The 144179-nt window shown below is 40.2% G+C and overlaps 3 protein-coding genes, 2 long non-coding RNA genes and 1 pseudogene across 6 annotated transcripts in view; 4 read left to right on the plus strand and 2 right to left on the minus strand.

Moving 5' to 3' along the window:
- Window positions 1-28918: 28918 nt before the first annotated feature.
- LOC147004295 (uncharacterized) lies at window positions 28919-91312 on the minus strand. Of its 2 annotated transcripts, XR_015047367.1 has the most exons (6): window positions 91168-91312; window positions 90819-90962; window positions 89390-89674; window positions 89118-89247; window positions 74638-74785; window positions 28919-29257 (listed from the first exon to the last, which is right to left on the minus strand). It is a non-coding gene; the product is annotated as an uncharacterized LOC147004295 (long non-coding RNA). The 2 variants fall into 2 exon arrangements; XR_015047368.1 differs by lacking the exons at window positions 74638-74785; window positions 89118-89247; window positions 89390-89674; window positions 90819-90962; window positions 91168-91312 and adding exons at window positions 33648-33777; window positions 35718-35881.
- LOC110292319 (major urinary protein 3) lies at window positions 37151-41150 on the plus strand. Its single transcript, XM_021159593.3, has 7 exons — window positions 37151-37380; window positions 37706-37836; window positions 38643-38716; window positions 39313-39423; window positions 39763-39864; window positions 40030-40075; window positions 40893-41150. Exons 1-6 carry the CDS (start codon window positions 37282-37284, stop codon window positions 40053-40055), a joined length of 543 nt encoding a protein of 180 aa, XP_021015252.2. The 5' UTR covers window positions 37151-37281; the 3' UTR covers window positions 40056-40075; window positions 40893-41150.
- LOC147004296 (major urinary protein 20-like) lies at window positions 77589-81428 on the plus strand (annotated as a pseudogene).
- A 1300-nt stretch (window positions 91313-92612) lies between the features above and the next one.
- LOC147004297 (major urinary protein 3-like) lies at window positions 92613-96567 on the plus strand. The gene is made up of 7 exons (XM_085839253.1): window positions 92613-92832; window positions 93145-93278; window positions 94047-94120; window positions 94729-94839; window positions 95179-95280; window positions 95446-95491; window positions 96310-96567. The coding sequence occupies exons 1-6, from the start codon at window positions 92734-92736 to the stop codon at window positions 95469-95471; spliced, it is 546 nt and encodes a 181-aa protein (XP_085695379.1). The 5' UTR covers window positions 92613-92733; the 3' UTR covers window positions 95472-95491; window positions 96310-96567.
- Window positions 96568-133450: 36883 nt separating this feature from the next.
- LOC147004298 (uncharacterized) lies at window positions 133451-139207 on the minus strand. The gene is made up of 2 exons (XR_015047242.1): window positions 138799-139207; window positions 133451-134707 (listed from the first exon to the last, which is right to left on the minus strand). It is a non-coding gene; the product is annotated as an uncharacterized LOC147004298 (long non-coding RNA).
- Window positions 139208-141727: 2520 nt separating this feature from the next.
- LOC110292504 (major urinary protein 20) overlaps window positions 141728-144179 on the plus strand; it is a 3870-nt gene continuing 1418 nt past the window's right edge. Inside the window, 4 exon segments of the mRNA XM_085839534.1 lie at window positions 141728-141883; window positions 142212-142345; window positions 143108-143181; window positions 143809-143919. Of these exon segments, the coding sequence (XP_085695660.1) occupies window positions 141779-141883; window positions 142212-142345; window positions 143108-143181; window positions 143809-143919 (424 nt within the window). The 5' untranslated portion in view covers window positions 141728-141778.

The raw sequence follows: 144179 nt of genomic DNA on the forward strand, positions 1-144179 counted from the left end.
TGGTGGACACAGACTTTAAAGGCCCACTGCCAGCTGATTTGGTGGGACTGATTTTGGGAAGGAGCTCTGTTAGCATGCAAGGATTAATAGTTAATCCAGGAGTAATTGATTCAGATTTTACTGGAAAGGTTAAGATTATGGTATCTTCCCCTAGAGACATCGTTGCCATTTCTTCTGGTGATAGAATAGCTCAATTGCTCCTTTTGCCCAGCTGTCACTCTCAATTTCCAGCCAAAGATTCAGAACGGGGAGACAAGGGATTTGGCTCTACTGGGACCTCCAATATATTTTGCTCTCTAAATATTGATACCCGACCCCTATTGAAGCTCAGGATTGAAGGAAAAGCTATATTTGGTCTCCTAGATACTGGTGCTGATCGTAGTATCATCAGTACCAGAGATTGGCCCTCTGGTTGGTCTAAGCAACAGTCAGAACAAACTCTGAGAGGACTCGGGTACACTCAGATGCCTGAAATGGGTTCCTGCTTCCTACATTGGAAGGACATTCTGGACAGTTTCAGCCATATGTTTTGGCTGTTCTGGTCTCTCTGTGGGGCCGTGATATGATGACTCAGATGGGCTTTGTTCTGACTAATGGAGGAGGTCATGGCAGCAAGGCTGGTGACATGGTGCTGGACATGGGATATATTCCTGGAAAAGGGTTAGGGCAATTTTGCAAGGTAGAACCTCTACAGTGCCGGTTCGTAAAAAGAATGATTGGGCCGTACTGGGTTTTTCCTAGGGAACACTGAGGGAGCATTACAAGGAAGACTGAGGATCCAGTATGGGTTCCTCAGTGGCCACTCCCCTCAGAAAAATTAGAAGCTGTGAAAGAGCTGGTACAAGAACAATTGGAGTTGGGACATATTCGGCCTTCTACATCTCCCTGGAATACTCCAATATTTGTTATAAAGAAAAAAATCAGGAAAATGGAGACTTTTCCATGATTTGAGAGAAATAAATAAGCAAATGATCTTGATGGGGCCTGTACAGAGGGGACGGCCATTGCCTTCGGCCTTGCCCCGGAATTGGCCCATTATAGTTTTAGATATTAAAGATTGTTTTTTCTCTATTCCATTGCATCCTTTACTGTCCCCTCCGAAAATCATGCTGAATCTGATAAAAGGTTTGAGTGGACAGTTCTGCCACAAGGGATAGTGAACAGTCCCACTATGTGTCAACTCTATGTTGATGCAGTTTTGAAAGGAGTTCGAGAGTGATTTCCAAACATGAAGTGTTATCACTATATGGATGATATACTTCTTGCCGCTCCCAGGGATGCCTTGCTTGATGAAGCTTATAGCTTTGTGGTAACACAGTTGAAGGAACAGAATTTAGTAGTGGCCCCAGAAAAGATGCAAAAGGATGTTGTAGTGAATTATTTAGGAACAAAAATTACGGCAAATATGTGTCCCCTCAAAAGATTCAGTTTTGCACAGATGGATTACATACCCTGAATGATTTTCAAAAGTTATTAGAAGATATTCAATGGGTCCTACCCTATCTCTCTTTGACCAATAAACAATTACAGCCATTATATGATATCTTACCAGGCAATACAGATTTAAATTCTCCCAGATATCTTACTGATGTTGCCAAGAAGGCTTTGTTGTTAGTAGAACAGCGTATTCAGAGTGTTGCCTTGAAACACCGAGATGAGTCCAAACAGTTTATCTTGTGCGTACTGCAAACAGAGTCACAACCCACTGGGGTTTTATGGCAGGGAACTCTCCTGTTATGGATACATCCAAAAATCTCCCCAGCCAAGACACTTGTTTATTATCCTGCCTCAGTAGCTCAGTTGGCTCTGATTGGTATACAGAAAAGCATGCAGTTTTTTGGAGTTGCACCTGAAAGTCTAATAGTAGCATATAATGCTAAGCAAATTGAAGTGTTAACAGCCACGGAGGATAATTGGGCTATTTTGAGGTGTAGTTTTCAAGGCCTTATAGATAATCATTACCCCAAGGATCAAATATTACAGTTGGTTAAAGTACATCCAGTAATCTTTCCTCGTATTACTGCTAGAGATCCATTGCCAGATGCTCCTCTTGTTTTTAGAGTTGGTTCTAAAACAGGACAAGGAGCCTATTTAATAAGAGGATAATCCCCAGTTACCATTCAGTTTCCCCCTGCATCTCCACAAGTCATTGAATTGCAAATTGTGACTAAAGTATTTGAATTAATTCCAGGTCCCTTTAATTTGATTTCTGACAGCCAGTATGTTGTAAATATGCTGCAGTGTTTGGAGATAATAGGCATAATAAATTTGAGATCTACCATTGGAGAATTAGTTATTAAGTTGCAAAGAATTATTTTGAATTGGCATTCACCCTTTTTTATTCAACATATTCATGCTCATACTGGATTGCCAGGACCCCTTGCAGAAGGGAATGATATAGTTGATAAAGCTTCCAGAAAATGATTTTCATGCACAATTTCATGTTAAATCAAAGACTTTGTCATCACGATTTAAAATTTCTCGAGCAGAGGCGAGAGAGATCATGAAGGTGTGCAAAACCTGTGTCCCTTTATTGCCTCAAGTCAGTGTGGGGGTTAACCCCCGGGGATTGTGCCCCCTACATTTGTGGCAAATGGATGTTACCCATTTTCTTGAGTTTGGAAAGTTAAAATATATTCATGTTTTCATAAATACAGCCTCTGGCATTATTTTTGCCTCCTTAGAGATAGGCGAGAAGGCACACCAGGTCATTGTACATTGTTTTGAGGCTTGGGGTGCCTGGGGACAGCCTAAAGAACTAAAGACTGATAATGGACCAGCCTATACTTCAGCCTCTTTTGCTTCCTTTTGCAAGATGATGGATGTCTGTCTGGTGCATGGGTTGCCATACAACCCTCAGGGCCAAGGCATTATTGAACGAGCCCATCGTACTTTAAAAGAACGTTTAATTAAACAAAAGGGTGGGTCCACACCAAGAGAGAGATTAGCCATTGACTTATTTACTTTGAATTTTTTGAATGAAGATAAACAAGGGCGTGTTGCAGCTGAGCGACACGTTAATCCTGATATTTCTTCAAAAGGCATGGCCATGTGGAAGGACGTCTTAATTGGTTGTTGGAAGGGCCCTGATCCAGTGTTGGTTTGAATGAGAGGGTCTGTTTGTGTATTTCCCCAGGATCAGCGACAACCTCTGTGGGTCTCAGAACTGCTGACCAGAGCAATTCAAAACAAGCAGAACGATGAGGACATGGATATTCCTGTGGCTGGGAATGCTCCCGCTTGTGAGAACTAAAGAACTACATTGGGGAATTATGTCTGTGTTCCTGAAACCCATGCCATTGACGCATTCGGCGCAAGTGTTTCCTCGATTCTTTACATTTATTGCTTTGCTACAATTGCCTTTTTTACCATGGAATGGAGAGATGGCTCCAGTGCATGAATCTATGCAGCTTCAGCTGAAGTGATTATTGTGTTTTCAGATGATTCAAAATATTTCACAGATGAGTGATTGTAATCAGATGTATAATCAGACTACAGCATGGTTTGATATGCCAGTTAAGAGTTCTACTAAAGCTAATGCTACCTGGATTCGAGGGGTGTAACCTGCCAGTATATCCAAGGGCAATGGCACTATACCCTCCCAACCTAGATGGGCCCCCTTTTGTAGGGGTGTTCGTGATTCCCTTCCACCTTGGACCAGCTGTCAATCTAGAAAAGTAGCTTGGGCAGTGAAGGATTATTTTTCCTTTTCCCCTTATATAGGTACAGTCCATAATAATTCCTTTTCAGGGTATAATTGGAGATATCAAAGTCCAGCTCAAGAAGGAGCTATCAATCCTTTTAATGTATGGTTATTATGTGGTGTGAATGGTAGTTTGCACTGATCTTTCCCCCTTAAGCATGGTGGCAGGAGGGGCCTGGGGCAATGCAAGTTTTTATTGGAATGGTTCTAGTGTGTTTGAGTCTTCTGTATTTCAATTTGCTGGAGAGAGGAATGCTTCTTTTCAGGCTATGCCTGTTTGTTTGTGGCCTCCTTTTGTGTTTATTGTTTATAGTGGTAGTTATAAGGATAGTATAATTAATTGTAGTAGCAATAATTGCTTTTATAGTATGTGCTGGAATGCATCTTTGCATCATTTAGCTGTTGTTACTAGGATGCCTCGTTTTGTACCCTGGCCTGTTCAGGCTCCTTCTGCTATGACTTTGTTCAGACCAAAAAGGGATTTTGGCATTACTGTGGCCATTGTCACTTCTCTGCCACAGCAGCCATGGCTGCAGCCATATCCCTTACTGAGACACCCATTGTCCATATTAATTCCACTCGTGTTGACGTGTCCATGGCTGAAGGATTGGCCAGCTGGATCGCCACAGGAGTCTCCCAACTGAAACAGTGGCCTGGCATTGGTGGACTTGCCATGTGCCCAATTCTCATCAGTGTCCTGGCCTTTTGGTGCATCTGCCACATGCAGAGTCATCAGCGCAGAGCCCAAGCCTTGATGATACAGGCTTTTGTGGCAGTGGAAACAGGATAATCTCAAGTGTGGCTTGGCATGCTAGAGAAGTAGTCAATGACAGGTAAGACTCCCTGGGCGTGTCACCAATCTAAGTCAGGGATCAAACCAACATTTTTTGTCTCCCGATGACAGGTAAGGCGCATTGCCACAGGGGGCAACCTAAGACAGGCATTCTCTCTGCCAATAAGTAAAGAAGGAGGAGATGTGAGGAGCGGGTGTGGCAGCAGTTCCAAGATGGCACCTGGGACTGCAGCCAAGTCTTATGACTTGCACATGACTTGCTCATACACCTGAAAATAAGCCACGTCCACTGGGTGAATTGCGCAAGTGCACCATGATGCAAGATCGAACCATATGACAAGTGATGGACAATGGACTGCTGTTACATGGACTGGGCTGATGGGGAGTGGTAGAGGGGTTATATAAGGGATTGCGATTGGGGACTAGGGGAGATTCCTGCTTAGAGAGAGATTTTTCCTGCATGCATGTTGAAAGGTTCCTGAATAAACTGCTTTGAGAAGAACACTGTGTTGTCGCTCTTTTCTGCTGGTCAGAATTGGAGGTGACAAGTGATAAACACAGACACTACCTAAGAGTAAAAGGTTGGAAAAGAATTCTCCAAGCAAATTCCCCCCCCACCCAAAAAAAAAAAAAAAACAAAAAAAAACCAAGCTGGAGTAGCCATTCTAATTTCAAAGAAAATTGACTTTCATCCTGAAGTTATCAAAAAAAGATAAGGGGGGACACTTCATATTCATCAAAGGAAAAATCTACTAAGAAAAGTCTCAATTCTGAACATCTATGCTCCTAAAGCAAGGCAACCCACATTCATAAAAGAAACTTTACTAAACCTCAAAGCACACATTGCAACTCACACAATAACAGTGGTTGACTTTAACACCCCACTCTCACCAATGGACAGGTCCTGGAAACAGAAACTATCAGAGACACAGTGAAACTAACAGAAGTTATAAAAAAATTGATTTAACACATATGTGTTAAACATTTTATCCTAAAGCAAAAGAATATACCTTCTCTGGTCACCTCACAGTACCTTCTCCAAAATTGACCATGTAATTCATCAGGTAACAGGTTTCAACAGCTACAAGATGATTGAAATAATCCAATCCATCCTATGAGATCACCATGGACTAAGGCTGGTCTTAAATACCAACAAAAGCAATGGAAAGCATACATACACATGGAAGCTGAACAAAACTCTACTCAAAGATAACTTCGCTAAGGAAGAAATAAGAAAGAAATTAGAGAGTTTTTAGAGTTTAATATAAATGAAGCAACACCATAACCAAACTTATGGGACACAATGAAAGCAGTGCTAAGATGTAAACTCATAGCTTTGAGTGCCTCCAAAAAGAAACTGGAGAGAGTGAAAGAAAGATAAAATTTCAAGACCTGTAAGTCATATAAAGTACTCAGAAATTGCTGGTTGTTTGTGAGCCTAGAGGCTGCCTGGGGCTGAGAAAAAAGAAAAACAAACCCGGGTATGCCCCGTAGTTAAAACATTCCTGGGAACAGCTTGACCATAAAGATAAAGAGGAATGTGAGGACATAACAGGGCTATCTCAACTGAGTCAACAACTCACAGAACTCTGACACCCTGTACGTACATGTAATTTTTCTGCTGATGTTTGAATAAGCCAATAGTGTGTCGCTATGCTGAATTCCACACTCCTAAGCCCCTAACCCTATAAAAACCCCTAGCTTTTGAGTCTCGTGGCCCAAATCCGTTATCTCCTGTGTGGGATGCATGTCAGTCTGGAGTGCCATCATTAAACGACCTCATGTAATTACATCATGACGGTCTATTCGTGATTCTTTGGGTGCCCGCCAAATCAGGAATTGAGTGGGGGATTTCCCACTAGGTTCTATCAAGAGCATAAACTAGCAGCTTGACAGCACACTTGAAAGGTCTAGAACAATAACACTCAGAGCTAAAATCAACTAAGAAGAAATAAAAAGAACTATTCAAAGAGTCAAGCAAACCTAGAGATGGTTCCTTGAGAAAATCAACATGATAAACCTTTAGCCAGAGTAACTAGACGGCACAGAGGCACTATCCAAGTTAACAAAATCATAAATTAAAAGGGAGACATAACAACTGAAACAGAGGAAATCCAAATAAATAAATAAATAAATAAATAAATAAATAAATAAATAAATAAATAAATGAATAAATGAATGAATAAATAAATAAAAATTATAGTCAACAAAACTGGCAAATCTGGATGAAATGGACAATTTTTCTAGACAGATACCAGGCACCAAAGTTAAGTCAGGATCAGATAAATGATCTAAACAGTCCCATATGGCCTAAAGAAATAGAAGCAGTCATTAATAGTCACCCAACCAAAAAAAGCCCAGAACCTGATGGATTTGGTGCAGAGTTCTATCAGACCTTCAAAGAAGACCTAATACCAATACTCCTTAAAGTAGTCCAAAAACATAGAAATAGAAGGAATACTACCCAATTTGTTCTATAGAGCCACAGTTATCTTGATATTTAAACCACACAAAGAACCAATAAAGAAATAGAAATTCAGGCCAATATTCCTTATGAATATTGATGCAAAAATGATAAATAAAATTCTCGAAAACCTAATCCAAGAACACATCAAAATCATCAACAATCATGATCAAGTAGGCTTCATTCCAGGAATGCAGGGATAGTTCATTATATGGAAATCCATCAATGTAATCCACTACATAAACAAATTGAAAGGAAAAAATACACACCAAACCAGTAGTCAACTTTAAACTAAATGGAGAGAGACTTGAAGCAATCCCACTGAAATCAGAGATGAGACAAGGCTCCCCTCTCTCTACCTACCTATTCAATATAGTACTCCAAGTCATAGCCAGGGCAATTAGACAACAAAAGGAGGTCAAAGGGATGCTAGCTGGAAAGAAACAAGTCAAAATATCACTATTAGCAGATGATATGAGAGAGGAAGCAGGAGTATGTGGGTTGGTAATCAGGGGAGAGGGGAGGGAATAGGGGGTTTTCAGAGGAGAAATCAGGAAATGGGATATCATTTGAAACGTAAATAAAGAAAATATCTAATAAAAAAAGAAAATACATATAAAATAAAGCACAAAAAAGATTGACATATGTTTGTGTGTGTGCAGACCTATGTATGAAGGCACATGTGCACCTGGGCATGTGTATATGTAGAAGAGAGATGTTGATGTCAAGTGTCTTCCTCTCATTCTCAATCTAGCTTTCTGAGACAGAGTCTTTCTCTTCACCAAGACCTTATGAATGTGGCTAGACCTACTGGCAAGAAAACCCCAGGATCTCCCTGCTTCTGTTTCCCCAGTGCTGGGATTACAGGACTTGTGTCACTATGCTTCTTCTGTGGATGCTGGAGATCCAAAGAGAGGACCTCAGGCTTTCATGGATAATGTCTTAGCAACTCAGCTATCTCCCAAATTCAGATTTTGTCTGAGATGCCTGAGGATGCCCTCAGGTGTTTCTTCCCAACATCAGTAGTACTCATAAACCCAACCTTATTTTACTTACAAATATCTCCTAGTGACCTTTCATGTGGTGATACAAAAATTTGAAAACACACAGAGGATACTCCATGCTCTGGGAGCAAAAACCCAAGCCACAAATGCAATGCTTGGTTTTGGGGCTGTGTATTTGGTAGGGTATAGAACCAAGGAAGTGTTTACATTTTAATCTGAGGTATGAGAGAGAATAAGAGGGTTGTTATTTCTCTGTCTCTTGGGAACATAGTTTTAGGGAGGAAGGAAAGGTCTCAGTTTCAAACATTAAAGTATTCAGCTAGATTGAGTGCTATATCAAAAGGGCCCACGGCTGTGATGACAACTCAACTGGTCAAGAGCTTGCTGTGAAGGGGGAGGTCCTGAGTTTGATCCCCATAATCCACATAAAACAGTTGAGCTTGGTGGAGCACAGTAGAGCATCGTCTAAACCCTATATACATCCTATTCTTGATTTTCTGGTGTGTTGGGGTATCTAGGAATTGCTGAGGTGGAGGAACTGGGTTCTGATGATGCCAAGTAGCTTTGGTTTCTGTTTTAAGGTTCTTGTACTTGCCTTAAGCCATCTAGTTATCTCTGGTGTTAGCTGGTCTTGCTGTCTTTGACTATTGCTTGTCCCAACTAAGAGTCTGTGTGTCAGTACTCCTGGTAGACCAGTTCTCTCTGGGAAGAGTTTGGGTATGGAGAACTGTGGCACAGGGTCAGGTTGGGGTTGCAGACAGAAACCAAAATGATTCTGTCCTCCACTGTTCCTTGGTTCCTATGTCCCGATGGCTCTGGGTGGGTCCTTCTTGGCCCAGGAATTTGAGCAAAATGGGTGGTCTTACCTGTGTTCACAGGTGTGTCAGCACTCCTGGGAGACCAGCTTTCTCATTGCAGAATTTGGGCATGGAGAGCAGTGGCACAGGCTGAGCCCTGGGGCCTTGTTTTGTTTTGGATGGGATTCTTTTAATGACTGCTTCTATTTCCTTAAGGCTTATAGGGTTATTTAAATACTTTACCTGATCTTGATTCAACTTTGATAAGTGGTATCTATCTAGAAAGTCATCCATTTCATTTAGATATTTTAATTTTATGGAGTACAGGCTTTTGAAGTAGGACAGAATGATTCTTTAAATTTCCAGTTTATGTTGTTATATCTCCCTTTTCAATTCTGTTTTTCTGTGGATACTGTCTCTTTGCCTCTTAGGTGATTAGGCTAAAGATTTGTTTATCTTGTTCAATTTTTCAAAGAACCAGCTCTTGGTTTCATTGATTCTTTGTCTTCTTTTCTTTGTTTCTAAGTTATTGATTCCAGTTCTGCTTGATAATCTCCTACCAACTACTCCCCTGTATTCTTGCTTCTCTTTTTTCCCTGGAGCTTTCAGGTGTACTTTTAAATTGCTATTATGAGAATTCTTTTCTTTATTTCTTCCTTGATTCAATGATCACTGAGTAGAGAATTGTTCAGGTTCCATGAATTTGTGGTTTTTCTGTTGTTTCTGTTGTTGAAGTCTAGATTTAATGCATGACAGTCTGATAGGACACTAGGAGTTATTTCAATGTTCTGGTATCTGTTGAGATACAATTCCAGCTGCTTTCTGACCATCTATGTTGTCAGTTTTGAAAAATATTCCATGAGATGCTAAGAAGAAGATATATTCTTTTCTGTTTGGGTGAGATATTCTCTAGATATGTGTCAGATCCATTTGATTCATAAGTTCTGTTAGTTTCATGATTTCTCTGTTTATATCTCAATGAACTGTTCATTGGTGAGAGTGGGGCGATGAAGACCTCTACCTGTTTGATTGTATTTTCCTGTATTTCTTTAAGGGATTTATTCATTTCTTCTTTAAAGTCCTCTATCATCTTTATAAGATTGAATTTAGTGTCATTTTTCTTTTGTTTTTGTTGTGTTAGGGTATCCAGGGTTGCTGAAGTAGGATAGCTATACTCTGAAGATGGCACATTTCAGTGGCTCTTGTTGGTTATATTCTTATGCTGACCTTTAGTCATCTGGTTGTCCCTGGATGCTATAGGTGTAATAAGGTAATTGCGCCTAACCTAGATATTCCTGGTGCAGCAGGCCTCTGGTGGGCAGCCTTAGTCTTGACAAGGGAACTCATGGGGCAGTCTCAGAGCAGCTGGTTGTGCCCTAGGTGACATAGAGGGCAGGAGATTGGGGGCAGGAGGTAGGGTCTAACCTCTATATTCCAGGTAGAGCAGGTCTGGTGGAGCCCATTGGAGCAGTGGCTAGACAATGGAGTTGGGGTGGGGGTTGGGCAGCACACAGCTCAAGGCAACTCGGTATATACCAGGGGACTCCAACTTGTATTTTGTTAAGAATACACAAAGATTTTCATGTTTTCTTTCTTTGTCATGTAATATCAGAACAATTAAAAGAATATCAGTGATTGTCATATATTTAAATTTTGAGATATCAAAGAATGTTCCTTGTGTGGACATTATAAAATTGATAATGCATTTATGTTTATATGAGGGATATTTATATCATGTTGTGCACAATTATGACTCTGTTAAATATATAATGCTTTTGACATTATCATTTGGATACTTGGTATAATTATGACCTGGCTATTACTTCTATTTGGAAGATAAGCATGACTACTCTTGTTGTTAACAACATCTAGAGTCAACTAAAACCTTAGCAGGTCAGTACACTTTTAAGAGATAATGAATATATCTCTTTGAGAAAGAAATGCCAATTGAAGATGGAAAGACTCACTTTAATACAGAATTTTTTGAGGATCGAAGAAACACCTTAAAACTGGGTCACACCTTCTGTTGGCAGCCTATATAAAAGACATGGAAGAAGGAAGCTCCCTCTAGAGAGCTTCCCCTTACTTTTGCTAGCAAGTCTATTCCTTCATGAGCATTAGGGCCTACTTCTTTTTTAAAATTAAATATATTCTTCATTTACATTTCAAATGCTTTCCCAAATGTCCCCTATACCCTACCCCTGCCCTGTTCTCCAACCTACCCACTTCCCCATGATGGCCCCAGCATTCTCCTGTACTGGGGCATATGATCTTCACAAGACCAAAGGCTTCTCCTTCCATGGGTGGCCGACTATGCCATCCTCTGCTACATATGCAACTAGAGACACAGCTCTGGATCGTGCTAGTTAGTTCATATTGTTGTTTCTCCTATAGTGTTGTAGACCCCTTATCTTCCTTCTTTACTTTCCCTAGATCCTTCATCCAATAAAGCCTACTTCTTTGGATTTCTGACATATACTGAAAAACATCTAAAACATCCAACCTTGAGGACTGAACAATTAATGAATTCTTGGAATTTTTATTAGTAGATTAGCTGAACTACACAGTCTGTAAGCCATTCTAATAAACAAATCACATACATGCTGTAAGTTTTATTCCTCTAGAGAACCCTAAGTAATACAATACTACAGAGGCATTTACATTTGATTTGGTTTGGGTAAGAAGTAATAAAGGCATTTAGAAAGGAACTGAAATAGGAAAAATGTGTGATGCCTCATAAGCTGAAACAAACTGTCTGACACAAAAGGACCAAGAACAGTTTCCTATGGAGGAAGAGCTCAGACTATCTAAAATAACTTCAGTATAAGAATCTAAGTTCGGAGATAGGGTTCTAGCCCCCTGGTGGTGACTGGTGACTAGTTAACCGTGACACCATAGGTTCAATCCTCAGCAACCAAAGAACAAAAGAATATAAGTCAGAGATTAAAAGACTAGTAACCAAGGCTTTTCATTGAAAGGTTATCTTAAAACATTTATAATGAAAGATGAGATTAATCTTTTAAAGTATATTAACAATGTGTTTTTTTGGAGCTAGATTTACAGATGGTTGTGAGCCACTATGTGGGTGCCATAAACCAAACCTAAGTCCTAGGAAGGAACAGCCTGTGCTTTTAACTGATGATGCATCTCTCCTTTCCCCGGATTTGTTATTTATATTTATTTGCTATTGATATGTTTTTAGATATATTTTATGTGTATAAGTGTTTTGGCTGTATGTATGTCTGTTCATCATATATATGACCCATGTCTGAGGAGGTCAGAATAAGGCGTCAGATCTTCTGAAACTGGAGGTGTAGATGGTTGTGAGCTATCATGTGTATGCTGGAAACTGAATTCAGGTCCTCTGTGAGGGCATCAAATGCTCTTACTACTGAGCTATCTCTCATACTCAATTTTTCTTTGTTTAAAAAGGACCATGATGAGCACTTGTTTTGTGCTCTAACTCTCCAGCTACTGGCTTCAAATTATACATATAAATGTTATATGTATACACAGAGCACAAACCTAATAGGCACAAAAGAAGGAAGCCCCTGCATTGTGGCTGTAGGAGACAGCGCAGTACTCAGCTTGGCCAGTAGAGGGCAACCGTGCCTTTGCTACACTTGCACTGTGAGTGCTCAACCAATTTCTTTTTTTTTCTTCAACCATTTCTTTTTATTTTTAATTTTTAGTATTTTTTGTTACATATTTTCCTCAATTACATTTCTAATGCTATCCCAAAAGTCCCCCATAGCGCCCCCCACTTCCCTACCCACCCATTCCCATTCTTTTGGCCCTGGCATTCCCCTATATTGGGGCATATAAAGTTTGCAAGTCCAATGGGCCTCTCTTTCCAGTGATGGCCGACTAGGCCATCTTTCGATACATATGCAGCTAGAGACAAGAGCTCCAGGGTACTGGTTAGTTCATCATGTTGTTCCAACTATAGGGTTGAAGATCCCTTTAGCTCCTTGGGTACTTTCTCTAGCTTCTCCATTGGGAGCCCTGTGATACATCCAATAGCTGACTGTGAGCATCCACTCCTGTGTTTGCTAGGCCCCTGCATAGTCTAACAAGAGACAGCTATATTTGGGTCCTTTCAGCAAAATCTTGCTAGTGTATGCAATGGTGTCCGAGTTTAGAAGCTGATTATGGGATGGATCCCTGGATACGGCAGTCTCTAGATGGTCCATCCTTTCATCACAGCTCCAAACTTTGTCTCTGTAACTCCTTCCATGGGTGTTTTGTTCCCAATTCTAAGAAGGGGCACAGTGTCCACATTTTGGTCTTCATTCTTCTTGAGTTTCATGCGTTTAGCAAATTGTATCTTATATCTTGGGTATCCTAAGTTTTGGGCTAATATCCACTTATCAGTGAATACATATTGTGTGAGTTCCTTTGTGATTGTGTTACCTCACTCAAGATGATGCCCTCCAGGTCCATCCATTTGGCTAGGAATTTCATAAATTCATTCTTTTTAATAGCTGAGTAGTACTCCATTGTGTAAATGTACCATAATTTCTGTATCCATTCCTCTGTTGAGGGACATCTGGGTTCTTTCCAGCTTCTGGCTATTATAAATAGGGCTGCTATGAACATAGTGGAGCATGTGTCCTTTTTACCGGTTGGGACATCTTCTGGATATATGCCCAGGAGAGGTATTGCTGGATCCTCCGGTAGTACTATGTCCAATTTTCTGAGGAACCGCCAGACTGATTTCCAGAGTGGTTGTACAAGCTTTCAATCCCACCAACAATGGAGGAGTGTTCCTCTTTCTCCACATCCTCGCCAGCATCTGCTGTCACCTGAATTTTTGATCTTAGCCATTCTGACTGGTGTGAGGTGGAATCTCAGGGTTGTTTTGATTTGCATTTCCCTGATGATTAAGGATGTTGAACATTTTTTCAGGTGCTTCTCTGCCATTCGGTATTCCTCAGGTGAGAATTCTTTGTTCATTTCTGAGCCCCATTTTTTAATGGGGTTATTTGACTTTCTGGAGTCCACCTTCTTGAGTCCTTTATATATATTGGATATTAGTCCCTTATCTGATTTAGGATAGGTGAAGATCCTTTCCCAATCTGTTGGTGGTTTTTTTGTCTTATTGATGGTGTCTTTTGCCTTGCAGAAGCTTTGCAGTTTCATGAGGTCCCACTTGTCAATTCTCGATCTTACAGCACAAGCCATTGCTGTTCTATTCAAGAATTTTTCCCCTGTGCCCATATCTTCAAGGCTTTTCCCCACTTTTTCCTCTATAAGTTTCAGTGTCTCTGGTTTTATGTGAAGTTCCTTGATCCACTTAGACTTGACCTTAGTACAAGGAGATAGGAATGGATCGATTCGCATTCTTCTACATGTTAACAACCAGTTTTGCCAGCACCATTTGTTGAAAATGCTGTATTTCTTCCACTGGATGTTTTTAGCTCCCTTGTCGAAGATCAAGTGACCGTAGGTGTGTGGGTTCATTTCTGGGTCTTCAATTCTATTCCATTGGTCTATTTGTCTGTCACTATACCAGTACCATGCAGTTTTTATCACAATTGCTCTGTAGTAAACTTTAGGTCCGGCATGGTGATTCCACCAGAGGTTCTTTTATCCTTGAGAAGAGTTTTTGCTATCCTAGGTTTTTTGTTATTCCAGATGAATTTGCAGATTGCACTTTCTAATTCGTTGAAGAATTGATTTGGAATTTTGATGGGGATTGCATTGAATCTGTAGATTGCTTTTGGCAAGATAGCCATTTTTACAATGTTGATCCTGCCAATCCATGAGCATGGGAGATCTTTCCATCTTCTGAGATCTTCTATAATTTCTTTCTTCAGAGACTTGAAGTTTTTATTATACAGATCTTTCATTCCTTAGAGTCACGCCAAGATATTTTATATTATTTGTGACTATTGAGAAGGGTGTTGTTTCCCTAATTTCTTTCTCAGCCTGTTTATTCTTTGTGTAGATAAAGGCCATTGATTTGTTTGAGTTAATTTTATATCCAGCTACTTCACCGAAGCTGTTTATCAGGTTTAGGAGTTCTCTGGTGGAATTTTTAGGGTCACTTATATATACTATCATATCATCTGCAAAAAGTGATATTTTGACTTCATCTTTTCCAATTTGTATCCCTTTGATCTCCTTTTGTTGTCGAATTGCTCTGGCTAGGACTTCAAGTACAATGTTGAATAGGTATGGAGAAAGTGGACAGCCTTGTCTAGTCCCTGATTTTAGAGGGATTGCTTCAAGCTTCTGACCATTTACTTTGATGTTGGCTACTGGTTTGCTGTAGATTGCTTTTATCATGTTTAGGTATGGGCCTTGAATTCCTGATCTTTCCAAGACTTTTATCATGAATGGGTGTTGGATCTTGTCAAATGCTTTTTCAGCATCTAACGAGATGACCATGTGGATTTTGTCTTTGAGTTTGTTTATATACTGGATTACGTTGATGGATTTCTGTATATTGAACCATCCCTGCATCCCTGGGATGAAACCTACTTGGTCAGGATGGATGATTGTTTTGATGTGTTCTTGGATTCGGTTAGCAAGAACTTTATTGAGGATTTTTGCATCAATATTCATAAGGGATATTGGTCTGAAGTTTTCTATCTTTGTTGGGTCTTTTTGTGGTTTAGGTATCAAAGTAATTGTGGCTTCATAGAATGAGTTGGGTAGAGTACCTTCTGTTTCTATTTTGTGGAATAGTTTGTGAAGAACTGGGATTAGATCTTCTTTGAAGGTCTGATAGAACTCTGCACTAAACCCATCTGGTCCTGCGCTTTTTTTAGTTGGGAGACTATTAATGACTGCTTCTATTTCTTTGGGGGATATAGGGCTGTTTAGATCATTAACCTGATCTTGATTCACCTTTGGTACCTGGTATCTGTCTAGGAACTTCTCCATTTCATCCAGGTTCTCCAGTTTTGTTGAGTATAGCCTTTGGTAGAAGGATCTGATGGTGTTTTCGTTGTCTTCAGGATCTGTTGTTATGTCTCCTTTTTCATTTCTGATTTTGTTAATTAGGATGCTTTCCCTGTGCCCTCTAGTGAGTCTGGCTAAGGGTTTATCTATCTTGTTGATTTTCTCAAAGAACCAGGTCCTTGATTGGTTGATTCTTTGAATAGTTCTTCTTGTTTCCACTTGGTTGATTTCGCCCCTGAGTTTGATTATTTCCTGCCGTCTACTCCTCTTGGGTGAATTTGCTTCCTTTTGTTCTAGTGCTTTTAGGTGTGTTGTCAAGCTGCTAATGTGTGCTCTCTTTAGTTTCTTTTTGGAGGCACTCAGAGCTATGAGTTTTCCTCTTAGAAATGCTTTCATTGCGTCCCATAAGTTTGGGTATGTTGTGGCTTCATTTTCATTGAACTCTAAAAAGTCCTTAATTTCTTTCTTTATTCCTTCCTTGACCAAGGTATCATTGAGAAGAGTGTTGTTCAGTTTCCACGTGAAGGTTGGCTTTCTATTATTTATTTTGTTATTGAAGATCAGACTTAGTCCATGTTCATCTGATAGGATACATGGGACAATTTCGATATTTTTGTATCTGTTGAGGCCTGTTTTGTGACCAATTATGTGGTCAGTTTTGGAGAAGGTACCATGAGGTGCTGAGAAGAAGGTATATCCTTTTGTTTTAAGATAGAATGTTCTGTAGATATCTGCCAGATCCATTTGATTCATAATTTCTGTTAGTTTCACTGTGTCCCTGTTTAGTTTCTGTTTCCATGATCTGTCCATTGGTGAAAGTGGTGTGTTGAAGTCTCCCACTATTATTGTATGAGGTGCAATGTGTGCTTTGAGATTTACTAACGTTTCTTTAATGAATGTGGCTGCCTTTGTATTTGGAGCATAGATATTCAGGATTGATAGTTCCTCTTGGAGGATTTTACCTTTGATGAGTATGATGTGTCCCTCCCTGTCTTTTTTAATGACTTTGGGTTGGAAGTCAATCTTATCAGATATTAGAATGGCTACTCCAGCTTGTTTCTTCATACCATTTGCTTGGAAAATTGTTTTCCAGCCTTTCATTCTGAGGTAGTGTCTATCTTTTTCTCTGAGATGAGTTTCCTGTAAGCAGCAAAATGTTGGGTCTTGTTTGTGTAGCCAGTTTGTTAGTCTATGTCTTTTTATCGGGGAGTTGAGTCCATTGATATTAAGAGATATTAAGGAAAAGTAATTGTTGTTTCCTGTTATTTTTGTTGTTAAAGTTGGCATTCTGTTCTTGTGGCTGTCTTCTTTTAGGTTTGTTGAGGGATTACCTTCTTGTTGTTTCTAGGGCGTGGTTCCTGTCCTTGTATTGGTTTTTTTTTTCTGTTATTATCCTTTGAAGGGCTGGATTGGTGGAGAGATAATGTGTGAATTTGGTTTTGTCGTGGAATACTTTGGTTTCTCCATCTATGTTAATTGAGAGTTTGGCTGGTTATAGTAGCCTGGGCTGGAATTTGTGTTGTTTTAGTGTCTGTATAACATCCGTCCAGGATCTTCTGGCTTTCATAGTCTCTGGTGAAAAATCTGGTGTAATTCTGATAGGCTTGCCTTTATATGTTACTTGGCCTTTTTCTCTTACTGCTTTTAGTATTCTATCTTTATTTAGAGCATTTGTTGTTCAGATTATTATGTGTCGGGAGGTATTTCTTTTCTGGTCCAGTCTATTTGGAGTTCTGTAGGCTTCTTGTATGTTCATGGGCATCTCTTTCTTTAGATTTGGGAAGTTTTCTTCTATAATTTTGTTGAAGATGTTTGCTGGTCCTTTGAGTTGAAAATCTTCATTCTCATCCACTCCTATTATCCGTAGGTTTGGTCTTCTCATTGTGTCCTGTATTTCCTGGATGTTTTGAGTTAGGATGTTTTTGCGTTTTACATTTTCCTTGATTGTTGTGCCGATGTTCTCTATGGAATCTTCTGCACCTGAGATTTTCTCTTCCATCTCTTGTATTCTGTTGCTGATGCTCGTATCTATGGTTCCAGATTTCTTTCCTAGGGTTTCTATCTCCAGTGTTGCCTCATTTTGGGTTTTCTTTATTGTGTCTACTTCCCTTTTTAGGTCTAGTATGGTTTTGTTCATTTCCATCATCTGTTTGGATGTGTTTTCCTGTTTTTCTTTAAGGACTTCTACCTGTTTGATTATGTTATCCTGTTTTTCTTTAAGGATTTGTAACTCTTTAGCAGTGTTGTCCTGCAATTCTTTAAGGGATTTTTGTGCTTCCTCTTTACTGTCTTCTACCTGTTTACCAGTGTTCCTTTGTATTTCTTTAAGTGTGTTATTAAAGTCCTTCTTGAAGTCCTCTACTATCATCATGAGATATGCTTTTAGATCTGTGTCTAGCTTTTCCGGTGTGTTGGGGTGCCCTGGACTGGGCGAAGTGGGAGTGCTGGGTTCTGATGATGGTGAGTGGTCTTGGTTTCTGTTAGTAAGATTATTACGTTTACCTTTCGCCATCTGGTAATCTCTGGGGTTAGTTGTTGTCGTTGTCACTGTTTAAATATTGGAGCAGACTCTGTGTTCCACTCACCCAAAGTCTCAGAATCCTGTGGCCGGGGTTGTGGGTAGTTGGTGGGTGTCAGTCGACCCTGCGCTCTAGCTACCCTGGTGCTGTTCAGGCCGGAAGAGGCCTGTGGCCCTACTCAGGCTGGTTTTTTGTTTCCCTAACTAATGCAGTCTCAGGTCCCGTGCGCAATTGGATTGGAGCAGAAGCTGTGTTCCACTCACCAGAAGTCTTAAGATCCTGTGGCGGGTGTTGTGGGTAGCTGGCGAGTGTCAGCCGACCCTGCGCCCTAGCTATCCCGGTGCTGTTCTGACCGGAAGAGGCTTGTGGCCCTACTTAGGCCGGATTTCTGCCTCCCCAACCAAAGCAGTCTCAGGTCCTGCGTGATTGGACTGGAGCAGAAGCTGTGTTCCACTCACCAGAAGTCTCAAAATCCTGTGGCGGGGGTCGTGGGTAGCTGGAGGGTGTCAGCCGACCCTGCACTCTAGCTACCCCGGTGCTGGTCCAGCCAGAAGAGGCCTGTGGCCCTACTCAGGCCGGTTTTCTGCTAACCCTAACTAATGCAGTCTCAGGTCCCGTGCGCAATTGGATTGGAGCAGAAGCTGTTTTCCACTCAACAGAAGTCTTAAGATCCTGTGGTGGGTGTTGTGGGTAGCTGGCGAGTGTCAGCCGACCCTTCGCCCTAGCTACCCTGGTGCTGTTCTGACCGGAAGAGGCTTGTGGCCCTACTCAGGCCGGATTTCTGCCTCCCCAACCAAAGCAGTCTCAGGTCCCGCGCGATTGGCGCTCAACCAATTTCTTAAGCTTCAACAAATCCAGGTGTCTACTGTGGTGAAGTTCTTCCTCTTTCAGACATAGATGAGCTTAATAGAGCTACGCATGTGTAGTTACAAAGGCCATCGTGTGGTTGCGGGGTCTGTCCAATTATCTTCAGAGTTTCAGTCCTTATCTTGTCAGTATTATTTGACAGGCACCCTTCATGTCTTTATATATCTAATTAAAGTTTACTGCCTAGTGGATGGATTAAACTTCATGAAACTAAGCTGAGCACCACAACCAAGTAGCATGGAATGTCAGGCACACTGGAACTTTTCTGCACTATAGAGTTTAGTTATTTTGTATTTATAAACAAATGTCTGATACTAGATTTATAGTGTATTTTAATATTGGATTTGTTTGATTCTTTTTAAATATCCATTTCAAGCAGGTCCATTCCCTAGACTTCTTCAAAAACTATTTAAATTTTCTTTGCACCTAAATAAAATCAAAGTGGTCATCTCTTTAGAAAATCATTTGACAAACTTACAATGAAGTTAATTCTGTATGGTTGTTAATTAATTTTGAGGGATAAACCCAGTGATTGTTGTATCATCCTCATAGAAACATATAATAAGTCAATTTTTAGGAATTCTTTTGTTGTTTTTTACAAATTAATTTTAGTGTCTGTGTGTGTGGGGGACTGTGTGTGTGTGTCATTGTATCTCTGTGTGTGTGTGTGTGAGTGTGTGTGTGTGTGTGTGTCTGTATGTCTGTCTGTGTGCAGGTGCATGCAAAGGACTGACAGGGGCACTTGACTGACAGGAGCTTGTGAGCTGCTTGGCATGGCTGTTGGAAACTTCCGTTCATCTGGTCCTCTGGAAGCATTGTCTAGAGATAATATTAATGACTGAGGAGCCTCTCTAGCCCTAAGCACTACTTTAGGCATTCAGTTTTAAGGTTTTCACATCCATGGCTAAAATATTTTTACACTCTGAAATTTAAAACCACTTATCATGCTTCAGATAAAAAGAATTTACATCCACAGAAGGATCACCACTGTTGAGGTGAACTGTATCAACTGCCAGCACAGTCATTTTACACCTATAAAATGGCCATTATATGTGGTTCCATTCAATGCATGTCAAGGGTGAAGTCCTGCACCTAATATATAAAGCTATTTGCAACATGATACACAGAAAATTATGAGTAATGAATAAAGAGGAAAAAAAGAAAGACAGAAGCCAGATGTGCCTACATCACAAAGTTTTAAAACAGCATCTTTATGTCTGTATCATAGTGGCAAGTCTCATGCATCCAGCATCTGTATATATCAGTCAACAGTACATCAGATGCCTTCATACCCACTTGTACATAGGGATACAGACAACAGGTTTCAAAACACTGGGCAGAGGCATTATTTTTATTGTTTTTCATGTAGAGTTGGTTTTTGTTTGGTTACGTTTATTTGGTTTGTTTTTTCTTTTTCTTTTTATCTCATTAGAAACTTTCCTGGGTCATTGTTTGTATTTTTGGATTTGTTTCAACTTGACACAGGCTAGAGTTACATGGAAAGAGGCACCTTCAAGTGAGAAAATGCCTCTACTAAACTAATTCAGGAGAGCCCAACTACATATGGAAATAACACCCTGGGAAGGGGATAATAAGTTATATATGAAGATAGAATCACAATCCATAGGGAATGAGTCAGGAAGCAACATTCCCCTAAGGCCTCTGCTTAGTTCCTGCCTCTGAGTTCTCACATAGAGTTACCTCCCTTCCTCCCTGCACTCCCAGCTCCCTTCATAATGTACTGTAAGCTAAAATAAACCCTTTCAGCCTCAAGTTGCTTTTGGTCATGACATTAATCATAATATCTCTAACATTTATCTATATAAAGATACAGAAAATACCACTTTGTTTTTGGAAGTTCGCATTTTCAAAACACCACGTAGTTTCTCTATAAATGTCTCTCTCATTCCAGCTATCTTGAGAGACGCTTACATGATCTCATGCCAGCACGTACCAGTCACTTCCATCATGATCTACTAGCCTAGAGGTCCTCAACCTTCCCAATGCTATGATCCTCTAATATAGATTCTTTATGATGTGGTGACCTCCAACCAAAGTATAATTTCCTCACTACTTCATAAAGGTCATTTTGAAGTTGTTATGAATTTCAGTGTAAATATCTGATATGCAGAATATAGGACATGTGACCTCTGGAGGGTCAAGACCCAAGAATTGATAAAGCCTTGTGGGGTCACAATCTACATGTTGAGAAATGCTGATAGCACCTTCTTTCTCTCTTTCCTTGCCTTCCTTTTGTCATTTGTTCTCTAAATGCAGCCAGATGAACTTTGAAAGCATACCTCTGCCCATGTTCCTACTGTAGTTCTAAAATGTTTCTGTTCCTTCCCATTTTCATGTAAACTGACCACTACCGAAGCTCCTATTGGACTCACATGAGCTGACACAGGGTGAGCTGTGCCCACTAAAAATATATACACTGAAGCTTTAGAACCACAGTGCCTGATGGTGTGATTCGGTGTAATTATGGTACGATGACTTCATTAGGGTGAACCCTAAGATGATATGACCAGTGTCCTTAAAAGAAAAGACTAGGATATAGGCTGGATCAGAGGGGATACTTCCTGAAGACCCCAGAAGTCAGCTGCCTATGATTCAACCAATGAGAAAGATCTCAGAAGAAGCAAGCCCCATTGAACACCTTGTTCTCAGAATTCTAACTACCAGGAATGAGAACGTTCAATTTTTGCTGTTGAAGTCACCCATGCTGCCTGATTTCATAAGGGCAACCCTGGGAAACTGACACAACCCCCTTTCCAGCCTAGACTTACTTTGTAACTCCTGTTGTCGCTGTGTTTGGGCAAGGTTTCCTTTGGCTCTCTGAACTATTTGTGCTCCTATTTGCCATGGACTTTGTTTATGTGTACACTCTCAATGCCCTAGACAGACCTCTGCCCACTTTCTATTGGACTGGTTAATTCTTTCCTATTTTAATAGATTATTTAATGTGTGTGAATGTTTTGCTTATGCGTATGTCTGTTCACCACATGCATGCACTGCACACATAGGGTATCAGACCCTCTGGAACTAGAGTTATGGATTCCTGTGAGCCACCATGTCAGTTTTGGGAATTTAACCCAGGTCCTCTGAAAGAACAGGCAAGAGATCTTAACCAGGAGTAATCTCTCCAGCCTCTCCCTCTCCCATGTCATCCTGCTTTCCCTCGTTCAAGAATTCATGACTGAATACTAACTCTGTGCTCCCGGGGTGCTGACTTTCTGAGCAATTGTAGTGTGTACACATTGTTCTTGGCCTCACATTACAGATTCCCCTGAGTTAAATATCATTGTATTGCAATGTTCCTATGACAGATACCTATTTGGGAGAGGACTCAAGACCTCTTAGGAAAAGACTATCTGTGTTCAATAGCAGATCAGAATGCCACACATCAAGAGTCAGTATAGCTTGGAGTCTTCCCCTTGAGGAAAAGACTGCTTGGTTGTGAGGAGTGTGAAAAGCTAGCAGTCCCAGTTGTTAACTGCTTTGGCAGACTCCCTGGTTTTTGTGCTGAGATGCTTGTCTCTTTGGGGTGCAACTCCCCATGAATGAACAAAACTGTGACATAGCATTTCTGCCTAACACAGGATAACTTCCCTTTATTGATTCTGCTGCTTACTATCTCCCTTCATCCTTCATGAGTTACTGGCTAATAATCTCTTTGCCCTCTAATTCTGTCTCTACCTTTGGTTTCCAGGGGACCATGCTAGATTTGGTATGTGTCTTAGTTAGCATTTTACTGCTGTGAAGAGACACCGTGACCAATGCAAGTATTATAAAAACATTTTGTTGGGTCTGGCTTACAGTTTCATATGTTCAGTCCATTATCATCAAGGTGGGAGCATGGCAGCATCCAGGCAGGCATGGCACAGGCAGAGCTGAGAGTTCTACATCTTCATCTAAAGGCTGCTACTGGAAGACTGACTTCCAGGCAACTAGGGTGAGGATCTTATGTCCACACCTACAGTGATAACCCATTCCAACCAGGTCACACCTATTCCAACAAGGCCACACCTCCAGATGGTGCCACTCCCTGGTCCAAGGATATACAAACCACCACACGGTGCTAAGCACGTTGATTTCAGTAACTCCAAGCTTCCTCTGATATAGCAGCAAGTGGCCAAATTTTACTGGATTCCTAAAAGGAAAGCTGTGGATAGATGGGAAGAATGGCAAGATAAACAATGAGCTAAGACAAAGTTCTCTAATCAAGGCTCAATCTTTAATGTATGTCACTGAATATATATGGGAAAACCCAAGGACTCATCCGTTTGTTTTGGGTGAATTCTGTTGTTTGTTTCTGCTGGATTGAGTTGCAAAGTAGGCTCTTCAGGAGCTCAGTGGGCAGGCACTTCTCAGTTCTTGGCAGGAAGATGTAAATGTAACAGAGCCTGCTACCTGACTCCAGTGTCAGTCTTGTTCAGCCATTTTAAGACTAGGGGTCAGAGGGTCACAGTACCTCCCTTTTTATTTATTAAAACTTAGCTGGACTGGGGCATAAAATTTACCTGTTTTCCATGGCCCTGTCTGGGAATTATGGTGGCTGGTGGCTGTGCCTGCCTTGCGTCTGATTGTCTAGACTCCTTCTGACCCATCCAGGAGAACACATGCAGCTTACTATGTTTATTTGCACAAGCACAGCCTTTTAGTGTTTATAATGAACAAACATATCCTTTTGGCACATGCCTCTGTCTAAGTTTGATAAGAGTCAATAGAATCATCAGTGGACCATCTTTGGCTGCTGTACCTCATAGCAAACCTTTTACCCATTCAGACCAAAGCCACAATAAGCACTAAATGCATCTCTTCATAGCGATGAATAACTGCCATTCTGAGCTTTGCTGAAGGTGAGACTGTATGAAAGTAACCAACCTGCTTAAAAAAAAAAAGTCAAAAGTTAAAAGGACCAGAGTTAAAGTTGTCTGTGGGGATATCCCAGGCACTCAATACAGTTGCAAATTAGCAAAGATCAGCCCCAGGGTCTGGCCTCTTAGTGTGGGGGAGGTGGCTTTGGGAATCAACAGAAAAAACCTGTTACTTCTCAGGTCAATAGTGGTAAGAGTCAGGTAAGCTGACTGATAAAGACTTTTTAGCTATTTTCATATTTGGAATATCCAACATTGGATTTATTTCTAGACCAGTCAGTCCATCATTGAGTCAGAATAACTGGGCACTTTAAAGGAAAGAGAAAAGTCATTATAAATCCTCATTTTGATTAATTTTTCTAATCAGTTTCCACACTCTCTAAGTTCTCTGTCTCACAAGGTGTAAAAGCTTGAAGCAAGGCAGCTTGTATAATCTGGGACATAGGCAAGGAAAGGTGGGTCAAGAACATATATCCAATATAGCGTTCCTGTCAACATTGTCAGGGCACTCAACAAGCTGACAGGTCAACATTATCCCTTTGTGTCAGCATGTCATACCAATCACTATTGGCAGCAAGCATGATCCTGAAGCATTCTGCAGAAAAAAAAAAATGCCCTCTTCCTATATTAAATATATGATCAAGATCATGCCATATACCAATAAGTAGACATTTCCATTTCACCTAGGTATGAGTGTGCCTAGATGTAGGATGCTATAGACACTCAGCGAAGAGTTCCTTAGCATAGAAATTTTAAATTTTTAAAAATAAAATGCATGATTTAAATAACAGCAGATGCTGACAAGGATGATGTAAATAACAGCAGATGCTGGCAAGGATGTGGAGAAAGAGGAACACTCCTCCATTGTTGGTGGGATTGCAAGCTTGTACAACCACTCTGGAAATCAGTCTGGCAGTTCCTCAAAAAATTGAACATAGTACTACCGAAGGATCCAGCAATATCTCTCCTGGGCATATATCCAGAAGATGTTCCAACCGGTAAGAAGGACACATACTCTACTATGTTCATAGCAGCCTTATTTATAATAGCCAGAAGCTGGAAAGAACCAAGATGCCCCTCAACAGAGGAATGGATACAGAAAATGTGGTACATTTACACAATGGAGTACTACTCAGCTATTAAAAAGAATGAATTTATGAAATTCCTAGGCAAATGAATGGACCTGGAGGGCATCATCCTGAGTGAGATAACTCAATCACAGAAGAAATCACGTGATATGTACTCACTGGTAAGTGGATATTAGCCCAGAAACTTAGAATACCCAAGATATAAGATACAATTTGTGAAACACATGAAGCTCTGGAAGAACGAAGACCAAGGTGTGGATACTTTGCCCCTTCTTGGAATTGGGAGCAAGGCACCCATGGAAGGAGCTACAGAGATAGAGTTTGGAGCTGAGACGAAAGGATTGACCATCTAGAGGCTTCCATACCCGTGAATCCATCTCATTATCAGCCTCCAAACACTGACACCATTGCATACACTAGCAAGATTTTGCTGAAAGGACCCTGATATAGCTGTCTCTTGTGAGACTATGCCTGGGCCTAGCAAACACAGAAGTGGATGCTCACAGTGAGCTATTGGATGGATCACAGGGCCCCCAATGGAGGAGCTGGAGGAAGTACCCAAGGAGCTAAAGGGAACTGCAACCCCATAGGAGGAACACAGTATGAACTAACCAGTACCCCCAGAGCTCGTGTCTCTAGCTGCATATGAATCAGAAAATGGCCTGGTCGACCATCAGTGGAAAGAGAGGCCCATTGGTCGTGCAGACTTTATATGCCTCAGTACAGGGGAACACCAGGGCCAAGAGGTGTGAGTGGATGGGTGGGGGAGTGGGTGTGGGAGGGTGTGGGGGACTTTTGGGATAGCATTGGAAATGTAAATGAAATAAATACGCAATAATAATAAAAAAAAAAAGAAAACAGGAGAGCACACATATACTTTACCCAGTTTCTGCAAATGGTAACAACTTGCAAAGATGTAAAAAAAAAAAAAAAAAAAAAAAAAAACTTGCACGGGGATAAAATTGCCCCCTTATTATTATTTTTTTTAAGTTATTGTTTCAAAGTTCAGCAATGTTTTGTCCTTGAGAATTATATAAAATCCCAGTAACAAGGATAAGATTAAATTGTTAACAAAACATCTCAAATGCTTGACTGTAATAGCCAGTTCCATTTTCTGTTTTAATCTTATTTGGAATACCAAGCATAAAAATATTAATGTAGGCAATGACTAATTACATCTTTAGTTGCTTCTCTTGTTAAAGTAATTGCAACCAGAAAGCCTGAAAATTTTGCAAAAATCACATGTAAATATTTTATCTTTATAAGATCAGAAATATGAGTATCAGTTTGCAATAATTGATTATAATTCCTCTAGAGTTTAACACCATTTGGTGGAACAGATAGACATTGAGGTCTCTGAGAACAAGTCTTTAAAATCTATCAGTATACAAATTAAATACAAGGCTATCAGTATACAAATTAAAGGTTAATTTGTTTTCAACATTTGAAAACACTGGTAACAGCACACAATTCAATTATCTGTGCTAAAGCAGCAGGAAACTCAAAAGAATAAGCATGTGATCCAATCACATATACTTCTCTCCCATAGAGTGGCTGTTTATATATATAGTAGATTTTTTTATGGAACTCATACATAAATTTACAGGAAATAAAAAAGCTGTGTAGAAGCAAATTTTAACTTGTCTTTGAAAAATGATTAGCAATTTACCTAAAATTTACTATGCAATAGGCCAAATATCAATATTCTGCAAATAACAATTCAATTGCTTTTTGAAACAAGGAACACATGTCTCATCAGGTTTTTAAGACGTTTTTTCTAAACTCCCTTCATGATTCTATCCTACAATTTTATTTATTAACATTATGAAAGCTTCATAACAGGATGTTAAAATTTTACTTGGAAATGAAGAAAGATGATTTCACAATAATACTTTCTTTACGAAAGAATTGATGTGGGCTCATTGAGTAACAATAATTAAAATAAGCAGTTAACATTTGCTTGCAGTTGATAACAGTTGATTACAGAAGCTTCCTCTATTTTGCAAAGCTTTTTGTTTCTCACCACTTGACCTGTCCAGCAGGTCCAGTTATTCGTGGGTCTGGAGGGGACTGCTCCTGAAAACCAGATGTGGGCAAGAGAGAAACGGAGACCAAGCACAGAAAAGACGCGGAGTCAATCTGGATCTTGTCAAGGTCTCATTGTATGCAGCAAAACTTGCAGTTTTTATACAAAAAGATCAAAGGGGAAATAACCCTTATGCAGAAGGGCGTGCGGGGGTGGGGGGGGTGGGGGGGTGGGGAGGCAGTGGTAATTTTCCTTGGCAGCTACAAGGAGAAGCATGATATCTAAAAGTACATCTTGTGGTTATGACATCTGCTATTTGCATTAGGTCTGGAATCATCTTGTAATTCTCAGAACAGTCCGTTGGTGACCTTTGACTGGACTTAGCTTGGGGAGGAGGTCCAACTGGAACAGTCCATTGGTGACCTTTGACTGGACTTAGTCAGCTTGGGGAGGAGGTTCAACTTTATGTCTTAAGACTTGGTAGTCATCCTTTTCACTTGGATTATTAGAAAGAATTTAGGTTTTGCTCCCAACATCTCCCCCATTTGTATTAATATAGTAAGGCCAAGTCCACTCAGGGTGATGGAATAGTTTGTTCATCTTGTGATGAATGGGCATTGACCAAGGCTGGGGGAGCATTGACCTGATTCCTCCCGTGGATGCTGTCATGACCCACACTTGTGGCTCTTGGTACCTTTTGGGGAGGCAGGGCAGAGCCATGGGAATTTAGAACTTCCGTTGGTCAGCACAGAGGACCAGATCACAACCAAATTTAGATACCAACCCATTTTTAAGCAGGTATGACTCTCAGGATACTCCAAAGTGGTCAATTTAGACCTTCCCTTGCGATGCTTAGCCTCAGACCCTTGCTGGTGCCCATGCTGCGTTCCTGTCATTATGAAACAGAATGCACAGTTCTGAGTTCTATGCAGCCCCTACAGGGGGTCCTCATCAACCCTAGAGTTTAGCTAGGCGTGGAGGTAAAAACAATAAAAGCCAAATCAAGGGGAGAGGGGTCTTAAGGTCAGCTCGAATTATTTTAAGAGGTTATGGAAGTTGAGCCTCTCTCCCCAACTTCCAATTCCAGAAACTTCAGTTAGGGTAATTTGTATGGGCTCAAAGAGTAATTGTTCTGCATCATTAAGAAGGGTAAAATTATTGAACAGGGCTATTTCCTCATAGAAGGGAGGGGTGGCGGAGAAACACATCCAACACTCCTCAAAATCAGGGGAACCATCCTCCTGTTTTTTATCTATTAGGGCAAGGGCTGAGGCATTTAAAATGGAAAGCAATAATTCAGTAGATGGCTTAGGGCCAGGAAGCATGCTAGGCTAATAAGGAGTGATCATCTGAACATGGGGGTAATTGATTCTACTGTGGAGGGGGGCAACCTAGCTGTTGGTTGCGGCTTGACTGGGGGGTGATGTAATTGGGGGTCGGGTCCTATGGATGCCTTATGTTTATTAGAAACTTCTTTTAATAATTTTATCTGAAAAATAAGGCCAGAATCTTTACATTCGACTTCCATATATTGCATCCCCGATGTAAAAGCCCCCATTGTCCTCCTATATTCCAATGAGTGTATTCTTTTCCCGCCTCCATAAATTTAATAAGGAGTGGGACACACCAGTCATCTTTGCACAGTGTCTTAAGAGGATGACTGGTGGTTATTCCTAGCCTCTGTTGTAAATATATGGGAAGGTACTTCCGTCTAACGGTGATAAGGTCCCAAGAGGAAGTGGGTTTCCAATGTGCATCTCCTGTAGTTTCACAGCCCCATGACTTACAAAAATATGAATCACGATAGTCACATTTATACTGGAGGGATTTATCACAATGTTTTCCTGGACACACATAAAATCCACTGGTATGGTCAACTATAGAGGCTCATTTAATATATGAATTACAAGCCGCGAGATGTCCAATATAGTTAGGATCAGGGCTATTAATAGGCTTAGATTGAGGGAAAAATATGAGCGTCTGCACCAAGTGCAAGGACACAGACATCTACTTCTAGATCGGGTGAATGGGGCTTGACATCAACTTTGGAGCTGGAATTAACTATGTCTCCAGCATGATTTTGAATAACCCAGGTGTAATTAAAAACTTGGTAGGCCCAATATTTGGTGGTCTTCACGATGGAGAACAGGAATGGTATCCAGGCCAGAATCATCAGGTTCATCATGGTCATGGTCAGATACTTCCTCCTGTAAGAGAAAATAATTCTTTCTCAGTCATTACCCTGGAATTTATTATAAGGTTTTATTAATCTTTCAGGGAGCCATCTCATTCCCCATTCTTTTGTATTATAGATACAAGCTGAGCCCTTAGCCCAGATAATAACTGGATCCGGTCCATTCCACATTCCTGTTAAGGGATCTTTCCACAAAACTTGAACATAGCTTGAACTTGTCTTAGGGTGCCACAAGAGATCAGCTGCGGAGTGCCCTGACATATCAAGGGTTAGGAAATTTAGCACAAAGAGTGCATGAGACAATAACAATTTTGAATTTACTTTAAAGGAATAGATAGTTTCCTGAGTAGCCAGCTTGATTAATGTATTTTTAAAAATCTGATGTGCTCTTTTGACAATTCCTTGTCCTTGAGGATTATAAGGAATGCCTGTAATATGCTTGATCTGTAATTGTGAGTATAATTGTTTAAACTTTTGGCTAGTATATCCAGGACCATTGTCAGTTTTAATCATCTTTGGCTGTCCCATTACTGAAAATATATAATATAAATGATTGATGACATCTTTAGTGGCTTCTCCCATATGGGCAGAGGCGCAAATAAAACCACTGAAGGTATCAACATTAACGTGTACAAATCTTAACTTTCCAAAGGATGGGACATGTGTAACATCCATCTGCCACAATTCACCAGGTATAAGTCCTCTGGGGTTGATACCCAGATGAGGTTCTGGAAGAAGTGTAAGGCAGTTCTTATATTGTTTTACAATTTGTCTGACTTGCTCTCTAGTTATCTTATATCTAAGTCTTAATGTATGAGCATTAAGGTGATGGAGGGCACGGGCTGTTTGTGCTTCTGAGAGGGGATCAGAGAGGGAAGCAAGGCACATCAGCTGAGTAGCTTGATCAGCTAAATTATTTCCTTCTGTTAATGGGCCAGGTAGACTGGAGTGTGCTCGAATATGACCTACAAAAAAGGGATGAGCACGAGCCCTAATGAGCATCTGAATCTTAACACCTGAAAGGTGGCAGTTAAGGGTTGGATACTAGGGACTACCTCCAAAACTTGAAGGGCCCTAATCACATAGTGGCTATCTGAATAAAGATTAAATGGTAATGCAACAAGCTCAAACACCTTTAATGCTCCACAAAGTTCAACTAATTGTGCAGAGGTATAGATGCTATCAATGACTTGAATTTGCACATGAATGACCACAGTGGCTTTTCCACTTTTTGACCCATCTATAAACACAGTTAATGCCTCTGAAATAGGGTCTGAATGAGTAACTTTGGGAAACACAAAAGAAGTCACCTGTAAAAATTGTAACAACCTGTTACCGGGGAGATGGGTATCAAAAGTCCCTTGGTAAATGGACAGCAAAATGGTCCAATCTTTAAATCGGGACTATAATCAAGCAAGGTGCTCAGAGGAATAAGGAGAAATAATTACATCAGGATCTCGGCCAAAATGGCAGGTGGCCATTTTTAAACCTAAAAATATCACCTGGCACACCAAGAGTGGAAAGGTAGGGAGAACCTTAGATGGGGTGGCTGGTAAATGGATCCAGAAGAGGGGGCTATCTTTTTGCCAGAGAAGGCCTGTGGGGGTAAAAGTGGTTGAAAAGATGATCAGGAATAAAGGCTGTGTGGGGTCAAAATAACCCATAACCTGTTGACTAATGGCCTGTTCAACTCAGGCCAGTGATCTTTGTGCTTCTATGGTCAGACTTCAGAGGGAGGTGGGATCAGAATTACCCCGCAATACATCACACAAGGGCTTTAATTCTCCTGTTGTTAACTTTAAGTATGGGCATAGCCAATTAATATCTCCCAATAATTTTTGAAAATCATTTAAGGTCTTAAGATGAGACGTTCAAATGGCCAATTTTTGTGAGTGAACAGTTGCAGGTTCTAGATGCAAGCCCAAGAACACGAAAGGGTACTGAATCTGTATTTTTTCTGGGGCTATTACAAAACCTTTCTTTTGTAAGGCAGCAACTACTATTTGGGCACTCTCATGGGTTTGTTGTAAATCTTTGGTAGCTATTAATAAATCATCCATGTAATGCACAATATAGGCAAACACTGATTGTATTAGGGTCCAATTTCTGCACAAGGACAAATATATCCTGACAAGTCTGTCTTTGTTTCATATGCCTGAATGGCCACAGAGAACTGCATTAGCGTTCTCATAAGACAGTTGTGAGGGGGGGAAAAAAAACCCTGCTTGAGAATCTCCAGAAACTCAGCTAGCTGTTATTAGTAACATATCCTCAAAATCCTGAAAATGTTAATCAGGAGCCTGTTTGATACCAAATAAATTCTCACTGAAATCTTTCCAATCTTGGGGTATGTGTGTGTTAAATTTTGCTTCTACCACTGTATCCAATAAAGCTTGTGCAAAAGGGGCAGTAGGTCCATACTGGCTACAGCTGGTTTTAATTTTTATTACTCTTGTAATTATTGTAATTACAAAATATGAGTGAGCTAAAAATCATGACCTTGCAATCAAACTGTAAAGTGCAGCAAATGGAACACTGGAAATTTTAACCATAATTTTAAAGTTTCTTTTCAATATTAGAGTATAACCATAAATTTTGGAAAGCAAAACCCAATTTTTAACAATCCATTCTCTTTAAAATCAATACCAAAAGGATTACTTTCATGTTATGAAGTTTGGCTAACAATTCTTATATATGAATGCACGACAGTTCAACTTTTAATGCTTCATTGAAGAAACACTGTTTTAAATCTTATCTCTTACAAGTCTAGTTTCTTGGAAAAGAATTACATAAAATATTAATCCAATTTAGAAGTATTTTTAGAGGCCTCATTTCCTGGGCTGGTTCGTGCCACATGTTTAAAAATGAGTACAACACTGAGTTACCAGTTTTAAGCTAAAATTCTTGTTACCAGTGTCACACTTTTAAAATCATACTCAATAACTTATAAGCCAATACTCTATGACCAAGACATGAAGAGCATGTTTCTACCTTTAAGACCAGTCAGAAACCAAATGGAGCAGCTACACGAATCTTGGAAATTTATATCAGAGAATTTTTACTTTTCTAGGTATAATTTCAAGAGAAAAAGCACTTTGTCATTTGTTGAACCCAATAATCACAATTGCAGAGATTTTTCTAGGGAAAAAAAACCCAACTATCAGCTTATTTGCCTTAGAACTAAGAAGCTGCTGGCCCCTGCACTTGACTCCTGGCTAAGGATACAGGTCAACTTTGTTCAGCCTCCTCTGTGAAAACTAAGACCGAATTAAGAAATGTATAGCCAGATGATAAAGTTTTAACCAATTTTTTCTTTTCAACATGAAGCATAGAACAACAGTAATTCTGACAACAGAACAAAAACAGTCACGAGTTGACACGTGGACAGACTGTTGCACCAAACACAGACAATACAGAGTGGGTAGAAAACTTGATGTGACCAGAACTAAGGATATCTCCTGTAGGGACCAGAAAGCAGGACAACTCCTGATGTCCTTCTGTCTCTGGGAGAGCTCTAAAATATATTTTCCTCCTCTATCTCTCTCCCATGTCATTTGTATATATAGCACCTCCCTTTTTTGTGTGTATATTTTACTTATTTATTTTGTTATATTATTTTGAGCCCTACTACTCTTTCCTAATGCAATTCTCTTCTCTTCTCTTCTCTTCTCTTCTCTTCTCTTCTCTTCTCTTCTCTTCTCTTCTCTTCTCTTCTCTTCTCTTCTCTTCTCTTCTCTTCTCTTCTCTTCTCTTCCCTTCCCTTCCCTTCCCTTCCCTTCCCTTCCCTTCCCTTCCCTTCCCTCCCCTTCCCTCCCCTCCCCTCCCCTCCCCTCCCCTCCCCTCCCCTCCCCTCCCCTCCCCTCCCCTCCCCTCCCCTCCCCTCCCCTCCCCTCCCCTCCCCTCCCCTCCCCTCCCCTCCTCCTCCTCCTCCTCCTCCTCCTCCTCCTCCTCCTCCTCCTCCTCCTCCTCCTCCTCCTCCTCCTCCTCCTCCTCCTTCTTCTTCTTCTTCTTCTTCTTCTTCTTCTTCTTCTTCTTCTTCTTTTTGTTGTGTTTTGTTTTGGTTTTTGCACACAGGGTTTCCCTGTATATCCCTGGCTGTCCTGGAACTCATTTTGTAGGCAAGGCTGGCCTCAAATTCAGAAATCTGCCTGCCTCTGCCTCCCAAGTGCTGGTATTAAAGGCGTGTGCCAACACTGCCCGGCCCTGATGCAATACTTGACTGTGGACAAATGCCTTTTTAGAATTTCCCAATCACATTTTCCACTGTCAACCCCTAACTGATATCAGTGTTGGGACAACTCTTACTCAGTGTAGACTGTATCCTTTTTTTCACAATTGCAATCAACAACCCTCAAAATATAAAACTTATAGTGCTAACATGCTTAATGCTATATGTTGCTTACCATGCAGGATACCATCTTTCATTTTCTGTGGAGCCCCACCAAGACAGTGTCCCTCAGTAATTCTTTCCATGTTCAGGACTCTTATTCCAGTGACAACTATACCCGATAGCAGCCACTGGTTACTGGGTTCCTGAAAAGAGAACTGGGGTTGAATGGGAAGGACAGCAAGAGAAATAACAAGCCAAGACAAAGTTCTCTGATCAAGGCTCAATCTTTAATGTATGGAACTGAATATATATGGGAAAACCCAAGGACCCATCACTTTGTTTCACCTAGGTTCTGTTGCTTGTTTCAGTTAGATTGAGTTGCAAAGTAGGCTCTTCAGCAGCTCAGTGGGTGGGCAGTTCTCAGTTCACTGGCAGGAAGATATAATTGTAGAAGAGCAAGACATGTAGCTCCATTGTTGGAGACTTGATCATCCAGCTCAAGGTTGGGTGGGGGTTCTGGGGGTCACAGTCTGACACTGTCACAGGAGGTGTTTCAGAACTGATGTTGGGCAGGGTCCACAGTATGAACTATCACTCTGGCTGCTAGAGAGACAACAGAATATTTCCTCTCTGGAACATGAATAAAATAAGCCTGTTTTCATTGATGTTCTTCTTGTACCCAAATACATCCTGGCATCATAAGTGGCTTGAATGTGTCCACAGGCTTTCTGAATGAGTTATTTGTTCAATTTGTTGAGTGTGAGACACAGGTCAAGGGCATTAAATCATTTTCCTATTAGTCAGTTTCAAAAATGCTAGCTAGTTACAAACTGGGTGTTAGTTGGATACAGGTAAACTTCTTAAAACCCTAACCCACACACTTTGTCTAGTCATTTCTTAACTGCTTCAGCTTTTCAGTCACATGAACAGTCTACACATGCTAAGGAGTGTTAACATGCTTAGAGACAGTGAAGGTGCCTGAGCTGAATTCAGCGGTGCAAGGAACAATTGTTGCTTTCTGCTGTAGAAGCAACTTCTAGTTCATTACTACAGAAGTCATAATCCATAGCAGATGAGGTGCTAAAACCCATAATCCCACCATTCAGGAGGCTGGAGCAGGAGGATTGCCACAGTTCTAAGACCATTCAGAACCTCAGTGTAAGCTAAAGTCCAGGACAGATCTCACATTAAATAGCTGGTCAGGGTTGCTTTTAACCCCAGCACTGGGTAGATGGTGGAGACTGGAGGATTGCTGGGACTAGTGGCCAGCCAGCCTATCTGAAACACACTAATTCCCAGATTCAGAGGGAGACCCTTACTCAAGGGGATGATGTAAAAAGAGATAGAGGGAAACAATTGATGTCATGTGCTAATTTCTGCAAATATTATCAAAGGAATTAGCGTGTTCACATGTGTGCACACACCATTATCAATGAAAAATGGAAGAGGGTGGAAAGAAGAGGAAAAGGAGAAGGAGGAGGAGAAGGAGGAGGAGAAAGAGGAGGAGGAGAAGGAGGAGGAGGAGAAGGAGGAGGAGGAGGAGGAGGAGGAGGAGGAGGGAAGAATGTGATAATCTCCTAGTAGAGCATCCACCAAACCCTTGTAGACCAAAGAGAGCCAGTTGTCATACCACATTCAATCTTGGGCCACACAAACTCCTCTTATTTTAAAGAAACCCATGTGCAGTTTCTTTGCTAGTACCTGCCAGTCTGACATGTCTGGAACTCTATAGCACTATTACTCCCCTTTCCCTATTTAACCATGCCCCCTAAATTGTAAAAACATTCTGACCTCTGTATTGGAGTCAATAAGAACAAAGGCTCTGTCTTTTCGCCTCTGCAATCAAGCTCTCCCAATAAACATGTGGGGAAGAATCCTGTTGTGGAGTTGTACTTGCTAGTGAGTCGGGCGCTCACAAGACTATGAAGCTCAACCCTATTTCAGAAAAGCAAAGCAAAACAAAAATAAAAATAAATGTTTGTCAAGAAGGAAAAAAAAAAAAAAAAGAACAAAGGCTCCTGAGTTAGAGAGTCTTGGGTTTAAATCTATGTTCTCACATTGACTGACTATATGACCTTATACAGTTACTTAATCTTTCTGAGTCTTACTAGTAGTGTGGTAAGAAGAATAAAATAGTACATACCATATAAAACTGATTCAAAGTTGAAGTGAAGCATATCGAGTACTTGCCTCATTCTTGAATTCTTTATTTCCTCACATCAAACACTAGTTTATGTTTCCAGTTTCAGGGTAAATGAAATGTCAACTGATACAAAATATGTTCCCTTTGTAACTGTATGTCTTTGGAAGCATGATTTTTGGCATGATTTGTACTTGGACCTCCATCAGCAAATATGACTTTACACAATACTTCTGTTTTTCACTAATGAGGAGATTATGTCCAGTCAGTTGAATTCCAGTGTTCTCAAAGGTAAACAGTTGATGCAACCTGGCTACTGAGAACAGTCAGGATTCTGAAGTCAGTGCTATCTGTTTAAAGGTTGAAGCCTTTTGGGAGGATACGACTATTAGCATAGCCTTGGCTGACTTTCCTTGATAATCTTTTTTTTTAATTTACGATTTATTATTTTTAGTGTATGTGCCTGAAAGTGTTTATACACACCAAATGTGCAGAGGAGGCCACAGGGGTCAAAATAAAGTGTGTGATTTTCTGTTACTGAATTTAGAGTCGGTTGTGGGATGCCACATGAGTGCTGGTAATTGAACCTGGGTCCTCAGCAAGAACAAGTTTCAAAGAATATTACTCCTTCTTCTGACTTCCACTGCACCAGGCCTGTGCATGGTACTCAGGTACACATGCAAAACCAATGCTCATTAACATGAAAAATAAATGATTTTTTTGCAAAAATTGAGTAACTCAAGTTCTTCCACACTCAAGTCTTTTTTAAAAATTTTTAATATTTTTATTACGTATTTTCCTCAAGTACATTTCCAATGCTATCCCAAAAGTCCCCCATACCCTTCCCCCCACTTCCCTACCCACCCATGCCCATTTTTTTGGCCCTGGTGTTCCCCTGTACTGGGGCATATAAAGTTTGTGTGTCCAATGGGCCTCTCTTTCCAGTGATGGCCGACTAGGCCATCTCTTGATACATATGCAGGTAGAGTCTTGAGCTCCGGGGTACTGGTTAGTTCATAATGTTTTTCCACCTATAGGGTTGCAGATCCCTTTAGCTGCTTGGGTACTTTCTCTAGCTTCTCCATTGGGAGCCCTGTGATCCATCCACTAGCTGACTGTGAGCATCCAGTTTCACACTCAAGTCTTAAAGTAAAGATTTGCTACATCTTTGACTTTCTAGTGTCAGTCCCCACCCCCTCCAAAACTGACTTTCTGATTACAAGCAAGATCCAAAGTTGCATCTAGTTCCAGATGGCAGCTCTCTAAAACATTCACTGTTCTCGTGGGAATATGTATTGCGAAATGTAAGACTATGAAATCAATCCATAGGTGATGAGATTGCCAAGTTTGAAAAGGGGAGGAACAATCCTTGGCCTATCATCAATAAGTGAGAAAACATTCCATAAAGCCTGACTGAGGTAAAAGAGACCCATACTGGAAGAAAAAAAAAAAGCCCATGAAACCAGAGAGTATATAAGGACAAGCAAAGGAGCTGGGGAATAGAGTGTAGGCACCATAACCTGAAAGACTTGGTCCTGAGAGGAAGACAATTCTATTCCCTACCAAAATGAAGCTGCTAATGCTGCTGCTGTGTTTGGGACTGACTCTATTCTGTATCCATGCAGAAGAAGCTAGTTCTATGAGAAGGAACTTTCATGTAGAACAGGTATGATCAGTGTATAGTAATTCTGAATGTGCTTTGGGGTAGTCTTGAAGCCAAGTGGGTCCTTTGAGGGGATGGGTATAGTGCCCCAATCTACTAGACAAATGAATGATTTCAGACCTTGAAGTAAGACCAGCTATTCATATCTAATAATGTTTGAGGACCTCTGGTCTCACTGAGAGACAGGTACAGTATGCTAAGTATTTTGGCAACTGGAATGAGCTCTACCCCTGTGTATGCTCAGGCCCTAACCCATAGTGCCGAGTTCAAGTAGAAACTTGAGGTTTCCCTGCCCTTTCTCCCTTAAACCTTTTCTTATCTATTACAGATTAGCGGAGATTGGTTTTCTATTGCTTCAGCCTCTGATGAAATAGAAAAGATAGAACATGGCAGCATGAGAGCTTTTGTAGAAAACATCACTGTCTTGGAGAATGCCTTAGTCTTTAAATTCCATTTTATGTAAGTGAGATGCTCTTCGCTTAGAAAGAGGAAATGAAAACCTGGTATTGTCTCATGCCTACAAACACACATGGGATTGCAGAGAGATAACTCTCAGTATGCACATGTGCACACACATACTGAGCCTGTATCCAAAACTAGAATACTTTATGTGACACTGAACCAAGATCTCATAACCAGGAGTTTTACAAAAGTCAGAGAGAAGAGTTGGTGACAGGAATTAATTCACTAGGAGTTCGATAAGAAAAGATCAGAGACTCTTTTGAAACCACATTAATGAGACAGTATATCACAAGTTAAGATTATGTGATCATGAATTAAAATGTTCTTACTAGTTGTTAGTCACAGACATCCACCCCATTCTACTTGTGTTTTCCTGCAGTAAAGGAGATAATAATAATTCTCCTCTGTGAATCTGGGAGCCACATCAGGCAACATTACAGAGTGCTAATTTAAGGCAGATGGTGGACATCTGGCTGATAATCTACACCGCTGGCTGAAGTCCAGCACTGGTGAAACTGGGAAGTAGTTGCAGTTGTAATAGGGATGAGAAGTGATTGTCACTTTCTTTTTTTAAAATAATAGGCAAATTTGTGATTGCTAAAACATCTGATATAAATGAAATAACATAAACGAAAGCCTTTTGCTAATTTTACAAATATAGTCAAAAGTCAAATGGAATCAGAAACTGGAGATATATATATATATATATATATATATATATATATATATATATATATATAGTAGATGGTCAAGAAGCCAGCCAGATCAAAATCCCTTATGCAAAAGATCACTCTGTTTTACAGTGTAAATGAAGAGTGCATCGAAATGACTTTGATTGGTTATAAAAAAGAAAGGCATGGCATATATTATATGAACTGTAAGTATATAAAAAGTCTATATATCTATCCATAAGGAGTTAAGTAAACCTTAATACCTTTATCGTCTGTGTGTGTGTGTGTGTGTGTGTGTGTGTGTGTGTGTGTGTATTTTGCTGGAGTTTGAATTCAGGAACTTGCACCTACTAGTCAAATGGGGGCCATCTAATATCTAACACCCTGTCACAGGCAAGTGGGATAAGTAGGGGGGAGATGGAATCTATCTGATACTGCCCAGTTGCTGGCACAGATGCACATCGCTCAGGGTATAGCAGCAGATATTTGATACAGCAAGCTTATAAAAGATAGAAACATGTTGCTTGAAGCTGTTGAGGGAAGTATATAAGCCTAGGATATGATGAGACAGTGGTGTTCCTGTACCTGACAGTTCACTAGTGGTCTGAAACACTCAGAATCAGTATTCTTAGAAGTTCCTTCTTGAAGTTCAGAAAGCTACAGACAGAAAACATCAGACACTTCACCCATCTCTTCTAGGATCTGTATTTTAATGATTTTATGTTTGGGGTAGAACAAGAAAAGAGTTTCCATCATTTCCTGCACAACAAATAATTTCTGAGAACTTCCATTTCCTCCACAGATGATGGATTCAATACATTTACTATACTTAAGACAGACTATGATAATTATATTATGTTTCATCTCATTAATGAAAAGGATGGGAAAACCTTCCAGGTGATGGTGCTCTTTGGTAAAGTATTTTCACACAGACACTGATCTTGGGGTGGGAAAAGAAGAAAGAACCTCTAGCTTTAATATGGTCTTCCTTGGTCCTGCCACTTTCTCACCTCCTGAAGATTGGTGCTCACTTTCATCATCCCTCGAGCATAGTGATGGAAACACACTGAAATCTCTCAGTGTGACAGAAGGATATTCTATGGTTGCCAAATCCAGAATAGATCATACCCATGCCTGTCAATCATGTGGCCAACCATTTTCCCATCCTTATGGGGAAGCCCCTGTCCCCTCACTCAGGCTCTGGTCAATGCACAGTATACAGCTGCTACACTCACTTTTGCTCTTCTCACAGGCCGAGAACCAGATTTGAGTTTACACATCAAGGAAATGTTTGCAAAACTATGTGAGGAGCATGGAATCATTAGAGAAAATATCATTGACCAGACCAATGTCTGTAAGTCATGACTCATTTATTTTTCTTATCCTGAATATTTTATCATACAAGAAACAAAACCAATTGGCAACCAGTCGTTTGCTGAATGCTGGAGAGTCCTACTCTTTCTCTTGGGGAAATACAGTGGACCTGGTATCTGAACATGTTCTTGTTCTCACACTACAGCTCGCTGCCTCGATGCCCGACAATGAAGAATGGTCTGAGCCTCCAGGTAGGCAATATCCAATGAGAGCAAGGAGGAGGTTGGTGGTCATGGAGAGCCCTTCCAAATGAATTAGTATTGTGCCCCCAAATTACAATAAAAATGTTTGATAAGGAGTCTTTGAGGACAGCTTGAAATTTGGCTTTAAATTATCTGGATTTGTGATCTAGTCCTACTTTGAGCTTGGAAGTAAAGTGACCCAAGCACTTAGGCAAGAAAACAAGGATTTGAGTTTTCCATAGTTGCTGTATGGTTGTGTAAAAATAGCTCAGGAATGTGTTCAATATCATAACAGACAGAGGAGCAGGATGTGGTCCAGCTGCTCTTCAGTGTCTGTGGTACCCCTCTATCCCACTCAAGATAATAACATCTTAATCTGAACTTTGTACAAACATGGCTTCTTACCTAGTAGTGGATGTACCTGATCACCACATCTTGTCCAGTCTGGAGAGAAGACTCCTCTGTCCCCCCTTTCCCATTTAACCCAAGATTTCACTTACATAATGTGTGAAGTCTTTAAAAGTATCCAAGGCTTTTACCATTATTTCACACTTTGCTTAACATTCTTTAGAGCTTCTTAAGACAAAGGTTGTGGAAACAAGCCTCAGATCTTCCATTACTTAATTTTTTATCTGCCATCCATGAGGAAATGCTCATTTATTCTATGATTTTCATCCCTCCATTCTGGCAATTAATTCCAGTTAAATTATAAGTGAAGATCTCTGTCTTTATCATTTCTTCTATATAATAGAATAACTCTTTGTACTGAAGTCAATACAAGAATTGTTTAATGAGTCTCTGTATTCTTTCTTCCTGGCTTACTCAGTGTTGAGTGGAGACTTCTCACCAGGACTCCAGCATCATCCCTTCCTATCCATAGAGCATCTCATGCCAAAATCTGTGATCTGGTCTCCATCCTGTCTCACAGAGAAGTGCAATCCTGGTCTCTCCAGCATATTACCTAGTATAACTTATCAGGAATCAAAGACATTCTTTAAATTTCTCTTTGCCAACACATGGAAATTCTCCATGGATTTCTTTTTCTTTCTGTTCAATAAATGATTACACTTGCACTTAAATATAAGTCTCAGTGTCCCAAAAAATATGGGGCTGACAGTGAGTGAATGAGGGGACCTCCTGAGTCCTGTAATCATGATCCTTCCTTCTGGCCCAGAACGTAAACTGAGTTTCCGGATTTTGCCTTGCTTGCAGCAACCCCAAGCATTAAGGAGTACTTCCTGCTCTTTAGCTCAGCTGCTATAGTGATTTATGAGGACCACGGGAACATGACACTTCCTGCACATTTTCTCCACCCATAGTTTCTTTTCCAACAGAGCATAGGAGAGACACATATTTCTAAGGCTATGCCTGCTCAACATGTTTCAGGACATGTTATAGGGTGGAGTAGGATAGGGGAGGTTTGGTAATTAGAGCCCCAAAGGATACAGAGAAAAAAGGTGTCTAGCTCTCCATAGCATACTCTGGCACCTAGATCAAAAGATTAAATTGATTCAACTAAGGACACATGAAACAAGTTCTTGCTCTAGTTTGCTAAATTATGACAAACACTATTGAGAAACCCAAGCAATTATGATGAAATACCTCCCTCCACCCAACTTCCCTGATGGATGGGTCCAAGTCATTCTCTGACCAAAGCATCCTAATTGGCTTCAACTACATCCATGGACTACCATGCCCAGCATTTCATTTTTAGCCTTGGCAAAAATTTAAGAGACAAAAAAATGTTCACAAACAAAGCTATCAATGGGAATACTTACATAGTTAAGTTATAGTTCCAATACAGGACTCTGCTGAAGACACAAAAGGCTTGACAATGCTACCATACCTCAAAAGACCACAACCATGAGAAAGGTACAGAAAATATTTGGTTATTCCCACGTCAACATAGCAGCTTGAGTTCGCCCTAAATCGTCTCCCTTTCAACACAAAACACTTGGCAGAAATGAGATGTGAAAGAGTGAAAACATTCAATGCCAAGGGAGAAATTTGAAACCTCAGACAGAGCAATCCCTTTGTAAAGGAATAAGACAGAAGAGAGGTTAGGGTTGATACAGTATAACTGTACAATTCTTTGTGATCTTGGAGTAGATTACAGCTAAGCTCAAAGCACAGATTGCAACTCACACAATAAGATTGGGAGACTTTAACAGCCCATTCTCATCAGTGGAAAAATCCTGGAAACAGAAACTAAACAGAGACATAGTGAAACTAACAGAAGTTATAAACCAAATTGTTTTAACATATATCTGTTGAACATTTTATCCTAAAGCAAAAGAATATACCTTCTTCTCAGCACCTCACAGTACCTTGTCCCAAATTTAACATATAATTGGTCAATTAACAGGCCTCAAGAGCTACAAGAAGATTGAAATAATCCCATCCATCTGATAAGATCACTACGGACTAAAGCTGGTCTTAAATACCAACAAAAACAATGGAAAGCACACATACACATGGAAGCTCTACTCAAAGATAACTTCACCAAGGAAGAAATAAAGAAAGAGTTTTTATAGTATAATAAAAATGAAGCAACAACATACCCAAACTTATGGGACACAATGAAAGCACTGCTAAGAGGAAAACTCATAGCTCTGAGTGCCTAAAAGAGAGTCTGGAGAGAGGATATACTAGCAACTTGACAGCACATCTGAAAGGTATAGAACAAAAGAAGCAAATACACCCAAGAGAGTAGACAACAGGAAATAATCAAACTCAGGGTTAAAATCAACCAAGAAGAAATAAAAAGAACTATTCAAAGAGTCAACCAAACCTAGAGATGGTTCCTTGAGAAAAATCAAGATAGATAAACCCTTAGCCAGAGTAACTAGAAGGCACAGAGACACTATCCAAGTTAATAAATCAGAAATGAAATGGGAGACATAACAACTGAAACTGAGGAAATAAAAAAAAATCATCAGATAACCCTCTTCCAAAAACAAACAAAAAACAAAAACAAAAACAACCTATATGCAACAAAACTGACAAATCTGAATGAAATAGACATTTTTCTAGACAGATACCAGGTACCAAAGTTAAATCAGAATCAGATAAATGATCTAAATAATGTCCCATAAGCCCTAAAGAAGCAGTCATTAATCATCTTCCAACCAAAACAGCCCAGGACCTGAGGGGTTTAGTGCAGAGTTCTATCAAAACATCAAAGAAGACCTAAAACCAATACTCCTTAAAGTAGTCCAAAAGATAGAAACAGAAGGAACACTACCCAATTTATTCCACGGAGCCACAGTTACATTGATATTTGAACCACACAAAGAACCAACAAAGAAAGATAAATTCAGGCCAATATTCCTTATGATTATTGATGCAAAAATACTCAATAAAATTCTTGAAAACCTAATCCAAGAACACATCAAAATCATCAACATTCATGATCAACTAGGGTTCATCCCAGGAACGCAGGGATGGTTCATTATATGGAATTCCATCAATGTAATATGTTGTGTCTGGCCAGCAGATCACAGCCTGGTTTCTAGCCTGGAAAGGCATTTTGGAAACCTGGAAGAGAAGAGGGGCTAGGCGGCGAGAGAAAGAAATGTAGCTAAGACAACATTCTGATCAAAGCTCAATTTTACTTTTTTCAGACACTCAGTTATAAAGGAAGGGGGAGGGAACCCGATTTCCCGCCAAGTAATCTCGGGATGCAGTAGCAGGAATGAACACGTGTGTGTCTCCAAGCAGCAAAGCGACAGGGTCTAGCAGTAGGCGTGGCAGGACGAATGAGCAGGAAGCTCCACCCTTGAGCAAGCAGGTTCCATGCTGGGGAAAGGGAGACTACAGTAATACACTACATAAACAAACTGAAATGAAAAAAAAATACACATGATCATTTCATTAGATGCTGAGAAAGCTCTTGACAAAGTCCAATAACCCTTTATTATAAAGTCTTGGAAAGATAGGAATTAAAGGCCCATACCTAAACATAGTAAAAGCAATATACCGCAAGCCAGTAGCCAACTTTAAACTAAATGGAGAGAGACCTGAAGCAATCCCACAGAAATCAGATGAGACAAGTCTCCCCTCTCTCTCTCCCTACCTATTCAATATAGTACTCCAAGTCATAGCCAGGGCAATAGGACAACAAAAGGATATCAAAGGGATGCAAATTGGAAAGAAACAAGTGAAAATACCACTTTTCACAGATGATATGGGACTGTACTTCATTGACCCCAAAAATTCGACCAGAGAACTCCTACCCTGATAAACAACTTCAGAATAGTTGCTGGATATAAAATTAACTAAAACAAATCAGTGGCCTTTCTCTACTCAAAGGAAAAACAGGCTGAGAAAGAAAGTAGGGAAACAACACCCTTCACAATAGTCACAAAATATAAAATACCTTGGTGTGACTCTAAGCAAGTGAAAGATCTATATCACAAGAACTTCAAGTATCTGAAGAAAGAAATCAAAGATCTCAGAAGATGGAAAGATCCTTGATGCTCATGAATTGGCAGGATTAATATAGTAAAAATGGAAATCTTGCCAAAACTAATCTATAGATTCAATGCAATTCCCACCAAATTCCAACTCAATTCTTCATAGAGTTAGAAAGAGCAATTTGCAAATTCATCTGTAATAACAAAAACCTAAGATAGTAAAAACTATTCTTAACAATAAGAGAACTTCTGTGGGAATCAACATCTCTGACCTCAAGCTGTACTAGAGAACAATTGTGGTAAAAACTGCATGGTATTGGTACAGTGACAGGCAGGTAGATCAATGGAATAGAATTGAAGACCCAGAAATGAACCCACATATCTATGGTCACTTGATCTTTGACAAAGGAGCTAGACCATCCAGTGTAAAAGTCAGCATTTTCAACAAATGGTGCTGGTTCAATTGGCAGTTAGCATGTCGAAGAATGCAAACAAATCCATTCTTATCTACTTCAGAGCTCAAGTCCAAGTGGATCAAGGACCTCCACATAAAACTAGATACACTGAAACTAATAGAAAAATGTAGGGAAGAACCTCTAGCACATGGGCACACTGGAAATTTTCCTGAACAGAATACCCATAGCTTATGATTTAAGACCAAAAATTGACAAATGGGACTTCATAAAATTGCAAAGCTTTTGTAAGACAAATCGCACTTTCAATAGGACAAAACAGCAACCAATACATTGGGAAAAGATCTTTACCAACTATATAACTGATAGAGTGCTAATATTTAATATATACACAGAAATCAAAGAATTAGTTGTCAGAGAACCAAATAACCCTAATCAAAATGGGGTACAAATGTAAAAAAGAATTCTCAAGTGAGGAATACCGAATGGCTGAGAAGCACCTAAAGAAATGTTCAACATCCTTAGTCATCAGTGAAATGCAAATCAAAACAACCCCGAAATTATCACACCACTCAGAATGGTTAATATATAAAATTCAGGTGAAAGCAGATGCTGGTGACTATGTAGAGAAAGAGGAGCACTCCTCAATTGCTTGTGGGATTTCAAACTGGTACAACCACTCTGAAACTCACTCTGGAAGTTTCTCAGAAAACTGTACATAGTATTATCTGAGGACTCAGATATAACACTACTGGGTATATACCCAAAAGAGGCTCCAACATATAACTAGGACACATGTTCCACTATGTTCATAACAGCCTTATATATAATAGACAGAAGCTGGAAAGAACCCAGAAGTCCCTCAACAGAGCAATGGATGCAGAAAATGTGGTACATTTACACAGTGGAGTACTACTCAGCTATTAAAAATAATTAATTTATGAAATTTTAGGGAAATGGTTGGACCTAGAAAATATCATCCTAAGTGAGGTAATTCAGTCACAGAAGAACACACATAGTATGTGCACTCACTGATAAGTGGATATTAGTCCAGAAGCTGAAAATACCCAGGATACAATTCACAGACCACATGTAGCTCAAGAAGAAGTAAGAAGAAAGTGTGGATACTTTGGTCCTTCTTAGAAGGGGGAACAAAATACCCATAGGAGGAGTTACAGAGACAAGATGTAGAACAGAGATTGACGGAAAGGCCATTCAGAGACTGCCCCTCCTGGGATCCATCCAAAATACAGTCACCAAAACCAGACACTACTATGGATGCCAACAAGTGCTTGCTGACAGAGGCTGTAATAGTGACTGAGAAATACAAATGTGGTACTCTCAGTCAACCTTTGGACTGAGCACAGGGTCCCCAATGGAGGAGTTAGAGAAAGGACTGAAGGAGATGAAGGGGTTTGCAACCTCACCGGAAGAACAACAATATGAACCAACCTGTACCCCCAGAACTCCCAGGGACTAAACCACCAACCAAAGAGTACACATGGAGGGACCCATGGCTCCATCCCCATACATAGCAGAGGATGGTCTTGTCAGTCACCAATGGGCGGAGAGGCCCTTGTTCCTGTGAAGGCTCTGTGCCCCAGTGTAGGGGAATGCCAAGAACAAGAAACAGGAGTGTGTGTTGTTGAGCAGAGGAGAGGGGAGGGGATAGGATGTTTTCACAGGGGAAACCTGGAAATGGGATACCATTTGAAATGTAAATAAAGAAAATATCTAATAAAGAAAGAAAATACATATAAAATAAGGTACAAAAAAGGTTGTCATATGCTTGTATGTGTGCAGGTGCATGTGCACTTGTGGGTGTGTATATGTAGAAGCCAGATGTTGATGTCAAGTGTCTTCCTCTCTCAACTAGTTTTCTGAGAGAGTCTTTCTCTTCACCAAGAGCTTTTGATTGTGTCTAGATGTACTGGCAAGCAAACTCCAGGATCTCCCTGCCTCTGCTTCCCCAGTGCTGAGATTACAGGACTTGTATCACTAGGCTTCTTCTGTGGATGCTGAGCATCCAAGAGAGGTCGTCTGCCTTTCATGGAAAATACCTTAGTAACTCAGCTACCTTACCAGCTCAGGTTCTTTCTGAGATGCCCCACGCTGCCCTCAGGTATTTCTTCCCAACATCCATAGTACTAGTAAACCCAACCTTATTTTACTTCCGAATATGCTCCTAGTGGCCTTTCATGGGGTAATACTAAAATTTGAAGAGAAACAGAGGATACTCCTTGACCTGGAAGCAACAACCTAAGCCACAAATGCAATGCTTGTTTTGGGACTGTGTATTTGATAGGGGAGAGAACCAAGGAAGTATTTACATTTTAATCTGAGCTATGAGAGAGGATAACAGGGTTGTTATTTCTCAGTCTCTTGGGAGCATAGTTTTAGGGAGGAAGGAAAGGTCCCAGTTTCAAACATTAAAGTATTCAGCTAGACTGACTGCTGTATCAAAAAGGGCCCAGGTCTGGGATGACAACTCAAGAGCTTGTTGTGCAGTGGGAGGTCCTGAGTTTGATCCTCAGAATCCACATAAAAGAGATTAATCTCGTGAAGTACAGTAGAGCACAGTCCAAATCCTATATAAATTCTAATCTTGCTTTTCTGTTTTTTTGGGGGTATCTAGGACTTGCTGTGGTGGGAGAACTAGGTTCTAATGATGTCAATTAGTTTTGGTTTCTGTTTTAAGATTCTTGCACTTGCCTTTAGTCATCTGGTTATCTCTGGTGTTAGCTGGTCATGCTGTCTTTGAGTATTGCTTGTCCCTCCTGCAAGTCTGTGTATCAGTACTACTGGGAGACCAGTTCTCTCTGGGAAGAATTTGGGTATGGAGAACTGTAGCACAGGGTCAGCTTGGGGATGCAGACAGAAACCAGAAGAATCCTGTCCTCCACTGTTCCTTGGTTCCTTTTGTTTTTGTTGGAGACCATACCGTGAGAAAATGCTTTTCACTGTCTCCCACCCTGACAAGCCAAATGGCTTTGTGCTAGGAGCCGGTCATCACTCCCTTCTCCCTGTTCCCTTCCTGGCACCTGAGGATGTAAAAGCTGAATTATAGTCCCCTCTTCCTTATCTCTTCCTGACTCCATGACATACAAGGATAATTCCCCCTCAACCTCTCCCTATTCCCCTCGATGTTTACTTTAAAACCTGCTGTTTCAACCTAATAAACTGAGACCTTGATAGGACCCTCTATTTGGTCTCTGGCTCCTTTCTCTCTCCCATCCCATTTTCTCTGAGATTTGCAGTTCCCCTCACACCCACACAAGACAGGGTTTCTCCGTGTAGCCCTGGCTGTCCTAGAACTCACCTTGTAGACGAGGCTGGCCTCAAACTCAGAAATCCACCTGCCTCTGCCTCCCACGTACTGGGATTAAAGGCGTGCACCACCACCACCCTGCTGTTCCTTCGTTCCCACGCCTGGATAGCTCTGGGTGGGTATTTTTTGGTCCAGGAATTTGAGCAAAACTGGTAGTCTTACCTGTGTTCACAGGTGTGTCAGTACTCCTGAGAGACCAGCTCTCTCCTGGCAGGATTTGGGTATGGAGAGCAGTGCTACAGGGTGTGCCCTGGGGACTTGTTTTGTTTTGGATGGGAGACTTTTAATGACTGCTTCTACTTACTTAGGCGATATAGGGTTATTAAAATACTTTACCTGACGTTGATTTAACGTTGATAAGTGGTATCAATCTAGAAAATCATCCATTTCACTTAGATTTTTCAATTTTACGGAGAATAGGCTTTTAAAGTAGGGAGGAATGATTTTTTAAAATTTCCACAGTGGATCGGCAACAGACATCTTGGTTCCGGGTCCCTGCCGAGTGTATTCTGCACAGAGGTTAGGGATCCGACCGGCCTGAGAACGCTTTGCCTGAGCATAGGCAGCAGATATCTTGGTTCCGGGACCCCGCCCAGTGTATTCTGCACAGCCCCAGAGATTACCCGATGGCAAAAGGCAAACGCAAGAATCCTACTAACAGAAATCAAGACCACTCACCATCATCAGAACGCAGCACTCCCACCCCACCTAGTCCTGGGCACCCCAACACAACTGAAAAGCTAGACCCGGATTTAAAAGCATATCTCATGATGATGGTAGAGGACATCAAGAAGGACTTTAATAACTCACTTAAAGAAATACAGGAGAACATTGCTAAAGAGTTACAAGTCCTTAAAGAAAAACAGGAAAACACAACCAAACAGGTAGAAGTCCTCAAAGAAAAACAGGAAAACACATCCAAACAGGTGATGGAAATGAACAAAACTATACTAGACCTAAAAAGGGAAGTAGACACAATAAAGAAAACCCAAAATGAGGCAACGCTGGAGATAGAAACCCTAGGAAAGAAATCTGGAACCATAGATTCGAGAATCAGCAACAGAATACAAGAGATGGAAGAGAAAATCTCAGGTGCAGAAGATTCCATAGAGAACCTCGGCACAACAATCAAAGAAAATACAAAACACAAAAGGATCCTAACTCAAAACATCCATGAAATCCAGGACACAATGAGAAGACCAAACCTACTGATAATAGGAGTTGATTAGACGGAAGACTTTCACGTTAAAGGGCCAGCAAATATCTTCAACAAAATTTTAGAAGAAAACTTCCCAAACCTAAAGAAAGAGATGCCCATGATCATACAAGAAGTCTACAGAACTCCAAATAGACTGGACCAGAAATGAAATTTCTCCTGACACATAATAATTAGAACAACAAATGCACTAAATAAAGATAGAATATTAAAAGCAGCAAGGGAGAAAGGTCAAGTAACATATACAGGCAGGCCTATCAGAATTACACCAGACTTTTCACCAGAGACTATGAAAGCCAGAAGATTCTGGACAGATGTTCTACAGATACTAAGAGAACACAACTGCCAGCCCAGGCTACTATACCCGGCCAAACTCTCAATTACCATAGATGGAGAAACCAAAGTATTCCACGACAAAACCAAATTCACACATTATCTTTCCACGAATCCAGCCCTTCAAAGGATAATACAGAAAAAAACCAATACAAGGAAGGAAATCACGCCCTAGAAAAAGCAAGAAAGTAATCCCTCAACAAACCAAAAAGAAGACAGCCACAAGAACAGAATGCCAACTCTAACAACAAAAATAAAAGGAAGCAACAATTACTTTTCCTTAATATCTCTTAATATCAATGTGCTCAATTCCCCAATAAAAAGACATAGACTAACAGACTGGCTACACAAAGAGGACCCAACATTCTGCTGCTTACAGGAAACCCATCTCAGGGAAAAAGACAGACACTACCTCAGAGTAAAAGGCTGGAAAACAATTTTCCAAGCAAATGGCCTGAAGAAACAAGCTGGAGTAGCCATTCTAATATCGAATAAAATCGACTTCCAACCCAAAGTTATCAAAAAATCCAAGGAGGGACACTTCATACTCATCAAAGGTAAAATCCTCCAAGAGGAACTCTCAATTCTGAATATCTATGCTCCAAATGCAAGGGCAGCCACATTCATTAAAGACACTTTAGTAAAGCTCAAAGCACACATTGCATCTCACACAATAATAGTGGGCGACTTCAACATACCACTTTCATCAATGGACAGATCCTGGAAACAGAAACTAAACAGGGACACAGTGAAACTAACAGAAGTTATGAGACAAATGGACTTAACAGATATCTACAGAACATTTTATCCTAAAACAAAAGGATATACATTCTTCTCAGCACCTCACGGGACCTTCTCCAAAATTGACCATATAATTGGTCACAAAACAGGCCTCAACAGATACAAAAATATTGAAATTGTCCCATGCATCCTATCAGACAACAATGGACTAAGGCTGATCTTCAATAACAACATAAATAATGGAAAGCCAACATTCACGTAGAAACTGAACAACACTCTTCTCAATGATACCTTGGTCAAGGAAGGAATAAAGAAAGAAATTAAAGACTTTTTAGAGTTTAATGAAAATGAAGCCACAACATACCCAAACCTATGGGACACAATGAAAGCATTTCTAAGAGGGAAACTCATAGCTCTGAGTGTCTCCAAAAAGAAACTGGAGAGAGCACACAGTAGCAGCTTGACAACACATCTAAAAGCTCTAGAAAAAAAGGAAGAAAATTCACCCAAGAGGAGTAGACGGCAGGAAATAATCAAACTCAGGGGTGAAATCAACCAAGTGGAAACAAGAAGAACTATTCAAAGAATTAACCAAATGAGGAGTTGGTTCTTTGAGAAAATTAACAAGATAGATAAACCCTTAGCTAGACTCACTAGAGGGCACAGGGACAACATCCTAATTAACAAAATCAGAAATGAAAAGGGAAACATATAACAACAGATCCTGAAGAAATCCAAAACACCATCAGATCCTTCTACAAAAGGCTATACTCAACAAAACTGGAAAACCTGGACGAAATGGACAAATTTCTAGACAGATACTAGGTACCAAAGTTAAATCAAGATCAAGTTAACGATCTAAACAGTCCCATATCCCCTAAAGAAATAGAAGCAGTCATTAATAGTCTCCCAACCAAAAAAGCCCAGGACCAGATGGGTTTAGTGCAGAGTTGTATCAGACCTTCAAAGAAGATCTAATTCCAGTTCTTCAGAAGCTATTCAACAAAATAGAAGTAGAGGAAACTCTACTCAACTCATTCTATGAAGCCACAATTACTCTGATCCCTAAACCACAGAAAGATCCAACAAAGATAGAGAACTTCAGACCAATTTCCCTTATGAATATAGATGCAAAAATCCTCAATAAAATTCTTGCTAACCGAATCCAAGAACACGTTAAAGCAATCATCCATCCTGACCAAGTAGGTTTTATTCCAGGGATGCAGGGATGGTTTAATATACAGAAATCCATCAACGTAATCCATTATATCAACAAACTCAGAGACAAAAACCACATGATCATCTCCTTAGATGAGGAAAAAGCATTTGACAAGATCCAACACACATTCATGATAAAAGTCTTGTAAAGATCAGGACACTAAGGCCCATACCTAACCATGATAAAAGCAATCTACAACAAACCAGTAGCCAACATCAAAGTAAATGGTGAGAAGCTTGAAGCAATCCCTCTAAAATCAGGGACTAGACAAGGCTGTCCACTTTCTCCATACCTATTCAACATTGTACTTGAAGTCCTAGCCAGAGCAATTCGACAACAAAAGGAGATCTAGGGGATACAAATTGGAAAAGATGAAGTCAAAATATCACTTTTTGCAGATGATATGATAGTATATATAAGTGACTCTATAAATTCCACCAGAGAACTCCTAATCCTGATAAACAGCTTCGGTGAAGTAGCTGGATATAAAATTAACTCAAACAAGTCAATGGCCTTTCTCTACACAAAGAATAAACAGGCTGAGAAAGAAATTAGGGAAACAACACCCTTCTCAATAGTCACAAATAATATAAAATATCTTGGCGTGTACTCTAACTAAGGAAGTGAAAGATCTGTATGATAAAAACTTCAAGTCTCTGAAGAAAGAAATTAAAGATCTCAGAAGATGGAAAGATCTCCCTTGCTCATTAATTGGCAGGACCAACATTGTAAAAATGGCTATCTTGCCAAAAGCAATCTACAGGTTCAATGCAATCCCCATCAAAATTCCAACTCAATTCTTCAATGAATTAGAAAGAGCAATCTGCCAATTCATCTGGAATAACAAAAAACCTAGGATAGCAAAAACTCTTCTCAAGGATAAAAGAACTTCTGGTGGAATCACCATGCCAGACCTAAAGCTTTACTACAGAGCAATTGTGATAAAAACTGCATGATACTGGTACAGTGACAGACAAGTAGACCAATGGAATAGAATTGAAGACCCAGAAATGAACCCACACAGCTATGGTCACTTGATCTCGACAAGGGAGCTAAAACCATCCAGTGGAAGAAAGACAGCATTTTCAACAAATGGTGCTGGCACAACTGGTTGTTATCATGTAGAAGAATGTGAATCGATCCATTCCTATCTCCTTGTACTAAGGTCAAATCTAAGTGGATCAAGGAACTTCACATAAAACCAGAGACACTGAAACTTATAGATGAAAAAGTGGGGAAAAGCCTTGAAGATATGGGCACAGGGGAAAAATTCCTGAACAGAACAGCAATGGCTTGCACGGTAAGATCAAGAATTGAGAAATGGGACCTCATGAAACTGCAAAGCTTCTGCAAGGCAAAAGACACCATCAATAAGACAAAAAGACCACCAACAGATTGGGAAAGGATCTTTACCTATCCTAAATCAGATAGAGGACTAATATCCAATATATATAAAGAACTCAAGAGGGTGGACTCCAGAAAATCAAATAACCCCATTAAAAATGGGGCTCAGAGCTAAACAAATAATTCTCACCTGAGGAATACCGAATGGCTGAGAAGCACCTGAAAAAATGTTCAACATCCTTAATCATTAGGGAAATGCAAATCAAAACAACCCTGAGATTCCACCTCAAACCAGTCAGAATGGCTAAGATCAAAAATTCAGGTGACAGCAGATGCTGGCGAGGATGTGGAGAAAGAGGAACACTCCTCCATTGTTGGTGGGATTGAAAGCTTGTACAACCACTCTGGAAATCAGTGTGGCGGTTCCTCAGAATATTGGACATAATACTACCGGAGGATCCAGCAATACCTCTCCTGGGCATATATCCAGAAGATGTTCCAACCGGTAAGAAGGACATATGCTCCACTATGTTCATAGCAGTCTTATTTATAATAGCCAGAAGCTGGAAAGAACCCAGATGTCCCTCAACAGAGGAATGGATACAGAAAATGTGGTATATTTACACAATGGAGTACTACTCAGCTATTAAAAAGAATGAATTTATGAAATTCCTAGGCAAATGGATGGACCTGGAGGGCATCATCCTGAGTGAGTTAACACAATCACAAAGGAACTCACACAATATGTACTCACTGATAAGTGGATATTAGCCCAAAACTTGGATACCCAAGATATATAATACAATCTGCTAAGCACATGAAACTCAAGAAGAATGAAGACCAAAGTGTGGTCACTGTACCCCTTCTTAGAATTGGGAACAAAACATCCATGGAAAGAGTTACAGAAATAAAGACTGGAGCTGTGACGAAAGGATGGACCATCTAGAGACTGCCATACCCAGGGATCCATCCCATAATCAGCTTCCAAACGCTGACACCATTGCATACACTAGCAAGATTTTGCTGAAAGGACCCTGATATAGCTGTCTCTTGTGAGACTATGCTGGGGCCTAGCAAACACAGAATGGATGCTCACAGTCAGCTAGTGGATGGATCACAGAGCTCCCAATGGAGGAGCTGGAGAAAGTACCCAAGGAGCTAAAGGGATCTGCAACCCTATAGGTGGTACAACATTATGAACTAACCTGTACCCCGGAGCTCTTGACTCTAGCTGCATATGTATCAAAAGATGGCCTAGTCGGCCATCACTGGAAAGAGAGGCCCATTGGCCACACAAACTTTATATGCCCCAGTACAGGGGAACGCCAGGGCCAAAAAAAAAAAAAAAAAAAAAAAAAAAAAAAAAAAAAAAAGGAATGGCTGGGTAGGGAAATGGGGGAGAGGGGGATGGGTATGGGGGACTTTTGGGATAGCATTGGAAATGTAATTGAGGAAAATACGTAATAAAATATATTAAAAAAATTCCACAGTGTATGTTGTTATATCTCCCTTTTCATTTCTTTTTTCATTTATGTGGATACTGTCTCTTTGCCTCTTAGGTGATTAGGCAAAGGATTTATTTATTTTGTTGAATTTTTCAAAGAACCAGCTCTTGGTTTCCTTGATTCTTTGTATTCTTCTAACATTGATTTCAGCCCTGTTTGATAATCTCCTTACAACTACTCCCCTTGGGTATGCTTCCTTCTCCTTTTTCCCTGGAGCTTTCAGGTGTACTTTTAAATGGTAGTATGAGAATTCATTTCTTTGTTTCTTCCTTGACTCAAGGATCATTGAGTAGAGAATTGTTTAGTTTCCATGACTTTGTGGGCTTTCTGTTATTTCTGTTATTGAAGTCTAAATTTAATGCATGATAGTCTCATAGGATACTAGGAGTTATTTCAATGTTCCTGTATCTGTTGAGATACAAGACCAACTGCTTTGTGACCAACTATTGGTGGTCAGTTTTGGAAAAGATTCCATGAGATGCTAAGAAGAAGGTATATTCTTTTGCGTTTGGGTAAGATGTTCTCTAGATAAGTGTTAGGTCTATTTTATTCATAACTTCTGTTAGTTTCATTATTTCTCTGTTTACTTTCTATCTCAATGACCTGTCCATTGTTGAGAGTGGGGTAATGAAGACCTCTACCTGTTTGATTGTATTTTCCTGCATTTTTTAAAGGGATTTAGTCATTTCTTCTTTAGAGGCCTATACCATCTTTATAAGATTGAATTTAATGTCATTTTCATATGCTTTGGTTGTGTTAGGATATTCAGGGTTGCTGTAGTAGGATAGCTATGCTCTGAAGATGGAACATTTCAGTGGTTCTTGTTGGTTATGTTCTTATGCTGGCCTTTAGTCATCTGGTTGTCCCTGGATTTTATAGGTGTAACAGGTATCAGGAAATTGGGCCTAACCTGGATATTCCTGGTGCAGCAGGCCTATGGTGGGCAGCCTTGGGCTGGACAATGGGGCAGTCTCAGAGCAGCTGGTTGTGCCCCAGATGACATAGAGGCAGGAGATTGGGGGCAGGAGGTAGGGTCTATTCCAGGTATATTCCAGGTATAGCAGGTCTGGTGGAGGCCAGTGGAGCAGAGGCTGGACAATGGAGCTGCAGTGGGGGATGGGCAGCACACAGCTCAAGGCAACTAAGTATGTACCATGGGACTCCACCTGGTATATTGTTAAGAATGTGTTTGTACAGATTTTCATGTTTTCTTTCTTTGTCATGTAATATCAGAACAATTAAAAGAATATCAGTGGTTGTCATATTTAAATTTTGAGATATCAAAGAAAGTCCCATGAGTGGACATTATAAAATTGATAATGCATTTATGGTTATATGAGGGATAATTATATCATGTTGCACACAATTATGACTCTGTTAAATATACAATGCTTTTGAGATTGTCCATGGGATAGTTATATAGGTATATTTATGACCTGGCTATTACTTCTATTTGGAAAATAAGCACGACAAAGGGATATATGATTGTGTGTCAAGATGACAAGGGGTTGGGCTTGTAATGACTATTCTTGTTTTTAACAGCATCTGGAGTCAATTAAAACCTTAGCAGGTCAGTACACATTCAAGAGATATTAAATCTATTTCTTTGAGAAGTCAAAGTCAGTTGAAGATGGAAAGACTCACTTTTAATTCAGATTTTTTTTTTGAGGATCGATTAAACACCTTAAACCTGATTCACACCTTCTGTTGGCAGCCTATATAAAAGACACGGAAGAAAGAAGCTCCCTCTAGAGTAAACTTCCCCTTACTCTTACTAGCAAGTCTATTCTCTCATGAACATTAGGGCTTACTTCTTTTTTTCATATTAATATTTTCTTCATTTACATTTCAAATGCTTTCCCAAAAGTCAACTATAACCTCCCCCTTCCCTGATCCCCAACCCACCCACTTGTGCATGCTGGTCATGGCATTCCCCTGTACAGGGGCATATGATCTTCACAAAACCAAGGGCCTCTCCTACCATTGATGGCCGACTAGTCCATCCTCTGCTAAATATGCAACTAGAGACACAGTTATGGAGGGTACTGGTAAGTTCATATTGTTGATCCTCCTATAGGATTGCAGACCCCTTTAGCTCCTTGGTTACTTCTCTAGCTCCTTCATTAGGGGCCCTGTGTTCTATTCAATAGGCCCTACTTTTTCTGAATTATGACATATACTGAAATACAGCTAAGACATCCAGCCTTGAGGAATGATCAATAATGAATTCTTGTTATTTCTGTTAGCAGATTAGGTGAACTACAGAGTCTGTAAGCCATTCTAATAAACAAATCACATACAAGCTGTAAGTTTTATTCTCCTAGAGAACCATACCTAATACAATACCACAGAGGCATTTACATTTGATTTGGATTGGGTAAAAAGTAATGAAGGCATTTAGAAAGGAACTGAAATAGGAAAAATGTGTGATGCCACATAAGCTGAGACAAACTGTCTAACACAAAATGACTAAGAACAGTTTCCTATGGAGAAAGAGCTCAGACTATTTAAAATAACTTCAGTAGAAGAATCTAAATTCGGAGGTAGGGGCTTAGCCTGCTGTCTGTGACTGGTGACTTGGTAACCGTGACACTATAGGTTCAATCCTCAGCACTCAAAGAACAAAAGAATATATCTCAGAAATTAAAAGACTAGTAAACTGTAGCCTCCCCCAGCCTTGAAGCAGGCTGATTAAGACTGCTGCCACTGAATATGAGATCACCTGGGGTGTAGCCATCTGACTTTGATGGCTATATTGTTATGTCAACTACCTCAGCTCTTATCTGAGAATCTGCTACCTGCTGAGAGACCCTTGAGATATTCTGGAGACACATTCTGTCCTGCAAGTCATCTACAGGCTGGCTCCAGGCACCAAGAATGGACTGGCTGGGGTGGGAGCGATGGACCTTCCCCCCACTGTCTCTTGGTAAATTCCCTGGCCTTAATCAGAGAAAAATTTGTCTTGCCTTCATTCTTTTCTTGCCGTCTAGTCTGTCTCTCTCTCTTTCAGACCCAGCCTGCCTTCCAGAAATACCTGGTTCATAAAGGCCATAGGTCAGCCTCCTACTACAGATTGGCACCACAACCAGGGGTTTGGAACTATGGAAAAACACTGAGGGACCACTGTCTTGTATGGAGTTCCATGAGAAGGGAAGAATCAGAAGATTGTATAGGGCACAGAGAGCGAGAGGTATTTATGTCATCATTGGTTTTAAACTTCATTTTTTAAAGTGTTGCTGGAGGTGCAATAGGATACGGGCTAAGTTGGAGCAGTGCTGACCCGGCGCTGATTCCACTTAGGGTTTGACAGCAAAATATGGGACTAGAAACCCCCAAACAGGCGGTTGTCTGCAGCTTTCAAGAGCTGCTTCAGGTGAGAGGAGTAGGGTTTAAAGAACAATTGTTAGAAAATTTTTTAGATAAGATAGATTCTTGTTGCCCATGGTTCAGGGAAAAAAAAATAACTTTAAACAACAGAACCTGGGAGAGAGTTGGAGAAGCTTTGAAAAACACCCAGGTAGATAATTCACTCTTTGCCTCTGGGTGCTCATAAAAGATGCTATTGAAAAGGAGATCTCGAAAGGGTCAGATAGTACCCAGGCAGAGCTTGAAGAATCTCAGGAAGAGCGCCTGTCAGAGAGGACTTACTCAGAAAGGGGCCCTCTCAACCCTAAATTAGAAAGATATAAAGACTCTGATTATGGGCTAACTTTAGACAAGGAAGATCATTCAGAAAGAGGAGCCGCCAAATATTTTGATAAGGATTGGCCTCCTTGCAAGTCTCCCACTCCACCTATGGCCTCCACTATAGGAGATGCTTCTCCAATGGACATGCAACTAAGTAAATTAGAGTTTGAAATTAAGTTGCAGAAATTGACTAATGAGCTTCAGGAGCTAAAAAAGGGTGTCAGATACAGGGAAGAGCAACTCTTCTGAGATGTACCAAGCGCCGTTAGAAAGAGCTGTGAGTCAGACTCATGGGAGGGGACAGGATACATCTGATATGCTGGCCTTTCCTGTAGTTGAGATGATTGACCAGCAAAATAATAGAATCAGACAATACCAGACTTTGTATTTCAAGGTGATAAAGGAGTTAAAAACAGCTGTTGCACAATATGACCCTACAGTTCCCTTTACATAAGCATTATTGGATACTGTCATGGAGTTGCACTAACCACTCCCCCCCTAAGATTGGAAGACTCTATGTAAGGCGGATATTTCTTACTCTGGGATTCTGAATGGCGAGAAACCAGTAAGAAAACTGCCACTTTAAATGCTCAGACAGGTAATCCTGACTGGGATGCTAACATGCTTTAGGGAGAAGGTTGATATGAAGGCAATGCTAGTCAGATTGGTTTTCCTGTTGGAGTGTACATGCAGGTTGCCATGGCTGCCCACCACACTTGGAAACAGTTGCCAGCTAAAGGGGATCTTGGTGGAAGTTTAGCCAGCATTTGGCAAGGTCCTGATGAGCTTTAACAGAAATTTGTGGATAGGCTATTAATAGCAGCTAGTAGGATTCTTGGAGATACTGACATGGAAAGTCCTTTCATTATGCAATTGGCTTATGAGAATGCTAACACAACGTGTCACACCTTTATCCGACCGAACAAAGGACAGACGGATCTAGTGGGATATGTCTGACTTTGTGCAGAGATTGGGCCCTCATCTAATCAGGGTTGGGCTTTCGCCGCTACTTTGCAAGGAACCACCGTACAAGCAATGCTTTCACAGAAATGAGGGAATAATGAATGTTTTAAACGTGGAAGTTTGGGTTATTTTAAAAGTGATTGTCCTAAGAATAAAGGTGCCAAGAGTGGGCAAGCCGGTCGTGTTACAGGAGTTTTTCCTCGGTGCAGGAAGGGCAACCATTGGGCTAGGGTGTGTAAATCGAAGTCAGACATTACAGGCCATCCGTTGCTGGGAAGCGAGGGGAGGGGCCAGCCCCAGGCCCGGAAATACCCACGGCAAGCAGCTTATGGGGCATAAAGCTGTTGCCCAGCCAAAGAAATCTGTTATTGAACTTGTCAGGGGAACCCCAGGAAGTGCAGGATTGGACCTCTGTTCCACCACCCACACAGTATTAACCCCAGAAATGGGAATTCAAACTCTGCCTACAGGAGTTTTTGGACCTCTACCTGCAGAAACTTGTGGATTTCTTTTAGGATGAAGTGATTCTATTGTAAAAGCCTGCAGATTTATCCAGGTGTAATAGATAATGACTATGAGGGAGAAATTAAAATCTTGGCTGCTTCCCCTCATGGTGTTATAACTATACCTACCTACCTCAACTTGTCTTAGCTCCTTTACATCGGCTACCATCTAGATCTGTTAAGAATAAGAGAGGACAAGGTGGCTTTGATTCCTCTGGTGTGCATTGGGTTCAATCTATTACTAATCAGAGACCTAATTTTAAATTGACATTTGAAGGAAAAAGCTTTGAAGGATTAATAGATACTGGAGCTGATATAACAATTATTAGAGGACTAGATTGGCCTTCATCTTGGCCTTTGTCTGATACACTTACTCACCTTCCAGGAATTGGTTATGCCAATAACCCAAAACGAAGCTCCAAATTGCTAACCTGGAGAGATGAGGAAGGCAAATCAGGACAAATTCAGCCGTATGTTATGCCAAATTTGCCTGTTACCATATGGGGAAGAGATCTCATGTCACAGATGAGTGTTATAATGTGCAGTCCTAATGAGGCAGTGACCAAGCAGATGCTCAGACAAGAATTTTTGCCTGGTCATGGGCTAGGAAAGAAAGGACGAGGTATTAAGACTTTTAAAGGTCCTAAACCTCACTCTAACACAAGAGGTTTGGAGTATTTTCAGTAATGGCCACTATCTTGCCTGCATCCCATTTGGATAAAATTCAATGGCTTAATGATATTCTGGTATGGGTTGATCAGTGGTCTTTACCTAAAGAGAAAATAGAAGCTGCCTCTTCACTAGTGCAGGAGCAATTAGAGGCAGGACATTTAGTAGAATCTTAGTCTCCTTGGAATACTCCAATTTTTGTTTTCAAGAAAAAGTCTGGTAAATGGATATTGTTACAAGATCTAATAAAGGTTAATGCGACCATAAAATTTATGGGAACTTTACAACCTGGGCTTCCGTCTCCGGTAGCCATCCCTAAAGGATATTATAAAATTGTGGTAGATCTAAAGGATTGTTTCTTTACTATTCCTTTACATCCTGAGGATTGCGAAAGATTTGCTTCTAGTATTCCTTCTATAAATTTTAAAGAACCTATGAAGAGATATCAATGGACAGTTCTCCCACAGGGCATGGCTAATAGTTCTACCTTATGTCAAAAGTTTGTGGCAAAAGCCATTCATCCTGTGAGACAACAATGGCCAATGATTTACATCATCCATTATACAGATGATGTCTTGTTTTTTTGTTTTGTTTGTTTTTGTTTTTGTTTTTGTTTTTGTTTTTGTTTTTGAGACAGGGATTCTCTGTATAGCCTTGACTGTCCTGGAACTCACTTTGTAGACCAGGCTGGCCTTGAACTCAGAAATCCGCCTGTCTCTGCCTCCCAAGTGCTGAGATTAAAGGCGTGGGCAACCACTGCCTGGCCAGACGATGTCCTGATGGTGGGAAAAGGCCCCCAAGATTTGCTTTTTTGTTATAGAGATTTACAAAAGGCCTTAGCTGATAAAGGACTACAAATAGCTCCTGAGAAGATAAACTCAGGATCCTTATAATTATTTGGGTTTTAGACTTACAAATCAAGGTGTTTTCCCTCAGAAGATAGTTATTCGCAGGGACAACTTAAAAAATTTAAATGATTTTCAAAAACTGTCAGGTGATATTAATTGGTTTTTCCCCTATTTAAAGCTTACTACAGGGGAATTGAAACCTTTATTTGATATTCTTAAAGGTAGTTCTGATCCTACCTCCCCTAGATCTTTAACCTGAGAAGGATTGCTGGCCTTACAAGTGGAAAAGAGCTATTGAAGAACAATTTGTCACTTATATAGATTACTCTTTGCCTCTATATCTGTTCATTTTTAATACAATTCCTATGCCTACAGGATTGTTGTGGCAAAAGGCTCCTCTATTGTGGATACATTTGAGGATTTCTCCCAAACGTAATATCCTGCCATATTATGAAGCAGTACCTCAGATGATAATACTTGGAAGGAAACAGGCACTAACTTATTTTGGCAAAGAGCCAGCTATCATTGTTCAGTTTTATAGCGTAGACCAAGATACTTGGCTGAAGCAGCACAGTACGGATTGTTTGCTTGCTTAAATAGGATTTATAGAAACTATAGATAATCATTATCCTCAAGATAGGTTAATAAAAATTTAAAACGTACATGAGGTGATATTTCCTAAAATGACTTCCTTATAGGCTTTATATACTTCTCTATTGATTTTTAATGATGGCTTCTCTAAAGAGCAAGTTGGATATCTTATGAATAATCAACAAGTAGTCATAGAGACTCCTGGCCTCTCAGCTCAGTTAGCAGAGTTGACAGCAGTATTGAACGTTTTTCAGTCTGTAAATGGTGCTTTTAATATTTTTACTGATAGTTTATATGTTGCACAATCGATTCCCTTATTGGAGACTTGTGGTACATTTAACTTTAATATGCCAGCAGGATCTCTGTTTTCACAATTGCAAAACATCATTCTTGCCCAAAAACATCCGTTTTATATTGGTCATATACGAGCTCATTCTGGTCTTCCTGGACCTTTAGCTGCAGGCAATGATTAAATTGGCAGGGCTCTGATAGGGGAGGCCTTAATTTCAGATCTTGTTGCTTTGGCTAGACATGATCATGATAAATTTCATCTCTCTATCCATACCTTAAGGCTCCGACACAAGATCACTAAAGAACAGGCAAGAATGTAAAACAACGTTCTAAATGTATTACATTATCTCCAGTGTCACATTTAGGAGTTAATCCATGAGGTCTTATGGCTAATCATATTTGGTAAATGGATTTAACTCATTATGTGAAATTTGGAAAATTAAGATATATACATGTTTTTATTGACACTTGTTCAGGATTTCTTTTTGCTTCTCTACATACCGGAGAGGCCTCTAGAAATTTAATTGATCATTGTTTACAAGCCTTTAATGCTATGTGATTCCCTAAACTCATTAAGACAGATAATGGGCCATCCTATACTGGCAACAATTTTACTTCATTTTGTAAGTAATTTGGTATCAAACAGAAAACTGGAATTCCTTATAACACCATGGGACATGGAATTGTTGAACGTGCTCATCACACTCTGAAAAAATGGCTTTTAAGAACAAAACAGGGGCAGTTATTCCCTCCAAAGTCACCAAAAGCACATCTTGCTTTTGTCTTGTTCGTTTTAATTTTTTGCAAACTGATATTAAAGGTCAGTCTGCAGCAGACTGCCACTGGCATCCAGTTACTTCCAGTTCTTATGCCATGGTTAAATAGCATGTCCCATTAACGAATACGTGGAATGGTCCAGACCCCGTTTTAATCTGGGGAAGAGGTTCTGTCTGTGTTTTTTCACAAAAAGAAGATGGAGCACGATGGCTGCCTGAAAGACTGGTTCATCAAGTGGACACAGATCCTGTATCTTCTAGTAAGTATGATTCTAACCTTGTTGATGGCTAAAAATCCATTTTAGCTGAAAAAGATAATTTGGAGCACAGCCTCCACTTTCAGAGCATTTTTAGCTTTTCTGCTAATTCAGAGTCTGAGCTAGATTGTTGCTAATTTGCAATTGAAGAAATACCTGGACTTCCCCATAGAAGCTTTTATCCTGTTGCTTTTCAAGTATCTCAAGTTTGTTTTTCAAGCAGGACAGTCTCTCCTTACAGCCTGATTCCAGCAAGCATGCAGTCTGGCCTCCAGCAAGTACAGGTGGCAGAAATTCTTCAATATGAAGAGGCATATTAAGTATATATTGTGGCTTTTGTCTGATTTGGGAATAAGGTGTGCTATGAGGGCCGGTCAGTCAATGATGGGCAACCAGATTTCAGAGCCATATCCATCGAAGACAGAGGTACATGCCAAGAGGCCGTGGTTTGTTAATATACCACAGAGCAATGTTTGTGTAAAATAAACACAAACAAGCTGCATGTATGCTCCTTGACAGATAAGAATATCTCGGGAAAAATCTGAGTCCCCAAGCCAGGCACAGCTGCCAGCCACTACAACTCCCAGGCAGGACGATGGAGCATAAATAAATTTTATGTCTCGGTCCAGCTATTTTTATTATATAATTAGGGGGGAAATTGTAGCCTCCCCCAGCCTTGAAGCAGGCTGATTCAGACTTTGCTGCCACTGAATATGAGATCACCTGGGGTGTAGCCTTCTGACTTAGATGGCTATATTGTTACTGCTGCTCTTCTCTGAGACTCTGCTACCTGCTGAGAGACCCTTGAGACATTCTGGGGAAACATCCTATCCTGCAGGTTACCTATAGGCTGGCTCTGTCACCAAGAATGGACTGGCGGAGGGGATGGGCCTTCCCCCTTATAAGCACAGTCTCTTAGTGAACTCTCGGGCTTTGATCAGAGAAAAAATTGTCTTGGTTTCATTCTTTTCTCACAATCTAGTCTCTGTCTCTCTTTCAGCCCCAGCCTGCCTTCCCGAAATACCCAGTTCATTTAGGACACAGGCCGGCCTCCTAGTACAGTAACCAAGGCTTTTCATTGAAAGGTTAGCTTGAAACATTTGTAATGAATGATGAGATTAATCTTTTAAAGTAGATTAAAAATGGATCCTTTGGAGATGGAGTTACAGATGGTTGTGAGTCACCATGTGGGTGCCATAAACCAAACCTAAGTCCTTGGAAGGAACAGCCTGTGCTTTTAACTGATGATGCATCTCTCCACTCCCCTGATTTGTTGTTTATATTTATATGTTATTTTTTAATTTTTTGATTTATTTTATTCGTGTAAATGTTTTGGCTGCAAGTATGTCTTTTCATCACAAATATGACTCATTCCTGGGGAGGTCAGAATAAGGTGTCAGATCTTCTGGAACTGGAGGTATAGATGGTTGTGAGCTATCCTGTGTATGCTGGAAACTGAATTTTGGTCGTCTGTGAGGGCATCAAGTGCTCTTACTACTGAGCTATCTCTCCAGACTCAATTTTTCTATTTTTCAAAAGGACCATAATTAGCACTGTTTTGTGCTCTAACTCTCCAGATACTGGCTTTAAATTATACATACAAATGTACTATTTATACACAGAGCACAAACCTAACAGGCACAAAAGAATGGAACCCCCAGCAGTGTGGTTGTATGATACAGTGCACCACACTGCTTGGCCAGTAGTGGGCAACTGTGCCCTTGCTGCACTTGCACTGTAAGTGCTCAACACCAATTTCTTGGGGTTCATCTGAGTCCAGGTGTCTACTGTGGTTAAATTCTTACCCTTTCAGTTATAGATGAACTTAACAGACCTACGCATGCATAGTTATAGAGGCCATGGCATGGTTGCTGGGTCTGTCCTATTATCTCCAGAATTTCAGTCCTTATCTTGTCACTAGTATTTGACAGGCATGCTTCATGGTTTTATATATGTAATTAAAATTTTACTGCCTAGTGGATTAAGCTGCACACAATTAAGCTGAGCACCAGGCCAAGTAATATGGAATTTCATACAAATTGGTAATTCTCTGGTCTACAAAGCTTACTTAGTTATTTTATTATTTATAAACAAATGTCTGACACAGGATTTATAGTGTATATGAATATTGGAGTTTGTTTGATTCTTTTTAAATATCCATTTCACTCAGGTCCATTCCCTACAGACTTTCAAAATCTAAATTTTCTTTGCATCTAAATAAAATCAAAGTGGTCATCTCTTCAGAAAACCAATTGTCAAACTTACAATGAAATTAATTCTGAATTGCTGTTTATCAAACTATTTACAAGGGATAAAGCCAGTGATTGCCGTATCATCCTCATAGAAAAATATAAGTCTATTTTTAGCATTTCTTTTGCTGTTTTTTTTAAAAGATTAATTTTAGTGTCTGTGTGTACATCTCTGTGTATCGGTGTGTGTATGTGTGTGTGTGTTTGTGTGTCTGTGTGTGTGTTTGTGGGTCTGTGTGTGTGTGTGTGTGATTAGGTGTGAGTGTGTGTGTGAGTGTGTGTCTCAGTGTCTGAGTCTGTGTGTGTGAGTGTGTGTGTGTGTTTATGTGTAGATGCATGCAGAGGCCTGACAGGGGAACTTGGCTAAAAGGAGGTTGTGAGCTACTTGTGTGTGTGTGTCCGTGTATCTCTGTGTGTGTGTGAGTTTGTGTGTGTGTGTCTATGTGTCTGTTTTAGTGTGTTTGAGTGTGTGTGTCTCTCTGTGTGTGAGTGTGTGTATGAGCTGCTTTTGTGTGTGTGTGTGTGTGCAGGTGCATGTGGAGGCCTGATAGGGGCACTTGGCTGTCAGGAAGTTGTGATCTGCTTGAAATGGCTGCTGGAAACTTCTGTTCATCTGGTCCTCTGGAAGCATTGTCTGGAGATAGTATTAATGACTGAGGTGCCTCTCCAGCCCTAAGCACTTTTTTGGGTATTCAGTCACTCAGTTTTAAAGTTTTCACATCCGTGGCTAAAGTATTTTTACATTCTGAAATTTAAAACCACTTATCATGCTTCAGATAAAAATGAATTTACATTCACAGAAGGATCACCACCATTGAGGTGAAATGTATGAACTGCCAGCACAGTCATTTTAGACCTATAAAATGGAAGTTATATATGGTTCCATTCAATACATGTCAAGGGGGAAGTCCTGATCTTAATATATAAAGCTATTTGCAACATGACACACAAAAAACTGAGTAATGAAGGAAGAAGAAGAAAAGAAAGACAGTAACCAGAGTTGCCTACATCTCAAAGGTTCAAAACAGCATCTTTATGTGTGTATCATAGTGGCAACTCTCATGAATCCAGCGTCTGCATGTATCAGTCAACAGTACACCAAATGCCTTCATACCCACTTGTACGTAGGGATACAGACATCAGGTTTCAAACATTGGCCAGAGGCATTCTTTTTACTGTTTCTCATGTAGAGGTGGGTTTTGTTTGGTTAAGGTTTTTTTTTTTTGTTTTGTTTTGTCTTTTTTTTTTAAAATTACATTAGTAAGTTTCCTATGTCATTGTTTTTATTCTTGTTCTTGTTTCAACTTGACACAGGCTAGAGTTATATGGAATGAGGCACCTTCAAGTGAGAAAATGCCTCTATAAAACTGATTCAGGAGGGCCCAACTCCCTATAAAAATACCACCTTGGACAGAGGGGTAATAAGTTATGTAAGAAGGGAGGCTCACAATCCACAGTCAGGAAGCAACATTCCCATGAGGCATCTGCTTTAGTTCCTGCCCCTGAGTTCTCCCAAATATTTACTCCCCTCCCTGCCACAAACCCCCAGCTCCCCTCATAATTGATTATAAGCTAAAATAAACCCTTTCCTCCTCAGGTTTCTATTGGTCATGATATTAATTACAGTATCTCTAACATTTATCTATATAAAGGTACAGAAAATACTAATTTGTTTTTGTAAGTTCGCATTTTCAAAACACCATGTAGTTTCTCTATAAATATCTTTCTCATTCCAGCTCTCTTGATTGTAAGCTTACATGATCTCTGTTTTGTTGTTGTTGCTATTTTTTTGTTTGTTTGTTTTTCGTTTTTTGAGACAGGGTTTCTCTGTATAGCCCTGTCTGTCCTGGAAATCACTTTGTAGACAAGGCTGGCCTCAAACTCAGAAATCTGCCTGCCTCTGCCTCCTGAGTGCTGGGATTAAAGGCGTGTGCCACCACGCCTTGCTTTACATGATCTCTTGCCAGCGTGTTCCAGTCACTTCCATCATGATCTCCTAGCCTAGAGGTTCTCAACCTTCCCAATGCTATGATGCTTTAATACAGCTTCTTTATGTTCTGGTGACCTCCAACCAAATAATTAGTTCCTTGCTACTTCATAACAGTCATTTTGCTTATGTTATGAATTTCAGCATAAATATCTGATATGTAGAATATTGTCCACATGACCCCTGAGGGGTCAAGCCACACGAATTAATAAACACTTGTGGGGTCATGACCCACATGTTAAGAACTGCTGATAGCACCGTCTTTCTTTATTCCCCTACCTTCCCTTCGTCATTTCTTCTTTAAATGCAGCTAGATGAACTTTGAAAGCACACCTCTGTCCATTTTCCTACTGTAAATGCTTCAGTTCTTTCCCATTTACAAGTCAACTGACACCAACCAAGCTCCTCATGGGCCCACATGAGCTGATATGGAGTGGACTGTGCCCACCAAAAAATATACATCGGAAGATTTACCCACAGTCTCCAAGGGTGTGATTCTGGGTAATTATGGTAAGAGGTCATTAGGGTGCACCCTAAGATAATATGACCAGTGTCCTTAAAAGGAAAGATTAGGATAAAGGCTGGATCAGACAGGAAATTTCCTGAAGACCCCAGAAAGCAGCTGCCTTCAATTCAAGCAATGAGGAATATCTCAGAAGAAGCAAGCCACATTGAACACCTTGCTTCCAGAGTTCTATCTCACTGCCAGAGATGAAAAAGTTCAATTCTTGCTGTTGAAGCCGCCTGTACTGCATGACTTCATAAGGGCAGCCCCGGGATACTGACACAACCCCCTTTCTAGCCTAAATCACTTCATAACTCCTGTGCTCACTGTGCCCCTGAAAGGTTTCCTTTTCCTGTCTGAACTACTTGCACTTCTATTTGTCATGGCCTTTGCATGTGTTTACACTCTCCATGCCCTAGACAGACCTCTGCCCATGTCCTGTTGGTCTGTTTTCTTTTTCCTATTTTAATAGGTTATTTTATGTGTGTGAGTGTTTTGCTTGCAAATATGTCTGTGTATCACAAGCATGTAGTACACACTTAGGGTGTCAGAACCTCTGGAACTACAGTTATAGATTCCTGTGAGGTACCATGTCAGTGGTGGAAATTTAACCCAGGTCCTCTGAAAGAACAGGCAAGTGCTCTTAACCAGGAGTCATCTCTCCAGCCTCTCCCTCTCAAGTGCCATCCGGCTTTCCCTTGTTCAACATTCATTGACTGAATGCTAACTCCGTGCCTGCCAAGGTGCTGACCTTTCTGAGCATTTGTAGTGTGTACGCATTGTTCTTGGCCTCAGATTACAGATTCCCCTGAGTTAAATAACTTTTTATAGCAATATTCCCATGACAGATACCTACTGGGGAGAGGACTCAAGACCTCTTAGGAAAAGACTATCTGTGTTCAATAGCAGATTGGAATGCCAGAATCAAGAGTCAGTATAACTTGGAGTCAACCACCAACCTTAAAGAAAAGACTGCTTGATTGTGAGGAGTGTGAACAGCTAGCAGTTGCAGCTGTTACCTGCTTTAGAGGACTCTCTCATCTTTGAGATGAGATGCTGTTCTCTTTGGGGTGCAACACCCCATGAATGAACAAAACTGTGGCATAGCATTTCTCCCTAACACAGGATAACTTCCCTTTCTTGATTCTGCTGCCTCCTAGCTCCCTTCATCCTTCATGAGTTACTGGCCAATAATCTCTTCACCCCCTAATTCTGTCTCTATCTCTGATATCCAGGGTACCATGCTAGGTTTGTGGAGCTAAGCAGTAACTCCAAGCATCCTCTGAAGTAGCCACAAGTGGCCACGGGTTACTGGGTTGCTGAAAGGAAAGCTGTGTGTGGATGGGAAGGATGGCAAGAGAAATAATGAACCAAGACAAAGTTCTCTGATCAAGGCTTAATCTTTAATGTATGTCACTAAATATATATGGGAAAACCCAAGGACCTGTCCCTTAGTTTAGTTGAGTTCCCTTGTATGTTTCACCTAGATTGAATTGCAAAGTAGGCTCTTCAACAGCTCAGTGGTCAGGCAGTTCTCAGTTCTCTGGCTGGAAGATGTAAATGCAGCAGAGACAGATGTCTGGCTCCAGTATCACAGACTTGTTCAGCCAGCTTAAGACTGGGGGCAGGAGATCACAATTCCTCCCTTTTTATTTATTAAAAATTAGCAGGAAAGGGGCATAAAATTTACTTATGTTCCATGGCCATGTCTCTGAATTATGGTGGCTGGTGGCTGTGCCTGCCTTTAGTCTGAATGTCTTGTCTCCTTCTGATCCTTCCTGGAGAACACGTGCAGCTTGTTTGTGTTTATTTGCACAAGAATGGCCCTTTAGTGTTTATAATGAATAAACATGGCCAAAGCACCTGCCTGTGTCTTAGGTTGATAAGAGGCATAGAATCATTAGTGGTCTGTCTTTGGCTAATGGACCTCATAACACACCTTTTCCCCATTCAGACCAAATCCACAATATGTGCTCAATGCATCTCTTCATAGTGATGAATAACTGCACTATCTGAGCTTTGCTGAAGGTGAGACTGTATGGAAGTAACCGACATGCTTAAAATACAAAGTGAAAAATTAAAAGGAACAGGACTAAAGTTGTCTGTGGGGATGTCCTAGGCACTCAATTCAGGTGCAAATTTGCAAAGATCAGTCCCAGGGTTTGGCCTCCTAGTGTGGGGGAGGTGGCTTTGAGAATTAACAGAAAAAAAGTTATTTCTCAGGTAAATAGTGGGAAGAATCAGGTAAGCTGGATGATAAAGATTTTTTAAGCTAGCTTTATAATTGGAATATCCAACATTGGATTTATTTCTAGACCAGTCAGTCCATCATTGAGTCAGAATAACTGTTCACATTAAAGGAAAGAAAAAAGTCATTATAACTCCACATTTTGATTAATTTTTCTAAGTCAGTTTCTACCATATCTATATTCTCTGTCCCACAAGGTTTTAAAGCTTGAAGGAAGGAAGCCTTTGTAATCTGGAACATTCTCAAGCAAAGGTTGGTCAAGAACATATACCTAATACACCATGGTCAGGGCACTCAGCATGCTCACAGGTCAGCCTTAACCTTTGTGTCAGCATGTCACTCCAATCACTCTGGCTGGCAGCAAGCATGATCCTGAAGCATCTGCAGAAAAACACAAATATGCCCTCTTCCCATATTAAATAACTGATCAGGATCATGCCATATACCAATAAGTAGATCTTTCTATCTCACCTAGGTATGCTGTAGGATGCTATAGACACTAAGCAAAGAGTTCCATGGCATCCGAATTTTAAAATTTTTTAAATAAAATGCATGATTTTAATAATGTGCATGGGGATATAATCCTCCCCTTTTTTGTTTTTTGTTTTGTTTTTAAGAAGATATTGTTTTAAAGTTCAATAATGCCTTTTCCTTGATAATTATATAAAATCCCAGTAACAAGGGTAACATTAAATTGTCACGAAACATCTCAAATGCTTGATTGTAATAGCTAGGTCCATTTTCTGTTTCAATCTGATTTGGAACAGGAAGCATAAAAAAATTAATGTAGGCAAAGACTAATTACATTTTTAGTTGCTTCTCCTGTTACAGCAATTGTAAAGAGAAAGCCTGAAAAGGTGTCAATAGTCACATGTACATATTTTATCTTTCTGAGATCAGAAATATGAGTATTCGTTTGCAATAATTAATTAAGTATAAGTTCTCGAGATTTTTAACACCATTCGGGGGAACAGATAGAAATTGAGGTCGCTAAGAACAATTTGACATGAATGTTCTCTAAAAATAGCAAACTATTATCTCAAGCCATTATTATTTTGACGATGTTAAAAATGAGATTATATGGCCAATTGTACATGGTTAAGCCTATAATCTTCATGGGATAAAGATCTGCTGTGCCATGGCCTTGAGGGGTCCTGTCTGGGCAGTTCAGAATGAGTTCTTAAAGGTCCAAGGACAGTCCTTTAAAGGAAGAGTATATTCTCTTATCTTGTGTTGTATGTGCATAAACAGTTTGAAAATTTGAGATTTAGCAGTATCTAAAACAAACCAAAAACAATTTCAAGCAACTGTAAGCCAATATATATATTGATTATCAGCATACAAATTAAAGCTTGACACTTTCTTCAACATTTCAAAACACTGGCTACATCATACAATTCAGTTATCTGTGCTAAAGCAGAAGGAAACCCAAAAGAATAAACATGTGATCCAATCACATATACTTCTTTCCCATAGAAGGGCTGTTTATTAATACAGTAGATGTATTCTTAATAGGATGCATACATCATTTTACAGGAAATACAAAAGCATACATAGAAGCAAATTTTAACTCATCTTTGGATAATGATTATCAATTTACCCAAAAGTTTACTATGCAATTGGCCAAATATCAATATTCTGCAAAAAAAATTTCATTGCTGTTTGAAACATGGAATAACGTCTTGTCAGGGTTTTAATACATTTTTTTCTAAGCTCTCTTTATGATTCTATCCTACAATTTTTTATTAACACAATGACAGCTTCATAACAGGATGATAAAACTTTACTTGGAGATGATGAAAGATTATTTCACATTAATACTTCCTTTACCAAAGAACTGTTGTGAGCTCATTCAGTAACAATAACTAAAATAAGCAGTTAACATTTGACTACCATTGATTACAATTGATAACAATTGATTACAGAAGCTTCCTCTATTTTCTGAAAAGCTGTTTGTTTCTCACCAGTTAATTTGCATCTCCCTTGATAGCATCCAAAAAAGGCTTAAGTCCTCCTGTGGTGAGCTTAAGGTGAGGACTTGGCCAATTAACATCTCCTGGTAGCTTTTGAAAATAATTTGAAGCAAATCATGTTTTATTTCTTGAATTTTTCTCTACCACAGTTTTTCTAGGATATAACTGAGGCCCCAAATATTGAAAAAGATATTGCCTTTTGAATCTTTTTTTTTCAGCAACAACTACTCTGAAATTTTTCAAGCTCATTGTGTAAGAGTAAAGGTTTATAGTAAATTTCCCTTAGAGAGAAGTTAATAAAATACTCTCCATATAATAAACAATATGAACCAAAAGATTTAAAGTCCTTGCTTCTTGTATTGAAGCACAGACAAAAAAATTATTTTTTTTATTTTATATAATGTAAGGCTATTAGACATACCTAGAGGCAAAACTTTCCAATGATCACAAGCTCAGTAGAAGCAAACCCTTTACAATTATCAGGATGCAAAGGAAAACACAACCTTCCAAATCCATAATAATTCTATATGGAGTAGGCAATTCAGGTTGTAATGCACTTCGAAGTTCCACAACCTCATTGACCTCTCATAAATTTTAAGTTTAAACTATATTTTAAACAACACTTGGATAGGCTTGCAATAATGGTGTTTTGTTTTTAAAATTATTCCCTAAAGGCAAGGAGAGGTGAGGCCGCAACAACTTCCCTGGGCATGGTGTGCAAAGCAAAAGAAATGCCACACAAGCCTTGCTAAGGCTGCTCTGAGCTTTTCATTAACTCAAGTGTAAATATTACTTCATCTGAGCCTTTTTCCTGAGGTCTGGCCCAATCACTACCCCTCCTGCAGAAAAAAGATTCCAGGGGAGCAATTCTACTGTCTGTCTATGACTCTAATATCTGGACAGTCTTTCCTAAGATGGTTTATACATAAAAAATTCTTTATATCCTTAGTGTTATGAAAACATTGCTCATAAGTACTGTAATATTGTTGCTAGGCAGCAACAATAAGCAAACCCTGATTGTATGAAGGTCCAATTTCTGCACGATGATCATCGTATCCAGATAAGTCTGTCTTCGTTTCATATGGCCGAATATTCACAAAGAGTTTCACTAGCATTCTCATAAAACAATTGTGAGAAAAAAAAGGAACCCCTGCTTCAGAATCTCCAGAAATTCTGCTAGCTGTTTTTAGTAATGTATCCACAAAATCCTGAAAATGTTAACCAGGAGCCTGTTTGATACCAAATAAATTCTCACAGAGATCTCTTTTCCAAACTTGGGGGGTTAAATTTTGCTTCTACCACTGTATTCAATAAAGCTTGTGTAAAAGGTACAGCAAATCCATACTGGCCACAGCTGTTTTTAACTTTTATTGCTCTTGCAATCATCCTAATTACAAAATATGGGTGAGTTAAGAATCATGACCTTGCAATCAAAGTGCAAAGTGCAGCCAATGGATCACTGGCAATTTTAACTATAATTTTTAAGTTTCTTTTCAATATTAGAGCATAACCAAAATTTTTGGAAAGCAAAACCCAATTTTAAAGAATCCATTCCCTTCAAAATCAATACTAAAAGGATTACTTTCATGCTATGAAGTTTGGCTAACAATTCTTATATATGAATGCATGACAGTTCAACTTTTAATACTTCTTTGAAGAGACATTGTTTTAAATCTTATCTCTTATATGTCTAGATTCTTGGATAAGAATTACATAAAATATTATCCCAATTTAGAAGTATCTTTAGAGGCCTGATTTCCTGGGCTGGTTCATGCCACATGACTCCTGGCTAAGGGTACAGGACACCTTAAATCATCCACCACTGTGCAAACTGAGACTGATTCAAGAAATGGATAGCCAGAAGATAAAGTTTTAACCATTTTTTTCTTTTCAACATGAAACATAGAACAACAGTCATTCAGACAACAAAACAAAAACAGATAGACATGCATTGACACATTGACAGACTGGTGCACCAAACAGAGACAATACAGAAAGGGTAGAAAACTTGATGTAACCAGAACTAATGATGTCTCCTGTAGGGACCAGAAAGCAGAACATCTTCTGATGTCTTTCTGTCCCTGGGAGAGGTCTAAAATCCATTTTCCTCTCTCTCTCTCTCTCTCTCTCTCTCTCTCTCTCTCTCTCTCTCTCTCTCTCTCTCTCTCTCTCTCTCTCTCTCCCCCCTCGTTATTTGTATATCTAGCATATACATATTTTTGTTTGTATATCTTAATCATTTTATTTTATTTTATTTTATTTTATTTTATTTTATTTTATTTTATTTTATTATTTTAAGCTCTACTCCTCTTCCATGATGCAGTTCTTAACTGTGGAAAAATGCTGTTTTAGAATTTTCCAGTCCCATTTTCCATTCTCAATCCCTAACTGATATCAGTGTTGAGCCCACTCTTACTCAGTCTAGCCTATATCCCTTTTTCACCCTTGCAAACATCAGCCTTCAAAAGATAAAACTTATACCGTTAACATTAATGCTGTATGTTCCTTACCATGCAGGATACCATCTTCTGTTTTCTGTGGAGCCCCACCAAGACAGTGCCCATCAGTAAGTCTTTCCGTATTCAGGTTTCCTGTTCGGGTGCCAACTGTACTCAGCAGCAGCCAGGGGTTACTGGGTTCCTGAATGGAAAACAGGGGCTGGATGGGAAGGACAGCAAGAGAAATAATGAGCCAAGACAAAGTTCTCTGATCAAGGCTTATTCTTTAATGTAGGGCACTGAATATATATGGGAAAACCCAAGGACCCATCCCTTTTTTTCAGCTCTGTTCTGTTGCTTGTTTTAGTTAGATTGGGTTGCAAAGTAGGCTCTTCAGCAGCTCAGAGGGTGGGCAGTTCTCAGTTCTCTGGCAGGAAGATATAATTTAGCAAAGGAAGGCACATGATTCCAGTGTCAGAGACTTTTCAGCCAGCTCAAGACTGGGGGGGTGGGGTCATGGGGTCACTCTCTGACACTGACACAGCAGGTGTTTCAAAACTGATGTTGAGCCAGAGTCAACAGTATGTATTATCACTCTGGCTGCTAGAGAGACTACAGAATATTTCCAATCTGGGACATGAATCAAATAAACCTGTTTTTATTGATATTCTTCTGGGCCCCAAATACACACTGGCATCATATAAGTGGCTTGAATGGGTCTAAAGGCTTTCTGAATGAATTATTTGTTAAATTAGTTGAGGGTAAGACACAGGTCATGGTGATTAAATCATTTTCCTATGAGTCAGTTTCAGAAAAGCTAGCTACTTATAAATGGGCTGTTAGTTGGTTACATGTAAACTCCTTAAACATCTTACTACACACTTTGTCTATTCTTGACTACATCAGCTTTTCAGTCACATGGATAGTCTACACATCCTGAGTAGTCTTAACATGCTTAGTGACAGGGAAAGTTCCTGAGCTGAAGTCAGAAGTTGAAGGGACTCATTGTTGCTTTCTTCTGTAGAAGCAACTTCTAATTCATTACTAGAAAAGCAATAATCCATAGAGAGATGAGGTGCTACAACCCATAATCCCAGCGTTCAGGAGCCTGGGGCAAGAGGATTGCCACAGATATAAGACCATTCAGAACCTCAGTGTAAGCTCAAGTCCAGCTCAGAGCTCACATTAAAAAGCTGGCCATGGCTGCTTTTATCCCCAGTACTGGGTAGATGATGAAGAATGGAATATTGTTGGAATTTAGTGGCCAGCCAGCCTATCTGAAACACACTAATTCCCAGATTCAGAGGGAGACCCTGTCTCAAGGGGATGAAGTAAAAAGAGATAGAGGGAGACAACTGGTGTACTGTTCTGAATTCTGAATATACTAGCAAAGGCACAAGCATTTACACATGTGTACAGACACCATAATAAAAGAAAAAATATGAGGGTGGGAAGAAGAGAAAGAGGAGGAGGAGGAAGAGGAGGTGGAGGAGAAGTAATAGTAGCGAAGAATGTTAAAATCCCCTAGAAGAACATCCACCAAATGCTTTTAGACCAAGAGAGTGCCAGTTGTCATGCCTCATTCAGTCTCAGACCACACCAACTTCTCCATATTTTAAACAAACCCATGTGCAGTACCTGCCAGTGCAACATGTCTGGAGTTCTACAGCACTGTTTATTCCTCTTTTTCCTATTTAACCATTCCTCTTTCATGGTGAAAACATCCTGAGCAGTGTAGTGGGGTCAATAAGAACAAACCTCCTGAGTTAGAGAGTCTTGGGTTTAATTCTAAGTTCTCACTTTGACTGACTATATAACCTGACAGGTATTTATTATTTCTGAGTATTAACTAATACTATGGTACGGAGAATAAAATAGTACATACCATATAAAGCTGATGCAAAGTTGAAATAAAGCATATCTAGTACTTGCCTCATTCTTGAATTCTTTATTTCCCCACATCAAACACTAGTTTATGTTTCTAGTTCCAGGGTAAATGAAATGTCTACTTATACAAAATATGTTCCCATTGTAACTGTATGTCTTTGGAAGCATGATTTTTGGCATGATTTGTACTTGGAACTCCATCAGCAAATACAACTTTGCACAATACTTATGTTTTTTATTAATGAGGAGATTATGTCCAGTCAGTTGAATTCCAGTGTTCTCAAAGGTAAACAGTTGATGCAACCTGGCTACTGATAACAGTTTGGATTATGAAGTCAGTGCTATCTGTACAAAGGTTGAAGCCATTTGGGAAGCTATCACCTTAGCCTTTGAAGCCTTTTCTTGATATTTTTTTGAAATTAAGATTTACTATTTTTATGTGTATGTGCCTAAATGAGTTTAAATGCACCACATGTGTACAGGAGGCTACAAATTTCAATAGAAAGTAGGTGGTTTCCTGTTACTGAAGATCGAGTCAGTCTTGGGATGCCACATGAGTGCTCATAATTGAACCTGGGTCCTCAGCAAGAACAAATTTCAAAGAATCTGACTCCATCTTCTGACCTCCACTGCACCAGGCCTGTCCATGGTACTCAGGTACACATGCAAAACCAATACTCATACACATGAAATATAAATGAATCTTTTACAAAAATTGAGTAACTCATGTTCTTCCATACTCCTACTAAAGCAAAGATTCTATGTACACTTGACCTTCCCGTTCAGTCCCCACCCCCTCCAAAACTGGCTTTCTGATTCCAAGCCAGATCCACAGTTGCATCTAGTTCCAGATAGCAGCTCTCTTGAACACCCACTGTTTTTTTGGGATTATGTTTTGAGAAATGTAAGACTATAACATCAATCCATAGGTGATGAAATTGACAAGTTTGAAAAGGGCAGGAACAATCCTTGGCCTCTTATCAATAAATGAGAAAACATTCCACAAAGCCTGATAGTGGTAGACTGATACGGAAGTAAAACAAACAAACAAAGAAATAAATAAACCCACTGAACCCAGAGTGTATATAAGGACAAGAAAAGGAGCTGGGGAATGGAGTGTAGGCAACATCACCAGAAAGACGTGGTCCTGACAGGAAGACAAATCTATTCCCAACCAAAATGAAGCTGCTTCTACTGCTGTGTTTGGGACTTACCATAGTCTGTGTCCATGCAGAAGAAGCTAGTTCTATGGGAAGGAACTTTAATGTAGAAAAGTTATGATCAGTGAATTGTAACTTCTGACTCAGAATTTGCTTTGGGGAACTCTTCAATCCAAGTAGGTCCTTTGAGTAGATGGGTATAGTGCCCAATCTATTAGACAAATGAATGGATCCAGACCTTGAAATAAGACCAGATATTCATATCTAACAATGTTTGTGGACCTCTGTTCTCACTGAGAGACAGGGGCAGTATGCTAAGTATTGTGACAACTGGCATGAGATCTACCCCTGTTTATGCTCAGACCCTAATCCGTAGGCTGGAGTTCAAGTGGAAACATGTGCATGTGGTATCCAAGTTCCTTCTCCCTTAACCATTTGTTTATTTATTACAGATTAATGGGGAATGCTATACTATTATGCTGGCCTCTGACAAAAGAGAAATGATAGAAGAACATGGCAGCATGAGAGTTTTTGTGGAGCACATCAATGTCTTGGAGAATTCCTTAGCTTTGAAATTCCATATTGTGTAAGTGAGTTGCTTCTAGCTGAGAAAGAAGAAATGAAAACCTGGTATGGTCTCATGCCTACAAACACTTGGGTTTGGGAGAAGTGAGTCCTCTCAGTATGCACATATGCACACACATACTGAGTCTGTATCCAAAACTAGAATGCTCCATGTGACACTGAACCAAGATCTCATAACATGTTTTTTTTCAAAAGTCAGAGACAAGAGTTGGTGACAGGAATTATTTCACTAGGAGTTCAATAAGGAAAGATCAGAGACACTTCTGAAACCACATTAATGAGACAGTATATCACAAGTTAAGATTATGTGATCATGAATTTTATTTTTCTTACTATTTTTTAGCCAAAGAAATCAATCCTTTTCTACTTGCGTTTTCCTACAGTAAAGACAATAATTTTCCTCTGTGGATCTGGGAGGCACATCAGCCTCCATTACAGAGTACTAATTTGAGTCAGATGGTGGAAATATGGCTGACAATTCACACCACTGGCTGAAGCTCAGCACTGGTGAAACTTGGAAGTGGTTGCAGTTGTTGTAAGGATGAGAAATGATTGTCATTTTCTTTTTTAAAAATAATAGGCAAATTTGTGACTGCTAAAACATCTGATATAAATGAAATAATGTAAATAAAAGCCTTTTGCTAATTTTACAAAGGTATTCAAAAGTTAAATGGAATCAGAAACTGGAGATAAATATGGTGTAGTGGGTGAAGAAACCAGCCAGATCAAAATCCCTTACACACCAACTCACTCTGTTAAACAGTATACATGAAGAGTGCTCTGAAATATTTTTGGATGCTGACAAAACAGAAAAGGCTGGTGAATATTCTGTGATGTGTAAGTATATAAAATGTCTATATATCTATCCTCAAGATAATTAGTAAACCTTATTACCTTTAGTGTGTGTGTGTGTGTGTGTGTGTGTGTGTGTGTGTGTGTGTGTGAGTGTGTATTTATGTGTGTTTTTCTGGAGTTTGAACTCAGGAACTTGCATCTACTAGTCAAATGGGTACCATCTAATAGATAACACAATGTCACATGCAAGTAGGATAAGTAGGGGGAAATGGAATCTATATGATACAACCTGGTGGATAGTAGAGGTGCACATTGCTCAGGGTGTAGAAGCAGGTAAGCTTATAAGAGATAGAAACTTATTGCTGAAGCTGCTGAAGGAGGTAGGTAAGGAAGCCTAGTAGAGGATGAGAGAGTGGTGCTCTTGTGGCTGACTGTTCACTAGTGGTCTGGACCTCTCAAAGTCCCTTTTCTTAGAAGTTCCTTCTTGAAGTTTAGAAAACTAAACAAAGAAAGGCTCAGACACTTCACCTATCTCTTCCAGGATATATATTTTAATGATTCCATATTTGGGGTAGAACAAGAAAAGAAAGTCCATCATTTACTGCACAACCAAGAATTTCTGAGCTGTGTTCGATTTCCTCCACAGATGATGGATTCAATACATTTACTATACTTAAGACAGACTTTTTCAATTATCTTATGTTTTATCTCAATAACAAAAGGGATGGGAAAACCTTTCATCTGACAGAACTCTTTGGTAAAGTATTTTCACACAGACACTGTTCTTGGGGTGGGAAAAGAAGAAAGAACCTCCAACTTTAATATGGTCTTCCCAGCTTGGTTCTGCCTCTTTCTCACCTCCTGAAGATTGATGCTCACCTCCATATTTCCTTGAGCATAGTGATGGAGGCACTCTGAAATCTCTCATTGTGACAGAAGAATATTCTATGGATGCGAAATCCAGGATAGACCATACCAATGCCTGTCAATAATGTTGCCACCCATTTTTCCCATCCCTATGGGGAAGTGTCTATACCCTTACTCTGGCTGTGGTCAATGCACACAATACAGCTGCTATACTCTCTTTTGCTCTTCTCACAGGCCGCGAACCAGATTTGAGTTCAGACATCAAGGAAAAATTTGCACAACTATGTGAGGAGCATGGAATCATTAGAGAAAATATCATTGACCTTTCCAATGCCAGTAAGTCAGGATTCATTTATTTTTCTCATCATGAATATTTCATCATAGAGGAAACAAACCCAGTTGGCTACCAGTCATTTTTGAACGCTGGAGAGTCCTATCCTTTCTCTTGGGGAAATAAAGTGGACCTGGTACCTGAACATGTTCTTGTTCTCACTCTACAGATCACTGCCTGGAGACCGAAGAATGAAGAATGGCCTGAGCCTCCAGGTGGGAAATATCCAATGAGAGCAAGGAAGAGGTTGGTGGTCATGAACAACACCCTTCCAAAAGCATTAGTATTGTGAGTCCAAATTACAATAAAAATAGTTGGATAAGGAATCTTTGAGGAAAGCTTAAAAATTGGCTTTGAATAATCTGGATTTGTGGTCTAGTCCTACTTTGAGCATTGAAGTAAAGTGACCCAAGCACTTAGGCAAGAAAAAAAAAAGGATTTGAATTTTACATAGTTGATGTATGCTTGTGTAAGAAAGGCTCAGCAATGGGTTCATTATCATTAACAGACAGAGTACCAGGATGTGGTACAGCTCCTCTTCAGTGTCTGTGGTCTCCCTCCATCCCACTCGAGATAATAACATCTTTCTGAACACTGTACAACCTTGGCTTTTTACCTTGGAGTGGAGGTATCTGATCACCACTTCTCAACCAGTCTGGAGAGCAGACTCTTCTGGCCCTCCCTTTTCATCTAGCCCAAGACTTGACTCATATAATGTGTGAAGCCTTTAAATGTAGGCAAGACTTTTATCATTTTTCCACAATTTTCCTAACATACTTCAGAGCTTTTATGAGAAAGGTTGTGGAAAGAAACCTCAGATTACAATACGGTCATTTATTCTGACTTTCATCCCTGTGCTCTGGCAAATATTCCAGTTAGATTGCAAGGGAAGATCCATTTCTTGATCACCTTTCTTCTATATAATAGAATGTCACTCTGTCCTGAAGTCAATACAAGAAGTACTGAATGAGTTTCTGTATTGTTTCTTCCTGTATTACACAGTGTTGAGTGGAGACTCCTCACCAGGACTCCAGCATCATTCCTTCCTATCCATATAGCATCCCGTGACTAGTTCTATGATCTGCTTCCCATCATGTCTCACGGTGAAGTGCAATCCTGGACTCTCCATAATGTTCCTAGGACAACTCATCAAAAATAAAAGACTTTCTTTAAATTTCTCTTTGACACACCCATCACAATTCTCCAGGAATTTCTTTCTCTTCATGTTCATTATATGATTGTCCTTGCACTTAAATATATGTCTATGTGTCCAAAAAAAAAAAAAAAAGTGGCGCTGACAGTGAGTGAATGAGGAGACCTCCTGAGTCCTATACCCAAAATCCTTCCTTATGGCCATGAATGTAATCTGAGTTTCAGATTTTGGCTCCCCTGCAGCAATCCCAAGCCCTGATGAGTACTGCCTGCTCTTTAGCTCTCCTGCTGTAGTGCTTTATGAAGACCACTGGAGCATGACACTTGCTCTACCATTCCTCCATCCATAGTGTCTTTTCCAACAGAGCATAGGAGAGACACATATTTCAAAGGCTATGCCTGCTCAAAATGTTTCAGGATATGCTGAGGGCATTGGGTAGGGTGGGGGAGGTTTGGTAATTGTAGTCCCATTGGTTACAGAGAAAAAGGTGTCTACCTCCTCATAGCGTACTCTGGACCCTAGATCAAGAGATTAAATTGGTTCAACTCAGGGCACATGAAACGAGTTCTTACTGTACTTTGCTAAAAGATGGCAAAACACTATTGAGAAACCCAAGCAATTATGATGAAATTCCTCCCTCCCCATAATTGCCCTGATGGGCGGGTCCAAGTCATTCTCTGTCCAAAGCTTCCTAAGTGGCTTCAACTACAGCCATGGACTACCATGCCCACCTTTTACTTTTTAGTCTTGGCAAATATTTAAGAGACCAAAAAAATGTTCACAAACTAAGCTATCATTTGGAATACTTATATACTTAAGTAACAGTTCCTATACAGGACACTGTTGAAGACACAAAATGCTTGACAATGCTATCATAGCTAAAAAAACCACAGCCCAGAGAAAGATACAGAAAAATATTTTGTTATTCCCAGATTAACATGGCAGGTTGAGATCACCCTAAATCCTCTCCCTTTCAAGACCAAACACTTTGTAAAAATGAGATGTGAAATACTGAAAACATTCAAAGCCAAGCAAGAAATTCAAAACCTCAGACAAAGCAATCCCTTTGTAAGGGGAGAAGACAGGGAAGAGGTGAGGGTTGATGAAGTAGAACTGTACAATTTTTTTGTGATCTGGGAGTAGATTACAACTAAGGGAGTATAGAGGGTAGGGAACAACTGTTACAAAGGCCTAAGTATGCCATATGAGCATGCACCCTCAGAGGAACAAGGGCTGAAGCAGAGCGATTTTGAGGAAAGATGCCTGTCAGAGACCATCCCATGAGAAAGGGAGCCCTTCACAATCTCCCTGACAGGCCAAATGGCCTCACGCTAGAAGCTGGTTATCACCCCCTCCTTCCTATTCCCTTCCTGGCACCTGAAGCTGTAAAAGCTGAATTATAGTCCCCTCTTCCCTATCTCTTCCTGAACTCCCATGCAATCCAAGGACATGAGTTATGCCTGAGCCTAGCCTGACACCCAAGTCTGTCAAGGAGGATCTATGTTCCGGAGATAAGATGCAGAGTGCCCGCTGCCTGGCGCCTGACTTAGGCCCCCATGTCAGCAGATGCCTACTTCTTTTTTCTTTGTAAAATTTCCCCTCGACCCCTCCCCTATTCCCCGAGATGTGTGCTTTAAAAAGAAGACACCTCAGCATAATAAACGAGACCTGGACAAATTTGCTTGGTCTCCTGCTTTCTTTCCCTTCCTCTTATCTCCTTCCAGGTTTGCGGTCCCCCTCATACCCACGAATAACTGAATCCTGCGGGACAGGATAGATGCCCAACCCTTACATGACATCCATCAAGAAGGCAACTACCTGTAGCTGCAGAAGTGATAGGACCAACGATTCTAAAGATCAAAGCAGCTGCTGACACCTAAGGACTGGCCTGAATGCTAGATCTAGGAGTTTCTACTTGCAAAAGCTGGCTTGATGCTCATGGTTGGCCCGAATGTCTTATCAGGAATAAATAACCTCACAAAATATCAAATTACTCACCATAATCCTGAGATTGCAAACACAGACCATTTTGTTTATTAAAATGCTGTCTGTCCTCTGGCTAAAATCAGTGACAGCTACTTCTTCACCAATTGCAGAGTTAGCTTTATGTTTGTGTCCATTTATTATAAATAGGATATAATGGGCTATTTAATCACTGAGGTATAAATCCCCAATTGCACCCAATCTAGAGCTTCCTGAGTCATCCCAGAACCCTGCAGGTGTTTCTTACTTTATTCCTTTTATAAAGACTGTCAACTGTGCAAAGGCCAGTACAAGAAAGAGCTGTTCTCTCAGAAGTGCTTTCACTCCAGGGCTGGGAGGTGAGCTAGCCACTTTCTTTCCATTAACGCTCCAGGGAAGGACCAGCAAAGGGTGCACAGGGCACAGAAACAGCATAGAGGCTTGGAGAGGAACCTTTCAGTCACCATCTATACCCGGAGTTTGGCCTCTGTACACAAGCTCAGTCAGGAGAGAGCTATTCTCCCAGGAGAACACAGGCTTAGAGATGCACAGAAGGGACAACTCCAGCCAGAGACAGCAAGGCCATTTAACACCAGAGGTGACCAGATGGCCAAAGGCAAGGGCAAGAACCAGACAGACAGAAACCGAGTCTACTTGGCATCATCAGAAACCAGTTATCTCACCACAGCAAGTGCTGGTTACCCCCAAATACTGGAAAAGCAAGGTTTGGATTTAAAATCACATCTCATGATGCTGATAGAGGATGTTAAGAAGGAGATTAATAACTCCCTTGAAGAAATACAGGAGAACAGATTAAAAAGAGAGAAGACCTTAAAGAGGAAATACAAAAATCCCTTAAAGAATTACAGGAAAACACAAGCAAACAGGTGAAGGAATTGAACAAAACCATCTAGGATCTAAACATGGAAGTAGAAACAATAAGAAAATCACAAAGGGAGAAACCCCGTGAGATAGAAATCCTAGGAAAGAGATCACGAGTCATAGATGCAAGAATCACCAAAAGAATACAAGAAATAGAAGAGAGAATCTCAGGTACAGAAGAAACCATAGAAAACTTTGACATAAGAGTCAAAGAAAGGGGCTGGTGAGATGGCTCAGTGGGTAAGAGCACCCGACTGCTCTTCTGAAGGTCCAGAGTTCAAATCCCAGCAACCACATGGTGACTCACAACCATCCGTAACGAGATCTGGCACCCTCTTCTGGAGTGTCTGAAGACAGCTACAGTGTACTTACATATAATAAATAAAATCTAAAAAAAAAAAAAAAAAAAAAAAAGAGTCAAAGAAAATGCAAAATTCAAAAAGATACTAACACAAAACATCCAGGAAATCCAGGACACAATGAGAAGACCATACCTAAGGATAATAGGTATAGAGAAGAACAAAAATTCCCAACTTAAAGGGCCAGTAAATATTTTCAACAAAATTATAAAAGAAGACTTCCCTGACCCGCCCCCCCCCCCAAATAAAAAGATGCCCATGAATACACAGGAAGCAGACAGAACACCAAATAGATTAGACCAGAAAAGAAATTCCTCTTGTCACATAATAATCAAAACACCAAATGCACAAAACAAAGAAAGATTATTAAAACAGTAAGGGAAAAATGTCAAGCAACACATAAAGGCACACCTATCAGAATTACACCAGACTATCAGAATTACACCAGACTTCTCACCACAGACTATAAAAGCCAGAAGATCTTGAGAAGACACCATACAGACCCTAAGAGAACACAAATGTCAGCCCAGGCTACTATGTCCAGCAAAACTCTCAATTACCATAGATAGAGAGACCAAGATATTCCATGATAAAAACAAATTTACACAATATCTTTCAACAAGTCCAGCTCTTCAAAGGATAATAAATGGAAAATTCCAACACAAGGAGTGAAACTACACCCTAGAAAATCTAAAAAGTAGTCTTTTAACAAACCAAAAAAAGACAACCATCTTAACATAATTCCACCTCTAACAACAAAAATAACAGGAAGCAATAATGACTATTCCTTAATACCTCTTAATATCAATGGACTCAATTCCCCCAATAAAATTACATAGACTAACAGACTGGATACTTAAAAAGGACCCAACTTTTTGCTGCATACAGAAAACCCACATCAGTGACAAACACAGACACTACCTCAGGGTAATAGGTTGGAAAACAATCCTCCAAGCAAATGATGCCAAAAAAGCCCCCCAAAACAAACAAACAAACAAACAACCAAACCAAACCAAACCAAACAAAACAAAACAAAAGGCTGGAGTAGCCATTCTAATATCAAATAAAATTGACTTTTATCCTAAAGCTATCAAAAAAGATAAGGAAGAATACTTTGTTGGTTCCGGGACTCCGCTGAAAAGTAGTCTGCACAGGGGAGAGTGTGCACACAGAAGCGGACAGCTTCTGGGACAGGCGGGAACCACAGAGCTTCTGAGGCAGGGCCCTTTTCGGGCTCCAGACATCCGACCACCTGCCCGGCCAGAGGACAGGTGTCCACCTGGCCCTGAAGGTTTTTGCCTCAGGAACAGCGGGAGCCATCTTGGTTCCAGGACGCCGCTGAAAAGTAGTCTGCACAGGTGAGAGTGTGCACACAGAAGCAGACAGCTTCTGGGACAGGCAGGAGCCACAGAGGTTCTGAGGCAGCTCCCTTTTCTGGCTCCAGACATTCGACCACCTTCTTGTACTTCCAGCACTGCAGTTCCTGGCCCAGGGAGTCTCCGGAAACCCGCAAGGACCCACACAGGATCCCCCACAGGATCCTAAGACCTCTAGTGAGTGGACACCGCGTCTGCTCCAATCCAATCGCGTGGGACCTGAGACTGCATTAACTAGGGAAGCAGATAACCCGGCCTGATTACGGGTACAAGTCCCTTTCGGTCCACTCCAGCACCGGGGTTCCTTGTGAGTTTCTGGACACCCCCAAGTTCCACACAGGACCCTCCACGGGATCTTAAGACCTCTGGTGAGTGGAACACAACTTCTGCGAGGAGGCAGGTTCAAACACCAGATATCTGGGCACCTTCCCTGCAAGAGGAGAGCTTGCCTGCAGAGAGTACTCTCACCACTGAAACTAAGGATAGAGCCAGCCTCCCAGGTCAGCTAATAGAGGCTAACATAATCACCTGAGGAACAAGCTCTAACCAGAGACAACTATAACAACTAGCTCCAGAGATTACCAGATGGCGAAAGGCAAACGTAAGAATCCTACTAACAGAAATCAAGACCACTCACCATCATCAGAACGCAGCACTCCCACCCCACCTAGTCCTGGGCACCCCAACACAACTGAAAAGCTAGACCCAGATTTAAAAGCATATCTCATGATGATGGTACAGGACATCAAGAAGGACTTTAATAACTCACTTAAAGAAATACAGAAGAACATTGCTAAAGAGTTACAAGTCCTTAAAGAAAAACAAGAAAACGCAACCAAACAGGTAGAATTTTTGTGAGTGAACAGTTGCAGGTTCTAGATGCAAGCCCAAGAACACAAAAGGGTACTGAATCTGTATTTTTTCTGGGGCTATTACAAAACCTTTCTTTTGTAAGGCAGCAACTACTATTTGGGCACTCTCATGGGTTTGTTGTAAATCTTTGGTAGCTATTAATAAATCATCCATGTAATGCACAATATAGGCAAACACTGATTGTATTAGGGTCCAATTTCTGCACAAGGACAAATATATCCTGACAAGTCTATCTTTGTTTCATATGCCTGAATGGCCACAGAACTGCATTAGCGTTCTCATAAGACAGTTGTCAGGGTGAAAAAAACCCTGCTTGAGAATCTCCAGAAATTCAGCTAGCTGCTTTTATTAACATATCCACAAAATCCTGAAAATGTTAATCAGGAGCCTGTTTGATACCAAATAAATTCTCACTGAAATCTCCTTTCCAATCTTGGGGTATGTGTGTGTTAAATTTTGCTTCTACCACTGTAAATAAAGCTTGTGCAAAAGGGGCAGTAGGTCCATACTGGCCACAGCTGGTTTTAATTTTTATTACTCTTGTAATTATTGTAATTACAAAATATGAGTGAGCTAAAAATCATGACCTTGCAATCAAACTGTAAAGTGCAGCAAATGGAACACTGGAAATTTTAACCATAATTTTAAAGTTTCTTTTCAATATTAGAGTATAACCATAAAGTTTGGAAAGCAAAACCCAATTTTTAACAATCCATTCTCTTTAAAATCAATACCAAAAGGATTACTTTCATGTTATGAAGTTTGGCTAACAATTCTTATATATGAATGCACAACAGTTCAACTTTTAATGCTTCATTGAAGAAACACTGTTTTAAATCTTATCTCTTACAAGTCTAGTTTCTTGGAAAAGAATTACATAAAATATTAATCCAATTTAGAAATATTTTTAGAGGCCTGATTTCCTGGGCTGGTTCGTGCCACATGTTGTTTTAAAATGAGTACAACACTGAGTTACCAGTTTTAAGCTAAAATTCTTGTTACCAGTGTCACACTTTTAAAATCATACTCAATAACTTATAAGCCAATACTCTGTGACCAAGACATGAAGAGCATGTTTCTACCTTTAAGACCAGTCAGAAACCAAATGGAGCAGCTACACGAATCTTGGAAATTTATATCAGAGAATTTTTACTTTTCTAGGTATAATTTCAAGAGAAAAAGCACTTTGTCATTTGTTGAACCCAATAATCACAATTGCAGAGATTTTTCTAGGGAAAATAAACCCAACTATCAGCTTATTTGCCTTAGAATTAAGAAGCTGCTGGCCTCTGCACTTGACTCCTGGCTAAGGATACAGGTCAACTTTGTTCAGCCTCCTCTGTGAAAACTAAGACCGAATTAAGAAATGTATAGCCAGATGATAAAGTTTTAACCAATTTTTTCATTTCAACATGAAGCATAGAACAACAGTAATTCCGACAACAGAACAAAAACAGTCACGAGTTGACACGTGGACAGACTGTTGCACCAAACACAGACAATACGGAGAGGGTAGAAAACTTGATGTGACCAGAACTAAGGATATCTCCTGTAGGGACCAGAAAGCAGGACATCTCCTGATGTCCTTCTGTCTCTGGGAGAGCTCTAAAATATATTTTCCTCCTCTATCTCTCTCCCATGTCATTTGTATATATAGCACCTCCCTTTTTGTGTGTATATTTTACTTATTTATTTTGTTATATTATTTTGAGCCCTACTACTCTTTCCTAATGCAATTCTCCCTTCCCTTCCCTTCCCTTCCCTTCCCTTCCCTTCCCTTCCCTTCCCTTCCCTTCCCTTCCCTTCCCTTCCCTTCCCTTCCCTTCCCTTCCCTTCCCTTCCCTTCCCTTCCCTTCCCTTCCCTTCCCTTCCCTTCCCTTCCCTTCCCTTCCCTTCCCTTCCCTTCCCTTCCCTTCCCTTCTCTTCTCTTCTTTTTTTTTTTTTTTTTTTTTTTTTTTGTTGTGTTTTGTTTTGTTTTGGTTTTTGCACACAGGGTTTCCCTGTATATCCCTGGCTGTCCTGGAACTCATTTTGTAGGCAAGGCTGGCCTCAAATTCAGAAATCTGCCTGCCTCTGCCTCCCAAGTGCTGGTATTAAAGGTGTGTGCCAACACTGCCCGGCCCTGATGCAATACTTGACTGTGGACAAATGCCTTTTTAGAATTTCCCAATCATATTTTCCACTGTCAACCCCTAACTGATATCAGTGTTGGGACAACTCTTACTCAGTGTAGACTCTATCCTTTTTTTCACAATTGCAATCAACAACCCTCAAAATATAAAACTTATAGTGCTAACATGCTTAATGCTATATGTTGCTTACCATGCAGGATACCATCTTTCGTTTTCTGTGGAGCCCCACCAAGACAGTGTCCCTCAGCAATTCTTTCCATGTTCAGGACTCTTGTTCCAGTGACAACTATACCCGATAGCAGCCACTGGTTACTGGGTTCCTGAAAAGAGAACTGGGGTTGAATGGGAAGGACAGCAAGAGAAATAACAAGCCAAGACAAAGTTCTCTGATCAAGGCTCAATCTTTAATGTATGGAACTGAATATATATGGGAAAACCCAAGGACCCATCACTTCTTTTCACCTGGGTTCTGTTGCTTGTTTCAGTTAGATTGAGTTGCAAAGTAGGCTCTTCAGCAGCTCAGTGGGTGGGCAGTTCTCAGTTCACTGGCAGGAAGATATAATTGTAGAAGAGCAAGACATGTAGCTCCATTGTTGGAGTCTTGATCATCCAGCTCATGGTTGGGTGGGGGTTCTGGGGGTCACAGTCTGACACTGTCACAGGAGGTGTTTCAGAACTGATGTTGAGCAGGGTCCACAGTATGTACTATCACTCTGGCTGCTAGAGAGACAGCAGAATATTTCTTCTCTGGAACATGAATAAAATAAGCCTGTTTTCATTGATGTTCTTCTTGTACCCAAATACATCCTGGCATCATAAGTGGCTTGAATGTGTCCACAGGCTTTCTGAATGAGTTATTTGTTCAATTTGTTGAGTGTGAGACACAGGTCAAGGGCATTAAATCATTTTCCTATTAGTCAGTTTCAAAAATGCTAACTAGTTACAAACTGGCTGTTAGTTGGATACAGGTAAACTTCTTAAAACCCTAACCCACACACTTTGTCTAGTCATTTCTTACCTGCTTCAGCTTTTCAGTCACATGAACAGTCTACACATGCTAAGGAGTGTTAACATGCTTAGAGACAGCGAAGGTGCCTGAGCTGAATTCAGGGATGCAAGGGAACAATTGTTGCTTTCTGCTGTAGAAGCAACTTCTAGTTCATTACTACAAAAGTCATAATCCATAGCAGATCAGGTGCTAAAACCCATAATCCCACCATTCAGGAGGCTGGAGCAGGAGGATTGCCACAGTTCTAAGACCATTCAGAACCTCAGTGTAAGCTAAAGTCCAGGACAGATCTCATATTAAATAGCTGGTCAGGGTTGCTTTTAACCCCAGCACTGGGTAGATGGTGGAGACTGGAGGATTGCTGGGACTAGTGGCCAGCCAACCTATCTGACACACACTAATTCCCAGATTCAGAGGGAGAACCTTACTCAAGGGGATGATGTAAAAAGAGATAGAGGGAAACAATTGATGTCATGTGCTAATTTCTGCATATATTATCAAAGGAATTAGTGTGTTCACATGTGTGCACACACCATTATCAATGAAAAATGGAAGAGGGTGGAAAGAAGAGGAAAAGGAGGAGAAGGAGGAGGAGAAAGAGGAGGAGGAGAAGGAGGAGGAGGAGGAGGAGGAGGAGAAAGAGGAGGAGGGAAGAATGTGATAATCCCATAGTAGAGCATCCACCAAACCCTTGTAGACCAAAGAGAGCCAGTTGTCATGCCACATTCAATCTTGGGCCACACAAACTCCTCTTATTTTAACGAAACCCATGTGCAGTTTCTTTGCTAGTACCTGCCAGTCTGACATGTCTGGAACTCTATAGCACTATTACTCCCCTTTCCCTATTTAACCATGCCCCCTACATTGTAAAAACATTCTGACCTCTGTATTGGAGTCAATAAGAACAAAGGCTCCGTCTTTTCGCCTCTGCAATCAAGCTCTCCCAATAAACATGTGCGGAAGGATCCTGTTGTGGTGTCGTTCTTGCTACTGAGTCGGGCGCTCACAAGACTATGAAGCTCAACCCTATTTCAGAAAAGCAAAGCAAAACAAAAATAAAAATAAATGTTTGTCAAGAAAAAAAAAAAAAAAAAGAACAAAGGCTCCTGAGTTAGAGAGTCTTGGGTTTAAATCTATGTTCTCACATTGACTGACTATATGACCTTATATAGTTACTTAATCTTTCTGAGTCTTACTAGTAGTGTGGTAAGAAGAATAAAATAGTACATACCATATAAAACGATTCAAAGTTGAAGTGAAGCATATCGAGTACTTGCCTCATTCTTGAATTCTTTATTTCCGCACATCAAACACTAGTATATGTTTCCAGTTTCAGGGTAAATGACATGTCAACTGATACAAAATATGTTCCCTTTGTAACTGTATGTCCTTGGAAGCATGATTTTTGGCATGATTTGTACTTGGACCTCCATCAGCAAATATGACTTTACACAATACTTCTGTTTTTCACTAATGAGGAGATTATGTCCAGTCAGTTGAATTCCAGTGTTCTCAAAGGTAAACAGTTGATGCAACCTGGCTACTGAGAACACTCAGGATTCTGAAGTCAGTGCTATCTGTTTAAAGGTTGAAGCCTTTTGGGAGGATATGGCTATTAGCATAGCCTTGGCTGACTTTTCTTGATAATCTTTTTTTTTTTAATTTAAGATTTATTATTTTTATGTGTATGTGCCTGAAAGTGTTTATACACACCACATGTGCAGAGGAGGCCACAGGGGTCAAAAGAAAGTGTGTGATTTTCTGTTACTGAATTTAGAGTCGGTTGTGGGAAGCCACATGAGTGCTGGTAATTGAAATTGAGTCCTCAGCAAGAACAAGTTTCAAAGAATATTACTCCTTCTACTGACTTTCACTGCACCAGGCCTGTGCATGGTAATCAGGTACACATGCAAAACCAATGCTCATTAACATGAAAAATAAATGAATTTTTTGCAAAAATTGAGTAACTCAACTTCTTCCACACTCAAGTCTTTTTTTAAAATTTTTAATATTTTTATTACGTATTTTCCTCAAGTACATTTCCAATGCTATCCCAAAAGTCCCCCATACCCTTCCCCCCACTTCCCTACCCACCCATGCCCATTTTTTTGGCCCTGGCGTTCCCCTGTACTGGGGCATTTAAAGTTTGTGTGTCCAATGGGCCTCTCCTTCCAGTGATGGCTGACTAGGCCATCTTTTGATACATATGCAGCTAGAGTCTAGAGCTCCGGGGTACTGGTTAGTTCATAATGTTGTTCCACCTATAGGGTTGCAGATCCCTTTAGCTCCTTGGGTACTTTCTCTAGCTTCTCCATTGGGAGCCCTGTGATCCATCCACTAGCTGACTGTGAGCATCCAGTTTCACACTCAAGTCTTAAAGTAAAGATTTGCTACATCTTTGACTTTCTAGTGTCAGTCCCCACCCCCTCCAAAACTGACTTTCTGATTACAAGCAAGATCCAAAGTTGTATCTAGTTCCAGATGGCAGCTCTCTAAAACATTCACTGTTCTTGTGGGAATATGTATTGCGAAATGTAAGACTATGAAATCAATCCATAGGTGATGAGATTGCCAAGTTTGAAAAGGGGAGGAACAATCCTTGGCCTATCATCAATAAGTGAGAAAACATCCCATAAAGCCTGACTGAGGTAAAAGAGACCCATACTGGAAGAAAAAAAAAAAGCCCATGAAACCAGAGAGTATATAAGGACAAGCAAAGGAGCTGGGGAATGGAGTGTAGGCACCATAACCTGAAAGACTTGGTCCTGAGAGGAAGACAATTCTATTCCCTACCAAAATGAAGCTGCTACTGCTGCTGCTGTGTTTGGGACTGACTCTATTCTGTATCCATGCAGAAGAAGCTAGTTCTATGAGAAGGAACTTTCATGTAGAACAGGTATGATCAGTGAATGTGCTTTGGGTTAGTCTTGAAGCCAAGTGGGTCCTTTGAGGGGATGGGTATAGTGCCCCAATCTACTAGACAAATGAATGATTTCAGACCTTGAAGTAAGACCAGCTATTCATATCTAACAATGTCTGAGGACCTCTGGTCTCACTGAGAGACAGGTACAGTATGCTAAGTATTTTGACAACTGGAATGAGCTCTACCCCTGTGTATGCTCAGGCCCTAACCCATAGTGCGGAGTTCAAGTAGAAACTTGAGGTTTCCCTGCCCTTTCTCCCTTAAACCTTTTCTTATCTATTACAGATTAGCGGATATTGGTTTTCTATTGCTTCAGCCTCTGATGAAATAGAAAAGATAGAAGAAAATGGCAGCATGAGAGCTTTTGTGGAAAACATCACTGTCTTGGAGAATGCCTTAGTCTTTAAATTCCATTTTATGTAAGTGAGATGCTCTTCGCTTAGAAAGAGGAAATAAAAACCTGGTATTGTCTCATGCCTACAAACACACATGGGATTGCAGAGAGATAACTCTCAGTATGCACATGTGCACACACATACTGAGCCTGTATCCAAAACTAGAATACTCCATGTGACACTGAACCAAGATCTCATAACCAGGAGTTTTACAAAAGTCAGAGACAAGAGTTGGTGACAGGAATTAATTCACTAGGAGTTCGATAAGGAAAGATCAGAGACACTGCTGAAACCACATTAATGAGACAGTATATCACAAGTTAAGATTATGTGATCATGAATTAAAATGTTCTTACTAGTTGTTAGTCACAGACATCCACCCCATTCTACTTGTGTTTTCCTGCAGTAAAGGAGATAATAATAATTCTCCTCTGTGAATCTGGGAGCCACATCAGGCAACATTACAGAGTGCTAATTTAAGGCAGATGGTAGACATCTGGCTGATAATCTACACCGCTGGCTGAAGTCCAGCACTGGTGAAACTGGGAAGTAGTTGCAGTTGTAATAGGGATGAGAAGTGATTGTCACTTTCTTTTTTTAAAATAATAGGCAAATTTGTGATTGCTAAAACATCTGATATAAATGAAATAACATAAACAAAAGCCTTTTGCTAATTTTACAAATATAGTCAAAAGTCAAATGGAATCAGAAACTGGAGATATATATATATTAGATGGTCAAGAAGCCAGCCAGATCAAAATCCCTTATGCAAAAGATCACTCTGTTTTACAGTGTAAATGAAGAGTGCACCGAAATGACTTTGATTGGTTATAAAACAGAAAGGCATGGCATATATTATATGAACTGTAAGTATATAAAAAGTCTATATATCTATCCATAAGGAGTTAAGTAAACCTTAATACCTTTATAGTATGTGTGTGTGTGTGTGTGTGTGTGTGTGTGTGTGTGTATGTGTGTGTGTGTGTATTTTGCTGGAGTTTGAATTCAGGAACTTGCACCTACTAGTCAAATGGGGGCCATCTAATATCTAACACCCTGTCAAAGGCAAGTGGGATAAGTAGGGGGGAGATGGAATCTATCTGATACTGCCCAGTTGCTGGCACAGATGCACATCACTCAGGGTATAGCAGCAGATATTTGATACAGCAAGCTTATAAAAGATAGAAACATGTTGCTTGAAGCTGCTGAGGGAGGTAGATAAGCCTAGGAGATGATGAGACAGTGTTGTTCCTGTACCTGACAGTTCACTAGTGGTCTGAAACACTCAGAATCAGTATTTTTAGAAGTTGCTTCTCAAAGTTCAGAAAGCTACAGACAGAAAACATCAGACACTTCACCCATCTCTTCTAGGATCTGTATTTTAATGATTTTATGTTTGGGATAGAACAAGAAAAGGTTTTCCATCATTTCCTGCACAACAAATAATTTCTGAGAACTTCCATTTCCTCCACAGATGATGGATTCAATACATTTACTATACTTAAGACAGACTATGATAATTATATTATGTTTCATCTCATTAATGAAAAGGATGGGAAAACCTTCCAAGTGATGGTGCTCTTTGGTAAAGTATTTTCGCACAGACACTGATCTTGGGGTGGGAAAAGAAGAAAGAACCTCTAGCTTTAAAATGGTCTTCCTTGGTCCTGCCACTTTCTCACCTCCTGAAGATTGGTGCTCACTTTCATCATCCCTCGAGCATAGTGATGGAAACACTCTGAAATCTCTCAGTGTGACAGAAGTATATTCTATGAATGCCAAATCCAGCATAGATCATACCCATGCCTGTCAATCATGTGGCCAACCATTTTTCCATCCTTATGGGGAAGCCCCTGTCCCTTCACCCAGGCTCTGGTCAATGCACAGTATACAGCTGCTACACTCACTTTTGCTCTTCTCACAGGCCGAGAACCAGATTTGAGTCTACACATCAAGGAAAAGTTTGCAAAACTATGCGAGGAGCATGGAATCATTAGAGAAAATATCATTGACCTGACCAATGTCAGTAAGTCATGACTCATTTATTTTTCTTATCCTGAATATTTTATCATACAAGAAACAAAACCAATTGGCAACCAGTCGTTTGCTGAATGCTGGAGAGTCCTACTCTTTTTCTTGGGGAAATACAGTGGACCTGGTATCTGAACATGTTCTTGTTCTCACACTACAGCTCGCTGCCTCGATGCCCGACAATGAAGAATGGTCTGAGCCTCCAGGTAGGCAATATCCAATGAGAGCAAGGAGGAGGTTGGTGGTCATGGAGAGCCCTTCCAAATGAATTAGTATTGTGCCCCCAAATTACAATAAAAAATGTTTGATAAGGAGTCTTTGAGGACAGCTTGAAATTTGGCTTTAAATTATCTGGATATGTGATCTAGTCCTACTTTGAGCTTGGAAGTAAAGTGACCCAAGCACTTAGGCAAGAAAACAAGGATTTGAGTTTTCCATAGTTGCTGTATGGTTGTGTAAAAATGGCTCAGGAATGTGTTCAATATCATAACAGACAGAGTAGCAGGATGTGGTCCAGCTGCTCTTCAGTGTCTGTGGTACCCCTCTATCCCACTCAAGATAATAACATCTTAATCTGAACTTTGTACAAACGTGGCTTCTTACCTAGTAGTGGATGTACCTGATCACCACATCTTGTCCAGTCTGGAGAGAAGACTCCTCTGTCCCCCCTTTCCCATTTAACCCAAGATTTCACTCACATAATGTGTGAAGTCTTTAAAAGTATCCAAGGCTTTTACCATTATTCCACACTTTGCTTAACATTCTTTAGCGCTTCTTATGACAAAGGTTGTGGAAACAAGCCTCAGATCTTCCATTACTTAATTTTTTATCTGCCATCCATGAGGAAATGCTCATTTATTCTATGATTTTCATCCCTCCATTCTGGCAATTAATTCCAGTTAAATTATAAGTGAAGATCTCTGTCTTTATCATTTCTTCTATATAATAGAATAACTCTTTGTACTGAGGTCAATACAAGAATTGTTTAATGAGTCTCTGTATTCTTTCTTCCTGGCTTACTCAGTGTTGAGTGGAGACTTCTCACCAGGACTCCAGCATCATCCCTTCCTATCCATAGAGCATCTCATGCCAAAATCTGTGATCTGGTCTCCATCCTGTCTCACAGAGAAGTGCAATCCTGGTCTCTCCAGCATATTACCTAGTATAACTTATCAGGAATCAAAGACATTCTTTAAATTTCTCTTTGCCAACACATGGAAATTCTCCATGGATTTCTTTTTCTTTCTGTTCAATAAATGATTACACTTGCACTTAAATATAAGTCTCAGTGTCCCGAAAAATATGGGGCTGACAGTGAGTGAATGAGGGGACCTCCTGAGTCCTGTAATCATGATCCTTCCTTCTGACCCAGAATGTAAACTGAGTTTCCGGATTTTGCCTTGCTTGCAGCAACCCCAAGCATTAAGGAGTACTTCCTGCTTTTTAGCTCAGCTGCTATAGTGATTTATGAGGACCACGGGAACATGACACTTCCTGCACATTTTCTCCACCCATAGTTTCTTTTCCAACAGAGCATAGGAGAGACACATATTTCTAAGGCTATGCCTGCTCAACATGTTTTAGGACATGTTAATAGGGTGGAGTAGGATAGGGGAGGTTTGGTAATTAGAGCCCCAAAGGATACAGAGAAAAAGGTGTCTAGCTCTCCATAGCATACTCTGGCACCTAGATCAAAAGATTAAATTGATTCAACTAAGGACACATGAAACAAGTTCTTGCTCTAGTTTGCTAAATTATGACAAACACTATTGAGAAACCCAAGCAATTATGATGAAATACCTCCCTCCACCCAACTTCCCTGATGGATGGGTCCAAGTCATTCTCTGACCAAAGCATCCTAATTGGCTTCAACTACATCCATGGACTACCATGCCCAGCATTTCATTTTTAGCCTTGGCAAAAATTTAAGAGACAAAAAAAATGTTCACAAACAAAGCTATCAATGGGAATACTTACATAGTTAAGTTACAGTTCCAATACAGGACTCTGCTGAAGACACAAAAGGCTTGACAATGCTACCATACCTCAAAAGACCACAACCATGAGAAAGGTACAGAAAATATTTGGTTATTCCCACGTCAACATAGCAGCTTGAGTTCGCCCTAAATCGTCTCCCTTTCAACACAAAACACTTGGCAGAAATGAGATGTGAAAGAGTGAAAACATTCAATGCCAAGGGAGAAATTTGAAACCTCAGACAGAGCAATCCCTTTGTAAAGGAATAAGACAGAAGAGAGGTTAGGGTTGATACAGTATAACTGTACAATTCTTTGTGATCTTGGAGTAGATTACAGCTAAGCTCAAAGCACAGATTGCAACTCACACAATAAGATTGGGAGACTTTAACAGCCCATTCTCATCAATGGAAAAATCCTGGAAACAGAAACTGAACAGAGACATAGAGAAACTAACAGAAGTTATAAACCAAATTGTTTTAACATATATCTGTTGAACATTTTATCCTAAAGCAAAAGAATATACCTTCTTCTCAGCACCTCACAGTACCTTGTCCCAAATTTAACATATAATTGGTCAATTAACAGGCCTCAAGAGCTACAAGAAGATTGAAATAATCCCATCCATCTGATAAGATCACTACGGACTAAAGCTGGTCTTAAATACCAACAAAAACAATGGAAAGCACACATACACATGGAAGCTCTACTCAAAGATAACTTCACCAAGGAAGAAATAAAGAAAGAGTTTTTATAGTATAATAAAAATGAAGCAACAACATACCCAAACTTATGGGACACAATGAAAGCACTGCTAAGAGGAAAACTCATAGCTCTGAGTGCCTAAAAGAGAGTCTGGAGAGAGGATACACTAGCAACTTGACAGCACATCTGAAAGGTATAGAACAAAAGAAGCAAATACATCCAAGAGTGTAGACAACAGGAAATAATCAAACTCAGGGTTAAAATCAACCAAGAAGAAATAAAAAGAACTATTCAAAGAGTCAACCAAACCTAGAGATGGTTCCTTGAGAAAAATCAAGATAGATAAACCCTTAGCCAGAGTAACTAGAAGGCACAGAGACACTATCCAAGTTAACAAATCAGAAATGAAATGGGAGACATAACAACTGAAACTGAGGAAATAAAAAAAAAATCATCAGATAACCCTCTTCCAAAAACAAACAAAAAAGAAAAACAAAAACAAACTATACTCAACAAAACTGACAAATCTGAATGAAATAGACATTTTTCTAGACAGATTCCAGGTACCAAAGTTAAATCAGAATCAGATAAATGATCTAAATAATGTCCCATAAGCCCTAAAGAAGCAGTCATTAATCATCTTCCAACCAAAACAGCCCAGGACCTGAGGGGTTTAGTGCAGAGTTCTATCAAAACATCAAAGAAGACCTAAAACCAATACTCCTTAAAGTAGTCCAAAAGATAGAAACAGAAGGAACACTACCCAATTTATTCCACGGAGCCACAGTTACATTGATATTTGAACCACACAAAGAACCAACAAAGAAAGATAAATTCAGGCCAATATTCCTTATGATTATTGATGCAAAAATACTCAATAAAATTCTTGAAAACCTAATCCAAGAACACATCAAAATCATCAACATTCACGATCAACTAGGGTTCATCCCAGGAATGCAGGGATGGTTCATTATATGGAATTCCATCAATGTAATATGTTGTGTCCGGCCAGCAGATCACAGCCTGGGTTCTAGCCTGGAAAGGCATTTTGGAAACATGGAAGAGAAGAGGGGCTAGGCGGCGAGAGAAAGAAATGTAGCTAAGACAACATTCTGATCAAAGCTCAATTTTACTTTTTTCAGACACTTAGTTATAAAGGAAGGGGGAGGGAACCCGATTTCCCGCCAAGTAATCTCGGGATCCAGTATATAACTAGGACACATGTTCCACTATGTTCATAACAGCCTTATATATAATAGACAGAAGCTGGAAAGAACCCAGAAGTTTCTCAACAGAGCAATGGATGCAGAAAATGTGGTACATTTACACAGTGGAGTACTACTCAACTATTAAAAATAAGTAATTTATGAAATTTTAGGGAAATGGTTGGAACTAGAAAATATCATCCTAAGTGAGGTAATTCAGTCACAGAAGAACACACATAGTATGTGCACTCACTGATAAGTGGATCTTAGCCCAGAAGCTGAAAATACCCAGGATACAATTCACAGACCACATGTAGCTCAAGAAGAAGTAAGAAGAAAGTGTGGATACTTTGGTCCTTCTTAGAAGGGGGAACAAAATACCCATAGGAGGAGTTACAGAGACAAGATGTAGAACAGAGATTGACGGAAAGGCCATTCAGAGACTGCCCCTCCTGGGATCCATCCAAAATACAGTCCCCAAAACCAGACACTACTTTGGATGCCAACAAGTGCTTGCTGACAGAGGCTCTAATAGTGACTGACAAATACAAAAGTGGTACTCTCAGTCAACCTTTGGACTGAGCACAGGGTCCCCAATGGAGGAGTTAGAGAAAGGACTGAAGGAGATGAAGGGGTTTGCAACCTCACAGGAAGAACAACAATATGAACCAACCTGTACCCCCAGAACTCCCAGGGACTAAACCACCAACCAAAGAATACACATGGAGGGACCCATGGCTCCAGCCCCATACATAGCAGAGGATGGTCTTGTCAGTCACCAATGGGAGGAGAGGCCCTTGTTCCTGTGAAGGCTCTGTGCCCCAGTGTAGGGGAATGCCAAGAACAAGAAACAGGAGTGTGTGTTGGTGAGCAGAGGAAAGGGGAGGGGATAGGATGTTTTCACAGGGGAAACCTGGAAATGGGATACCATTTGAAATGTAAATAAAGAAAATATCTAATAAAGAAAGAAAATACATATAAAATAAGGTACAAAAAAAGGTTGTCATATGCTTGTATGTGTGCAGGTGCATGTGCACTTGTGCGTGTGTATATGTAGAAGCCAGATGTTGATGTCAAGTGTCTTCCTCTCTCAACTAGTTTTCTGAGACAGAGTCTTTCTCTTCACCAAGAGCTTTTGAATGTGTCTAGATGTACTGGCAAGCAAACTCCAGGATCTCCCTGCCTCTGCTTCCCCAGTGCTGAGATTACAGGACTTGTATCACTAGGCTTCTTCTGCGGATGCTGAGCATCCAAGAGAGGTCGTCTGTCTTTCATGGAAAATACATTAGTAACTCAGCTACCTTACCAGCTCAGGTTCTTTCTGAGATGCCCCACGCTGCCCTCAGGTATTTCTTCCCAACATCCATAGTACTAGTAAACCCAACCTTATTTTACTTCCGAATATGCTCCTAGTGGCCTTTCATGGGGTAATACTAAAATTTGAAGAGAAACAGAGGATACTCCTTGACCTGGAAGCAACAACCTAAGCCACAAATGCAATGCTTGTTTTGGGACTGTGTATTTGATAGGGGAGAGAACCAAGGAAGTATTTACATTTTAATCTGAGCTATGAGAGAGGATAACAGGGTTGTTATTTCTCAGTCTCTTGGGAGCATAGTTTTAGGGAGGAAGGAAAGGTCCCAGTTTCAAACATTAAAGTATTCAGCTAGACTGACTGCTGTATCAAAAAGGGCCCAGGTCTGGGATGACAACTCAACTGGTCAAGAGCTTGTTGTGCAGTGGGAGGTCCTGAGTTTGATCCTCAGAATCCACATAAAAGAGGTTAACCTCATGAAGTACAGTAGAGCACAGTCCAAATCCTATATATATTCTAATCTTGCTCTTCTGTTTTGTTGGGGGTATCTAGGACTTGCTGTGGTGGGAGAACTAGGTTCTAATGATATCAATTAGTTTTGGTTTCTGTTTTAAGATTCTTGCACTTGCCTTTAGTCATCTGGTTATCTCTGGTGTTAGCTGGTCATGCTGTCTTTGAGTATTGCTTGTCCCTCCTGCAAGTCTGTGTATCAGTACTACTGGGAGACCAGTTCTCTCCGGGAAGAATTTGGGTATGGAGAACTGTGGCACAGGGTCAGCTTTGGGATGCAGAAAGAAACCAGAAGAATCCTGTCCTCCACTGTTCCTTGGTTCCTTTTGTTTTTGTTGGAGACCATACTGTGAGAAAATGCTTTTCACTGTCTCCCACCCTGACAAGCCAAATGGCTTTGTTCTAGGAGCCGGTCATCACTCCCTTCTCCCTGTTCCCTTCCTGGCACCTGAGGCTGTAAAAGCTGAATTATAGTCCCCTCTTCCTTATCTCTTCCTGACTCCATGACATACAAGGATAATTCCCCCTCAACCTCTCCCTATTCCCCTCGATGTTTACTTAAAAACCTGCTGTTTCAACCTAATAAACTGAGACCTTGATAGGACCCTCTACTTGGTCTCTGGCTCCTTTCTCTCTCCCATCCCATTTTCTCTGAGGTTTGCAGTTCCCCTCACACCCACGCAAGACAGGGTTTCTCCGTGTAGCCCTGGCTGTCCTAGAACTCACTTTGTAGACGAGGCTGGCCTCAAACTCAGAAATCCACCTGCCTCTGCCTCCCACGTACTGGGATTAAAGGAGTGCACCACTACCACCCTGCTGTTCCTTCGTTCCCACGCCTGGATGGCTCTGGGTGGATATTTTTTGGTCCAGGAATTTGAGCAAAACTGGTAGTCTTACCTGTGTTCACAGGTGTGTCAGTACTCCTGGGAGACCAGCTCTCTCCTGGCAGGATTTGGGTATGGAGAGCAGTGCTACAGGGTGTGCCCAGGGGGCTTGTTTTGTTTTGGATGGGAGACTTTTAATGACTGCTTCTACTTACTTAGGCGATATAGGGTTATTAAAATACTTTACCTGACCTTGATTTAACGTTGATAAGTGGTATCAATCTAGAAAATCATCCATTTCACTTAGATTTTTCAATTTTACGGAGAATAGGCTTTTAAAGTAGGGCAGAATGATTTTTTAAAATTTCCACAGTGGATCAGCAACAGACATCTTGGTTTCGGGTCCCTGCCGAGTGTATTCTGCACAGAGGTTAGGGATCCGACCTGAGCATCGGCTTTGCCTGAGCATTGGCAGCAGACATCCTGTTTCCGGGACCCTGCCGAGTGTATTCTGTACAGGTGAGAGTACGGAATACAGAAGCTAAAAGCTTCTGGGACGGGGCGGGGGAGCCACAGAGCTTCTAAGGCAGCTCCCTTTTCGGGCCCCGGACAGCTGGCCACTTTTCTGGCCAGTGGTTAGGGATCCGACCAGCCCAGGAATGCTTTGCCTGTGCATCAGCAGCAGACATCTTGGTTCCAGGACCCCGCCGAGTGTATTCTGCACAGGCCCCTGACATCCGGCCACCTTCCGGCCAGTGGAAAGGGGTCTGAGTCGAGAGGGAGCGCTTTGCCTGAGCATCAGCAACAGACATCTTGGTTCCAGGACCCCGCCGAGTGTATTCTGCACAGGCCCCAGACATCTGGCTACCTACCGGACAGAGGAAAGGGGTCTGAGTGGGGAGGGAGCGCTTTGCCTGAGCATTGGCAACAGACATCTTGGTTCCGGGACCCTGCCCAGTGTATTCTGCACAGCCCCAGAGATTACCAGATGGCGAAAGGCAAACGTAAGAATCCTACTAACAGAAATCAAGACCACTCACCATCATCAGAACGCAGCACTCCCACCCCACCTAGTCCTGGGCACCCCAACACAACCGAAAAGCTAGACCCGGACTTAAAAGCATATCTCATGATGATGGTAGAGGACATCAAGAAGGACTTTAATAACTCACTTAAAGAAATACAGGAGAACATTGCTAAAGAGTTACAAGTCCTTAAAGAAAAACAGGAAAACACATCCAAACAGGTGATGGAAATGAACAAAACCATACTAGACCTAAAAAGGGAAGTAGACACAATAAAGAAAACCCAAAGTGAGGCAACGCTGGAGATAGAAACCCTAGGAAAGAAATTTGGAACCATAGATCGAGTATCAGCAACAGAATACAAGAGATGGAAGAGAGAATCTCAGGTGCAGAAGATTCCATAGAGAACTTCGGCACAACATTCAAAGAAAATACAAAAGGCAAAAGGATCCTAACTCAAAACATCCAGGAAATCCAGGACACAATGAGAAAACCAAACCTACGGACAATAGGAGTTGATGAGATGGAAGACTTTCAAGTTAAAGGGCCAGCAAATATCTTCAACATAATTTTAGAAGAAAACTTCCCAAACCTAAAGAAAGAGATGATCATGATCATACAAGAAGCCTACAGAACTCCAAATAGACTGGACCAGAAAAGAAATTCCTCCCGACACATAATAATCAGAACAACAAATGCACTAAATAAAGATAGAATACTAAAAGCAGCAAGGGAGAAAGGTCAAGTAACATATACAGGCAGGCCTATCAGAATTACGCCAGACTTTTCACCAGAGACTATGAAAGCCAGAAGAGACTGGACAGATGTTCTACAGACACTAATAGAACACAACTGCCAGCCCAGGCTACTATACCCGGCCAAACTCACAATTACCATAGATGAAGAAACCAAAGTATTCCACAACAAAACCAAATTCACACATTATCTTTCCACGAATCCAGCCCTTCAAAGGATAATAACAGAAAAAAACCAATACAAGGAAGGAAATCACGCCCTAGAAAAAGCAAGAAAGTAATCCCTCAACAAACCAAAAAGAAGACAGCCACAAGAACAGAATGACAACTCTAACAACAAAAATAAAAGGAAGCAACAATTACTTTTCCCTAATATCTCTTAATATCAATGGGCTCAATTCCCCAATAAAAAGACATAGACTAACAGAGTGCCTACACAAATAGGACCCAACATTCTGCTGCTTACAGAAAACCCATCTCAGGGAAAAAGACAGACACTACCTCAGAGTAAAAGGATGGAAAACAATTTTCCAAGCAAAAGGCCTGAAGAAACAAGCTGGAGGAGTAGCCATTCTAATATCGAATAAATTTGACTTCCAACCCAAAGTTATCAAAAAAGACAAGGAGGGACACTTCATACTCATCAAAGTTAAAATCCTCCAGGAGGAACTCTCAATTCTGAATATCTATGCTCCAAATGCAAGGGCAGCCACATTCATTAAAGACACTTTAGTAAAGCTCAAAGCACACATTGCATCTCATACAATAATAGTGGGCAACTTCAACACACCACTTTCATCAATGGATAGATCCTGGAAATAGAAACTAAACAGGGACACAGTGAAACTAACAGAAGTTATGAGACAAATGGACTTAACAGATATCTACAGAACATTTTATCCTAAAACAAAAGGATATACCTTCTTTTCAGCACCTCACGAGACCTTCTCCAAAATTGACCATATAATTGGTCACAAAACAGGCCTCAACAGATACAAAAATATTGAAAATTTCCCATGCATCCTATCAGACCACCATGGACTAAGGCTGATCTTCAATAACAACATAAATAATGGAAAGCCAACATTCACGTAGAAACTGAACAACACTCTTCTAAATGATACCTTGGTCAAGGAAGGAATAAAGAAAGAAATTAAAGACTTTTTAGAGTTTAATGAAAATGAAGCCACAACATACCCAAACCTATGGGACACAATGAAAGCATTTCTAAGAGGGAAACTCATAGCTCTGAGTGTCTCCAAAAAGAAACTGGAGAGAGCACACACTTGCAGCTTGACAACACATCTAAAAGCTCTAGAAAAAAAGGAAGAAAATTCACCCAAGAGGAGTAGAGGGCAGTAAATAATCAAACTCAGGGGTGAAATCAACCAAGTGGAAACAAGAAGAACTATTCAAAGAATTAACCAAACGAGAAGTTGGTTCTTTGAGAAAATCAACACGATAGATAAACCCTTAGCTAGACTCACTAGAGGGCACAGGGACAACATCCTAATTAACAAAATCAGAAATGAAAAGGGAGACATAACAACAGATCCTGAAGAAATCCAAAACACCATCAGATCCTTCTATAAAAGGCTATACTCAACAAAATTGGAAAGCCTAGACGAAATGGACAAATTTCTAGACAGATACCCGGTACCAAAGTTAAATCAGGAACAAGTTAATGATCTAAGCAGTCCCATATCCCCTAAAGAAATAGAAACAGTCATTAATAGACTCCCAGTCAAAAAAAGCCCAGGACCAGATGGGTTTAGTGCAGAGTTCTATCAGACCTTCAAAGAAGATCTAATTCCAGTTCTGCACAAACTATTCCAAAAAATTGAAGTAGAAGGAACTCTACCCAACTCATTGCAGGAAGCCACAATTACTCTGATCCCTAAACCACAGAAAGATCTAACAAAGATAGAGAACTCTAGACCAATTTTCCTTATGAATATAGATGCAAAAATCCTCAATAAAATTCTTGCTAACCCATTCCAAGAACACATTAAAGCAATCATCCATCCTGACCAAGTAAGTTTTATTCCTGGATGCAGGGATGGTATAATATATGGAAATCCATCAACGCAATCAATTATATCAACAAACTCAAAAACAAAAACCACATGATCATCTCGTTAGATGCGGAAAAAGCATTTGACAAGATCCAACACCGATTCATGATAAAAGTCTTGTAAAGATCAAGAATCCAAGGCCCATACCTAACCATGATAAAAGCAATCTACAACAAACCAGTAGCCAACATCAAAGTAAATGGTGAGAAGCTTGAAGCAATCCCTCTAAAATCAAGGACTAGACAAGGCTGTCCACTTTCTCCATACCTATTCAACATTGTACTTGAAGTCCTAGCCAGAGCAATTTGACAACAAAAGGAGATCAAGGGGATACAAATTGGAAAAGATGAAGTCAAAATATCACTTTTTGCAGATGATATGATAGTATATATAAGTGACCCTAAGAATTCCACCAGAGAACTCCTAATCCTAATAAACAGCTTCGGTGAAGTAGCTGGATATAAAATTAACTCAAACAAGTCAATGGCCTTTCTCTACACAAAGAATAAACAGGCTGAGAAAGAAATTAGGAAAACAACATCCTTCTCAATAGTCACAAATAATATAAAATATCTTGGCGTGTACTATAACTAAGGAAGTGAAAGATCTGTATGATAAAAACTTCAAGTCTCTGAAGAAAGAAATAAAGAAGATCTCAGAAGATGGAAAGACCTCCCATGCTCATCGATTGGCAGGACCAACATTGTAAAAATGGCTATCTTGCCAAAAGCAATCTACAGGTTCAATGCAATCTCCATCAAAATTCCAACTCAATTCTTCAATGAATTAGAAAGAGCAATCTGCAAATTCATCTGGAATAACAAAAAACCTAGGATAGCAAAAACTCTTCTCAAGGATAAAAGAACCTCTGGTGGAATCACCATGCCTGACCTAAAGCTTTACTACAGAGCAATTGTGATAAAAACTGCATGGTACTGGTACAGTGACAGAAAAGTAGACCAATGGAATAGAATTGAAGACCCAGAAATGAACCTACACAGCTACGGTCACTTGATCTTCGACAAGGGAGCTAAAACCATCCAGTGGAAGAAAGACAGCATTTTCATCAAATGGTGCTTGCACAACTGGTTGTTATCATGTAGAAGAATGCGAATCGTCCATTCCTATCTCCTTGTACTAAGGTCAAATCTAAGTGGATCAAGGAACTTCACATAAAACCAGAGACACTGAAACTTATAGATGAGAAAATGGGGAAAAGCCTTGAAGATATGGGCACAGGGGAAAAATTCCTGAACAGAACAGCAATGGCTTACACGGTAAGATCAAGAATTGAGAAATGGGACCTCATGAAACTGCAAAGCTTCTGCAAGGCAAAAGACACCATCAATAAGACAAAAAGACCACCTACAGATTGGGAAAGGATCTTTACCTATCCTAAATCAGATAGAGGACTAACATCCAATATATATATAAAGAACTCAAGAGGGTGGGCTTCAGAAAATCAAATAACCCCATTAAAAAATGGGGCTCAGAGCTAAACAAAGAATTCTCACCTGAGGAATACCGAATGGCTGAGAAGCACCTGAAAAAATGTTCAACATCCTTAATCATTAGGGAAATACAAATCAAAACAACCCTGAGATTCTACCTCACACCAGTCAGAATGGCTAAGATCAAAAATTCAGGTGACAGCAGATGCTGGCGAGGATGTGGAGAAAGAGGAACACTCCTCCATTATTGGTGGAATTGCAAGCTTGTACAACCACTCTGGTAATCAGTCTGGTGGTTCCTTAGAAAATTGGAAATAGAACTACCGGAGGATCCAGCAATACCTCTCCTAGGCATATATCCAGAAGATGTTCCACCCGGTAAGAAGGAAACATGCTCCACTATGTTCATAGCAGTCTTATTTATAATAGCCAGAAGCTGGAAAGAACCCAGATGCCCCTCAACAGAGGAATGGATACAGAAAATGTGGTATATTTACACAATGGAGTACTACTCAGCTATTAAAAAGAATGAATTTATGAAATTCCTAGGCAAATGGATGGACCTGGAGGGCATCATCCTGAGTGAGGTAACACAATCACAAAGGAACTCACACAACATGTACTCACTGATAAGTGGATATTAGCCCAAAACTTAGGATACCCAAGATATATAATACAATCTGCTAAGCACATGAAACTCAAGAAGAATGAAGACCAAAGTGGGGTCACTGTACCCCTTCTTAGAATTGGGAACAAAACATCCATGGAAGGAGTTACAGAAACAAAGATTGGAGCTGTGACAAAAGGATGGACCATCTAGAGACTGCCATACCCAGGGATCCATCTCAAAATCAGCTTCCAAACGCTGACACCATTACATAAACTAGCAAGCGTTTGCTGAAAGGACCCTGATATAGCTGTCTCTTGTGAGACTATGCCGGGGCCTAGCAAACACAGAATGGATGCTCACAGTCAGCTAGTGGATGGATCACAGGGCTCCCAATAGAGGAGCTGGAGAAAGTACCCAAGGAGCTAAAGGGACCTGCAACCCTATAGGTGGTACAACATTATGAACTAACCATTAACCCCGGAGCTCTTGACTCTAGCTGCATAGGTATCAAAAGATGGCCTAGTCGGCCATCACTGGAAAGAGAGGCCCATTGGCCACACAAACTTTATATGCCCCAGTACAGAGGAACGCCAGGGCCAAAAAAAAAAAAAAAAAAAAAAAAAAAAAAAAAAAAAAAAATTGGGAATGGCTGGGTAGGGAAATGGGGGAGAGGGGGATGGGTATGAGGGACTTTTGGGATAGCATTGGAAATATAATTGAGGAAAATATGTAATAAAATATATTAAAAAATTCCACAGTGTATGTTGTTATATCTCCCTTTTCATTTCTTTTTTCATTTATGTGGATACTGTCTCTTTGCCTCTTAGGTGATTAGGCAAAGGATTTATTTATTTTGTTGTATTTTTCAAAGAACCAGCTCTTGGTTTCCTTGATTGTTTGTATTCTTCTAACATTGATTTCAGTCTTGTTTGATAATCTCCTAACAACTACTCCCCTTGGGTATGCTTCCTTCTCCTTTTTCCCTGGAGCTTTCAGGTGTACTTTTAAATTGCTAGTATGAGAATTCATTTCTTTGTTTCTTCCTTGACTCAAGGATCATTGAGTAGAGAATTGTTTAGTTTCCATGACTTTGTGGGCTTTCTGTTATTTCTGTTATTGAAGTCTAAATTTAATGCATGATAGTCACATAGGATACTAGGAGTTATTTCAATGTTCCTGTATCTGTTGAGATACAAGACCAACTGCTTTGTGACCAACTATTGGTGGTCAGTTTTGGAAAAGATTCCATGGGATGCTAAGAAGAAGGTATATTCTTTTGCATTTGGGTAAGATGTTCTCTAGATAAGTGTTAGGTCTATTTCATTCATAAGTTTTGTTAGTTTCATTATTTCTCTGTTTACTTTCTATCTCAATGACCTGTCCATTGGTGAGAGTGGGGTAATGAAGACCTCTACCTGTTTGATTGTATTTTCCTGCATTTTTTAAAGGGATTTATTCATTTCTTCTTTAGATGTCTATACCATCTTTATAAGATTGAATTTAATGTCATTTTCTTATGCTTTGGTTGTGTTAGGATATCCAGGGTTGCTGTAGCAGGATATCTATGTTCTGAAAATGGAACATTTCAGTGGCTCTTGTTGGTTATGTTCTTATGCTGGCCTTTAGTCATCTGGTTGTCCCTGGATTTTATAGGTGTAACAGGTATCAGGAAATTGGGCCTAACCTGGATATTCCTGGTGCAGCAGGCCTATGGTGGGTAGCCTTGGGCTGGACAATGGGGCAGTCTCAGAGCAGCTGGTTGTGCCCCAGATGACATAGAGGCAGGAGATTGGGGGCAGGAGGTAGGGTCTATTCCAGGTATATTCCAGGTATAGCAGGTCTGGTGGAGGCCAGTGGAGCAGAGGCTGGACAATGGAGCTGTAGTGGGGGATGGGCAGCACACAGCTCAAGGCAACTATGTACCATGGGACTCCACCCCATATATTGTTAAGAATGTGTTTGTACAGATTTTCATGTTTTCTTTCTTTGTCATGTAATATCAGAACAATTAAAAGAATATCAGTGGTTGTCATATTTAAATTTTGAGATATCAAAGAATGTCCCATGAGTGGACATTATAAAATTGATAATGCATTTATGGTTATATGAGGGATAATTATATCATGTTGCACACAATTATGACTCTGTTAAATATACAATGCTTTTGAGATTGTCCATGAGATAGTTATATAGGTATAATTATGACCTGGCTATTACTTCTATTTGGAAGATAAGCACGATAAAGGGACATATGATTGTGTGTCAAGATGACAAGGGATGGGCTTGTAATGACTATTCTTGTTTTTAACAGCATCTGGGGTCAATTTAAACCTTAGCAGGTCAGTACACATTCAAGAGATATTAAATCTATTTCTTTGAGAAATCAAAGTCAGTTGAAGATGGAAAGACTCACTTTTAATTCAGATTTTTTTTTTGAGGATCAATTAAACACCTTAAACCTGATTCACACCTTCTGTTGACAGCCTATATAAAAGACATGGAGGAAGGAAGCTCCCTCTAGAGTAAGCTTCCCCTTACTCTTGCTAGCAAGTCTATTCCCTCATGAACATTAGGGCCTACTTCTTTTTTTCATATTAAATATTTTCTTCATTTACATTTCAAATGCTTTCCCAAAAGTCCACTATAACCTCCCCCTTCCCTGATCCCCAACCCACCCACTTGTGCATGCTGGTCATGGCATTCCCCTGTACAGGGGCATATGATCTTCACAAGACCAAAGGCCTCTCCTACCATTGATGGCCGACTAGGCCATCCTCTGCTAAATATGCAACTAGAGACACAGTTATGGAGGGTACTGGTAACTTCATATTGTTGATTCTCCTATAGGATTGCAGACCCCTTTAGCTCCTTGGTTACTTCTCTAGCTCCTTCATTAGGGGCCCTGTGTTCTATTCAATAGGCCCTACTTCTTTGGAATTATGACATATACTGAAATACAGATAAGACATCCAGCCTTGAAGAATGATCAATAATGAATTCTTGTTTTTTCTGTTAGCAGATTAGGTGAACTACAGAGTCTGTAAGCCATTCTAATAAACAAATCACATACAAGCTGTAAGTTTTATTCTCCTAGAGAACCATACCTAATACAATACCACAGAGGCATTTACATTTGATTTGGATTGGGTAAAAAGTAATGAAGGCATTTAGAAAGGAACTGAAATAGGAAAAATGTGTGATGCCACATAAGCTGAGACAAACTGTCTAACACAAAATGACTAAGAACAGTTTCCTATGGAGAAAGAGCTCAGACTATTTAAAATAACTTCAGTAGAAGAATCTAAATTCGGAGGTAGGGGCTTAGCCTGCTGTCTGTGACTGGTGACTTGGTAACCGTGACACTATAGGTTCAATCCTCAGCACTCAAAGAACAAAAGAATATATCTCAGAAATTAAAAGACTAGTAAACTGTAGCCTCCCCCAGCCTTGAAGCAGGCTGATTAAGACTGCTGCCACTGAATATGAGATCACCTGGGGTGTAGCCATCTGACTTTGATGGCTATATTGTTATGTCAACTACCACCGCTCTTATCCTAGAATCTGCTACCTGCTGAGAGACCCTTGAGACATTCTGGAGACAGTTTTGTCCTGCAAGTCATCTACAGGCTGGCTCCAGGCACCAAGAATGGACTGGCGGGGGTGGGAGCGATGGACCTTCCCCCTTATAAGCACAGTCTCTTGGTAAACTCCCTGGCCTTAATCAGAGAAAAATTTGTCTTGCCTTCATTCTTTTCTTGCCGTCTAGTCTTTCTCTCTCTCTTTCAGACCCAGCCTGCCTTCCAGAAATACCTGGTTCATGAAGGCCATAGGCCGGCCTCCTACTACAGATTGGCACCTCAACCAGGGGTTTGGAACTATGGAAAAACACTGAGGGACCACTGTCTTGTGAGGAGTTCCATGAGAAGGGAAGAATCAGAAGATCGTATAGGGCACAGAGAGCGAGAGGTATTTATGTCAGCACGAGTTTTAAACTTCATTTTTTAAAGTGTTGCTGGAGGTGCAATAGGATACGGGCTAAGTTGGAGCAGTGCTGACCCGGCGCTGATTCCACTTAGGGTTTGACAGCAAAATATGGTACTAGAAACCCCAAAACAGGCGGTTGTCTGCAGCTTTCAAGAGCTGCTTCAGGTGAGAGGAGTAGGGTTTGAAGAACAATTGTTAGAAAATTTTTTAGATAAGATAGATTCTTGTTGCCCATGGTTCAGTGAAAAAAATAACTTTAAACAACAGAACCTGGGAGAGAGTTGGAGAAGCTTTGAAAAACACCCAGGTAGATAATTCACCCTTTGCCTCTGGGTGCTCATAAAAGATGCTATTGAAAAGGAGATCTCGAAAGGGTCAGATAGTACCCAGGCAGAGCTTGAAGAATCTCAGGAAGAGCGCCTGTCAGAGAGGACTTACTCAGAAAGGGGCCCTCTCAACCCTAAATTAGAAAGATATAAAGACTCTGATTATGGGCTAACTTTAGACAAGGAAGATCATTCAGAAAGAGGAGCCGCCAAATATTTTGATAAGGATTGGCCTCCTCGCAAGTCTCCAGCTCCACCTATGGCCTCCACTATAGGAGATGCTTCTCCAATGGACATGCAACTAAGTAAATTAGAGTTTGAAATTAAGTTGCAGAAATTGACTAATGAGCTTCAGGAGCTAAAATAGGGTGTCAGATACAGGGAAGAGCAACTCTTCTGAGATGTACCAAGCGCCGTTAGAAAGAGCTGTGAGTCAGACTCATGGGAGGGGACAGGATACATCTGATATGCTGGCCTTTCCTGTAGTTGAGATGATTGACCAGCAAAATAATAGAATCAGACAATACCAGACTTTGTATTTCAAGGTGATAAAGGAGTTAAAAACAGCTGTTGCACAATATGACCCTACAGCTCCCTTTACACAAGCATTATTGGATACTGTCATGGAGTTGCACTAACCACTCCCCCCCAAAGATTGGAAGACTATGTAAGGCCTCTCTATCAGGAGGGTATTTCTTACTCTGGGATTCTGAATGGCGAGAAACCAGTAAGAAAACTGCCACTTTAAATGCTCAGACAGGTAATCCTGACTGGGATGCTAACATGCTTTAGGGAGAAGGTTGATATGAAGGCAATGCTAGTCAGATTGGTTTTCCTGTTGGAGTGTACATGCAGGTTGCCATGGCTGCCCACCACACTTGGAAACAGTTGCCAGCTAAAGGGGATCTTGGTGGAAGTTTAGCCAGCATTTGGCAAGGTCCTGATGAGCTTTAACAGAAATTTGTGGATAGGCTATTAATAGCAGCTAGTAGGATTCTTGGAGATACTGACATGGAAAGTCCTTTCATTATGCAATTGGCTTATGAGAATGCTAACACAATGTGTCACACCTTTATCTTACCGCACAAAGGACAGACAGATCTAGTGGGATATGTCTGACTTTGTGCAGAGATTGGGCCGTCATCTAATCAGGGCTGGGCTTTCACCGCTACTTTGCAAGGAACCACCGTGCAAGCAATGCTTTCACAGAAATGAGGGAATAATGAATGTTTTAAACGTGCAAGTTTGGGTTATTTTAAAAGTGATTGTCCTAAGAATAAAGGTGCCAAGAGTGGGCAAGCCGGTCGTGTTACAGGAGTTTTTCCTCGGTGCAGGAAGGGCAACCATTGGGCTAGGGTGTGTAAATCGAAGTCAGACATTACAGGCCATCCGTTGCTGGGAAGCGAGGGGAGGGGCCAGCCCCAGGCCTGGAAATACCCACGGCAAGCAGCTTATGGGGCATAAAGCTGTTGCCCAGCCAAAGAAATCTGTTATTGAACTTGTCAGGGGAACCCCAGGAAGTGCAGGATTGGACCTCTGTTCCACCACCCACACAGTATTAACCCCAGAAATGGGAATTCAAACTCTGCCTACAGGAGTTTTTGGACCTCTACCTGCAGAAACTTGTGGATTTCTTTTAGGATGAAGTGATTCTATTGTAAAAGCCTGCAGATTTATCCAGGTGTAATAGATAATGACTATGAGGGAGAAATTAAAATCTTGGCTGCTTCCCCTCATGGTGTTATAACTATACCTACCTACCTCAACTTGTCTTAGCTCCTTTACATCGGCTACCATCTAGATCTGTTAAGAATAAGAGAGGATGCCGGGCGTGGTGGTGCACGCCTTTAATCCCAGCACTCGGGAGGCAGAGGCAGGCGGATTTCTGAGTTCGAGGCCAGCCTGGTCTACAAAGTGAGCTCCTGGACAGCCAGGGCTACACAGAGAAACCCTGTCTCAAAAAGCAAAAAAAAAAAAAAAAAAAAAAAAAAAAAAAAAAAAAAGAATAAGAGAGGACAAGGTGGCTTTGATTCCTCTGATGTGCATTGGGTTCAATATATTACTAATCAGAGACCTAATTTTAAATTGACATTTGAAGGAAAAAGCTTTGAAGGATTAATAGATACTGGAGCTGATATAACAATTATTAGAGGACAAGATTGGCCTTCATCTTGGCCTTTGTCTGATACACTTACTCACCTTCCAGGAATTGGTTATGCCAATAACCCAAAACGAAGCTCCAAATTGCTAACCTGGAGAGATGAGGAAGGCAAATCAGGACAAATTCAGCCGTATGTTATGCCAAATTTGCCTGTTACCCTATGGGGAAGAGATCTCATGTCACAGATGAGCGTTATAATGTGCAGTCCTAATGAGGCAGTGACCAAGCAGATGCTCAGACAAGAATTTTTGCCTGGTCATGGTCTAGGAAAGAAAGGACGAGGTATTAAGACTTTTGAAGGGCCTAAACCTCACTCTAACACAAGAGGTTTGGAGTATTTTCAGTAATGGCCACTATCTTGCCTGCATCCCATTTGGATAAAATTCAATGGCTTATATAGATTACTCTTTGCCTCTATATCTGTTCATTTTTAATACAATTCCTATGCCTACAGGATTGTTGTGGCAAAAGGCTCCTCTATTGTGGATACATTTGAGGATTTCTCCTAAACGTAATATCCTGCCATATTATGAAGCAGTACCTCAGATGATAATACTTGGAAGGAAACAGGCACTAACTTATTTTGGCAAAGAGCCAGCTATCATTGTTCAGTTTTATAGCATAGACCAAGATACTTGGCTGAAGTAGCACAGTACGGATTGTTTGCTTGCTTAAATAGGATTTATAGGAACTATAGATAATCATTATCCTCAAGATAGGTTAATAAAAATTTAAAACGTACATGAGGTGATATTTCCTAAAATGACTTCCTTATAGGCTTTATATACTGCTCTATTGATTTTTAATGATGGCTTCTCTAAAGAGCAAATTGGATATCTTATGAATAATCAACAAGTAGTCATAGAGACTCCTGGCCTCTGAGCTCAGTTAGCAGAGTTGACAGCAGTATTGAACGCTTTTCAGTCTGTAATAGGTGCTTTTAATATTTTTACTGATAGTTTATATGTTGCACAATCGATTCCCTTATTGGAGACTTGTGGTACATTTAACTTTAATACGCCAGCAGGATCTCTGTTTTCACAATTGCAAAACATCATTCTTGCCCCAAAACATCCGTTTTATATTGGTCATATATGAGCTCATTCTGGTCTTCCTGGACCTTTAGCTGCAGGCAATGATTACATTGGCAGGGCTCTGATAGGAGAGGCCTTAATTTCAGATCTTTTTGCTTTGGCTAGACATGATCATGATAAATTTCATCTCTCTATCCATACCTTAAGGCTCCGACACAAGATCACTAAAGAACAGGGAAGAATGATTGTAAAACAACGTTCTAAATGTATTACATTATCTCCAGTGTCACATTTAGGAGTTAATCCATGAGGTCTTATGCCTAATCATATTTGGTAAAATGGATTTTACTCATTATGTGAAATTTGGAAAATTAAGATATATACATGTTTGTATTGACACTTGTTCAGGATTTCTTTTTGCTTCTCTACATACCGGAGAGGCCTCTAGAAATTTAATTGATCATTGTTTACAAGCCTTTAATGCTATGTGATTCCCTAAACTCATTAAGAGAGATAATGGGCCATCCTATACTGGCAACAATTTTACTTCATTTTGTAAGTGATTTGGTATCAAACATAAAACTGGAATTCCTTATAACACAATGGGACATGGAATTGTTGAATGTGCTCATCACACTCTTAAAAAATGGCGTTTAAAAACAAAACAGGGGCAGTTATACCCTCCAAAGTCACCAAAAGCACATCTTGCTTTTGTCTTGTTCATTTTAATGTTTTTCAAACTGATATTAAAGGTCAGTCTGCAGCAGACTGCCACTGGCATCCAGTTACTTCCAGTTCTTTTTTTTTTAATTTTTAATATTTTTTATTACATATTTTCCTCAATTACATTTCCAATGTTATCCCAAAAGTCCCCCATAGTGCCCCCCACTTCCCTACCCACCCATTCCCATTCTTTTGGCCCTGGCATTCCCCTATATTGGGGCATATAAAGTTTGCAAATCCAATGGGCCTCTCTTTCCAGTGATGGCCGACTAGGCCATCTTTCGATACATATGCAGCTAGAGACAAGAGCTCCGGGGTGCTGGTTAGTTCATCATGTTGTTCCAACTATAGGGTTGCAGATCCCTTTAGCTCCTTGGGTACTTTCTCTAGCTTCTCCATTGGGAGCCCTGTGATACATCCAATAGCTGACTGTGAGCATTCACTCCTGTGTTTGCTAGGCCCCTGCATAGTCTCACAAGAGACAGCTATATTTGGGTCCTTTCAGCAAAATCTTGCTAGTGTATGCAATGGTGTCCGCGTTTAGAAGCTGATTATGGGATGGATCCCTGGATACGGCAGTCTCTAGATGGTCCATCCTTTCATCACAGCTCCAAACTTTGTCTCTGTAACTCCTTCCATGGGTGTTTTGTTACCAATTCTAAGTAGGGGCACAGTGTCCACATTTTGGTCTTCATTCTTCTTGAGTTTCATGCATTTAGCAAATTGTATCTTATATCTTGGGTATCCTAAGTTTTCGGCTAATATCCACTTATCAGTGAATACATATTGTGTGAGTTTCTTTGTGATTGTGTTACCTAACTCAAGATGATGCCCTCCAGGTCCATCCATTTGGCTAGGAATTTCATAAATTAATTCTTTTTAATAGCTGAGTAGTACTCCATTGTGTAAATGTACCACATTTTCTGTATCCATTCCTCTGTTGAGGGACATGGGTTCTTTCCAGTTTCTGGCTATTATAAATAGGGCTGCTATGAACATAGTGGAGCATGTGTCCTTTTTACCGAATGGGATATCTTCTGGATATATGCCCAGGAGAGGTATTGCTGGATCCTCCGGTAGTACTATGTCCAATTTTCTGAGGAACCGCCAGACTGATTTCCAGAATGGTTGTACAAGCTTGCAATCCCACCAACAATGGAGGAGTGTTCCTCTTTCTCCACATCCTCGCCAGCATCTGCTGTCACCTGAATTTTTGATCTTAGCCATTCTGACTGGTGTGAGGGGGAATCTCAGGGTTGTTTTGATTTGCATTTCCCTGATGATTAAGGATGTTGAACATTTTTTCAGGTGCTTCTCTGCCATTCGGTATTCTTCAGGTGAGAATTCTTCGTTCAGTTCTGAGCCCCATTTTTTAATGGGGTTATTTGACTTTCTGGAGTCCACTTTCTTGAGTTCTTTATATATATTGGATATTAGTCCCTTATCTGATTTAGGATAGGTAAAGATCCTTTCCCAATCTGTTGGTGGTTTTTTTTGTTTTATTGATGGTGTCTTTTGCCTTGCAGAAGCTTTGCAGTTTCATGAGGTCCCACTTGTCAATTCTCAATCTTACAGCACAAGCCATTGCTGTTCTATTCAAGAATTTTTCCCCTGTGCCCATATCTTCAAGGCTTTTCCCCACTTTCTCCTCTATAAGTTTCAGTGTCTCTGGTTTTATGTGAAGTTCCTTGATCCACTTAGATTTGACCTTAGTACAAGGAGATAGGAATGGATCTATTCGCATTCTTCTACATGTTAACAACCAGTTGTGCCAGCACCATTTGTTGAAAATGCTGTCTTTCTTCCACTGGATGTTTTTAGCTCCCTTGTCGAAGATCAAGTGAACGTAGGTGTGTGGGTTCATTTCTGGCTCTTCAATTCTATTCCATTGGTCTATTTGTCTGTCACTATACCAGTACCACGCAGTTTTTATCACAATTGCTCTGTAGTAAAGCTTTAGGTCAGGCATGGTGATTCCACCAGAGGTTCTTTTATCTTTGAGAAGAGTTTTTGCTATCCTAGGTTTTTTGTTATTCCAGATGAATTTGCAGATTGCACTTTCTAATTCGTTGAAGAATTGATTTGGAATTTTGATGGGGATTGCATTGAATCTGTAGATTGCTTTTGGCAAGATAGCCATTTTTACAATGTTGATCCTGCCAATCCATGAGCATGGGAGATCTTTCCATCTTCTGAGATCTTCTATAATTTCTTTTTTTTTTTGATTTTTAATATTTTTATTACATATTTTCCTCAATTACATTTCCAATGCTATCCCAAAAGTCCCCCATAGCGCCCCCCACTTCCCTACCCACCCATTCCCATTCTTTTGGCCCTGGCATTCCCCTATATTGGGGCATATAAAGTTTGCAAGTCCAATGGGCCTCTCTTTCCATTGATGGCCGACTAGGCCATCTTTCGATACATATGCAGCTAGAGACAAGAGCTCCGGGGTTCTGGTTAGTACATCATGTTGTTCCAACAATAGGGTTGCAGATCCCTTTAGCTCCTTGGGTACTTTCTCTAGCTTCTCCATTGGGAGCCCTGTGATACATCCAATAGCTGACTGTGAGCATCCACTCCTGTGTTTGCTAGGCCCCTGCATAGTCTCACAAGAGACAGCTATATTTGGGTCCTTTCAGCAAAATCTTGCTAGTGTATGCAATGGTGTCCGCGTTTAGAAGCTGATTATGGGATGGATCCCTGGATACGGCAGTCTCTAGATGGTCCATCCTTTCATCACAGCTCCAAACTTTGTCTCTGTAACTCCTTCCATGGGTGTTTTGTTACCAATTCTAAGTAGGGGCACAGTGTCCACATTTTGGTCTTCATTCTTCTTGAGTTTCATGCATTTAGCAAATTGTATCTTATATCTTGGGTATCCTAAGTTTTCGGCTAATATCCACTTATCAGTGAATACATATTGTGTGAGTTTCTTTGTGATTGTGTTACCTAACTCAAGATGATGCCCTCCAGGTCCATCCATTTGGCTAGGAATTTCATAAATTAATTCTTTTTAATAGCTGAGTAGTACTCCATTGTGTAAATGTACCACATTTTCTGTATCCATTCCTCTGTTGAGGGACATGGGTTCTTTCCAGTTTCTGGCTATTATAAATAGGGCTGCTATGAACATAGTGGAGCATGTGTCCTTCTTACCGAATGGGATATCTTCTGGATATATGCCCAGGAGAGGTATTGCTGGATCCTCCGGTAGTACTATGTCCAATTTTCTGAGGAACCGCCAGACTGATTTCCAGAATGGTTGTACAAGCTTGCAATCCCACCAACAATGGAGGAGTGTTCCTCTTTCTCCACATCCTCGCCAGCATCTGCTGTCACCTGAATTTTTGATCTTAGCCATTCTGACTGGTGTGAGGTGGAATCTCAGGGTTGTTTTGATTTGCATTTCCCTGATGATTAAGGATGTTGAACATTTTTTCAGGTGCTTCTCTGCCATTCGGTATTCTTCAGGTGAGAATTCTTCGTTCAGTTCTGAGCCCCATTTTTTAATGGGGTTATTTGACTTTCTGGAGTCCACCTTCTTGAGTTCTTTATATATATTGGATATTAGTCCCTTATCTGATTTAGGATAGGTAAAGATCCTTTCCCAATCTGTTGGTGGTTTTTTTTGTTTTATTGATGGTGTCTTTTGCCTTGCAGAAGCTTTGCAGTTTCATGAGGTCCCACTTGTCAATTCTCAATCTTACAGCACAAGCCATTGCTGTTCTATTCAAGAATTTTTCCCCTGTGCCCATATCTTCAAGGCTTTTCCCCACTTTCTCCTCTATAAGTTTCAGTGTCTCTGGTTTTATGTGAAGTTCCTTGATCCACTTAGATTTGACCTTAGTACAAGGAGATAGGAATGGATCTATTCGCATTCTTCTACATGTTAACAACCAGTTGTGCCAGCACCATTTGTTGAAAATGCTGTCTTTCTTCCACTGGATGTTTTTAGCTCCCTTGTCGAAGATCAAGTGAACGTAGGTGTGTGGGTTCATTTCTGGCTCTTCAATTCTATTCCATTGGTCTATTTGTCTGTCACTATACCAGTACCACGCAGTTTTTATCACAATTGCTCTGTAGTAAAGCTTTAGGTCAGGCATGGTGATTCCACCAGAGGTTCTTTTATCTTTGAGAAGAGTTTTTGCTATCCTAGGTTTTTTGTTATTCCAGATGAATTTGCAGATTGCACTTTCTAATTCGTTGAAGAATTGATTTGGAATTTTGATGGGGATTGCATTGAATCTGTAGATTGCTTTTGGCAAGATAGCCATTTTTACAATGTTGATCCTGCCAATCCATGAGCATGGGAGATCTTTCCATCTTCTGAGATCTTCTATAATTTCTTTTTTTTTTGATTTTTAATATTTTTATTACATATTTTCCTCAATTACATTTCCAATGCTATCCCAAAAGTCCCCCATAGCGCCCCCCACTTCCCTACCCACCCATTCCCATTCTTTTGGCCCTGGCATTCCCCTATATTGGGGCATATAAAGTTTGCAAGTCCAATGGGCCTCTCTTTCCATTGATGGCCGACTAGGCCATCTTTCGATACATATGCAGCTAGAGACAAGAGCTCCGGGGTTCTGGTTAGTACATCATGTTGTTCCAACAATAGGGTTGCAGATCCCTTTAGCTCCTTGGGTACTTTCTCTAGCTTCTCCATTGGGAGCCCTGTGATACATCCAATAGCTGACTGTGAACATCCACTCCTGTGTTTGCTAGGCCCCGGCATCGTCTCACAAGAGACAGCTATATTTGGGTCCTTTCAGCAAAATCTTGCTAGTGTATGCAATGGTGTCCGCGTTTAGAAGCTGATTATGGGATGGATCCCTGGATACGGCAGTCTCTAAATGGGCCATCCTTTCATCACAGCTACGAACTTTGTCTCTGTAACTCCTTCCCTGGGTGTTTTGTTCCCAATTTTAAGAAGGTGCACAGTGTCCACACTTTGGTCTTCATTCTTCTTGAGTTTCATGCGTTTATCAAATTGAATCTTATATCTTGGGTATCCTAAGTTTTGGGCTAATTTCCACTTATCAGTGAATACATATTGTGTGAGTTCTTTTGTGATTGTGTTACTTCACTCAAGATGATGCCCTCCAGGTCCATCCATTTGGCTAGGAATTTCATAAATTCATTCTTTTTAATAGCTGAGTAGTACTCCATTGTGTAAATGTACCATAATTTCTGTATCCATTCCTCTGTTTAGGGACATCTGGGTTCTTTCCAGCTTCTGGCTATTATAAATAGGGCTGCTATGAACATAGTGGAGCATGTGTCCTTTTTACCGGTTGGGACATCTTCTGGATATATGCCCAGGAGAGGTATTGCTGGATCCTCCGGTAGTACTATGTCCAATTTTCTGAGGAACCGCCAGACTGATTTCCAGAGTGGTTGTACAAGCTTGCAATCCCACCAACAATGGAGGAGTGTTCCTCTTTCTCCACATCCTCGCCAGCATCTGCTGTCACCTGAATTTTTGATCTTAGCCATTCTGACTTGTGTGAGGTGGAATCTCAGGGTTGTTTTGATTTGCATTTCCCTGATGATTAAGGATGTTGAACATTTTTTCAGGTGTTTCTCTGCCATTCGGTATTCCTCAGGTGAGAATTCTTTGTTCAGTTCTGAGCCCCATTTTTTAATGGGGTTATTTGACTTTCTGGAGTCCATCTTCTTGAGTTCTTTATATATATTGGATATTAGTCCCTTATCTGATTTAGGATAGGTGAAGATCCTTTCCCAATCTGTTGGTGTTTTTTTTGTCTTATTGATGGTGTCTTTAGCCTTGCAGGAGCTTTGTAGTTTCATGAGGTCCCACTTGTCAATTCTCGATCTTACAGCACAAGCCATTACTGTTCTATTCAGGAATTTTTCCCCTGTGCCCTTATCTTCAAGGCTTTTCCCCACTTTCTCCTCTATAAGTTTCAGTGTCTCTGGTTTTATGTGAAGTTCCTTGATCCACTTAGACTTGACCTTAGTACAAGGAGATAGGAATGGATCGATTCGCATTCTTCTACATGTTAACAACCAGTTGTGCCAGCACCATTTGTTGAAAATGCTGTCTTTCTTCCACTGGATGTTTTTAGCTCCCTTGTCGAAGATCAAGTGACCATAGGTGTGTGGGTTCATTTCTGGGTCTTCAATTCTATTCCATTGGTCTATTTGTCTGTCACTATACCAGTACCATGCAGTTTTTATCACAATTGCTCTGTAGTAGAGCTTTAGGTCCGGCATGGTGATTCCACCAGAGGTTCTTTTATCCTTGAGAAGAGTTTTTGCTATCCTAGGTTTTTTGTTGTTCCAGATGAATTTGCAGATTGCACTTTCTAATTCGTTGAAGAATTGATTTGGAATTTTGATGGGGATTGCATTGAATCTGTAGATTGCTTTTGGCAAGATAGCCATTTTTACAATGTTGATCCTGCCAATCCATGAGCATGGGAGATCTTTCCATCTTCTGAGATCTTCTAGAATTTCTTTCTTCTGAGACTTGAAGTTTTTATTATACAGATCTTTCACTTCCTTAGTTAGAGTCACGCCAAGATATTTTATATTATTTGTGACTATTGAGAAGGGTGTTGTTTCCCTAATTTCTTTCTCAGCCTGTTTATTCTTTGTGTAGAGAAAGGCCATTGATTTGTTTGAGTTAATTTTATATCCAGCTACTTCACCGAAGCTGTTTATCAGGCTTAGGAGTTCTCTGGTGGAATTTTTAGGGTCACTTATATATACTATCATATCATCTGAAAAGAGTGATATTTTGACTTCATCTTTTCCAATTTGTATCCCTTTGATCTCCTTTTGTTGTCGAATTGCTCTGGCTAGGACTTCAAGTACAATGTTGAATAGGTATGGAGAAAGTGGGCAGCCTTGTCTAGTCCCTGATTTTAGAGGGATTGCTTCAAGCTTCTCACCATTTACTTTGATGTTGGCTACTGGTTTGCTGTAGATTGCTTTTATCACGTTTAGGTATGGGCCTTGAATTCCTGATCTTTCCAAGACTTTTATCATGAATGGGTGTTGGATCTTGTCAAATGCTTTTTCCGCATCTAACGAGATGACCATGTGGTTTTTGTCTTTGAGTTTGTTTATATACTGGATTACGTTGATGGATTTCTGTATATTGAACCATCCCTGCATCCCTGGGATGAAACCTACTTGGTCAGGATGGATGATTGTTTTGATGTGTTCTTGGATTCGGTTAGCAAGAACTTTATTGAGGATTTTTGCATCAATATTCATAAGGGATATTGGTCTGAAGTTTTCTATCTTTGTTGGGTCTTTTTGTGGTTTAGGTATCAGAGTAATTGTGGCTTCATAGAATGAGTTAGGTAGAGTACCTTCTGTTTCTATTTTGTGGAATAGTTTATGAAGAACTGGGATTAGGTCTTCTTTGAAGGTCTGATAGAACTCTGCACTAAACCCATCTGGTCCTGGGCTTTTTTTAGTTGGGAGACTATTAATGACTGCTTCTATTTCTTTGGGGGATATAGGGCTGTTTAGATCATTAACCTGATCTTGATTCAACTTTGGTACCTGGTATCTGTCTAGGAACTTCTCCATTTCATCCAGGTTCTCCAGTTTTGTTGAGTATAGCCTTTGGTAGAAGGATCTGATGGTGTTTTGGATGTCTTCAGGATCTGTTGTTATGTCTCCTTTTTCATTTCTTATTTTGTTAATTAGGATGCTTTCCCTGTGCCCTCTAGTGAGTCTGGCTAAGGGTTTATCTATCTTGTTGATTTTCTCAAAGAACCAGCTCCCTGATTGGTTGATTCTTTGAATACTTCTTCTTGTTTCCACTTGGTTGATTTTACCCCTGAGTTTGAATATTTCCTGCTATCTACTCCTCTTGGGTGAGTTTGCTTCCTTTTGTTCTAGTGCTTTTAGGTGTGTTGTCAAGTTGCTAATGTGTGCTCTCTCGAGTTTCCTTTTGGAGGAACTCAGAGCTATGAGTTTTCCTCTTAGAAATGCTTTCATTGCGTCCCATAAGTTTGGGTATGTTGTGGCTTCATTTTCATTGAACTCTAAAAAGTCCTTAATTTCTTTCTTTATTCCTTCCTTGACCAAGGTATCATTGAGAAGAGTGTTGTTCAGTTTCCACGTGAATGTTGGCTTTCTATTATTTATTTTGTTATTGAAGATCAGCCTTAGTCCATGGTGATCTGATAGGATGCACGGAACAATTTCAATATTATTGTATCTGTTGAGGCCTGTTTTGTGACCAAATATGTGGTCAGTTTTGGAGAAAGTACCATGAGGTGCTGAGAAGAAGGTATATCCTTTTGTTTTAGGATAGAATGTTCTGTAGATATCTGCCAGATCCATTGGATTCATAACTTCTGTTAGTTTCACTGTGTCCCTGTTTAGTTTCTGTGTCCATGATCTGTCCATTGGTGAAAATGGTGTGTTGAAGTCTCACACTATTATTGTATGAGGTGCAATGTGTGCTTTGAGATTTACTAAAGTTTCTTTAATGAATGTGGCTGCCTTTGTATTTGGAGTATAGATATTCAGAATTTATAGTTCCTCTTGGAGGATTTTACCTTTCATGAGTATGAAGTGCCCCTCCCTGTCTTTTTTGATGACTTTGGGTTGGGAAGTCAATCTTATCAGATATTAGAATGGCTACTCCAGCTTGTTTCTTCATACCATTTGCTTGGAAAATTGTTTTCCAGCCTTTCATTCTGAGGTAGTGTCTATCTTTTTCTCTGAGATGAGTTTCCTGTAAGCAGCAAAATGTTGGGTCTTGTTTGTGTAGCCAGTTTGTTAGTCTATGTCTTTTTATCGGGGAGGTGAGTCCATTGATATTAAGAGATATTAAGGAAAAGTAATGGTTGTTTCCTGTTATTTTTGTTGTTAAAGTTGACATTCTGTTCTTGTGGCTGTCTTCTTTTAGGTTTGTTGAGGGATTACCTTCTTGTTGTTTCTAGGGCGTGGTTCCTGTCCTTGTATTGGTTTTTTCCTGTTATTATCCTTTGAAGGGCTGGATTCATGGAGAGATAATGTGTGAATTTGGTTTTGTTGTGGAATACTTTGGTTTCTCCATCTATGTTAATTGAGAGTTTGGCTGGGTATAGTAGCCTGGGCTGGAATTTGTGTTCTTTTAGTGTCTGTATAACATCTGTCCAGGATCTTCTGGCTTTCATAGTCTCTGGTCAAAAATCTGGTGTAATTCTGATAGGCTTGCCTTTATATGTTACTTGGCCTTTTTCTTTTACTGCTTTTAGTATTCTATCTTTATTTAGTGCATTTGTTGTTCTGATTATTATGTGTTGGGAGGTATTTCTTTTCTGGTCCAGTCTATTTGGAGTTCTGTAGGCTTCTTGTATGTTCATGGGCATCTCTTTCTTTAGGTTTGGGAAGTTTTCTTCTATAATTTTGTTGAAGATGTTTGCTGGTCTTTTGAGTTGAAAATCTTCATTCTCATCCACTCCTATTATCCGTAGGTTTGGTCTTCTCATTGTGTCCTGTATTTCTTGGATGTTTTGAGTTAGGATCTTTTTGTGTTTTACATTTTCCATGATTGTTGTGCCGACGTTCTCTTTGGAATCTTCTGCACCTGAGATTCTCTCTTCCATCTCTTGTATTCTGTTGCTGATGCTCGTATCTATGGTTCCAGATTTCTTTCCTAGGGTTTCTATCTCCAGTGTTGCCTCATTTTGGGTTTTCTTTATTGTGTCTACTTCCCTTTTTAGGTCTAGTATAGTTTTTTTCATTTCCATCATCTGTTTGGATGTGTTTTCCTGTTTTTCTTTAAGGACTTCTACCTGTTTGATTGTGTTATCCTGTTTTTCTCTAAGGACTTCTACCTGTTTGATTGTGTTATCCTGTTTTTCTTTAAGGACTTCTAACTCTTTAGCCATGTTCTCCTGTAATTCTTTAAGTGAGTTATTAAAGTCCTTCTTGATGACCTCTACCATCATCATGAGATATGCTTTTAGATCCGTGTCTAGCTTTTCCGGTGTGTTGGGGTGCCCTGGATTGGGCGAAGTGGGAGTGCTGGGTTCTGATGATGGTGAGTGGTCTTGGTTTCTGTTAGTAAGAGTATTATGTTTACCTTTCGCCATCTGGTAATCTCTGGGGTTAGTTGTTATCGTTGTCACTGTTTAAAGATTGGAGCAGACTCTGTGTTCCACTCATCCAAAGTCTCAAAATCCTGTGGTGGGTGTTGTGGGTAGCTGGCAGGTGTCAGGCGACCCTGTGCTCTAGCTACCCCGGTGCTGGCCCGGCCAGAAGAGGACTGTGGCCCTACTCAGGCCAGTTTTCTGCTTCCCTAACTAATGCAGTCTCAGGTCCTGCGCACAATTGGTTTGGAGCAGAAGCTGTGTTCCACTCACCAGAAGTCTTAAGATCCTATGGCGGGTGTTGTGGGTAACTGGCGAGTGTCAGCCGACCCTGCGCCCTAGCTACCCCAGTGCTGTTCTGACCGGAAGAGGCTTGTGGCCCTACTCAGACCGGATTTCTGCCTCCCCTACCAAAGCAGTCTTAGGTCCCGCGTGATTGGACTGGAGCAGAAGCTGTGTTCCACTCACCAGGAGTCTCAAAATTCTGTGGCGGGTGTTGTGGGTAGCTGGCGGGTGTCAGCCGACCCTGCGCTCTAGCTACCCTGTGCTGGTCTTAGCGGAAGAGGCCTGTGGCCCTACTCAGGCCGGTTTTCTGCTAACCCTAACTAATGCAGTCTCAGGTCCCGCGCGCAATTGGATTGGAGCAGAAGCTGTGTTCCACTCACCAGAAGTCTTAAGATCCTGTGGCAGGTGTTGTGGGTAGCTGGCAAGTGTCAGCCGACCCTGCGCCCTAGCTACCCGGGTGCTGTTCTGACCGGAAGAGGCTTGTGGCCCTACTCAGGCCGGATTTCTGCCTCCCCAACCAAAGCAGTCTCAGGTCCCGCGTGATTGGACTGGAGCAGAAGCTGTGTTCCACTCACCAGGAGTCTCAAAATTCTGTGGTGGGTGTTGTGGGTAGCTGGCGGGTGTCAGCCAACCCTGCGCTCTAGTTACCCCGGTGCTGGTCCGGGCGGAAGAGGCCTGTGGCCATACTCAGGCCGGGTTTCTGCTTCCCTAACTAATGCAGTCTCAGGTCCCGCGCGCAATTGGATTGGAGCAGAAGCTGTGTTCCACTCACCAGAAGTCTTAAGATCCTGTGGCGGGTGTTGTGGGTAGCTGGCGAGGGTCAGCCGACCCTGCGCCCTAGCTACCCCGGTGCTATTCGCTACTTCCAGGTCTTATGCCATGGTTAAATAGCATGTCCCATTAATGAATAAGTCGAATGGTCCAGACCCCGTTTTAATCTGGGGAAGAGGTTCTGTCTGTGTTTTTTCACAAAAAGAAGATGGAGCACGATGGCTGCCTGAAAGACTGGTTCATCAAGTTGACACAGATCCTGAATCTTCTAGTAAGTATGATTCTAACCTCGTTGATGGCTAAAAATCCATTTTAGCTGAAAAAGATAATTTGGAGCACAGCCTCCACTTTCAGAGCATTTTCAGCTTTTCTGCTAATTCAGAGTCTGAGCTAGATTGTTGCTAATTTGCAACTGAATAAATACCTGGACTTCCCCATAGAAGCTTTTACTGTTGCTTTTCAAGTATCTCAAGTTTGTTTTTCAAGCAGGACAGTCTCTCCTTAGAGCCTGATTCCAGCAAGCATGCAGTCTGGCCTCCAGCAAGTACAGGTGGCAGAAATTCTTCAATATGAAGAGGCATATTAAGTATATATTGTGGCTTTTGTCTGGTTTGGGAATAAGGTGTGCTATGAGGGCCAGTCAGTCAATGATAGTCAACCAGATTTCAGAGCCATATCCATCGAAGACAGAGGTACTTGCCAAGAGTCCGTGGTTTGTTAATATACCACAGAGGAATGTTTGTGTAAAATAAACACAAACAAGCTGCATGTATGCTCCTTGACAGATAAGAATATCTCGGGAAAATCTGAGTCCCCAAGCCAGCCACAGCTGCCAGCCACCATAACTCCCAGGCAGGACTATGGAGCATAAATAAATTTTATGTCTCAGTCCAGCTATTTTTATTATACAATTGGGGGGGGTATTGTAACCTCCCACAGCCTTGAAGCAGGCTGATTCAGACTTTGTTGCCACTGAATATGAGATCACCTGGGGTGTAGCCTTCTGAGTTAGATGGCTATATTGTTACCGCTGCTCTTCTCTGAGACTCTGCTACCTGCTGAGAGACCCTTGAGACATTCTGGAGAAACATCCTATCCTGCAGGTTACCTATAGGCTGGCTCCGTAACCAAGAATGGACTGGCGGAGGGGATGGGCCTTCCCCTTTATAACCACAGTCTCTTAGTGAACTCTCGGGCTTTGATCAGAGAAAAACTTCTTTTCTCACCATCTAGTCTCTGTCTCTCTTTCAGACCCATCCTGCCTTCCAGAAATACCCAGTTCATATAGGCCACAGGCCGGCCTCCTAGTACAGTAACCAAGGCTTTTCACTGAAAGGTTAGCTTGAAACATTTGTAATGAATGATGAGATTAATCTTTTAAAGTAGATTAAAAATGGATCCTTTGGAGATGGAGTTACAGATGGTTGTGAGTCACCATGTGGGTGCCATAAACCAAACCTAAGTCCTTGGAAGGAACAGCCTGTGCTTTTAACTGATGATGCATCTCTCCAGTCCCCTGATTTGTTTATATTCATATGTTATTTTTTAATTTTTTGATTTATTTTATTCGTGTAAATGTTTTGGCTGCAAGTATGTCTTTTCATCACAAATATGACTCATTCCTGGGGAGGTCAGAATAAGGTGTCAGATCTTCTGGAACTGGAGGTATAGATGGTTGTGAGCTATCCTGTGTATGCTGGAAACTGAATTTTGGTCGTCTGTGAGGGCATCAAGTGCTCTTACTACTGAGCTATCTCTCCAGACTCAATTTTTCTATTTTTCAAAAGGACCATAATTAGCACTGTTTTGTGCTCTAACTCTCCAGATACTGGCTTTAAATTATACATACAAATGTAATATTTATACACAGAGCACAAACCTAACAGGCACAAAAGAATGGAACCCCCAGCAGTGTGGTTGTATGATACAGTGCACCACACTGCTTGGCCAGTAGTGGGCAACTGTGCCCTTGCTGCACTTGCACTGTAAGTGCTCAACACCAATTTCTTGGGGTTCATCTGAGTCCAGGTGTCTACTGTGGTTAAATTCTTACCCTTTCAGTTATAGATGAACTTAACAGACCTACGCATGCATAGTTATAGAGGCCATGGCATGGTTGCTGGGTCTGTCCTATTATCTCCAGAATTTCAGTCCTTATCTTGTCACTAGTATTTGACAGGCATGCTTCATGGTTTTATATATGTAATTAAAATTTTACTGCCTAGTGGATTAAGCTGCACACAATTAAGCTGAGCACCAGGCCAAGTAATATGGAATTTCATACAAATTGGTAATTCTCTGGTCTACAAAGCTTACTTAGTTATTTTATTATTTATAAACAAATGTCTGACACAGGATTTATAGTGTATATGAATATTGGAGTTTGTTTGATTCTTTTTAAATATCCATTTCACTCAGGTCCATTCCCTACAGACTTTCAAAATCTAAATTTTCTTTGCATCTAAATAAAATCAAAGTGGTCATCTCTTCAGAAAACCAATTGTCAAACTTACAATGAAATTAATTCTGAATTGCTGTTTATCAAACTATTTACAAGGGATAAAGCCAGTGATTGCCGTATCATCCTCATAGAAAAATATGTCTATTTTTAGCATTTCTTTTGCTGTTTTTTTAAAAAGATTAATTTTAGTGTCTGTGTGTGCATCTCTGTGTATCGGTGTGTGTGTGTGTTTGTGTGTCTGTGTGTGTGTTTGTGGGTCTGTGTGTGTGTGTGGGTAGGTGTGAGTGTGTGTGAGAGTGTGTGTCTCAGTGTCTGACTCTGTGTGTGTGAGTGTGTGTGTGTGTGTGTGTTTATGTGTAGATGCATGCAGAGGCCTGACAGGGGAACTTGGCTAAAAGGAGGTTGTGAGCTACTTGTGTGTGTGTGTCCGTGTATCTCTGTGTGTGTGTGTGAGTTTGTGTGTGTGTGTCTATGTGTCTGTTTTAGTGTGTTTGAGTGTGTGTGTCTCTCTGTGTGTGAGTGTGTGTATGAGCTGCTTTTGTGTGTGTGTTTGCAGGTGCATGTGGAGGCCTGACAGGGGCACTTGGCTGTCAGGAAGTTGTGATCTGCTTGAAATGGCTGCTGGAAACTTCTGTTCATCTGGTCCTCTGGAAGCATTGTCTGGAGATAGTATTAATGACTGAGGTGCCTCTCCAGCCCTAAGCACTTTTTTTGGTATTCAGTCACTCAGTTTTAAAGTTTTCACATCCATGGCTAAAGTATTTTTACATTCTGAAATTTAAAACCACTTATCATGCTTCAGATAAAAATGAATTTACATACACAGAAGGATCACCACCATTGAGGTGAAATGTATGAACTGCCAGCACAGTCATTTTAGACCTATAAAATTGAAGTTATATATGGTTCCATTCAATACATGTCAAGGGGGAAGTCCTGATCTTAATATATAAAGCTATTTGCAACATGACACACAAAAAACTGAGTAATGAAGGAAGAAGAAAAGAAAGACAGTAACCAGAGTTGCCTACATCTCAAAGGTTCAAAACAGCACCCTTATGTGTGTATCATAGTGGCAACTCTCATGAATCCAGCGTCTGCATGTATCAGTCAACAGTACACCAAATGCCTTCATAACCACTTGTACGTAGGGATACAGACATCAGGTTTCAAACATTGGCCAGAGGCATTCTTTTTACTGTTTCTCATGTAGAGGTGGGTTTTGTTTGGTTAAGGTTTTCTTTTGTTTTGTTTTGTCTTTTTTAAAAAAAATTACATTAGTAAGTTTCCTATGTCATTGTTTTTATTCTTGTTCTTGTTTCAACTTGACACAGGCTAGAGTTATATGGAAAGAGGCACCTTCAAGTGAGAAAATGCCTCTATAAAACTGATTCAGGAGGGCCCAACTCCCTATAAAAATACCACCTTGGACAGAGGGGTAATAAGTTATGTAAGAAGGGAGGCCACAATCCACAGTCAGGAAGCAACATTCCCCTGAGGCATCTGCTTTAGTTCCTGCCCCTGAGTTCTCCCAAATATTTACTCCCCTCCCTGCCACGCACACCCAGCTCCCCTCATAATTGATTATAAGCTAAAATAAACCCTTTCCTCCTGAGGTTTCTATTGGTCATGATATTAATTACAATATCTCTAACATTTATCTATATAAAGGTACAGAAAATACTAATTTGTTTTTGTAAGTTCGCATTTTCAAAACACCATGTAGTTTCTCTATAAATATCTTTCTCATTCCAGCTCTCTTGATTGTAAGCTTACATGATCTCTGTTTTGCTGTTGTTGTTGTTGTGATTTTTTTGTTTGTTTGTTTTTCGTTTTTTGAGACAGGGTTTCTCTGTATAGCCCTGTCTGTCCTGGAAATCACTTTGTAGACAAGGCTGGCCTCAAACTCAGAAATCTGCCTGCCTCTGCCTCCTGAGTGCTGGGATTAAAGGCGTGTGCCACCACGCCTTGCTTTACATGATCTCTTGCCAGCGTGTTCCAGTCACTTCCATCATGATCTCCTAGCCTAGAGGTTCTCAACCTTCCCAATGCTATGATGCTTTAATACAGCTTCTTTATGTTCTGGTGACCTCCAACCAAATAATTAGTTCCTTGCTACTTCATAACAGTCATTTTGCTTATGTTATGAATTTCAGCGTAAATATATGATATGCAGAATATAGTCCACATGACCCCTGAGGGGTCAAGCCACACGAATTAATAAACCCTTGTGGGGTCATGACCCACACGTTAAGAACTGCTGATAGCACCATCTTTCTCTATTCCCCTACCTTCCCTTCGTCATTTGTTCTCTAAATGCAGCTAGATGAACTTTGAAAGTACACCTCTGCCCATTTTCCTACTGTAAATGCTTCAGTTCTTTCCCATTTACAAGTCAACTGACACCAACCAAGCTCCTCATGGGCCCACATGAGCTGATATGGGGTGGACTGTGCCCACAAAAAATATACATCGGAAGATTTACCCACAGTCCCCAAGGGTGTGATTCTGGCTAATTATGGTAAGATGTCATTAGTGTGCACCCTAAGATAATATGACCAGTGTCCTTAAAAGGAAAGACTAGGATACAGGCTGGATCAGACAGGAAATTTCCTGAAGACCCCAGAAAGCAGCTGCCTTCAATTCAAGCAATGAGGAATATCTCAGAAGAAGCAAGCCACATTGAACACCTTGCTTCCAGAGTTCTATCTCGCTGCCAGAGATGAAAAAGTTCAATTCTTGCTGTTGAAGCCGCCTGTACTGCATGACTTCATAAGGGCAGCCCCGGGATACTGACACAACCCCCTTTCTAGCCTAAATCACTTCATAACTCCTGTGCTCACTGTGCCCCTGAAAGGTTTCCTTTTCCTGTCTGAACTACTTGTGCTTCTATTTGTCATGGCCTTTGCATGTGTTTACACTCTCCATGCCCTAGACAGACCTCTGCCCATGTCCTGTTGGTCTGTTTTCTTTTTCCTATTTTAATAGATTATTTTATGTGTGTGAGTGTTTTGCTTGCAAATATGTCTGTGTATCACATGCACATAGTACACACTTAGAGTGTCAGAACCTCTGGAACTACAGTTATGGATTCCTGTGAGGTACTATGTCAGTGGTGGAAATTTAACCCAGGTCCTCTGAAAGAACAGGCAAGTGCTCTTAACCAGGAGTCATCTCTCCAGCCTCTCCCTCTCAAGTGCCATTGGCTTTCCCTTGTTCAACATTCATTGACTGAATGCTAACTCCGTGCCTGCCAAGGTGCTGACCTTTCTGAGCATTTGTAGTGTGTACGCATTGTTCTTGGCCTCAGATTACAGATTCCCCTGAGTTAAATAACTTTTTATAGCAATATTCCCATGACAGATACCTACTGGGGAGAGGACTGAAGACCTCTTTGGAAAAGACTATCTGTGTTCAATAGCAGATTGGAATGCCAGAATCAAGAGTCAGTATAACTTGGAGTCAACCACCAACCTTAAAGAAAAGACTGCTTGATTGTGAGGAGTGTGAACAGCTAGCAGTTGCAGCTGTTACCTGCTTTAGAGGACTCTCTCATCTTTGAGATGAGATGCTGTTCTCTTTGGGGTGCAACACCCCATGAATGAACAAAACTGTGGCATAGCATTTCTCCCTAACACAGGATAACTTCCCTTTCTTGATTCTGCTGCCTCCTAGCTCCCTTCATCCTTCATGAGTTACTGGCCAATAATCTCTTCACCCCCTAATTCTGTCTCTATCTCTGATATCCAGGGTACCATGCTAGGTTTGTGGAGCTAAGCAGTAACTCCAAGCATCCTCTGAAGTAGCCACAAGTGGCCACGGGTTACTGGGTTGCTGAAAGGAAAGCTGTGTGTGGATGGGAAGGATGGCAAGAGAAATAATGAACCAAGACAAAGTTCTCTGATCAAGGCTTAATCTTTAATGTATGTCACTAAATATATATGGGAAAACCCAAGGACCTGTCCCTTAGTTTAGTTGAGTTCCCTTGTATGTTTCACCTAGATTGAATTGCAAAGTAGGCTCTTCAACAGCTCAGTGGTCAGGCAGTTCTCAGTTCTCTGGCTGGAAGATGTAAATGCAGCAGAGACAGATGTCTGGCTCCAGTATCACAGACTTGTTCAGCCAGCTTAAGACTGGGGGCAGGAGATCACAATTCCTCCCTTTTTATTTATTAAAAATTAGCAGGAAAGGGGCATAAAATTTACTTATGTTCCATGGCCATGTCTCTGAATTATGGTGGCTGGTGGCTGTGCCTGCCTTTAGTCTGAATGTCTTGTCTCCTTCTGATCCTTCCTGGAGAACACGTGCAGAACTTGTTTGTGTTTATTTGCACAAGCATGGCCCTTTAGTGTTTATAATGAATAAACATGGCCAAAGCACCTGCCTGTGTCTTAGGTTGATAAGAGGCATAGAATCATTAGTGGTCTGTCTTTGGCTAATGGACCTCATAACACACCTTTTCCCCATTCAGACCAAATCCACAATATGTGCTCAATGCATCTCTTCATAGTGATGAATAACTGCACTATCTGAGCTTTGCTGAAGGTGAGACTGTATGGAAGTAACCGACATGCTTAAAATACAAAGTGAAAAATTAAAAGGAACAGGACTAAAGTTGTCTGTGGGGATGTCCTAGGCACTCAATTCAGGTGCAAATTTGCAAAGATCAGTCCCAGGGTTTGGCCTCCTAGTGTGGGGGAGGTGGCTTTGAGAATTAACAGAAAAAAAGTTATTTCTCAGGTAAATAGTGGGAAGAATCAGGTAAGCTGGATGATAAAGATTTTTTAAGCTAGCTTTGTAATTGGAATATCCAACATTGGATTTATTTCTAGACCAGTCAGTCCATCATTGAGTCAGAATAACTGTTCACATTAAAGGAAAGAAAAAAGTCATTATAACTCCACATTTTGATTAATTTTTCTAAGTCAGTATCTACCATATCTATGTTCTCTGTCCCACAGGGTTTTAAAGCTTGAAGGAAGGAAGCCTTTGTAATCTGGAACATTCTCAAGCAAAGGTTGGTCAAGAACATATACCTAATACAGCTTTCCTGTCACCATGGTCAGGGCACTCAGCAAGCTCACAGGTCAGCCTTAACCTTGTGTCAGCATGTCACTCCAATCACTCTGGCAGCAAGCATGATCCATAAGCATCTGCAGAAAAACACAAATATGCCCTCTTCCCATATTAAATACCTGATCAGGATCATGCCATATACCAATAAGTAGATCTTTCTATCTCACCTAGGTATGAGTATGCCTAGCTGTAGGATGCTATAGACACTAAGCAAAGAGTTCCTTGGCATCCGAATTTTAAAATTTTTTAAATAAAATGCATGATTTAAATAATGTGCATGGGGATATAATCCCCCCTTTTTTGTTTTTTGTTTTGTTTTTAAGAACATATTGTTTTAAAGTTCAATAATGCCTTTTCCTTGATAATTATATAAAATCCCAGTAACAAGGGTAACATTAAATTGTCACAAAACATCTCAAATGCTTGACTGTAATAGCCAGGTCCATTTTCTGTTTCAATCTGATTTGGAACAGTAAACATAAAAAAATTAATGTAGGCAAAGACTAATTACATTTTTAGTTGCTTCTCCTGTTACAGCAATTGTAAAGAGAAAGACTGAAAAGGTGTCAATAGTCACATGTACATATTTTATCTTTCTGAGATCAGAAATATGAGTATTCTTTTGCAATAATTGATTAAGTATAAGTCCTCGAGATTTTTAACACCATTCGGGGGAACAGATAGAAATTGAGGTCGCTAAGAACAATTTGACATGAACGTTCTCTAAAAATAGCAAACTATTATCTCAAGCCATTATTATTTTGACGATGTAAAAAATGAGATTATATGGCCAATTGTACATGGTTAGGCCTATAATCTTCATGGGATAAAGATCTGCTGTGCCATGGCCTTAAGGGGTCCTGTCTGGGCAGTTCAGAATGAGTTCTTAAAGGTCCAAGGACAGTCCTTTAAAGGAAGAGTATATTCTCTTATCTTGTGTTGTATGTGCATAAACAGTTTGAAAATTTGAGATTTAGCAGTATCTAAAACAAACCAAAAACAATTTCAAGCAACTGTAAGCCAATATATATATTGATTATCAGCATACAAATTAAAGCTTGACACTTTCTTCAACATTTCAAAACACTGGCTACATCATACAATTCAGTTATCTGTGCTAAAGCAGAAGGAAACCCAAAAGAATAAACATGTGATCCAATCACATATACTTCTTTCCCATAGAAGGGCTGTTTATTAATACAGTAGATGTATTCTTAATAGGATGCAAACATCATTTTACAGGAAATACAAAAGCATGCATAGAAGCAAATTTTAACTCGTCTTTGGATAATGATTATCAATTTACCCAAAAGTTTACTATGCAATTGGCCAAATATCAATATTCTGCAAAAAAAATTTCATTGCTGTTTGAAACATGGAATAACGTCTTGTCAGGGTTTTAATACATTTTTTTCTAAGCTCTCTTTATGATTCTATCCTACAATTTTTTATTAACACAATGACAGCTTCATAACAGGATGATAAAACTTTACTTGGAGATGATGAAAGATTATTTCACATTAATACTTCCTTTACCAAAGAACTGTTGTGAGCTCATTCAGTAACAATAACTAAAATAAGCAGTTAACATTTGACTACCATTGATTACAATTGATAACAATTGATTATAAAAGCTTCCTCTATTTCCTGAAAAGCTGTTTGTTTCTCACCAGTTAATTTGCATCTCCCTTGATAACATCCAAAAAAAGGCTTAAGTCCTCCTGTGGTGAGCTTAAGGTGAGGACTTAGCCAATTAACATCTGGTAGCTTTGGAAAATAATTTGAAGCAAATCATGTTTTATTTCTTGAATTTTTCTCTACCACAGTTTTTCTAGGATATAACTGAGGCCCCAAATATTGAAAAAGATATTGCCTTTTGAATCTTTTTTTTTTTCAGCAACAACTACTCTGAAATTTTTCAAGCTCGTTGTGTAAGAGTAAAGGTTTATAGTAAATTTCCCTTAGAGAGAATAGTTAATAAAATACTCTCCATATAATAAACAATATGAACCAAAAGATTTAAAGTCCTTGCTTCTTGTATTGAAGCAAAGACAAAAAAATTATTATTTTTTTTATTTTATATAATGTAAGGCTATTAGACATACCTAGAGGCAAAACTTTCCAATGATCACAAGCTCAGTAGAAGCAAACCCTTTACAATTATCAGGATGCAAAGGAAAACACAACCTTCCAAATCCATAATAATTCTATATGGAGTAGGCAATTCAGGTTGTAATGCACTTCGAAGTTCCACAACCTCATTGACCTCTCATAAATTTTAAGTTTAAACTATATTTTAAACAATACTTGGATAGGCTTGCAATAATGGTGTTTTGTTTTTAAAATTATTCCCTAAAGGCAAGGAGAGGTGAGGCCGCAACAACTTCCCTGGGCATGGTGTGCAAAGCAAAAGAAATGCCACACAAGCCTTGCTAAGGCTGCTCTGAGGTTTTCATTAACTCAAGTGTAAATATTACTTCATCTGAGCCTTTTTCCTGAGGTCTGGCCCAATCACTACCCCTCCTGCAGGAAAAAGATTCCAGCGGAGCAATTCTACTGTTTGTCTATGACTCTAATATCTGGACAGTCTTTCCTAAGATGGTTTATACATAAAATATTCTTTATATCCTTAGTGTTATGAAAACATTGCTTATAAGTACTGTAATATTGTTGTGAGGCAGCAACAATAAGCAAACACTGATTGTATGAAGGTCCAATTTCTGCACAAGGATCATCGTATCCAGATAAGTCTGTCTTCGTTTCATATGGCCGAATATCCACAAAGAGTTTCACTAGCATTCTCATAAAACAATTGTGAGAAAAAAAAAGGAACCCCTGCTTCAGAATCTCCAGAAATTCTGCTAGCTGTTTTTAGTAATGTATCCACAAAATCCTGAAAATGTTAACCAGGAGCCTGTTTGATACCAAATAAATTCTCACAGAGATCTCTTTTCCAAACTTGGGGGTTTAAATTTTGCTTCTACCACTGTATTCAATAAAGCTTGCGTAAAAGGGGCAGCAAATCCATACTGGCCACAGCTGTTTTTAACTTTTATTGCTCTTGCAATCATCCTAATTACAAAATATGGGTGAGTTAAGAATCATGACCTTGCAATCAAAGTGCAAAGTGCAGCCAATGGATCACTGGCAATTTTAACTATAATTTTTAAGTTTCTTTTCAATATTAGAGCATAACCAAAATTTTTGGAAAGCAAAACCCAATTTTAAAGAATCCATTCCCTTCAAAATCAATACTAAAAGGATTACTTTCATGCTATGAAGTTTGGCTAACAATTCTTATATATGAATGCATGACAGTTCAACTTTTAATACTTCTTTGAAGAGACATTGTTTTAAATCTTATCTCTTATATGTCTAGATTCTTGGATAAGAATTACATAAAATTTTATCCCAATTTAGAAGTATTTTTAGAGGCCTGATTTCCTGGGCTGGTTCATGCCACATGACTCCTGGCTAAGGGTACAGGATAACTTAAATCATCCACCACTGTGCAAACTGAGACTGATTCAAGAAATGGATAGCCAGAAGATAAAGTTTTAACCATTTTTTTCTTTTCAACATGAAACATAGAACAACAGTCATTCAGACAACAAAACAAAAACAGATAGACATGAGTTGACACATTGACAGACTGGTGCACCAAACAGAGACAATACAGAAAGGGTAGAAAACTTGATGTAACCAGAACTAATGATGTCTCCTGTAGGGACCAGAAAGCAGGACATCTTCTGATGTCCTTCTGTCCCTGGAAGAGGTCTAAAATCCATTTTCCTCTCTCTCTCTCTCTCTCTCTCTCTCTCTCTCTCTCTCTCTCTCTCTCTCTCTCTCTCTCCCTTGTTATTTGTATATCTAGCATATACATATTTTTGTTTGTATATCTTAATCATTTTATTTTATTTTATTTTATTTTATTTTATTTTATTTTATTATTTTAAGCTCTACTCCTCTTCCATGATGCAGTTCTTAACTGTGGAAAAATGCTGTTTTAGAATTTTCCAGTCCCATTTTCCATTCTCAATCCCTAACTGATATCAGTGTTGAGCCCACTCTTACTCAGTCTAGCCTGTATCCCTTTTTCACCCTTGCAAACATCAGCCTTCAAAAGATAAAACTTATACCGTTAACATTAATGCTGTATGTTCCTTACCATGCAGGATACCATCTTCTGTTTTCTGTGGAGCCCCACCAAGACAGTGCCCATCAGTAAGTCTTTCCGTATTCAGGTTTCCTGTTCAGGTGCCAACTGTACTCAGCAGCAGCCAGGGGTTACTGGGTTCCTGAATGGAAAACAGGGGCTGGATGGGAAGGACAGCAAGAGAAATAATGAGCCAAGACAAAGTTCTCTGATCAAGGCTTATTCTTTAATGTAGGGCACTGAATATATATGGGAAAACCCAAGGACCCATCCCTTTTTTTCAGCTCTGTTCTGTTGCTTGTGGTTGCAAAGTAGGCTCTTCAGCAGCTCAGAGGGTGGGCAGTTCTCAGTTCTCTGGCAGGAAGATATAATTGTAGCAAAGGAAGGCACATGATTCCAGTGTCAGAGACTTTTCAGCCAGCTCAAGACTGGGGGGTGGGGTCATGGGGTCACTCTCTGACACTGACACAGCAGGTGTTTCAAAACTGATGTTGAGCCAGAGTCAACAGTATGTATTATCACTCTGGCTGCTAGAGAGACTACAGAATATTTCCGATCTGGGGCATGAATCAAATAAACCTGTTTTTATTGATATTCTTCTGGGCCCCAAACACACACTGGCATCATATAAGTGGCTTGAATGGGTCTAAAGGCTTTCTGAATGAATTAATTGTTAAATTAGTTGAGGGTAAGACACAGGTCATGGTGATTAAATCATTTTCCTATGAGTCAGTTTCAGAAAAGCTAGCTACTTATAAATGGGCTGTTAGTTGGTTACATGTAAACTCCTTAAACATCTTACTACACACTTTGTCTATTCTTGACTACATCAGCTTTTCAGTCACATGGATAGTCTATACATCCTGAGTAGTCTTAACATGCTTAGTGACAGGGAAGGTTCCTGAGCTGAAGTCAGAAGTTGAAGGGACTCATTGTTGCTTTCTTCTGTAGAAGCAACTTCTAATTCATTACTAGAAAAGCAATAATCCATAGCAAGATGAGGTGCTACAACCCATAATCCCAGCGTTCAGGAGCCTGGGGCAAGAGGATTGCCACAGATATAAGACCATTCAGAACCTCAGTGTAAGCTCAAGTCCAGCTCAGAGCTCACATTAAAAAGCTGGCCATGGCTGCTTTTATCCCCAGTACTGGGTAGATGATGAAGAATGGAATATTGTTGGAATTTAGTGGCCAGCCAGCCTATCTGAAACACACTAATTCCCAGATTCAGAGGGAGACCCTGTCTCAAGGGGATGAAGTAAAAAGAGATAGAGGGAGACAACTGGTGTACTGTTCTGAATTCTGAATATACTAGCAAAGGCACAAGCATTTACACATGTGTACAGACACCATAATAAAAGAAAAAATATGAGGGTGGGAAGAAGAGAAAGAGGACGAGGAGGAAGAGAAGGTGGAGGAGAAGTAATAGTATCGAAGAATGTTATAATCCCCTAGAAGAACATCCACCAAATGCTTTTAGACCAAGAGAAAGCCAGTTGTCATTCCTCATTCAGTCTCAGACCACACCAACTTCTCCATATTTTAAACAAACCCATGTGCAGTACCTGCCAGTGCAACATGTCTGGAGTTCTACAGCACTGTTTATTCCTCTTTTTCCTATTTAACCATTCCTCTTTCATGGTGAAAACATCCTGAGCAGTGTAGTGGGGTCAATAAGAACAAACCTCCTGAGTTAGAGAGTCTTGGGTTTAATTCTAAGTTCTCACTTTGACTGACTATATAACCTGACAGGTATTTATTATTTCTGAGTATTAACTAATACTATGGTACGGAGAATAAAATAGTACATACCATATAATGCTGATGCAAAGTTGAAATAAAGCATATCGAGTACTTGCCTCATTCTTGAATTCTTTATTTCCCCACATCAAACACTAGTTTATGTTTCTAGTTCCAGGGTAAATGAAATGTCTACTTATACAAAATATGTTCCCATTGTAACTGTATGTCTTTGGAAGCATGATTTTTGGCATGATTTGTACTTGGAACTCCATCAGCAAATACAACTTTGCACAATACTTATGTTTTTTATTAATGAGGAGATTATGTCCAGTCAGTTGAATTCCAGTGTTCTCAAAGGTAAACAGTTGATGCAACCTGGCTACTGATAACAGTTTGGATTATGAAGTCAGTGCTATCTGTACAAAGGTTGAAGCCATTTGGGAAGCTATCACCTTAGCCTTTGAAGCCTTTTCTTGATATTTTTTTAAAATTAAGATTTACTATTTTTATGTGTATGTGCCTAAATGAGTTTAAATGCACCACATGTGTACAGGAGGCTACAAATTTCAATAGAAAGTAGGTGGTTTCCTGTTACTGAAGATCGAGTCAGTCTTGGGATGCCACATGAGTGCTCATAATTGAACCTGGGTCCTCAGCAAGAACAAATTTCAAAGAATCTGACTCCATCTTCTGACCTCCACTGCACCAGGCCTGTCCATGGTACTCAGGTACACATGCAAAACCAATACTCATACACATGAAATATAAATGAATCTTTTACAAAAATTGAGTAACTCATGTTCTTCCATACTCCTACTAAAGCAAAGATTCTATGTACACTTGACCTTCCCGTTCAGTCCCCACCCCCTCCAAAACTGGCTTTCTGATTCCAAGCCAGATCCACAGTTGCATCTAGTTCCAGATAGCAGCTCTCTTGAACACCCACTGTTTTTTTGGGATTATGTTTTGAGAAATGTAAGACTATAACATCAATCCATAGGTGATGAAATTGACAAGTTTGAAAAGGGCAGGAACAATCCTTGGCCTCTTATCAATAAATGAGAAAACATTCCACAAGGCTGATAGTGGTAGACTGATACAGAAGTAAAACAAACAAACAAAGAAATAAATAAACCCACTGAACCCAGAGTGTATATAAGGACAAGAAAAGGAGCTGGGGAATGGAGTGTAGGCAACATCACCAGAAAGACGTGGTCCTGACAGGAAGACAAATCTATTCCCAACCAAAATGAAGCTGCTTCTACTGCTGTGTTTGGGACTTACCATAGTCTGTGTCCATGCAGAAGAAGCTAGTTCTATGGGAAGGAACTTTAATGTAGAAAAGTTATGATCAGTGAATTGTAACTTCTGACTCAGAATTTGCTTTGGGGAACTCTTCAATCCAAGTAGGTCCTTTGAGTAGATGGGTATAGTGCCCAATCTATTAGACAAATGAATGGATCCAGACCTTGAAATAAGACCAGATATTCAGATCTAACAATGTTTGTGGACCTCTGTTCTCACTGAGAGACAGGGGCAGTATGCTAAGTATTGTGACAACTGGCATGAGATCTACCCCTGTGTATGCTTAGTCCCTAATCCGTAGGCTGGAGTTCAAGTGGAAACATGTGCATGTGGTATCCAAGTTCCTTCTCCCTTAACCATTTGTTTATTTATTACAGATTAATGGGGAATGTTATACTATTATGCTGGCCTCTGACAAAAGAGAAAAGATAGAAGAACATGTCAGCATGAGAGTTTTTGTGGAGCACATCAATGTCTTGGAGAATTCCTTAGCTTTGAAATTCCATATTGTGTAAGTGAGTTGCTTCTAGCTGAGAAAGAAGAAATGAAAACCTGGTATGGTCTCATGCCTACAAACACTTGGGTTTGGGAGAAGTGAGTCCTCTCAGTATGCACATATGCACACACATACTGAGTCTGTATCCAAAACTAGAATGCTCCATGTGACACTGAACCAAGATCTCATAACATGTTTTTTTTCAAAAGTCAGAGACAAGAGTTGGTGACAGGAATTATTTCACTAGGAGTTCAATAAGGAAAGATCAGAGACACTTCTGAAACCACATTAATGAGACAGTATATCACAAGTTAAGATTATGTGATCATGAATTTTATTTTTCTTACTATTTTTTAGCCAAAGAAATCAATCCTTTTCTACTTGCGTTTTCCTACAGTAAAGACAATAATTTTCCTCTGTGGATCTGGGAGGCACATCAGCCTCCATTACAGAGTACTAATTTGAGTCAGATGGTGGAAATATGGCTGACAATTCACACCACTGGCTGAAGCTCAGCACTGGTGAAACTTGGAAGTGGTTGCAGTTGTTGTAAGGATGAGAAATGATTGTCATTTTCTTTTTTAAAAATAATAGGCAAATTTGTGACTGCTAAAACATCTGATATAAATGAAATAATGTAAATAAAAGCCTTTTGCTAATTTTACAAAGGTATTCAAAAGTTAAATGGAATCAGAAACTGGAGATAAATATGGTGTAGTGGGTGAAGAAACCAGCCAGATCAAAATCCCTTACACACCAACTCACTCTGTTAAACAGTATACATGAAGAGTGCTCTGAAATATTTTTGGATGCTGACAAAACAGAAAAGGCTGGTGAATATTCTGTGATGTGTAAGTATATAAAATGTCTATATATCTATCCCAAGATAATTAGTAAACCTTATTACCTTTAGTGTGTGTGTGTGAGTGTGAATGTGTGTGTGTGTGTGTGTGAGTGTGTATTTATGTGTGTTTTTATTTATGTGTGTAATTATGTGTGTTTTTCTGGAGTTTGAACTCAGGAACTTGCATCTATTAGTCAAATGGGTACCATCTAATAGCTAACACAATGTCACATGCAAGTAGGATAAGTAGGGGGAAATGGAATCTATATGATACAACCTGGTGGATAGTAGAGGTGCACATTGCTCAGGGTGTAGAAGCAGGTAAGCTTATAAGAGATAGAAACTTATTGCTGAAGCTGCTAAAGGAGGTAGGTAAGGAAGCCTAGTAGAGGATGAGAGAGTGGTGCTCCTGTGGCTGACTGTTCACTAGTGGTCTGGACCTCTCAAAGTCCCTTTTCTTAGAAGTTACTTCTTGAAGTTTAGAAAACTAAACAAAGAAAGGCTCAGACACTTCACCTATCTCTTCCAGGATATATATTTTAATGATTCCATATTTGAGGTAGAACAAGAAAAGAAAGTCCATCATTTACTGCACAACCAAGAATTTCTGAGCTGTGTTCGATTTCCTCCACAGATGATGGATTCAATACATTTACTATACTTAAGACAGACTTTTTCAATTATCTTATGTTTTATCTCAATAACAAAAGGGATGGGAAAACCTTTCATCTGACAGAACTCTTTGGTAAAGTATTTTCACACAGACACTGTTCTTGGGGTGGGAAAAGAAGAAAGAACCTCCAATTTTAATATGGTCTTCCCTGCTTGGTTCTGCCTCTTTCTCATCTCCTGAAGATTGATGCTCACCTCCATATTTCCTTGAGCATAGTGATGGAGGCACTCTGAAATCTCTCAGTGTGACAGAAGAATATTCTATGGATGCGAAATCCAGGATAGACCATACCAATGCCTGTCAATAATGTTGCCACCCATTTTTCCCATCCC

This window comes from Mus caroli, unplaced genomic scaffold, assembly GCF_978045245.1.
Source record: "Mus caroli unplaced genomic scaffold, Mus_caroli_1 scaffold_6, whole genome shotgun sequence".
NCBI classification, from domain to species: domain Eukaryota; kingdom Metazoa; phylum Chordata; class Mammalia; order Rodentia; family Muridae; genus Mus; species Mus caroli.

Excerpts from the sequence above, each read along its gene's own strand:
- LOC110292319 (XM_021159593.3), top strand. The coding sequence starts at position 37,282 with ATGAAGCTGCTAATGCTGCTGCTGTGTTTGGGACTGACTCTATTCTGT. Across the intron at positions 37,381-37,705 it reads GGAACTTTCATGTAGAACAG|ATTAGCGGAGATTGGTTTTC; the intron begins GTATGATCAGTG and ends TATCTATTACAG. Across the intron at positions 39,865-40,029 it reads CATTGACCAGACCAATGTCT|CTCGCTGCCTCGATGCCCGA; the intron begins GTAAGTCATGAC and ends CTCACACTACAG.
- LOC147004297 (XM_085839253.1), top strand. The coding sequence starts at position 92,734 with ATGAAGCTGCTACTGCTGCTGCTGTGTTTGGGACTGACTCTATTCTGT. Across the intron at positions 92,833-93,144 it reads GGAACTTTCATGTAGAACAG|ATTAGCGGATATTGGTTTTC; the intron begins GTATGATCAGTG and ends TATCTATTACAG. Across the intron at positions 93,279-94,046 it reads GTCTTTAAATTCCATTTTAT|TGTAAATGAAGAGTGCACCG; the intron begins GTAAGTGAGATG and ends TCTGTTTTACAG.